At 36.5% G+C, this 144,179-nt stretch overlaps 2 protein-coding genes across 4 annotated transcripts; both read right to left on the reverse strand.

Annotated features, from left to right (window-relative positions):
• Positions 1-11,569: 11,569 nt before the first annotated feature.
• fgf6a (fibroblast growth factor 6a) lies at positions 11,570-17,900 on the reverse strand. The gene is made up of 3 exons (XM_039760629.1): positions 16,833-17,900; positions 15,913-16,016; positions 11,570-13,743 (listed from the first exon to the last, which is right to left on the reverse strand). The coding sequence occupies exons 1-3, from the start codon at positions 17,170-17,172 to the stop codon at positions 13,567-13,569; spliced, it is 621 nt and encodes a 206-aa protein (XP_039616563.1). The 5' UTR covers positions 17,173-17,900; the 3' UTR covers positions 11,570-13,566.
• A 19,676-nt stretch (positions 17,901-37,576) lies between these two features.
• LOC120533719 (solute carrier family 45 member 3) lies at positions 37,577-113,320 on the reverse strand. 3 transcript variants are annotated; one of them, XM_039760633.1, is made up of 6 exons: positions 113,175-113,320; positions 72,146-72,227; positions 71,144-71,446; positions 58,400-59,230; positions 40,337-40,602; positions 37,577-38,293 (listed from the first exon to the last, which is right to left on the reverse strand). In XM_039760633.1, the coding sequence occupies exons 3-6, from the start codon at positions 71,340-71,342 to the stop codon at positions 37,823-37,825; spliced, it is 1,767 nt and encodes a 588-aa protein (XP_039616567.1). In that variant the 5' UTR covers positions 71,343-71,446; positions 72,146-72,227; positions 113,175-113,320; the 3' UTR covers positions 37,577-37,822. The 3 variants fall into 3 exon arrangements, with proteins under 3 accessions (XP_039616567.1, XP_039616565.1, XP_039616564.1); XM_039760631.1 differs by lacking the exon at positions 72,146-72,227 and adding an exon at positions 110,923-111,050; XM_039760630.1 differs by lacking the exon at positions 72,146-72,227.
• Between the last annotated feature and the right edge of the window lie 30,859 nt (positions 113,321-144,179).

Genomic DNA, 144,179 nt, shown 5'->3' on the forward strand with positions numbered 1-144,179 from the left:
AACCTTTAGCTCAAGAATAATCTTAAAAGGTGCAGATCATCGACGTAAACACCACTTTATAACTACTTGGAGTTGTAAATCTTGTATCAATGTTTTCTATTTTTGTTCACCTAACAAATTTGAACTTGAGTATGTCTTCTGCAGATTATTTCTCTAAATGTAAAACTATGTTCACTGTCATCTTATATTTGTTACATACTGTAATGTTACTGAATTATCAAATTTCAATATTTATTCTACCGCACGGGTGTCGAACTCCAGTCCTGGAGGGCCACAGTGGCTGCAGGTTTTCATTCTAACCCACTTCTTCATTAGTGACAATTTTTTGCTGCTAATGTACTTGTTTTGCCTTAATTTTAATTAACTTTACTCAGGCCCCTTTGTTGTTTCTTTTTCCTTAAGTAGCAGCTAAATAATATACATAAAACAAGCCACCACATGACCAGCTCACCTGTGCAACATATCTGAAAATAAAGAAAGGTGAAGGTCTCAGTAAGGTTGATCTCTCAGGTCACCAAAACATTTTGACAGTGTTCTTAGAAAAAAACAGAATATCAACAGTTTTAGAAATGTCTGCTGTGGCAGCATGACAATAGCAACAAGCCATGGAATTAACTAAGCAGTTTAACTAACAGCAAGAATCGGCTTCTCATAAAGAAAGTGACTCAAGTGAAATTGGTTGGAGTTTGTAACCCCAGTTTAGCTGGTCATCTGTTGGCTCGTTTCATGTCTCATTTCTGTTTGGCTGTCATTTAATGAAGAAAGGAATACATTCAGAGCACTGAATCCTTAAAAACTGGGCTATTAAAATGAAGGGAAAAGGAGTTAATTAGCACTGAAACCTGGTCACTGATTAGGAGAAGGGTTAGAATAAAAACCTGCGGCCACTGCGTCCTTCCAGGCCTGGAGTTCGACACCCCTGTTCTACAGGTACAGCTCTTTTTTGTCCTGCTAGAGTGACTCTATTTGGCAGGCCACACGAGTTCTGATATTTTGAATGGAACATGAGATGAATGGCGTGATGAAGAAAGCAAGGGTCAAAACCAGGAAGTCAGAATTCTATAGCAACAAGACCAAACACTAATTAAAAATCTAAGTCAAAATGAAGCCATTGATCAAAATCTGAGATTTTTAAATAAAGCAGTCATAAGGCAAATGTTTCTTTAACAATGTCCACAATCTTACATATCACAGTCAAGTTAGGTGTTGAACTTTATTCCATTGCATGGACTAAGCATCGTTGCCCAACTCCAAGGCCACTCACCTAGTGATCGACTGTCACATCTAGGCCACAAAATGGCAGCACCCATATGAAAACTAAAGTAGTGTTGTGGTAAGCAGAGCAAAAATAAAAATGACTTAGTGAAATGCTAAATCAAGAAAACTTTGTTAACAAGGAAATGAGGTTTTTAGAATTGTCCTTGAAAAAAGACATGGCAACACAGTCTGTTTGTGTGAGGTATGCCTCATTTAGCGTTTAAAATACCATCCTTACTGAGGCAGCAACTGGAGTGCCGGCCCACTGTTCTTGAATAATATTTTCATCTGCTTGTGTCCAGTATTCATTCCTGCAAACAAGCACCTTCTCTACGTATGGATTCATTCTGATGGGTGTCAGCATTGCAGACAACAATGTAAATGAGGTACTGTCGCTATTTCAGATAATGAAGCCACAATGTTTTGAGGTAACTTACTCATAGTCACTAATTATGGCTACATGTTTCATGTTTGATTAGCATGTTTGAACTGTATTCTAAATATGTGATCCTATAAACCTATAATGTGTTGTGTCTTTTAATATACATTCATGACACAGGTACAAGGCACTTTGTGGTAAAAAATGTATATAAGATGAAGTAACAGTGCAGTATTAATATAAACCTTCATTTGATCAAAATTCCTTGCTATTGATTCTGTGTTACTCAAATTAACCTCAACAATGAAATAACTTTCCTGTCTGGCTCTTGTACTGTTCACTTACTCATTTATAGTAAAGCCATTCAAAGCATGCTATACATTTGGCAAATGAAAATGTAGACAAAGTTTCAAAAAATCAAGGCTACTTTCTAAATGATATGTGTGAAGGGGAGATGAAGAATAAGGATAAAAATAAATTGTAAAAAGTGGCATCCAGTTAGTGGGCAGCAGAGTTGCATAGCAGTTTCAGGTACATGCTCACAGCACCAAGAGACTTATCTTTGCCTCTTACTATTGTTATTCTTCTTTATTCTATATCAGGAACCACCTGGCATAGATACATCAGTTTTGTCACATGTGACATAACAATCAACAGTAAAAATAATGGATGGGGGTCACTTGTCCCTCCCACTTTGACACTGTAACTAGGTGCTTTGAGTATGAGAAGCAAATAATTTTTTAGTGTTATTTTATGATTCAGTTGTAAATACCATAATTTTCATACTCTTTATGCTGGGAAAAGATCATTTAAAAATTCAGGGACAAAACTTGAAAAATAGCCAGAATAAAATATTGAATGCATGTCTTGTTTCACAGCTTGCACTATATGTGCTGCTAAAGCAGTTTCCTTGCTCAGAAACAGAATGCTATAGGCAGATTATGTTATTCTCTACAGTATATGCTAGGATTTTATGGCAGATGTGAAGTTTAATATGAATTGATGTTATTTCCTTCCTTACTGATCTTTAATCTTTAATTGTACAATGGCAAACCATTGGTTAACTGTACACAAAATGTATCTCTCATGGATGTGCAGATGGATTTATTGATTCTGCTAAATGCCTTTTACTTCTCCACTACTTTACAATTTTCCCTCGATGGATTCAAATCCTAAATTAGTCACTGCCTATGTAAAGTTTGTACTTTCTCTTCATATGTTTATACTTTCATTTGTACAGGCACTTAAGGTTACATCCTTACTCAGAATATAGGTGAGCTAACTTGATTGATGACTCCAAATTGTGAGTTAGTATGTCCTGTAGTGGATTGGCAAAAGCTAGTCTGACTTTGCAGCTGATGCTGATAGGATAGACTCCAGCTCAATGTGATGGTAAAATTGGGTCGAGCAAGTTCATTAATTATCATGAATTATGGACATGCATGATTTGAATGATCAGTAATAGCACTTGCATTCAGAGATCCCCCTCTCCATGTTATTTCTGCCTGTTTGCTTGTCAGCTGGGGCTAAATCATTTGGGGAGAACAAAGCAATGAGCCTTTCATATATGATAGAGTGACATCCAATCCAGGGTTAGTGCCTGTGTGTTATAGGCATAGACATTGGTTCTCCATGACCTCCAATACAAAAGACTGGGTTGTCTTACTACGCCTTTTTAGATTCAGGCATTTTAAATCTAGGATTTAAGTTACTATATCAGCAGCACAAGCCTGAATAGACTTGTTCACCTCATGGATAAAATGATCTGGACAGAGCACTTTTTAAATTCAAAATATTTTAATTAAGAATTGAGATGGGATGAAACCATAGGGCAGTGTAATTACTGTTGTATATGAAGCCACTTTTCTATAAAAGACGCAGAACTTAAATATAACTATGTGCCAAACATATGAGGGCATGAACAAATGTTGTCTTAGTCTGGTTGTGTAAATTTGGGTGAATAAATGTTTATCCAGTTATATTATATATAATATAATATAATATAATATAATATAATATAATATAATATAATATAATATAATATAGGGCGTCACGGTGGCGCTGCTGCCTCACAGTTAGGAGACCTGGGTTCGCTTCCAGGGTCCTCCCTGTGTGGAGTTTGCATGTTCTCCCCGTGTCTGCGTGGGGTTCCTCCCACAATCCAAAGACATGCAGGTTAGGTGGATTGGCGATTCTAAATTGGCCCTAGTGTGTGTGCTTGGTGTGTGGGTGTGTTTGTGTGTGTCCTGTGGTGGGTTGGCACCCTGCCCAGGATTGGTTTCTGCCTTGTGCCCTGTGTTGGCTGGGATTGGCTCCAGCAGACCCCCGTGACCCTGTATTCGGATTCAGCGGGTTAGAAAATGGATGGATGGATAATATAATATAATATAATATAATATAATATAATATAATATAATATAATATAATATAATATAATATAATATAGGGCGTCACGGTGGCACTGCTGCCTCGCAGTTAGGAGACGGGTTCGCTTCCCGGGTCCTCCCTGCGTGGAGTTTGCATGTTCTCCCCGTGTCTGCGTGGGTTTCCTCCGGGTGCTTCAGTTTTCTCCCACAGTCCAAAGACATGCAGGTTAGGTGGATTGGCGATTCTAAATTGGCCCTAGTGTGTGCTTGGTGTGTTTGTGTGTGTCCTGCGGTGGGTTGGCACCCTGCTGAGGATTGGTTCCTGCCTTGTGCCCTGTGTTGGCTGGGATTGGCTCCAGCAGACCCCCGTGACCCTGTATTTGGATTCAACGGGTTAGAGAATGGATGGATGGATGGATAATAAAATATAATATATGAAAACTTGTACACTATTAATTCATTGTTTGATTTCCAAGGTGTGTGAAATGTGATCCGGCCCTTGGACCTTTTTAGAGCAGCCTCCATTTATATATATATATATATATATATATATATATATATATATATATATATATATATATATATATATATATATATATAATTTACCTCAATTACATTTTAATCCGGGATTCAAATTCATCTCCAGTGTCCAATCATGTTTTTCTTTGCAGTACAGTGCACCTCAGCTACAAACCTGATATTATAATGGAAAGTGGCTGATTGTAATGACCCAACAAGAAAAAGTGAAAAGAAGATGACATGCCACAATGCCATAAAGAACTTTAATGTTGTAGTATATCACCAAATACATGATGATCTCATGAAGTAGACCCTTCCACAGCTTACCTAACTGCTGGTGCCGCCTTATATGTTTCTTTTGTCTTTTCTGCTCAGTTGAATGTTGTATGTGGATAGAAAACATATTTACATTCCCACTCTTGTTATCTCTATTCATTTCTGACCAACCCTGAATGTGGTCTGTGTAATCTATCCCCAGCACATTTTCACTCATTTGTTTAACGTGGTCAAGTAACACCTGATTGTGGCACAAAAATAATGCTGGTGTTAAATGGATGTACTTTAGCTACAAATTGTGTCCAGGCTGCCGCACTCACTTGACCTAATGAACTGACATAATTTATTTCACTCAATACTGATTTCAGTCCTGTGGCTGCTTGTAGGTTTCCTAGCCAGCTGCAATGTCCTAGAAAAGAAAAGCTAATAAAGAGAGAAAATCTGAATGTGATGAGTAGAGACGTACCTGAGTAGAAGGTAGTTGTTTGTTGCAAAATTCTAGCCCATTTTGGGTATACAAAGTGTTACTTTTATCCCTCAATAAAATAAATATGTTGATTCCCCAGCTACAGTACTCTGCTTGGGTCTTGCTCTGACATTCCAAAAGCATGCATATGAGGTTAATTGATAACTTGAAACTACACAAGAATTGATTAAGTTTTAGTGCTAATGACAGAGAAAGAAGAAGAACAGAAGATGGCTGTCCTTAATTGAATTGTATAGGGTGGCCTTCAAGTTGTGTTGTTCAGTTTAATTATTGACTATAAACTGGTCCCGTATGAGAAGGTGTGCACATTTGTTTGAGGGTACTCTTTGATGGACTTACACTACATCCAATATGCTTGACGCTGCCATAATAGACATTGAAATCTTGCAAGCATGAACTGATATGAAGGTTATAATATGGATGGAGAGATTAATATATAAAGAAATGTCTTTGCTTTCTGTATTAGTATCTAATATTGAGATATTAAACCCTACTTTAGGCTGTTTAGATACTGTAAACAAGGCGTATATATGTGTCCCATGTGATAAAAGGACATTCGATTTGGGTTTGGTTTCCTCCTCACACCCAGTGATATTCTGAGAACCTGAACTAGATCAGCAGGTTAGAAAATGAAAACACAGAAGGATTTCAAAGGCTTTGGTCCAGCAATCTGGCAACGATAAAAAAGAAATAACGGTCTAAAATAGCTGCAAACATCTATCTATCTATCTATCTATCTATCTATCTATCTATCTATCTATCTATCTATCTATCTATCTATCTATCTATCTATCTATCTATCTATCTTAAGTTGAACCTACTTTACTTACAATATCCAAGTGCCATCCATGAGCCCACTATAGCAACTATGGTTAACAAATTAGGTAGTTTCAAGCCCAAATAATCTATTTTTGAAGCTGTTACAGAGGACAGTTAGTTGGGTGGATTCATTTATTTTGACTTAATATCTTGAAATCTCTGCAGGTTCTTTCTTACTAAAAATTATATACAAATTTTGCTTAACGACTTATTTAAAATAATATTTCCACTATTTAAATGCAAATCAGGGTAAAATATAAATCTCTTTTGAAGATAAAATGTTGAAGCAACATTATGTTTATGAAAGAAGGAATGATTAAAGAGGAGAAACAATAGAATATGGCTTATTTCTGCACTGTTGGGCTTTTAGGGAAAAGTAAAATGCATTTTTTGGCTTGATTAGATGTCATGGTCGCTTTTTGGGTTTCTTCATCTTCCCATTCATTGCAGGAAACCATTTATTCTATTCTTATAAATGTATACATGACATATTGTACCACAAATGGCATGGTAACAGAGAGATTAGCATTACCACCTCACAAATGCTTTTGGACATAAAAATGTACATTTACTTTATTAACAGTATTCTAGTGCCAGATCAGCAGCTATCAATATGGAGTTTACCAGTTCCCCATGTAATTTGAGATGAGATTTTTTTAAATCTCTGAATACTACAGGTTTCCTCCTACAAGTGTGTTAGTTAAATTGGTGATTCTAATTTCACTCTGCAAGTGTACGTGTGTGAACCCTGTGATGGATGTTCTCCACCTCAACAAATGATTTGTGCTTTGCACTTGATGCTGCCAGGATAAGCTCTGCCACTTGACACCCTCAATTGCACAAAGATGGTTTGTAAATGTTAATGTTGTGATTGAGAAACGTTTCCTTTGATACTGTTGCAAAGTTGGAGGCCTAAATAGCTAAAGAAATGAGGAGTAACATTCAAACCATTTTTAGCCCAGACCTTAGAAGCCTTACCTAGCATTTTATTGTAATCTTTTTGATTTGTAAAATGCAATTTGTGGTTATACAGTGGCACAGTACTTTTCACTTGTATCTCATGCAATTCCCTGATGGACTGTCAGGAGTATGGCACCTGCATGTTCTCCTGGTGTTCATGTGAGTTTCCACTAAGGGCTTTTCTGTCATAGTCCAAAAAAATGGGCTGTCTGGATAATTGTTGGCTTCATTGATTTTTCTAAGAGTTAGCCTGGACATGCTTGTGTCATCGGCAAGGAGCTGCCAATAGATTCTCAGTTGATTCCCCAACTTACACCTTGCAAGGTTTCTTCCCTTTAGCTCACTGAAACCTGAACCAGTAAAACGGACAACTGATTTCTTTCATTATTTTCTTGTGTGTGTTATAAAGTGACTTGTTGTGGTGTTCTGTGTGAAAGGTGCAGTAAAGATAAGGACTGCATGTATTTATTTAAAGATTGTGCTGCAGAACTGTTTTTTGATTATAACTTCTAATGGACCTTGTCTTTTACAAAAGATTTCTCTTCCTGTATTTTTATTTAATAATTACCAACAGAGAAACCGCTTCTTTACTCCACAAAAAAATTTCAGGAAACTAAGTAGGTGAAGGATTTTTCATTTACTTATGAATGCTTTTGAAATGGAACAACAAAAACAAGCACCTGGCCCACAGTTTGTTAAAAAAAAAAAAAAAAGTACCAAAAAAATTAAATTAAAGAAAACTGCTAAATGAACTTTCTGTATCCAGAGGGATCTGCTGTTCAGCATTATTTAGTTAAAGCAAGAAGGAGGTTGAGGTCTACGCTTTCTGACCATGGCTCTTCCAGATTTTCTTCTAACAAGTGATCTTTATTTCTTATACTCCTACTCTTTTGTCTCACTGACACGATGTAAATATACTTTCTCCATGGGAACATCACTTTCTTTGGTTATTTTTAATGCATGGAAAACATAATCAGCACATGAACTTTAATTTAGCCCCGGGAGTAGCTATTTAAATACATTGTCTGTCCCGTATTTAGAATAATGTTGTGAAACATGCAGGCGGTCCTGTGGAAATGAAAGGTTTTCAATGGAAATGTTGGAAAGTCTACAATACAGTATGCTTTTATTTAACCTAACACATTTTTTTTTTCAAGAGAAAAATGTTACAGTGAAACAGATTCCTGTTCAATGCGAATGCCAAAATTAAACCATGGACTTGACCATAATGTGTAGAAGGTCATAACAATTTTAGCTCCTTTTTCTAAACATGGTTTTCTCATTACAGGATCATAAGGTGCAGCATCAGGGCACTCTAAGATTATGCTACTTGCTTGCAATTTTATTTTGTTCAGCTGGAACAATCCTGCACATTTACTGTCGTGTAGTGGGAAAATAATTACATTATTTGAAATTAAAGAAAATAAAATGTACATGATACAGAAAATTTAAACAGATTTCCATGACACGAGAGCCCTCAATTTGCACTACTTATAGAAATCACTGAAATTCAGTTGGTGCAAGCACTTTAGTCACTTTTGCTTGTCCGACTACTTTGTATTATACTGTCTTTCATTTTTTGCATTATTGTTTGTTGAGTAAATGGGCTTTTGAATGAAATGTTTAGTTTAAGCACTTAATTTATATTGTCATTTCGTTCACTGAATTCTGTTGTATGTGTGTCGTTAATAATTCAAACTAATGCTAAAGCTTCTCAAGGGAAAAGGTTAGTTAGTCAGCTATTGTCTCCATTCTTACATGTAGGTTATTATTAAGAACTGATTAAAAATAAGATACTTTGAACATTGCAGTTTAGGAGTGATAATACAATTTATGGTTTTAAATCTTAACAGAAGATTGTTAAATTATAGCACAAAGGTATATTCCATTAGCAGCAACAATTTTTGCTTGTATTTATGGAACTGGCTGGAATGAAAATCTGTTGCCATTGTGGACCCATGTTTGACACTCGTGATCTACTCCGAAATCCATTCAGTACTCGAAAACATTTGATTGCAGTAGATCAACTGAACTTGAATCAACTCAATTAAACTCTTAACTTCTTTTCAAAATTAGCTCTAAGGAAGGCACTGTTTGCCAATTGATGAAATGTGGTAATCATGGGAATTCTACACAAAAGTCACTTCCTTAAATCAAAATAACTCTGACCACTATATGAGCAATCCATAGAAAAAGTGCTTTTTAAAAATAGATGCTGATCTATTGATTCCCAAAAGGAATTTTACTTATTTCAGAAACAACTGCACATAAAAAAATAGTGCAAAACAGTAAAAAAAGGCAAAAATAATTACATAAGTGTAAGATTCAGAAGTATACACTCACCTAAAGGATTATTAGGAACACCATACTAATACGGTGTTTGACCCCCTTTCGCCTTCAGAACTGCCTTAATTCTACATGGCATTGATTCAACAAGGTGCTGAAAGCATTCTTTAGAAATGTTGGCCCATATTGATAGGATAGCATCTTGCAGTTGATGGAGATTTGTGGGATGCACATCCAAGGCACGAAGCTCCCGTTCCACCACATCCCAAAGATGCTCTGGTGACTGTGGGGGCCATTTTAGTACAGTGAACTCATTGTCATGTTCAAGAAACCAATTTGAAATGATTCGAGCTTTGTGACATGGTACATTATCCTGCTGGAAGTAGCCATCAGAGGATGGGTACATGGTGGTCATGAAGAGATGGACCTGGTCAGAAACAATGCTCAGGTAACCTGAGGTAGGTACTGCCTCCAGTATCTCCGGGGCCTTCCTGGTCACTTTATTCAGGTAGCTGGCCTCCTCTAAGCTGGTGTGACCCTACAAAGACCTCAGGGTGCAGAAAATGCTTTATGTTTATTCAGATTTCAGATTTTTATGACAGCTTTTGTAGTTTTCTTAACATAATCAACTGAAAAGTATAAAGTAAAATTGTGTATGCCTTTAGTGTTATTTTTATTGATTAAGCAAAAGGTAACTGTTTCCTTTAATATGCATTTGAATAAGACAAATAAAGTATGTTTGTGATAAATAATTGTTTGTCAATCAGACATTAAAGAGGACCATCCTCTTTCATGTAAAGCTTTATTGATAATTAATTAAAATTTCATAGTAAACTGAAAAGAAAGAAAATTGATTCTTTAAAAGCAGAAATCCAAAAAAAGACATGTTTTTACAAAAAGGGTCATTTTTAATTATGTTAGTAATACATCAGACTGCTGTGCACAGCACATACGTATAAAAATATAAGGAAAACATTTTTTTTTTCAAGAAATGAATAACCTGGACAATTGTGTTTCCAATAAATTTACAATCACAATTATAAATCAAAAAGTGAATCAGTAGATGAGGTATATCTTAAGAAAATAAAAGAGACAGAAGGAAATTAAAAGTAGCACACATTCCTTACATAGGAATAGAAAACACAGATGAGGTATACAAAGGCTGCTCTCATTTGCAGATACACAGATTCAGTTATAATATCCTGTCTACATGTTATCACAGTACAAAAAAATGAAATAACATCAGGAATGGACCCCTCTACTCTAATGTAACTGATTTAGGAGAAATTGGAGCATGCGATTAAATTGTGTGCCGGCATTAATGTTACCTACTAAACATATCCATCCATCCATCCATCCATCCATTATCCAACCTACTATATCCTAACTACAGGGTCACGGGGGGTCTGCTGGTGCCAATCCCAGCCAACACAGGGCACAAGGCAGGAAACAAACCCCGGGCAGGGTGCTAGCCCACGGCAGGGCCCTACTAAATATATATTTATAAATTCATAGAGTTTCAAGAAAACATTTATCTGAAAAATAGTGTATTAAACTGTTTCAATATGTGTTTTCTTGCGTTCAATTCATTACCGCCATTGCTTTATAATAAAAACTGAAAACCTTATCTGTTTACCATATGGTTTATAATGCAACATCTGATAAGTCCACTCTTCTCCAAATAGACTTTCACATGCCACCCTGGTGTCTATCAAGGTCACTTCATCCCATTTAAAAAAGAAACAAAGTTGCTGTTCTGCGTAAGACAGGTTTTTTCTAATTCTCTGTGCATTTCCCTCTATCTGCTTATTGTTCTTTACCCTCTCTTCTATGCACTGTCTTACAAAAAGTGGCAACAATGTCCCCAAAAAAATGCTTTTCAGGGTCATTTTTTTTTAATTCCTTGTATATTAAGGCTAGGTAAAATCTGCACACCAGAAGATGTTTTTCAAACGGTTCTACTTTCCAAATTACCATACAGTTATTTACATCTTACTGTTAAGTGATACCTCGCAGCTCCCACTAGGTCTCAAAGGATTTGGGGTGTCAAATTAACCTTTCAGTGCCTTTTCTTGTTCTCACAGTATATCTACAAAAGTAATAAATGTGTAAACTTTAGGGAAATTGCTATTTTATTTAAATTGAGCCTTTTGGACAATGATTAGGCAGCAGCAGCAGCAGTTCTCTAACATGTCATTTTTATTTCTGGATTTTTTTTTTTTTAATTCATTCTGCCATTTTCTCCCCAGTCTCACTTTCTCTTTCTCTGTCCCTTTCTCTTGCTATGAAAATTGAACATATTTACACAACCACTAGTGTAAGGTATCACAGTGGTTACAAAGTGCTGTTTCATGGATATAGCGCCATGGGTTTCCCAGTCCCATGCCAATTCACCTTCCTTGTGGAGTGTGTACCTGGACACTCTGGTTTTCCTCCTATATCCCAAAGATGTGTATATTGGTTTGATCAGTGTTTCTAAATTGGCCCCGTGTGTATGTGTCAGCGAACATGCCATGCAATGGACAGGCAACCTGTCCAGGGTTTGTACTGTCTTGTTCCTACTGCTTCTGGGATAGGCTCCAGCACACCGCTCCCACTAAAATCCCCTGCCCCTTTCCCATGGAACAGCCAGGATATTATGATGGGACCAGTAATGAACAGAATACATAAGGTTCCCTCTTAGGATTTATTTGCAGAATGCATTCTCAAAATAACCATTTATGGGTTAAACAACAAAAGATGCACTTTACTTTCAAATCCCGTTTCCCTTAAATTAAACCTGTTCTTTAACAGACTCATTTTGAGGGAATGTAAGTGCTAAGGATAATGGATGTCATCAAACTTAAAATGAAGTGCTGTACTCATTTATTTTCTTAAGTAGTCTTATCCTGTTGTTATATTGATGGAGCCATAGTCTATCCTGGCAGCAGAAGACACAAGTAAGTGTCAACCCTGGATGGGGTGCGAGTGTATCAAAGACACCTACACACATATCCTCACAAATCTGCCCAATTTAGCGTCACCAGTTAGCCTAATCTCCATATCTTTATAGATTAAAAAAATCACTTCAATATATTCTTTAAAAAGTCGGAAAAATGTTAGGCAGGTTTTTAAAGTAGCAGATAACAAAGATGTGCCACATTATCATTACACTCTTCTTCACTATACCTTATACGTGTTTCCAATTCTATCCAGCTTTCCTTATATGTTTACTTCCCTTTCGTTAGTTATGACCAAACCTGACTGTGCTAACCCTTAAAGCAAAAGAACGTGCATAGCTTGGACACAGTCCTGACCTTGGACTAAAAATGGTTTAAATGGGAGAGGACCCATAACTACAAGAATTTAAAGGCTTCCATTGACCGACATTTATAATGACATCCGAAATAGGAGTCTTCTCAGATATTTTGGAAGGAGCCTTCACCAAGCATGACTAGCATTCTTGCAGGGTTATATAAACAATGAGATGTACATATGGTGTGCCATAAGTCTTTCCTAAATAAAAAGCAGCTTTTTTGTTCTCTATCAGAAGAAAAACTATTCTGAATGTAACACAGAGCAGCCTTTGCATGTAACCATACATTATGTATTTAAGGACACATTGTTCTCATCTTGTTTGCAGCAATTTCTCTTTATTCCTGGCATACAATATTTTGATGCACCTATAGTATCAAACCCTGAATTAAAAATTGCTGTTTAATTACATGGCAACCAAAAATGTGATTTTTAAGTGCGGTCTGTTTAATCAGATTCCAAAAGTGCTATGAAATAAGAGTCCAAAGGCCTTGTCAGTATAAGTTTGGTGAAACAGAAATGAAGTGGCATTCTTCATGACAGCACTGGGAAATTTCTGAATACCATACCATCCTCCAAGGGTTTTAAAAGGCACTGAATTCCACTGAGCCTGTCTTCATGTATCCTTGTCTGGCAGAAGGCTGCCGTTTGAGGTAATAAAAAATATCCATTGCACGTCTAAAAGCTAAAGATATTTGTCATCCTTATGGCAGGGTAAAATTTCTTTAGCAGTCATGGCAAGCACCCATATGAGAAGAGACCATTCGGTCCTTTTTAAACAATAAACAATAAGCAGCAAATGGCATAGATAAGAGACCTCATACAAATAGATCAAACCAAATATACATATGATGAAGTGATTTTCTTTTACCTGGGAGAATATTCACATGTGCAAATTAGTAGGTAATAAATGGATGTTTTCCTTATATTCTTGGAAGAAAATGTGTCACTGTCATTGAAGGTGAGGCTTTACTTCCTTTTTTCACTCTTCCATGTTTACTTAATGCGATGTATGAGCCGCTGTACACTGAAGATTCATAGGCATTGTAGTTGTTTGGTAACAAGGTTTCTTTGAATTTGCACTCATCTTGAAAAATGGCCTGAAAGACAGCAAAAAAATGGCCAAATGAAAAGCTTTACTCCAAAGGAGAGGGACATCTTTTTTTCTAAAAGGCCTCAAAGGGTAACTTCATAACAGGTGGTGCCTTTCTGTCTCTCTCTCTCTCTTTTTCCCTCTTGATAATAAATCTCTGCTAATACCAAAAAGTCTATGCCACCTGTCCGTGTAATGTATCGGCACAATCGCCATCTCAGCTCAAGAATAGCATTTGTGAGTTTCTGAGTTAATCAGTGGCTGACATTTTGTCATCATATTTAACTCTTAAGGTTTAAACTTGAATATAAATATTGCACCATTATTACATGGTATGTTTTACTGTAATAGTGTATAATAAAAAAAAAAATCATATAGAGCTTAAACAATTTTAAGAATTTCAATATGTATATGAGATGGGTACAATAATAAAACAGCCTTTAATAATTTGAATTAACAGGTCCTGAGTTCACCTGCCCATTTTGTACGTTTTCACCTGTCAACATGTATATTCTCATTTCAATCAACGTCCCAAAGATGTAAATATTGGAGCATTTAACTTGTTGAGTATGTGTTAATCTATTCTACAGTCTTGCCATCTTTTAACAGAGAAGGTGGATTCCAGAAATGGATGGATGGGGGAATCTTTTCTTTTTTTAAATAAATATCCTTTACAAACTTGTACAATGACTGAATACTTTAGATGCATTGTTGCAAAAAGACCTACTGATGTAAAGAAGCATTAAATTATATTTGTAATTCACTTATTAATGGAAGATATTATAAAGCGTTACTGATATATACATTATCATTTAACATGTTTAAATATGCATGAAATGATCATCTTTTAAGCATTATACAGTATAATGAAATCAATGAAAGTTGTTCTATAGTGCTACCAATATATGTATTATAAGTTAATGCCATTTAAAACTTTTGAATGTACATTAACTAATAATCTGCCAATCATTATATCTTTGTTAATGACCTGTTGACGAAAATTCTAATGACGTGTTACTGATACATGAATTGTCATTTAAAAGCATTTGTAACTTGTGACCGTGCGTGAACTAATAATCTGTTAACCTTTATATGTTTGTTAATGGCTTACTAATGAAAAATCTTATAAAGTGTTACCAATATATGAAGTTTAATTTAAAATGATTTCAATTATAATCTGTAAGCATTACATCATGTTTATTAATGACTTGTAAATTGAAATTTGTAATAGTTACAGCTGGCATATATGGATTCATTACTGAACAAGTTAGGGTCTGGTACTAACACATTTTCAAATAACGCCTAGATACATTTGCCATGTACCATACATTTTATACGCTTCAGTCGGCCCCTAAGGGTAAAATGAGAAACAGTCAGATCTTTCATTAATTCTATATTCTTCAGGAGGATGCATAGCTTGTCAGGTGCCCTGAACAGTAAATCGAAGATACGTATTTTCCAAATTTCACTTTTGTGAAACATTTTTAAACATTCATTATTTTGCATAGTGATCCCTTCCTTAAGCCTATAACTGTAAGGGAAGGTATTGAGTTTCCAACATTCTAAACCTGGACAAAATGAGTTTGGTAAAAAGATGGATGAATGTTTGAATAGCCCACATAGTACAGATAACCTGTGCTTGCTCAGTTGCAGTAAAAATAATTCTCACATTTTTTTTTGCACGTAGGTAAAAGAAAAAAAACTGAGTAGTAATTGAGAATATTAAAGAACAGACTATGGGAATACTAAACTGAATATTTTCAGTTTACCTGTGTTATACACCTATACATCACTCAGCCATCCATTTTCATACTCACATATCCAATCTAGAACTTGGGAAGGGGATGTGGCAACAGAGGTGACCCTAATCCACTGCAGGACACACACAAGTAAATATGCACCAGGACAATTCAGAGTTTATAATTTCTTTGAATGGAAAAGAGCTCACATGAACATATAAAGAACGTTTATTCTCCAAGAAAAACTGAAATGAAGCCAGATACCGACAGAGAGAACAGGCTGCATCACCTTGCTGACAGAACAATAATGCCCTTTCGTATTAGAATCTCAGCATTAAAATTCTCTGCATTACTTGGTATTGTTTCAGAGATATCGTGCATGCTAAAAACTGTAGGTTATCATTAGATAAGGGGGTGAAATTAGATAGGTAACCTACCGTTCCATACAATCTTCCTTTGCTATTCATTGCCACAAACAAATCACTTTTCACTCCATATAAGCTAACCACTCCTCGTTCGACTGTTGAGATTTCCAACAAACCTAATTAGAAGAAATGGTAAATGTTACTAATATATATTGTATTTATGCAACAATATTGTTAAATTATAGTTTTCACCTTCGCATTTATATTATTCTTAAAGCTATCAAAATCTGCCTGTAAGGGTACAGATACTGTATATACATACGTATATATATTATATATATACATAGAAATATATATATATATACATAGATATACATATATAATGAATATCTCAGTATTTAAACAAATAGTTATGACTAAAAATACACACATGTACTGTACACACTATACCATACAGTAAGAAATGATGCCATTGTGACAAAAACTTTAAAATCAGAAAATGAAAGTCAATTTTCAAATATTTACGAATAATACATTTAAATGGCTTTTTTTGCATATACATTTGAAAAATATTACTGTTGCATTTCTGGAAAACTACACATATTGAAACAGGAAGAGTGGCTTCCATTTTTTCAATTTTGTTTTAAAATATGTAAGTTTGTCTTCCCAAAAGAATGACTGAAGCACTAGTTCACTTGCATCTAGACATGCATTGCCTCCTGTTCCTAGGCCTCTGAAGGAGGCGGTGTAAAAATAAATTGGCATCTAAATTTGTCCTAGCATTCATGTCATGGTTGTGCCTCAAAAGATATTTAGCACTGATTGATACTAGTTTTTAATAGATTTGTCTTTTGCTTTAGTCAACATCCAGGACAGCCTGCATCCAATTAAGTACTGTCAAACCTATGCAAACTTTCAATTCATTACACTAGTGACTGACTGATCATATTAAGTGGCATTTATCACATTACATTGCTGGATGTGTAACTCACTGTACTGGTTTTCAGTGTGTACACCATTTATCCTTCCATCTGGGAGGACCTGAAGGTGAAAGCCGATGCCCACATTGCAGTAAAGCCTCCTGACTCGCTTGATTCCCAGCAAATAGTCGCTTTCCCAGTTCAGGTCTGATTTCTCCCCAGAGATCCCAAGAATGGACCTGGAGAGCAGAGTTTCCCATCTTCTCTCCAACAAAGTGCCATTAGTCCTGCTTGGAATTGGATATGATGACACAATCCCCAGTAGCAGCCCCAGAAGTACAATCCTATACAGCGTCCAGTGAGTGCTGGCCTCGTAGGACATAGTGATGAGCGGCCTTTGCGCAATGGCCATCCGGTTCACCTTCTGGGCACGTGGTCAAAATTAATGGCCCTAAAAATACCGCCCTTCTTATTTTTCTTCCTTTAGCATGTTGGCAGTGGCTTATTTTTGGAAGGCAGATCAGAGTGTCGGACATGAAACTAAAGCCCGTGAGCAGCGTTGAGAATTGCGAGTGACCAACGGAGCTTGTGATGGAGGTGGCGCTGACCATGTTTTGCAGCCCCTTGGCTCTCTGAACTGACAACGCCGACGGCCGCGGAGGGTAGCCTTATCACCCGTGCCGTGTACCCAGATCACCATCCAGCCATCCACGCCTGTGTGACGTCACCCGCGTTTCGCCATCTCCCCAAAAGTAAATCTGCAATCCAGCAAGAAGTGAAGCTCCTGGTCTGCAATGCCAAGTCTTCGAGTTGTTCAGATGTGCGCCTTCATTCCACCAGTGAGGTGGGAATTCAGTTTCATTGGATGGCTTTGTGTGATCATGGGATGTGATGGGGTTTTTGACAGCACCCAAATTGGTCTCATGGTCATATGTCTAGCGAGCTGCTTCCTTATTTAGAAGGAAGGTGTAAAAACAGTGCAGAAGTCACCAGAGAGCAATGATAATCCTGTAAGCTACTTCCTGCGCTGCGCATTCAGTCAGTTTACATTAGGAGACGTAACTTCTGTTCAACCAGGCACGCAAGCATTTCATTATGTGCAACGCTCAGATTAAAGCGAGTGATGGCCACTACTTTCTACGTGTTTAGGTCATTCAACACCTCATCTTAAATAGGACTGCTATTGCTATCATTACTAATACTAATAATGACAACAACAAAAAACAAAGATAATGATATTCGAGACCTACTCGAGAGTTTTTAAACAGGTTGTCAAAATACATTAAATGTAGCTATGTCTATGGATAAACCTAATAGTTATGAAGGATAGTATTACATTTAATCAGTTGTTAAGGAAGACCACTTGAGCCTAAAAATTAAATCGTCTCAGTCTGTCATCGATCTAACCTCCCGACCTGTTCCTGTTGACTTAATGTTGACTCTAAATAAAACTTAAACGAAAATCAAAAAGCACTGAAATGAAGGAACAAAAGCGGAATTTCATATTTCTTGTAATTCTTTTGTAGTATGCCATTTACTTTATCAATATTTATGTCTGTAGGTAATGCAGTCTACGTCAAGACGGCATTTTTTGCATTCACGTGTATCAGCAAAACATATCGGTACGTGTCATTTGCCGCAAAAACATTATCATTTTAACATGCACGTCTGATTATATTTTACGATGTCACTACCTTTTTTGTAAAGTCATATTTGTATGCATTGCTTGTATATACAGATTTACACAATAAATAAAATGAAACATTAGTCTTTATATCATATAGCATGCAATCCAATTAAGCGCCATTCATTAGATATTATCTCCGTTATTTTAAAGAATAAATATATTATCCATCAAAACATTGGTAGCATAACACTATTAAGCCGCGTATAAATATTTGTCATTGTGTTTACTCGTTTTACACATTTTTGCCGCATTGCTTATAAGACCCCTGGATTCAGCTGACGTGCTGAACACTCTCAGTGCGCACTTGAACGTTTTCGTGGGGCTGGTCAGGATTCTTTGGTTTCCTCCCACATCCAAAACACTTGTGCTCTACGCTGAGTTATGCGTGAGCGATTACAAGCGAGTGGCCGAGGTAAACTTAGCTTGTCGTTTGGGTGTGACCGTGAATTTTGAATTTGCGCAACAGGATGGACTGAACTCCGGCTCAAGGATGATTTCCTCTTGTCTGATGATACTCGGGTATTTATTGGCCCAAAAGGGTACAGCTAATCGTAGGAAGGCTAATTTAAAATGATCTATACTTCTTCTAAATTAAATTAGTTATGCGCATGCATGATACCGAAATCTATCCAGGTCAACATCAGGCGCCATGCAGAACTAACCCTGGACATGCAGCCTGAAGGGATCACTCACATACTCAATACCATATTACTCTGCCTATAGGTCAAAGTAGTGTTGGCAATCAAACAGAGCAAAATTGTTCAATTTAAAACATCTACGAAAAGGCAGACATCATTTTTGTGACATTTTTGGTTAATCTGTAAAATTCCAATAGTCTCCGTTTATCTCAGTGGATGCCAAACAGGCTTTTTTGTGTGTTTATTTGTTTTTAGACAGTAGTAACTGCCATGTTTTTTCTGTTACATTCTGATAACCATCCAATGCAACTTCAAGATGCTTTACAAACAGTTGCAAGTGGAAACAAAGAAAAGCAATAATCACCTAAACCAGATGGTCGTTGGGAAAGGAACAAAAAAAAAAACTTCATTGGAGACTACCTGTATATGGAATGTTTACAAAGTGTAGTCTCCATTTGCATCTACCACAAACTGATATAGAAGAAATACAGTGTAGTCATTTATATTTGGAAGATTTTATTGCGCTTAAGAAGAATGTCACTTCCAAGCAAAAAGCAATTAAAGAGAAACCTGAAATGCAAGAACATGTACATTCTTATCAGCTCTTGAATTCTTTCATGCATAGTTGCCCGTATTGCACGGTGTTTTTTTTTTTTCTTTTGGCAAAACAAGAAAAAAGAACCAATTAATCTTGAATCTTCCCATCAATTATTCAGTGTCAATCATTATCATGTGTAGTGCCATTGACAGCAGGCACCGTCGCAAAGTGATTCAAAGGAGTAACGGTATTGTTATAAGTCAAATGCAAAATTGTGCAATAAAGAGCAAGAAAACTGCATTGACAACAAACGCATCAGTGACAGACATCAGGACGCAAACGTGGCTGATGAAAACGCTTCCAGTTTGGGAAAGACGCAATATATTATCCATCCATCCATTATCCAACCCGCTATATCCTAACTACAGGGTCACGGGGGTCTGCTGCAGCCAATCCCAGCCAACACAGGGCGCAAGGCTGGAGCAATATATTATTCCTATTGTTATTCTAACAGCGAGTATGGCAATTACATTTTAGAAACAAAGGAGAGAAATGTACAAAACAAATGCCTAAATTAACAGAAAATTAATTATAGCTATAACAATATTTACATAAAGACCAATATATGTGGCAACTGTATGGTAGCACTGCTGCTTCGCAGTAAGGAGACCTGATGGGTTCACTTCCCGGGTCCTCTCTTTGTGCAAATTCCCCCATGTCTGAGTGGGATTCCTCCAGATGCTCCATTTTCCTTCAAGAGTCCAAACACAAGCAGGTTAGATGAATTTGCGATCTAAACTATACCTAGTGTGTGGATGGGGTATATGTCAGTGTATGTGTGCTCATCCTGTCCAGAGTTTGTTCCTGCCTTGTGCCGTATGCTATCTGTGATATGCTTTATTTGTTACTGTGTCTGTTATCTAGTAGCTTGAGTTTTTGTCACCCGGGGTTGGTCTTTGAGTTTGTGCCCCTTAGAATAAAACATGATACGTATCATACCAAAAACGAAAGCGACGAAAATTGAACTACATTTTCACTTATTAATCACGATGGAGGTATTTCAATAATGTCTCTTCATTCTTTTTTTAACAATTCTTTCCTCTCCTTTTCCTTTTTTTTGAAGCAGCACCGCTCTCTTTTGTTTGCTTCATCTTGAGGTTGTGAGAATAATGAAATATTAATAATGAAACTGAAGGGTTCGTCCCTTTCGGTTAGAGTAAGTCGGCGAACTTGTCAAGACTGACATTTGTAAAAATATAACTTTGCAAAATATGTATTTATGAGTTTTTAAACATTAAAAATAATGTAATTCTAACATAGACAACACACATTAGCCTACCAAAGCCATAGAAAATATTTTTTTTTAAAAAGTCTTAAATATCTAGTACTAAAGTTTATTAAAAAGTGCCGCCTGGGGCGGACCGCTCCGTCCGCGACCCCGAAGCTACGCCAGTGCTTTTATCCTTTTTGTGAGCACACTTTTTTTGTCCCAAGGTCAAGGGTGTTTATTTCCTCTCCCAGTAGCGGGCTTGCGTCAAGACACAAATCAACTTGGGTCAACCGTGAATTGATAGGGTCACGAAAAGATATTTTAATGCGGACCTAAATCATTCTCAATTATACATCCAGTACTTTGTTTCATCTATTCATCCCCCAAATCCGCTTTAACTTAAGCATTGTCGCAGGAAAGCTGGAGCCTAACCTAGCGATCACAGGGCGCAAGACCATCAAACACAACTCATAGAGACGTGCTCTAGTCCTCTATATCGAAGCGGCGATGAACTTGTTTGCATTCTACTTTGTCGTGTGCTTCAAATTAATTCAGTTGAATGGAATGGCACTTAAGAAATAACCTGAAAGTTAAACAGATTGAGTGGACAGTAGATTTCTTTTTTTTTTTTTGGAGCTGAGTCTAGGCGCACTGAAGTGATGGTGAGTTATCTCTTCTTATTTCTTTAACTTGCTGCCAACGTCCTCGGTCGCCGTCTCTGAGAACTCTCCTATAGTTCAATTACCCACCACCGCTTAATTCAAATTCAGGTTTGGCGGTACTCATACCGTATCCCATCTGCATCGGACTTGAAACAACATCGAAATTGTTCAAAACTGCGTTATTTTAATGTATTTCTCGATCGAGTTAGTGTATAAATTCCAGTGTGCCGTGATTTGCTTCACAACGTGCGCGCTTGTGTGTGGGCGCACGCGCACTGTTAATCGTGTCTTTTGCCCTAAACGGCACTTCGTAGTTTAGTGAACGAGACTCAAAACACGCCGCGGTGTCTGCAAGATTCAAGTCCCTTGTATATAAAAGTGAGTCCTTCAGTCGATGCCATTAATTTTTCTCTAGTCCCTAATCTGTTTCAGATGTCGAGAAGATCTCAGTGTAATGGGCTTCAAACGTTTTTAACAACATAGTGTTGCGAAAGTTGCACAAACTTATAGTAAACAGGAACTGAATATACCGAAACATCCTCCCTTATATGTTAATGTGGACGAGCGTACTCATCTTTCATCAGTTAATTAAAACAGTAAAACCGTGATGAGGCGAATGATGGAACCAGGTCGCTTTTGATACTGTCATCAGACGTACTAGCAATATAAACGCCATTTAATTGTACTATTGTATGCCGAGATAAATGTTTTGCATGATTATAATTAAACAAATGTGTAACTCTCTTGTCACAGATTCCCAGGTTAAGCTCATACAGTAAAAACACGCCCTGGGTTAGCTATTGACATCAGATTAACCAAAGGTTTACACGGTGAACTAGCATACTACTGCTTTGTGCCCGATGCCAAAGGTAAGCTAAGCTCCGCATCCTCGTCTCTTTATTTATATTTACCGACTTCAGAAAGTGGGTAGAAATTAATAAGGAGTAGAATTACACCCAGCTCTGTTTTATATTCATTGGACGCTCGAATCCGACAGACGTAGCGATTTAATTTTTGAAGCGCCAAACATTTTTTTTTCTTTCAAAACGATTAATGCTAATTCAAAGTAGGTTGTGTACAAAACGGATTGATGAGAAATTCATTTAAATGCGTTTTCCTTGCAAGTGATTTCGGATAAAAACAGGATTGAGCAGCAGGAAGATGTGGAGTGGAAACTAATTTACCAGGTTCTGCAAGGACGTGTCCTTGATTCTTTTAAACCATAAACTGTAAACCAGCGCACATTAATGGATTAAATACATTTTTAACAGGAGGCAACTTTCTTTGTAGTGGCCGTGTAAAAGTGGCCAGTAGAGGGAGCGCATTACTCTCGAAAGTCAGCTTTGCCAGACCATCCAGGTCTTCTGTTAGCCGCCGTTGGAATCGAACTAAAAATCATGAACAGAACGTGAACAGCTGTTAATGGTGTGAAAATGGAATTGTTGACGAATCGAATGGCTTTCAAGTACGGATTAAAATGGTCGTGAGTGAAGTTTCTTCTAAATCCTGCAAAACACCGTACTGTACCAGCAGTACAGTGACTACTGTACATGTACTAGTGCAAACTGCAAATTCCAAAACATCATGTATTAACAGAATTGAGGGAGAGTTTTTGCGACGCTCATGAAATAATACATTAAAATAATCGAAGTGAATTGTATAATACATTATCCTAAGAAAAAGCTAAAAGAAAGCCTAAAGCCAACAGTGCAGAAGGCTGTTTGTGTATTCTGATTATTTTTAGAAGTTCTCTTTCAGCTGTTGGCATTTTCACACCTGGCATGATGCTGTGGCTTTAATTAATAGATCCTTCCATTTTCAAATCTGCTGAATTAAATTATAGTTTTGCTGGGTCAGTGTCAGTCCTGGCAACACTGAGCACAAGGCAGGAAGCAAACCTATACTAGCTGCCAGTCAGTCACAGTGTTCTACCACACATAGGTATCCATGGTCACTGCGCAAGACAATTTATAACCATTAACCAGCCTAATTTGACTATGAGATGTGGAATGAAAACACACATTCTTAAAAATAAAGGTGTCAAGTGATTCTTCAGAAAGATGCCATAGGGGAGCCATTTTTGGTTTCCAAAAGAACCATCCACAAGACAATCCCGGAAATACATTTTTATTTAGATTCTGTAAATGTATATTATTATAAATGTATATAACCAGATAACAGATTTGTGAAATACCAGTGACTTCATGATTTTAAAAGGACTGCAAACAAAAACACAGGCCAAGTTCAGGTGTTCTTGAACGGTCAGTATCCTACTAGGTAGCCTACTATATATTAAAGATTTTTATTTTATCCACATAATAGAAATATTTTCAAAGAACCCTTCCCACAATGAAATTGATCTTTGTTAAGCAGTGGTTTTGCGAGGAACCACAAAACCCAGTAAAGTGCCATTAAAGAACCCATATTTTTAAAAGTGTAAGTATCTTGAGAAAATCATCATTAGGCAGAGGAGCAATCTGCAAGCTCTAATCCAGGGGTCTTAAACTCATTTTCTGGATGGCCACAGTGGCTATATTTCATCTTAGCTTCTCTATTAGTTTTTGGCCACTTTATGGTGCTATTGGGGCATTAGAATATTGTTCCTTCAGGTGCACAGTACAGGAAGGAATTTACTGAACAAATTGTTTACAGATGAGCTTGCGAAAAAGAGACCGGTACTAACATGTCAGCTTGAATCTTCAGAAAGGAGAATAAAAAATGAAATGAAGATTCTAATGGTTGCATTCCCACAGCCCTTCTATTGGGCACATTGTGGAAGCTCTAGCCATCTAAAATGGCAAGATGAAGAATGTGAAAAGCTGGATCAAAGTGTCACTTTTTTGCATGACAAAGCAAATCAATTTTGGAGGAAGTAATGAGATCATTACAGGAACTGTTTAGACAAGAGAGAACAGCAGTTGAGGAATGACAGCCTAAAGAGTTTAGATTTAAAGGTAAGAATTAGTAACTTGATATCAGCATCTGAAACAGGCATTGGCAAGAGAAGCAGCATGTTTAGTTCAAGCAATATAAACATTTGTTGTTTTGTCTAGTGACATAGCCTCACCTAGCAAAGTGAGAGCAGCAGATCAGACATTCCTAAACACAAATGGCAGACTTTAATTAACTTGTCAGGAAACTATCATTTTTGGGTGGAGTATTCCTTTATGTTACTTACCTTGTGTTGTTTGTAGTTATGGTCAAGAAAAGTCTTTAATCTCATGGCAGCCTAAAAAAAGGTATTGGGCTTCTGAATTGAAGACAGGACTCTTCACCAATTACTGTAATGGGAGGCAGGTCTTCAATTCAAAGGCTAGATCCTGTTTGAATGTGCTTCACATTTGTGTGCTACTCTAATATTCTAAGATTAAAGAATATACTAATAAAAAATACTTGAGCTTTGGAATGTTGTGAGCTTATGACTGGATAAATGATGCATAGATTATGTGACAAGTCATTTTAATATCATTTGCTGTTGTTTAGTATTGGACCCGACCACATAAAGCCAGTTGCAGTATAAGACTTGTGATCTTCATTCTCCATGAAAACATGATATTAACATTTTTTCTTAGTCATCACACAAATAACATAATGTAAATATTAGATAAAATATATATATATATATTATTGAGATGGGTATTACAACTTAGTGCACTCGGCCGCCTGATGCTGATGACATACGTGCATTGTATTCAGATGGCTCTGTTTAAAACTTTGTCTCAGTTGGTAGAAACAATTCAAGTAACAATGATCAGTTAGCACAGATCACAATAAGAGTCCTGTGGCTGAAGCGTGTGTTTTTCTTATTGTGTGGAATGGCAGTCCAAATTGACAGGATTTTAGCGTGAGAGCTATAGAGATGCATAACCATTTCTTTTAAGGGTTTAACAACTTGATTATCAAAGTCGTTGCTGAGGTCTGTTACACAGAGGATTGCAACACATTTTCACTAAAACCAATTTGTTAAGCAGAACAGAACCACAACCAGCATTATTTTTTAAACAAAAGTTTTATTTGACAAAATACAAACATACAAGCAAGTTTCTAGTGGAAATAATACATGCTAACAAAATACAGAGAATTTATGTTTATTTTTATTTTTCACAAACAAGCAAATCAGATTCCCAAAGAAATTAGCTGGATTTAAGCAGCTGATATTAATGTAAATGAATGCTTATTACATATGTCAGTACATCAAGGATATCTGAATGAATGATCCTTTATTGTCATTGTCCCAAGTACAACGAAATTAAAAAGATGTCTCCGGTCAGTGTCTTATCACATATATAACAATAAAGAAAACAGGTAGAACTTAACAAACAATATAAACAACATACAGTAGTGCGATTTACATAAATTAGTACATACATAAGTACGTAACTCATATAGCTATTTGTGACCATTTCTACTTTTAGTGGCAATAAGACGTGCTATTGCAGTTGGGTAAAAGCTATGTTTGAGTCTGTTTGTCCTTGCGTGTATTGCTCTGTACCGTTTTCCTGACGGCAGCAGTTCAAAAAGGGAGTGACCAGGGTGTGAGGTGTCCTTTATGATGTCATTGGCTTTCTTGAGGCAGCGGGAGCCGTGTAGATCTTCTAGTGTAAGGAGAGGGCAGCCGATAATCCTTTGGGAAACGTTGATGACTCCCTGAAGTGCTCTCCTCTGAGCCACTGTGCAGCTAGCATACCATATGCATATGCAGTATGTTAGGATGCTTTCTATGGAAGCTCTATAAAAGCACACCAGCAGTCTCTGTGTGATGTTATTCCTTCCTGAGTACCTCAGGAAGAACAGTCTCTGTTGGGTCTTTTTCAGCAACTCAGAGGTGTTCACGCTCCAGGATAGGCTTATCTCTCTATTATATAAAAAAAAATCTTGCAACAAGACACTGCTGGCGGTGAGACGTGATCTTTTGAAGAGAGACAGAGAGACACTTTCACTTTTCGCAAGACTGACAAGTTACATCATACATACAAACTTTGGAAGCAAGTCCTGTGATGCACATGCAGAGCAGGTTAGACATAATGGAAGTAGGAAAATGTATCACCGTTTAAGAGGGGTTTCGGAAGAGCTGCTGTGTCTCCTTGGGGTGCATTCAGCCCCCCTTCACAACGGTGCGTAGTGCTGGCAGGGGGGGTTTGGGTTGGCAAGCTAAGCGAGCAGGGGGCAAAGCCCCCTAGTAATTGCTCCAAAAATATCTGTCCACCCTGATCTCCCCCCACCCAAGTGAACCTTCTCTCCAAACTCCCATTTTCACTTTGCTCTCATTAGTCTCATTATGACTTGTGACCATGAGAGATCATTGCAGCACGCCAAACTCCATACACAATTGCACAGACACAAATCCCAGTTTAAATAAAAGGTTTAATCTTATGAATACCTTATACAAAAGTTATACAAGGCACTACCCAAAAACACCATACTGTACAACTGTTCAATCTCTTTTACCTTCTCTTCTTCCGCTTCTCCAGGCAAGCTTTGTTCACTTCATCTCTGGCTTCCTGTACTGAAGTGTACAGAACCCGAGAGTACTTCCGGTGTCACTAGGTTGTCCTTAGGAAACATTTCCAGGTATGGCTGAAGCCCCACAAACTAGGGACCATTAACCCCCTCAGCCCTGAATCCCCACCCGATGGCCCATGCAACCCAACAGGGTTGTTACATAGAATTATAGTTCCCAACATGTTTTGTAGGTATCTGTAGAGATACTGTAACCCAGGGAGGCTGCCACCTAGCATTTTGGGGAATAACCAGAATAAATTGTCATCCCCTGTCCTTTCATTGTAGGGGCATCCTGGCCAGGTTTGTATCTTTGTTCAGTGCCAGCCAGGATTACAGTCTCTGCATACCACCCATTACAGACTGTAAACCTAATTGATTTGAAATTCTCCTTTTGGAAATTCTGGATGAGTTAGACATGGATTTGTTTGGCTAAATGGACATTAGACTAACATACTCTACAAGCCTTTTAAAGACTGTAAGAATCCTAGAGATTTGTGGTGTTTTATCTCTTGTATGTTTCACAAAAAATATGTATTTAAATAACACATTTCCATATAAAGAGTGTAGCTCTGTCAGCTCACTTTACAGTCTATGCGTAAAGTGTACATATAACTTTAAAGGGAGACGTGGGGTCTCTATCCAGCACCATCCTGAACGGGTTTTCTTTTTTCATTTCTAGTTTTCCAGATTGGAGTATAATCCATTCCAGAATGATAGCTAAAAGACATGTACAAAATTTCTAAAAAGAGATGCACCAGGTCAGCATCAATGTTCAAATATCCTGTATCACGTGAATGTTGTTTTACTACAACCCACATCACAAAATTACAAACATCTGATCCTCTGAACAACATGAATCAACAGAAACCAAGATTCATTAGATACGTCCACATTTTACAAATCTACAAATTTTGCATTGTTTGTCCAACTGAAACCACACCCTCTTGTTTTCTTTAACAAGAGCAAAACCCTTTTTGTAGCATCTTGAATATTCTGATCTTCCAGTTTTGATGCTAGTCTCATATTAGTAAGCATTACCCTTTATAAGGCATTCATCTGTCACATTATTCTTCAACAGTCTTGTTTTCCGATTTGAATGGGGGCACCAGGCCAATACAGTGTGACCTCTTGTACACACATAGGGATAGTGGGGAAGTTTCCTCAATCAAATGGACAAACACTTCTTTGGTGGGTTGGAGTAGGCAGCTTAGCAAAAGAAAAACTCCTGCAGATGCAGGCTAGGTCTGGTTAGGGTGGGGAGTATACACACTGGTACAGCACGTCGCTGCACCCACAACACAATGAAACAGCTGGGGATCCTGGTTGGCAACCCCCCAGGAAGACACATGATCCAGTTTCACCCCTAAGAAATGACCATCTATCTGCCGCAACCAGGTGTTACATGGGCATCGCCTTGGCCTGGTCTAGCCGCTCAGGTCCGCAACAATGAGTATCCAATGAGCCACATCACCCTCGGGGAACTGTGCCACATGGCCTAGTGCCGTAACTGATGCACAATCACAATGCAGGTAATTTACCTTATTCAGGATTCCATGAGCAACCACTCGTTTGACACAAAGTCAAAACACCAATACCCAAGGATTCTCCAAAGAGACAAATTGCCGAAGGAGTCCAGTCTTCGCCTCAGGTCACTGGATAGTGTTCATGTCCCGCAACCATATAGCAAAACCGGGAGCACAGTACTCTATAGACTTGGGTCTTTGTCCTTTTGCAGAGATATCAGGAGCACCTTGTGACCCCCACCATGCTCTCCCTATCTGTCTACCAAGTTCATAGGAAGAGACACCAGTGACGAGAATGTCGCTGCCGAGGTAAGTAAACCTCTGAATGAGGTCGACATTCCCCTCTGCAGACACACTGCTGATATTGTTTTTTTATCCAGCAGACTTGCAAGCCCAGACACTCAGACTCCTCACTCGAGTCTCTCAAGAGCCCCGATCAGAGCCTCCATCGACTCCAAGAAGATCACAGCATCGTCGGCAAAGTCAAAATCAGTGAATCTCGCTTCACCAACAGATGCCTCACAGCTGCTGGACCCACTGACCCTGCCCAACACCCAGCCCAAGCATTGAACAGATAGGTGCAAGGACACACACCTGACGAACCCCAGAATGAACTGGGAACACATAGGTTCTCTGTATGGCACTCATAGTACCAGTGTAAAGGCAGCTCATATTATCCATCAATTCAAGGTGTAGGGTCAACATGTAAACTTCACAAAAGACAATGACCTCTTTGGAATTTCATCTCAGGACTCTTGAAATGTGTGTTGTGCTAGACATTCACAAAGATGTTTAATAACACCATTACAGTTTAATGTATCTCACATATAAACCTCAAAATCTGTGTTTGTTTATATATATATATAGTGACAGGGGCTTGGCGTCCTTACCTAGCCGGGACGCCCCTGCACACTATATTCAGGGGGAACAGCCATGGACATTGCAATACCTCCCCCTGAACGCTAGTTGGCCCCCTCCCTGGGGAGGTACAGTGTCTCGGGTTCCCGCAGGGCATCCTGGAAATTGGAGTTGGGTGCAGGGCGCTGTATTTGGGACTCCTGAGCCCGTGTGGGCAACCAATTCGTCACACCCGGAAGTGCAGGGATCAAGCACCCGGAGCACTTCCGGGTGAACTATAAAGGGAGCCAGCGACCACCACTCAGTGGCCAGAGTCAGATGGAAGGAGGACGAAACTTGGTGAGGAGTGGTGGAGTGAGAAGAAGAGGAGAAATTAGTGTTTATTGTGTGCTTGGGACTGTGTTGGGCTAGTGGGACACGGGGAAGATGTGCCTCACAGCTGAAGAAAATAAAAATTTATTTAATTTTGCACGTGCCTCCTATGTCTAATGTGTCGGGTCGGGTGCTATATAGTGTCTTTCTTACTATATATATATATATATATATATATATATATATATATATATATATATATATATATATATATATACACACACACACACACACACACACACACTGTATCCAGTATACAAAAATCACACTGTTGAATCAATCTGTGCCAAAATTTGCATGATTGTAGACTATGTTTTGGCCAGAGCTAGTGACACACCAGAACAGACTGAAGCCAAACTAGTATAATACTAATAATAATAATAAACAGTAATGGAATTTATGAACTGAGTGAAAAATCATGAGAACGCATGGTGTATACAATCTTTCATAATTAAGTGTATTATTGTCAGGGTGCATTTGCAGTGATTGCACTCCATCCCAGGTTGGTTCATTGGTTTTCCTGTTGCTAACCCAGATAGGTTTTAGCCCATGTTGCAGTGGGGTAATCTATTTAGAAAATGGACGGATGTTTTGTTGACATGTTCACTGCAAAAGTGGTAAAAACATTTACCCTCCACCTTATTTTTAAGCTTGGACAAAAACTTGATTGTCTACAGTGCATCAAGGTTTTTTGGTCTATTTCGAGACAGCAAAGTTTGTATTTTCCAAGTTCTTGTTAAGTGGTAAATTCAAAACAGCTGCAAAAGTCTTTCATGCAGACATAGTTTATGAGACTGACTCGCCCAAACCACATTACAACATTATGCTCATGGTTGTGTGGGAGGTTCTCGAGTTTCTTATGAATGTCCAGCAATACATTTTAAGGGTTAGATGCTTAGACGACAGTGAGTGCATTGATTTCAAGTTTTCATTGCTAATCTCTTAAATCAGTGACTTTTAATGCTTGTACATAACCTGGATTTACATTCAACATAGCATCCCAGATTTAACTCCGATTAGTTGTTTCTAAAATATAATTTTTTGTTCTTTAGCTATACTTTAATAACATTGCCTTTACTAACTGGTGTAAGGAGGTAGCATAATGGGTGATGCTCTGACCTCTGGGGACTTTTGTACAATTCCGAACCTGGACACTTTTTTTCTGTATTTTTTTCTTTAAGCAGGGTCCATTCAAACTGATTTGCAAATCACAGTAAAAAACTTAAAGTTTAAATGTGTTTCCTTTGATCATGACCATTCCATACTCCAAAAAAGTAATTTGTGCAGTGTTCCAAGTTCAAATTCCACAGCTGGTTATGGCCACTCTGGGGTTTTTGTCCAGGTACTCCAGTTTTCCACCCATATTTCAAAGAGGTCTACAATGAATTAACTGGTTATTTGGAATTAGGGCAGTGGGGGATTTTTGTGTGAATGTGTCTAAGATGGATTTGATCCTGATAGTGTTGGGAAAAGGCCATGGCTCCACCATGACTCTCCAGGCTTTAATGTGTTTATTTCAGAACAAAGGACTTCATTAGTGCACGTAGGAACCATTTCATCTCAGCTCTTATTTTTTTGCTTAGGAAATGCTGTAGGTTTTGGGGTGGATTTGTTAATAATTAAATTTTTGCCAGTGTTAACTTTAAAAGTTTTTAAATGCTTATTTTCTTTTAGTGCTGAAGAAAGCAAAAAAATAAAATTGCTTGCTAATAGCTTGTATGGAATGTTGTAGTTTTAGGTATGTTTATTTTATCAATTCAGAAAGCTCTCATTTCATTGAGGCAATTTTATTATTAATCATTTTGTTGCTGCCCCTGCTTTCCCTGGTTTTCTCAATTGCTGCTTTTATATTTCTTAGCTTTGCAACAAAATTCTCTTTCATTCACAAAGCAGACCCTCTTACTGCATTAAGAAATACTTTACAGCTCTGTATATTGCTGTCATTCTATTTTATGTTCCCTTCTCTGGTTAACATCAGTTCTCTTGTACTGTAAGCCTGTCTCTATTAATTTATTTTCAATGAGAATGAGTATAGACTGCATTGTTTACTCTTAATTCAAATAAAGTTGTGTATTTTCTTGGGTTCTTGTTTATCATGGCACCAGCCCTAGGAGAAGTGTTACATGTTAACAAGACAAGCAGGTAAGAATCTCACAGTAATCTTAACACGTGACAGTATCACCACCACCACAAGTATGCTGTTTTTATTGTTAAATATCCATTCATTTGGTCCACTCAGTTATAAGAAAGCTTATTTGTTTTATTGTGCAGTATAAAAATTACTAAAAACGTACAATCAGTTGTACATCAAAAAGATTAAAAAAATAAAAATTGTGCTTTCAAATGTGTTTCTATTAACAGTTAAATACTTGGTATGATTTACTGCTGACAGGAAAATAAATGTATACATATCTAGATGTTTATATAATTATGAAAGTTTGAGACAAGATTACTTTTGATAGACACAAAGTTATATTTAAAGAGCAGGACACATTGAAATGAACATCCATACAGACTGCAGTTTTCTGACATCCAGTTACCATGTCTGCCCTTTCAGATTAGGATAAACAAACACAGAGTTGTAAACAGTGGTGAATAGTATTAAATTAGTTACTGTATAAATTATGTTAGGGCTATTAAAAGTATGTTATTTTAACAGTAAAAAAAAATTGACATCATCTGAATTAAAATGGTTTACAATGAAACATTTCAAGTACAATAATTGGTGAAATGTGTATGCATTATTCTTACATAAAAAAAAAAGTATTCATATGGCATATCCACACAATTGCAACATCATTCATGCACAAGCCTTTGCTCTTTAATTAAAATATATCATTTTAAATAGAATATAAACCCTTAATCCTTTACACCTTATTGGATACACAAGCCTTATCTTTATACAAGGCAAATTTAAAAAGCAGCATTGAAAGCAGTGAGAGATACTCTTTGCACTGGCAATCTTTCTCAATTACATTTATCTAATTTAATAATTAAATAAAACAGATTAACCCAAAAATGAAAAATAACTAACTGGTAACATTGATATTTTCAATACAGCATAGGAACTGGAAATTAACAACAGCAGAATAACTGAAAAAAAAAAAAACTTAAATAAAAGGTGGACAGATAACCAGTGTTAAAATTAAATGTGTACACAAGGGACACTTTTTCAAACATATTATCAAGAATTAATTTAAGACCGCAATTTTGCTGTATACCTAAATATGTAAAAAAAAAGACCAAAAAACAACAAAATGGCATTTTACAAGAATGTAGCAAGTGTGCTGCTTTTCACACTTATTGTCTTACATGTTGCACTTTGTATTGACAGTTTAATTACTGATAGTTATTTGAAGAGTAAAAATGACTTTTACGAGATTTTTGTCCAAAACACGTTCAAAATAGAAATCCACATAATTCAGCAGTGTTAAAATAGATGGAAAACTAGAAGACAAAGTGTGATTTCCTTAGTTTCCATTTTCAATATACAGTATGTGTATGAGCTTAGAGTCTGCAATAATTTTTTTTTTTTTTTTTTTCTCTAAAACAGAAAACTGTAATTGTCAACCTGTAAAATAACATATTAAAACCAAATCAGAAAAACCTTGTGCATTTTTAACAATTTAGTGTATTTCAACCAGAAGTAACATGGCTTTAAGGTTTTCAGCTTTTACTTACAGATTCATAAAACCAAGCAGTTTTATTAGCTCTGGGAATTAATTTGAATTTAGTTCAGTATGATCATTTAAAGAAAATATGTTCTTTTGAAAGAAAAAAAAAAAAAAAAAGGTAGTTTTGAACATTTCTAAATGCACTTCAAATTTTATAAAATTATGACCTTTACCAAAATAAATGGTGTCAGCATGATAATTTAGACATTCATCCAAAATATTTACTTAAAAACAAACAATGCTTTCTTCATGTATCCATTTTTTTAAACCTTCTAAATTCCATTACTGGATTGTTGGAGCTCTAGCATATCCTGGCAGCATAGCATATAATGCAAGCAATGCAGAAAATATTTGAAGGTGGGTAGGGGGTGTTTGGGAGTTGATGTCGTAGAGTTAATGCCACGGTGTTAGCACAAGGGTTACAGTCTTGGCATAAAAACGCTCAGCATAAAAGCTCTTTCTAGAGTGCAGCTATAGCCATGAGCTATGGTTGAAAGTTCAACACATAAATTTCATTTTGTGGGGAGAGGAAAAAGAGGAAAAAAAAAACCAAAAACCTATAGCTCTGTGCATCCAGGTTTTTATTCAGACTGCTGTATGGTGCTACATTTTTATTATAAACACTTTAGGGTATGCAACTATAAAGTAAAATGTATCACATCTAACATGGACAAGTTTTTAATCAATATATGGATCCTAAAAATGCAAAGATGTGTGCATACCACTGAAACAAACTATATTCCAAAACAAGGCCAACAAAACAAATATAAATTTACCGGTATATTAGCTTCAGTAGGATAATGTAAACATGGGGCTTATACCAACAGAAAGAAGGCTGGTCTTCCAAATTTAATGTCCATTAAAAATATAAAAATTATTCTCAAAACTAAAAAAAGTATTGTATTCAGAAAGATACTGCCTGCTGTGTTTAGTAACATAGCACGTACACTTGCTCTGGTTGACTAGCGACTGCTAGTGAGAAAGAGGTTAAGCAAGTGCGTAGCATGCAATCAAGTGACTGGTAGTACAGTGGCCAGTGCTCATGCCTAAAATCTTTGGGGGCTCTAGTTGTTGGGGTAATCTGGGAAATCATATGCAGTTAAATGCACCCACCGATACCAATCAATCAACAAATTCATGTGGAGAATGTGTAAACCCCCTGCAGACCCTAGTGCTACAAGGAAGGAATTACAACTCTGTGCCGTCATTCTCCTTATGTTAAAATATCTGTACTAATCTTACTAAAACTATAATCTGATTAAAACTAAATGTATACATACAACTTCTTTTAGTTTTTGACACTTAACTGCAAACATTGTGCATGCTTAATGTCTCCCTCAAGAACTTTTAATAAAAAACCAAAGCATTCTCATGCATGATGTTACTGGTAGCAGCAGGCAATATCTTTGTGAAATAACACCACAATTATTGCAAAATAACCTTGTTTTACATTTTTAAATGGCAGCAATAAGTTTAGGTAAAATTCAATCTCAATGGATGTGTTCGGATTCAGCGGGTTGGATGGATGTGAGAAAACTCTCAGATGTGAGGAAAAAAACCTTGTAATCTTACTTGCTTAAGTAAATTCAACTAAACATTTTCTGGTGGAATGCTGTAAAGGTAATTGTTTCCAACAGTCATTTTTTATTTTATTTTAGTAAAAATACTAATTTAGAATTGTATTACAAATAATTCCATGTATACTTTCTGGTTGATGGCTGCCACTTAGTTTGCCTTTTCTCTCTTTCTACAGTTCAGTTTCAGCTATTACAATTCCCAAAGACCTGAAACTTTGAATATCTAGTCCTTGTAATGTTCTGATAAATACTAGGCATACATGAAAAAAAAAATCTTGTGTAAAATGTTTAGAGGATAGTTAGTTAAAAGTGATGAAAATGCAATCTCAATAAAAAGTTAACACATCAACCCAGCAGGTTCTATCATCAAAGACATTCTCAATAATTTTTAGGGGATAAACACTGAGAGAACTGACAACTTTGAAATTCAGGTTAGCCCAAAAATCACAAATACCTGCACATATCTTTACTGGCACCTTAACATCTGTGATTTATCTTGGATAAAGATGTGAACAAAATAAACAAAAACTTACAGCAATAAATATAATAAAACTGAAAGGCACTGCAAATGAAGAAAACAAAACTCTGAGGTAAAAAGGAAAATCCTTCACAAAGTCGCCTTTCTCATTTTCATTTAGACAAGCGTGACAGATAACTGTTTTTTTTCTGCTTGCATGGAAATTAAATCTTCAGCGTACAGTCTACTGTCTCTTAATTATCATAGTAACTTCCTGAGGGACAATACTAAACATAACAGAACATCCAACAAAAAGGCACATTTTACTTGAAATGAAAACAAATCGCTGATCCGATTTTAAACAATACAAGTTTCACATTGGAATGTTTTCTGGAATCTTTTATACTGGAATATATAACTGTATGAGACACTGCCACACCTGAGCTTTATTTTTTATTTCACTGCTGGTTTGGCCAAGTATTCAGCAAATTAAATCCTGCAGAACAAAAGCAGACAAACTATGGTTTTAGGATTACCGTTATGAAAATGCTTACATCTTTAAACAAAAGGAAATCATTTTGTGTATATCACACACACACACACACACACATTGTGGGGAACAGCCCGGACACAGACAGATAGACATGGTTCTTGAAGCACCACACATGTTTATTTACACTAATATTTACAACAGTGACACACACAACCCAGTGCTGCAGCACCAATCACCCTAAAGTCCAGGACTTACACAATGCCTTTTCTCTCTTCTGGTCCGCCTCCGCTCCTCTCCTCCGAGCTCTGTCCTCTTCCACCCGACTCCAGCCATCGAATGGAGGGAGGCGGCCCCTTTTATACACATCTGGATGTGCTCCAGGTGCCTCCTGGCAATCTTCTACCGGCACTCCTCAGTGTGGCGAAAGTACCGGCTCTGCATCCGGAGTCACTCCGGGCGTCGCCGATCCTCTTCCCCCCAGCACTTCCGGGTGTGGCATATACTGTATATATATTAGCAGTTGGAGATCCACAAAGGGAGAAAATGAATCACGTATCATAAAGTAGTTTTTTTTTTTTTTTTTTATTCCTGATCTTTCAACCCCTACCAGAGGTCTTCATCAGAGGATAATGCTAAGACTTACAAGAATCAAAGGCAATATATAGCAATACCTTACAGGGGGAGGGGGTGGCTAGGTCCGTGTGGGGGGGTGAGGTTGTTGGGAGTAAAGTCTTGTTAATTAAGAATAAGTTCTTCTTAATTTTTTATATGCTGGATTTATGTTCAAGTGTCTGTTGATGGCGTTCTCATTTGATAACCAGGATTCAGCCAGCTCTCTAGCACTTTTATTATTGGCTTTAGAGAGAAAGGCCATCAACAGACACTTGGATATAAATCCAGCATATACAAACTTAAGAAGAACTTATTCATAATTTATTCGTAATTTATTGCTATATATTGCCTTTGATTCTTGTAAGTCTAAGCATTATCCTCTGATGAAGACCCCTGGTAGGGATTGAAAGCTCAAGAATAAAAACTACTTTATGATACGTGATTCATTTTCTCCCTTTGTGGATCTCCAACTTCTAATATGCAAACCGTATCACAGACCTTCTCTTCCATATTTTATATATATATATATATATATATATATATATATATATATATATATATATATATATATATATATATATATATATATATATATATATATATATATACATACATACATACATACATACATATATACATATACATATATATATATATATATATATATATATATATATATATATATATATATATATATATATATATATATATATATATATATATATATATATATATATATATATATATATATATATATATATATATATATATATATATATATATATATATATATATATATATATATATATATATATATATATATATATATATATATATATATATATATATATATATATATATATATACACATACATACACACACATACATACACACACACACACATACGTTTAGTATAAAAGCTGTGGCATAATCTGTAATAAATTTTTCTTCAAAGTTTTTTCTTTGAAACAGTTAATTGTTTGCTATAAAATACTAAAGACAAATCACAATGGCTATTTCAGTTCTTCATGATTAAAAGGAAAATATAACTAACTAAAAAAACCTCTTAACATTAAAAATAAGTTAAATAGAACTGAAAATTATTTATATAAATAATTTTATGAATATAAACAAGTTGTAGATTGTACAAAACAGTATTTTGTATGTGCTTTATTCCACCCAGATACAAAAATAATCACTATTTTAAATCTTTTTGGTCAAACACTACATGGTTAGCTAAATAAATAGCAATCAAACCAAATATAGTAGATGATGCAATGTATGCTGTCACAGACTCTGTAAACTGGACTATCATGCCCATAAACAAAGTAGGGAAGACCTGTGAAAGAAGGAAAGTGCTGTCCAGTATAGCGAAATCGAGGCCAATGCCACGTTTGCCATGATCCACATCTTCTTTTATATCTACACAGGCTCCAGACACTGAATTTCCATTGAAAGAAAAAAACTTGCTTAAAAGCGTCTGCTCTGCTGTAGAGGGTTTGTTTGCTATATAGAAGTCACTACTCTGTGATTCAAATAAAAGATGTCCATTTGGTCCAAAATCATGATCCATGGTACATCGTTCATCCATGGTCAGAATTACTGACTCTCTTGTGATCGTCATCCCATTTTTTGGCTTACTTTTAGGAAGTATTTTTGGCATGTAGACCTGGATTTAAAAAAAAAAAAAAAAGTTAACATAGACCACTTGGTCTGTATTATACACAACAAATGTCAGTTTTCAATAAGGTCTAATGTATTAGTAGTTCTACATACAGATTATACTGAAACTTCAATTAAGTTCATTCTTAGCACATGCCATAGCTTAACCTCCATCTGAATTTGTCTTTAGGCAATTTTGTTCAATGTGCCTTGCATTGTTAATTGCAGGAGATTATTAAGAAAGATATGGCTATCATTTGATATGACTAACTACTTTTCTCAAGCAGAATTTTAGAGTTTAACATCATGTGCATTTCTCCTTCGCACTAGTTTGGAAGATAGGTAGAAACTCTGTTAAGTTCTGGAATGATGATTTTAGGACTTTGCAGACTATAACAGATGAAAACTTAACTAAAGAAGTTCCATGGGGTGCAATGTGGATGAGCATATACAATGTTTTTGAATGGATGTTCAAAATTAACTAAATTTTATGTTTGTGAGAATTGCCTCTTCTGTGAGGCATTTTGCACATTTTGCCCATGTATACAGGGAAACATTATAGGTGGAGTTTTTTTTCCAAAGTTTCTTCTCCTAGGGAACTTTATTTAGTGACTGAATCTTCAAGCTGTTAGAGAAAATGCCCCAAGGAGGCATTTTGGAGACTTTGTACTGGAATGCAAAGTTGCTACACAGCAACCTCACCTAACCTCACCTTTATTTCATGTTCAGCAGTGTTGGGTATCCCTGCTAGTAAAAGCCTGGTGGAAAACTCAAAACTAGCATTGTTTACTTTTATAGATATCAAAATAAATTTTACGTTGTACCTTTCAAAAGGAGTGTTGAGATATACGTATGGAGTGAAACAGAAGCTATGTACTGTATACCATTACCACAGTAAAAACAAATACCAGCTAAGCATTACTCTGGTTAAAATGTATTAAATTGTCATGTTGTGGTGCAACATGACATGTATTAGGGGTGATGGGAACTGCTAGATTTCTGCATTTCTTTGAATTTTGCACACTCTAAAGGCAATTTAGTTAAACATAAATCAAATGGTTTTGCATATATATTTATTGTGACGGACAGCCAGGTCCCTGCATATGTCCCGGGGGAGCCATCATGGACATTGCAGTACCTTCCCCGGGGCGCTTGGGGGCAGTCTCCCTGGCCGTGGATCCCTCCTCAATCTCCCCCGTTGCTCCATGGGACATGGAGTCCACCACAGCAGCCCGGTTGGGAGATGGGGTGGCCGCTAGGGGGTGCTGCAGAGAACCAGCCACCACACTGGACGGTTTATCAGCCCCACCCGGAGGTGCAATTAAGACCAGCTGGTCAGGCACCTGGAACACTTCCGGGTGGGGTATAAAAGGGCCTGCCTCCCAGCAATCAGGGCCAGAATCGGGAGGAAGAGGACGAGGTTGCCTGGGAGGAGTGGTGGAGCAGGAAAAGTTTGGTTTTATATATATATATATATATATATATATATATATATACACATACATACATACATACATACATACATACATACACATACATACATACATACATATATATATATATATACACATACACATATACACATACACATATATATATATATATACACATACACATATACACATACACATATATATATATATACACATACACATATACACACACATATATATATATATATATATATATATATATATATACACACACACACACACACACATATACATATATATATATATATATATATATATATATATATACACACACACACATATACAGAAAGGAACTAAAGTGTCCCAGTGAAGCTGAACTACAAGGACACATATATTTAGATCACACATCAGTTTTATAAGGTAAACCTAATAGCCTGATCTGTAGTTGTCAGAATATAAACTACAGTAATTAAATGTTAAGTCTTTGTATAAAAGGTAGAATAAAATGGCTTTATAATGAGTAGAGGTAAAGCTCTAAATATAGTATCAACATGTAAATTAAATGTAATTTAAGTCCTGACCATTTTTACATTGAACTGTATTTTTTTCATACTTACTTCTTTCTCCTTGTGGTAGTGACAAGTTAGCGTGTAAGGTAAAGTCTGAAGGGTGGCATAGGCAAATCCAGTCAGTGCAGACATAAAGGTGACCAAGACAATGCTTTTTGAAAGGCAGATGACAAGTGCAGATAAAGTGAAGCTGACCATGCTGGCTAGGTAGATACGTTTGGACCCAAAATAACGAACTAGTTTACTCATCACAATTGAAAAAAAGATTGAGGTAGCACATTGCAAGAACAGGCCAATGCTTCCCATACGAATTCCTATAATTGAAAAGAAAGACAACAATGTTATTGGATTCACAGAGAAAAAAAAAAATGTGTTGTATAATAAGCTGCAGTTTTACCTCAGTTCTTGTACAAAAAGTTGCATAGAAAATAAACAATCATTTCAAAAGTCATCCAAAATACATACTGTATGCTTAAAGATTAATTTAACATTCTCAATCCGGCTGAACACAAGACTGAGTTTGCAGGAGACCAGAGCATATTTCTGGCAACACTGGCCACAATGCAGGAAAACAACCATGAAGAGAACACCACTCTATTACATCACACATGCACCCAGAATTACACTCAAATAGGGCTAATTTAGAGTCACCAATTAACCTAACCTGCATGTCTTTGTGGGATGTGGGAAGAAACTGGAGTACACAGAGGAAAACCCATGCAGAAAGAGACAGAATGGGTAAACTCCGTACAGGATACCACAAGATGTGAAATTTGAGTCTAAGATGTTGGATTCATGAAGCAGCAGCTCTAAGCACTATGCCACCTTTTCTTTATATTGACACAGAGTATCTGACTAAGCAAGCTTCATACGGACAACAATCATGGAACAGTATAGGACGCCACATAATGCTAAAATAGACCAGTGCTACTGACATTCCAGCACTATGTTTTAAACTGGTATGTGTCATTTAGGTACATACAGAATGCTCAGTATTTTCAATGCAGGTACTTCCCTAAGCAGCCAGTTAATCAGATGAAAATCCAATGTTAAAACCAGCTACATAATTCCGAGCAATTCCTTGGTATATACAACAGCAGCACAAAGCTGAAAAAGATGTAGTTCAATTTTTGAACAAAACTAAACAGTGCAGTCATTTGAGTGACTAGCAGCAACAAGTAATCTCACCTAAATAAGAAAATAAGACAACATATAAAGAAATATGTATTTTTATTTATGTCCTTTTTGAGTAGCTCATACGGACTTGTAGCTATATTCTGCATGCCTTTGCACAAAGGGACATCCTTAAGATACTGAAAGAAAATACATAACTTACAAATCCTACATATATAAAACAGATAGCAGGCAACAATTGTGTGGACTATTCATCTTGACTCTTCATAAACAATTTGAAATAAACTAATCTTCCTCCTGCTGAGATTTAGTCAGACCTTGGCTTTTATGTCTTTTCATAATTTTCACGCAAAGACGGGATTACTTCACCACTATGTTCACTTTAAGCTGTGCCACACAGCACTTTTGAATCCCGCTGTTCAATCACCCTAGCACACAGCAGCTTGAAAGTGCCACGCAGCGCAGCTGCTATCACTAAAAAAAAAAAAAATAGGATAATAAAACAGAATATAACTTGGTGAAGAGGTTATATATAACACTAGGGGGCTTTGCCCCCTGCTCGCTTCGTTTGCCAACCCCCGTGCTTGTGCTACGCACTAGCCTCTTTGCAGTTCTGCCGCTCGTGTATGGGGAGGCGGATGTTCAATTTACTATTTTACATTACAGCAAGTAATTAGATAGATAGATAGATAACCATATTAAGAAAATATTAAACCGTAATAATTTGAATGTAAATTATGTTTCATGTTGCGTTAAGAGTTATACGTTGTGTAATAAAATTTTGTTCTGTTTGGCTTTGAAATTAACATGCAAAAAAAACCTGTTAAATTTACACCTTTACTGGAAAAGTAAAAATTTTTTGATTTAAATTTTCATCAATATTGGCGAATTTTGTTTCTCTCTCTTTCTCAATTAAATAAAATGACTTTTTCGAATGTTTGGCTCTGAGATTTCTAAATTGTCTTTAAAAAAGCTGTTCTAATGGGAAACTGTTAACATTTTAATACGAATGATGTAATGGGCTACAATTCAGTATTGTAAAGAAAATGACATTTCTGTGTGTTGCTTAGTGTAATGAGCTATAAACCAGTGTTTTAAAGAAAAGGCAGAATTTCTGGAAGATTCTGCTACAGGTTATTGCTGATGGCTATCTACAGGACATAAATATTTACCTGTCTTGCTAAAGAGTCACCTGCTTTGAATAGTCAGACTGCTTTGATTTAGTAACTCATCTACATACAATGTGGGGATACAGAACTGTCTGCTTCCTTAGAAAATTGGTTCCTAATCAAGTACTCAAAGTAAATGTGTTTACACTATTTTTTATGTAGAGGAAATTGGCCTGCACCATTGTTTTCACTGATTGCCATGTTGATCTATACAAAAATTGAAGTCTATATATATTTCTGGGAAAAGGAGAATAAAGAGAGAACAGAGAAGTATGGTCTAAGACTCGGGACTGCTGTCTGTTCTTTAATGCTTTACACCATATCGCTGTGGCTACACCCTATAGCAACAGTGGCTTGTACCTGGCCCAGGTTCCCCTAGGCCTGAGGTTGGTAACAATGGCATATTACGATCTCCTTTGCTGTCTAATGTTATCCCCTGAAGATGTATTACATTACCTTTTTTGGATACATCCTTCTTTCTACAGTAATTTGTGCGGAGGAAGACCGAATGGTGTTAACAGTTATAGATATTCTTCATAATATTGTAAGTTGTTTTCATTTTCCGCATGATCACCACCAACTGTTTCAGCATAGTCTATTGATACACATTTAACCAATCTGCAGTGTAACCGATCGTTATTTTTGGCGTTAATTCGTTTGACTGTGTTTCTTGGTGCTAGGATTGCCTGTGTACTCATTTTTCCTGTTGATAATCCTTCATGATGAAATTCTTCAATAAGATTTGTGCATAATAAGTCTTCTTTAATTAGGGAACTTAAAGTGAGGAAAACATTAAAATTTATAAGAGCTAAGAGAGCTGTGAAGAACTGTGTCTGTCAAAAGCATTCACATGGATGAAAGTACTGTGTGCGTGGTTTCCTAGGATTGAGATGAGGATGTGACTTGAAAACATCTCATGGCCAAAGTCACGATGCGCAGGACTTGAAAAAAATCTTCCAAAACACGAGATTATATATATATATATGTATCTCTATACCTCACTTTCAGAGGCACAATGGGTGGTGGGGGTGGAAGAAAGAGAGCAGTGCTACTTCTGTTTTATCCCTTATACCCCAATAACTGTTAGTGATAACAACAATAAGTTTCATAGCTGTATCACATGGCAATAATGACATCTATTTCAAAGCTGTTGCATGTACAATGTACTGCCTTAACCTAAGACTACAAAATGTCAACAAAAGTTTAGAAGAAATTTCCATGACCAAATAGTGAGCTTTGCGAGTTGGAATGTCAAGGGTCTCAATCACGAATTAAAGAGAAAGTATTCTCACACTTAACAAGTCTAAATGCCAAGATAATATTTTTACAGGAGACTCGCTTATTAAGCAAGGACCAGTTTCAGTTGCAAAGAGTGGTCTGGCGAAATTTTTCACTCTAGCTATATAAAGAAAACTATAGGTATGGCAATCTTAATACACAGAACTATCCCATTTGTAGCGTCTGATGCAGTATCTGATTCTTATGGGCAATATGTCATGGTGACAGGCAATTTATCTAATACTGATCATGATTTTGATTAATATCTATGCACCTAATATGGCTGATAGAACTTTCTTCCAAAATGTATTTGCATCTATTCCTAATGTGAACACTCACAAAATTATAATAATTATGGCCGGAGACTTTAATTGTGTTTTAAATCCAGACCTGGATACATCCTCAGATACAACGGTGATAACATCTAATACCGCAAAGATAATTACAAAGTTTGTAACGGATCATAACTTATCCATGGAGGTACTTAAATCCTAACCTAAGAGCATACTACTCCTTCTCACCCATACATCATTGTTATTCAAGAATTGATTATTTCCACAGACAATTTTTTGCCTACAATAAAATCTTGTATGTATAACATTATTGTTATTTTCCGTATGTCGCTTAAATCATCTGAGATCAGATGTCTTATCTTGGATGAGTTAATGCCGGTGAAACTCATCCAGGATAAGTCGGTTTTTCAAAACGTAGCCGTGTAGATTAGTCTTACTGGAGGTAATTATCCGAGATGAATGCACGCGCCCATGTTGATTGAAAAGCCCATATATATTGAGTCTAGAAAACATGATCAGCAAGTCTTTGATAGGCTGCAACAAAATTACGAAACAGGTGCATTTTTTCACACAAGCGGAGCAGGACCTTTTATTCGAAGGATATGAAGAATTTCAAGATTTAATATGCACAAGGGGTAACACTTCAAAAGCAGTCCAAACCAGAAAAGACGGCTGGCAAAAAGTGGCCGACAAATTAAACTCCAAGTAGTGTGCATTGTACTTACTGAATGCAGCATTTTATTTCTTATGTGTCAGATTAATTATTATTTAATATGTCATAATTCCAGATCAAAACATGAGCACAAGGAGAACATGGGAACAGGTTAAAGTGAAGTACAAGAATATACTTCAAACTGGTAAATATTAGTATATAACTCAAGAACTGTTGACATAAAGAATCATATAGAATATAAAAAACATTAATTTTAAAACTAATAAAAAGGCAAACAAGCAAAAAACAAGTGGAGGTCCACACAGTCCAGACCTAAGCCGTGCAGAAGAGTTGGTTCTCCAGCAAAATGCCCATCACCCTGTTTGTGAGGGCATTCCGGGGGAAGCTCCTCCTTGGAACCAGTGGCAGGATGCAGTGGTCACTTCATTTCAGGTAAAGGATGGTCATTGCATATATTTGTCCTCAATGTGTGCCATAGGTATGTTCCATATAGCCCTCTTTTTTTGTTGGGTCAGTTGCAGGGAATGTCATATCCCTAAAACTTGTGTCTGACCAACGAGATATTGATGAAGGTCAAATATTTGATGAAGACACTGTGTCTGATTATTCATCAGGAGGAGAGGTACATTTTCCAAATAATGTCTGATCAAACTCCACTATGATCAGTCCCATGTGCCCAAATCACATTTGGAAATCCTGGGTAATGAGAATGTTAGGCTGATTGTGAGATTCTTTATGGAACTGTGGGTGTTTTTGCCTGTGTACCTGCAATGGCATGAAATGCTTCTTTTATTGTCTGCACATGCAGGTGTCCAGGAAACACTATGAAAACCCGAATGAAATATTTCAGAACCAAACAGACTTTACGAATTGCCTGGCAAACTGCACTTTTAGATACATTTTCCGACTTTGCCTACAGTATATAAAAAAGTGCCGCTTGCAAAAAAACCCAAAGCAATGCATACTGTCTGTGTGGTTGTGAGAGCCTGACTTTGCCTAGTTTGACTTCGAATATAAGGTGCTAATAAATCTTTGAGTTACAGTATTCCCCCTTGGCTAAAGTGGTATCTTTCGAAAAGAATTTCCTCCGGGAGCAATAAAGGATCTTGCCGATCACACAAAACCCTCTCTATAAATTCTCTTCTTATAATTTGCGCACCGATATCAATTGGTTGCTCATTCATGAACGGCAAAGCCATGACTGAATGAATTCCATGCATGGAAACTGATTAAGTGTGTGAGCTAATCCTTGTTTATATAGAACAAACCTGCTCTGAGCAAGTTTCATGATTTGGATGTGCTGCTATGACAACACATCCAGCAAGAGTTTTGAAAAACGGACAGATCCAGGATCATACCAAATCGTCAACAATTACATCCGGCTAAATAAGTAATCCACGTACGAAAAATACCTCCCAGGTCTCCAAATGAGGCACTCCATAGGAAGACACAGGTTTTGCAATCACAATTTAACCTCTTGACTATTAAAGAAACAGAATAGCTTATCTTTAAAATGTGACATCATTATTATGTACATGAAGAAAAGGTCAATAAGATCTCAGCCCAACAAATCCACAAGCTGGAAGTCTGCAATGCAATAACAGCAACTAACAACACATAGAGATAAAATTGACCATAAAAGTATAACTGATACATTTAGACAGTACTACAAGTCTCTATATTCTACTCAGTTTAAAGAAAATAAGACACAATCTAATGACTTTCTTGATTCATTAGAGATACCACAGCTAGACACTCTTAGTGCTGTGGAACTGGATAAACCTCTGACACTTTCAGAATTACTAGATGCTATAAACTCACTTCAAAGTGGCAAAGCAGCAATCCTTGATGGCTACCCAGTCGAGTTTTATAAAGGACTCTCAAATAAGTTAGATCTGCTATTATTAGCAATGTTTATAAAAGCTAAAGACAAAAAAAAAAAAAAAAAATTCTACCTCAAACCTTTCGCCAAGCATTAATTACTTTATACTCTCCAAAGTTCTAGCCAGAAGGTTTGAGAAAAGTGATTCCTTCTCTGATAACACAAAGCCAAACAGGATTTATCAAAGACAGACACTTAACATCTAACCTTTGGCATTTGTTAGATATAATAGGTGAATATATTATATCTAACACCCCAGAGATCCTTTTATCTTAAGATGCAGAAAAGAGATTGATATGGTTGAATAGGACTACCTATTCACTACATTGTACAAATTTAGGTTCAGCCCCAAGATACATGCATGGTTCAAACTACTTTATACTAGTTCAGAAGCCTCAGTTTGTATTAACAACATTATTTTAGATAACTAGAACGTGGTACTCAACAAGATGCCCTTTATCACCTTTGCTCTTTGCAATTGCCACTAAACCACTGGCTGTATACTTTCAAAATGCATCAGAAATCAAGGGGATTTTCAGAGACAGAAAATATGCAGATGTTATGGTACTGTATATAATCAGACCCAGAAAACTCTGTGCCAGCAGTCCTAAAAGCATTAACAGATTTTCAAAAAATATCTGGACTTAAAATCATTTTGAATAAAAGCATGCTTTTTCCAGTGAATTCTCTAGCACATTAATATCGGACTGGACACCTTCCCATTTATCTTATCAGATCAGTTAAAATACCTATGGGTAAATATTACAAGTAAATAGAAAGCTCTTTTTCAACAATAGTTTGCTGTTTGCTTGGAAAAATTTCAACAAGACATGACTAGATGTTCTACTCTCCACCTTATGTTAGTAGGGAGAAGCAACATTGTTAAGGTGAACATCCTTCCCAAGTTGCTCTTCCTATTTCAAACCATCCCCATATACATTACAAAAAATCTCTTTAAGAAATTAGACTCAATCATAATTTATTTGGAATTTGAAACATCCATGCATCCAAAAGGCGACTCTACAGCAACCTAAAACAGAAGGGAGCATGGCAATGTTTCAATTTTATTACTGGGCAGCAAATATAAGAGATGTAAAGTCTTGGACATCGACTCAGATTGATGAATATCCAGAAGCCTGGTCTGCAACAGAAATAAAATCTTGCAGTACTTCTTTATATTCCGTGTTCTGTGCCCCAGGTAATACAAACTACTGTCATTAAACCAACAATCCAATTGCACTTCATTCTCTTAGAATATGGAACCAATTTGGGAAGCACTTTAAGAATGAGAAGCTTTTATCTGTTGCACCTCTACACGACAACCACCTTTTTCCACCCTCTCAAACATATACACTATTTAATGTCTGGAAAACGTCCGTGATCAAAACACCTAGAGAAACTTGTACATAGATAATGTACTCGCATCCTATGAGCATTTATGCTTCAAATACAACTTCTCATTAACACAGCTCTTTCACTACTTTCAAACTAGAAACTTTGCTAAACAGAACCTGCCCACTTTTCCTTACCTTCCACCTAGTTCTAGTCCAGAAGATTTATTGATCAGTCTTGATGACAGCATCTGTAGCAATTTATAACATATTTTAAAGTCTTTCCTTTCAAAGACCCCAGAGTACATTGGGGTCACTCAATCTGTCACTCAATATTTCAGAAAAAAAGAGTGGAAGGCAGCCATGAACAGAATACACTCGCGCTCCAGATATGCAAAGCATTCAGCCATTCAACTTGAAATCTTTTCTTGAGCGCATTTATCTCGTTTTAAAATTGTCCAAAATGTTTCCAGGTCAAGATTCAGATCATGAATGTTGCAATCAAGTTCCATCCTCACTGGGCCATATGTTTTGGGCCTGCACCAAATTAACATAATTTTGGACCAAAATCTTTAAATGCCTTTCAGACAGCCTTGGTGTCACAATCACTCCTAATCCATTAACAGCTGTGTTTGGTGTACTCCCAGACAGCCTAAACGTGGAGAAGTACAAACACACTCTAATTTCCTTTACTACACTACTAGCACATAGACTTATCTTGCTCAACTGGAAGAATCACACCCACTACTCTTAAGTCATTTGGTAACCGATGTTCTATACTATTTGACATTGGAAAAAATCTAATTCTCACATAGAGGATCTGTTCCAAAGTTTTTTTAAATATGGCAGGATCTAATCAATAACATTGCTTACATTTCAATGAAAAGTATACCCTTCTTTTCTTGCCCATTTTACAGAGTAGCTTTGGTTGCTGAATCCTTTCTCTTTTGGGGGAGGGCCGAATTTTGTTGTTAAATTTTGACTTGACTGTATGAAATGTTTTCTGTTTCTAATTAAAATAAAAAAAATATATTAAAAAGGCAGAGAAGGTCTTATTTGTTGCACCTTTACATGATAATCAGCTTTTTATACTCTCTCAAACCTACACAGTATTAATGTTTGGAAATTGTCCGGGATTAAAACACTTAATTTGTATATAAATAATGTCGTTGCACTTTATGAACAATAGTGTGTCAAATTTAACTTCCCTTCAATACAATTTTTCCACTACTTTCAAATCAGTAACTTTGCTAAAGGTAACCTGCCCAATTACTCATCTCCCGACCATTTCTAGTCCAGAGGCAATACTGATCAGTCTCGAAGACTCAGAATCCATCTCAACAACATATAAAAACTTCTTGAAGTTTCTTCCTTTTAAAAATCCCAGGGTACAATGGGGAAAGGATCTTTCACTTAACATCTCAGAAAAGGAGTGGAAGGCAACCATGCATAGAATATATTCCTGCTCCATATGTGCAAAAGCATTCAATCATTCAACTTACAATAATGTTATCGACTGCATTTATCTAATTTTAAATCGTCCAAAATTCATCCAGGGCAAGATTCAACTTATGGACGCTGCAAATTCCAGCTTCTCCGGGCCTCAAGTTTTGGGCGTGCACCAAATTAACATAATTCTGGACAAACATCTTTAAATGCCCATCACACAGCCTTGGTGTCACTATCATTCCAAACCCAATAACAGTTTTGTTTGGTGGACTCCCAGATGGGCTTAAAGTGGAGAAGAACAAATTGATTGTAATTGCTTATATCACACTACTAGCATGCTGACTTATCCTGCTTAACTGGAAGAATCCCTGCCCACCTGTTACAAGTCTGTGGGAAATTAATCTTCTATACTATTTGAAATTGGGAACAAAACTGTCACTTAAAAGGCTCTGTTCAAAACTTTTTTTTTTTTTTTAAATATGGCAAGATCTAATTAGGGCGGCACGGTGGCGCAGTGGTAGCGCTGCTGCCTCGCAGTTAGGAGACCCGGGTTCGCTTCCCGGGTCCTCCCTGCGTGGAGTTTCCATGTTCTCCCGTGTCTGCGTGGGTTTCCTCCGGGCGCTCCGGTTTCCTCCCACAATCCAAAGACATGCAGGTTAGGTGGATTGGCGATTCTAAATTGGCCCTGGTGTGTGGGTGTGTTTGTGTGTGTCCTGCGGTGGGTTGGCACCCTGCCCAGGATTGGTTCCTGCCTTGTGCCCTGTGTTGGCTGGGATTGGCTCCAGCAGACCCCCCGTGACCCTGTATTCGGATTCAGCGGGTTAGGAAATGGATGGATGGAAGATCTAATTAATCAGATCTTAGAATGAGCATTTATAGTGGGGGAAAAGGACATTCTTCTTTTTCATTCATTCTTTTTTTACCCCCTTTTCTTTTTATAGATTTGCTCATGTTATAATCTTTCCTCTTTCTCTTGGACAGAAGTTGAATTATGGTTTGTTAAGTTTGACATGATTGTATGAAATGTTATTTTCTTCAAATACTAGTAAAATTAAGAAAAATGTAAAAAAACACAAGCATAAAGTTATTATTGTGAATGAGTAGAGGTGGTGCATATCTTGTGAACTCTCCTTCATGGACACAAGATTGAGTTAAACCTTAGGGTTAAACTTTTCTTTTATAGCACATCTTTAGGCAACATGTTTCCAGTACTCTCTCTATCTACAGATTTTCTGAACCTGCTTGGTCCATTACTTTGTCGTCTACTAGGCAGCATCTAGCAAAACACAGGAATCAAGAGATAATCATCTATTCCTAAGAATGTGTGTTGCATATGTGTGAATGGTATGGCTATGTGACAGGGACGGTTAGTAGTAGTATAAATGAAAAATTAGATCAGTGCCAAATATTTAGAATGACAAATATTTTTTCCACCTTTTTCAGCAATATTTTATATTAGACTTTTTTAGCAAGACATCAATATTTTTCATGGACAGACTTCAAGAAAAATAATTCTCATAACCTTTAAGGGTAACAAAATGGTTTGCCATCTTCAGGAGCATTTTTCAACTAAAATTACATCACTCATTAATAAAATGATCAAAAAATTCTTCAGTTCACCAAACATTAACAAAAAGTCCTTGCTGCTAACAACTTTCCATCTGTTTCTGCTATAATGCAAGAATTTTGTGACAGGTTCCATGGGTGGGAGAGTAAGCTACAAGAATGTAAGCAATGCAAACAGTCAGGATTCAGTTGTCTGCAGCTGCTTTTTGCCAAACAATGTTTTCCCTAAGCATAGTAAGCTTATCCCATGTGTGAAATTTTAGAAATTATTTCAAGAAAAAAAAGGGTATGTGATACATTTATATCAACTCAGCATATCTGGATTTGCTACGTTTTCATAGTGAGCTGACCTACATATTAAAACACTCATTGTGGATATATTTTGCTTGATAGACAGACATCCTCTCTTCAACTTACCAACTAAAACTTATTTTTGTCCCTGCTGATATAACTATTAATCAAGGAAATACTGACATGCATAATGCTGCCAAATATCTGATTGGCAGCAGTTAATAGATAAATACACTTGCTGCAGATTCCTGATATATTTACACACACTATATTTAAGCATTAATTGACTGAAGATATGACAATCTTCTATTAAAAAAAAGGTCAACATTGAGGTTAATTTTTACTTTACTGCACACCATAAACACTGTGTCGGTAATGATTCCTGTATACAGTATTTTGCGTACTAATAAGCAGTCAATAGTTTTTTTCCTAAAAGGTATTAAGTCAATACAGTATTTCAGAATGCAATACTGGATATCCTCAGATTTCTTTATATGATACAGCAAGTGAAAGCAAAGACCGCTTCTTCTGCATACTTTAGTAAGTGAGCCGTTTCATCATTTTTGAAGAGTACTGGGTAAGGACAGCAAACGGAATAGATTATTTTCCTGCAGTTACATGTATAAGGACATGCGACTAAGCAATGTCACTATTTTACACAAATATTTTATTATATTTGGAACCACGTAAAACACAATATCAAGGGTAACAACTAATAACTATACAACAGACACTATGCATTTGTTAGAGGTGCATACAACGTCTTCAAGGGAATAGTATTTTTTGACATTTTCAGTGTTACATCAATGTAATGCATTTACACATCTCTTCTGAAAGAAAAACAAATTGATGGTATTTTCATATTTGAGACAAAAAGGCATGACATGGAACTCTGGATCTAATGATAGGCACTCTTTATTATCTGATTTTATGAAACACACTGGATTCAAAAGTGGCTAGAAATAAAGGTGACTGTAAAGAGATTGTTTGCCTTAAAATATATATTTATCTCCAGTAATTTAAATATGTGTGTAAATGTGTCATATTCTAATATATTAGGGATGACAGATATTTCAAACTCTAGGGGTCCTGTCAGTGCAGTGTCCTAGCAGACAGTACAGTACATCTGATTGCATAAGGGATAGTAAAAATAACTGTTACACAAGACTTGACAGGTTCAGTATTTGTTAAAGAATCATGGATGGCATATACATTTTCAGGTTTTTCCATTCAAGTATAGTGATTTTTTGCCCATTCATCCATATTCTAATCCGGCTTCTTTTTGATCAAGGCTGCAGGGAACCAGAACCAGTCCTAGCAGCAATCAACTAGAAGTGTGTGTGTTCCTGTAGTTAGTTCATCAGGCCAGGGCAGCTGCTAATCCAAAGAAAGTGTGAATTACAAGAGGAACCTCGAGTCACCAGAACACAAACTCATCCCTGCCAGAAAAAGAACCACTGTCTGAAAGATGACTGCACTGCTAACTTTTCCTCTCTCTTTCTCTCTCTCTCTCTCTCTCCTATCTCATAATCCTTTTTTAAAATAATGCATCTTTCTGAATTCCAAATACTGTATAATTGGATGAAACCTAAAAAAGCATCCTTTCCATAATTTGGTCTCAAATTAAACTTTTCTTTAAACACACTTTTTACCCACATGTTAAAGAGACTGCTAAAGAAAACTGGTGGACATTCCTAAAACCTGCTATGGAAGCTATACTGTCTAGCAGAGATGACAATATAGGCAGTATGTTTAAGTTTTATCAGCTTTTTCAAGAGAGTGTACTACTAGATAATCTCAGTACTGGAAATGGGATCTTTCATATAACTTCCATTCATTATCTAAAGAAAATAGCTAGCAATTGATAAAATACACTCCTCATTATAGTCTGTGTCAACTCCAAATGTCACATATTTTTCTTGAAATGTTATCTGGGTTAATACTGTTGTCAGGAATCGACATAATGGGTCATATTTTTGGGGCATGCAGCAGGCTTGGCCTTATTGGAGTAAAATGTTTTCTTATTAAATCAGAGATTTTTGGATTCACAATAACCCCCTAATCATAGAACTGCATTTCTTAGGGAAGGATGTGATGGTGCATAACTGCTGAACAACTTCACTTTGGTACCTTACACTAAACTGCGAGTACATCTCTATCTTACTAAAAGAGTCAACATGTGTATCATAACAGAGGAAAAAAAAAAAAAAAAAGAAGTCCTATAATAACTAAAATGAATTCATTCATTTTAAAGTAATTTATAAAACCATTATTCTGTAAATAAAAATGCATTTAAAATCCTACCCCTCAAAAATTTAAATCCATAGGATACACACAAATGTGGAATCACTCTAAAGTATCCATTAATTTATCAATTACGACAGTTCAAGGTCATGGGTCTGTTTTGACAGGAGTGAGCAGAACGCAGGAAACCAGGCGTGAAGTTGCTGATTTATACATATGTTCATACTCTGTCATATGGGGCCAATTTAAAGTTGCAAATTAACCTAATCTGCACATTTTTGGGATGTGGGAGGAAATTCTCAGCGAGAGCTAATGGGAAATTACCTCCTACACCTGTAAAATATTAAAACATTGCTATGTATTTAAAACACAGCCAGGGGCAATGAGTTGTAAGTGAAGCAAACCTCCATTAATTTGCATTTACCCTCCGTGAAATTTCAGGTGGTCAACGACAGTTATTTCTCCTTTAACTATTTTAGTTCAATAATATTTGAAACACTCAAAATATACATTGATTTATACATGCTGTGTGCTTGAGAGTTTTTCGGTACATTTACGTATTTACATTTTGTTTCTTGCTTCATTTTCTTCAGTAAAGGGTTACATTTTGTTCCTATACATATCCTCAGTCTATTACAAAGATTAGACAACGTAATGTAAGTGATGATAACAGAGTTAATAAAAACTGAAAGAGTTTTTGTATTGTCTTCTTGTAATCAAGTCTTCTGCAAAAATCTAACTTTATTTCAGAGATGGATGTTGGACAGCCATCTGCATCTTTTGTAAAGCACTTAAAATATTAACTTATAAATATGACAAAAACATGTGTTTACGCTAGTGTACAGTATATCTTTTAAATTTGTTCTCAAGATTTTTGTAGGGCTTATTGACAGTGCACAAGAAGCCAAAAAAATAAATAAAGCACCACACACACACACCTTAGTGGCTGGATTATTTCTTGAGTGTGTGATATACTGTTGAACATTTTGAGGCAAGAGCCAATGCAGGCAGCTTTAATGATGGGTAAAATACACTTCTATTTAAAGGGGAGTGCAAAAGCAGGTAAAGGCTTGCTTATCAGTATATTTGAATTTTGACAGAATGATGGTGCATTATGAATGTGAATTACTTTATGGATATTTAAACCACTTTCCACAAAATGTCAAGCAAAACCAGTTATACGGACATGAAACATACTGCCCAACTGTGCCATTTTTTAGAAATAAATGTTTATACAATTGCTCTGCTTATACCATTCTAAAAAAAGAAAACGTTTCCAGTGTTGTAACAGAAATGCAACTGGTTTCAAATTTTAAAATATGTCATAAGCAGTGTTGATTGTGAAAAATACTTTGGCAAATTTCGACAGTGAATAGGCTATATTCACCGGTGTCCTTGTTCACCAAATATATGTTTCTCGAGATTTGCCTTGTACAAACATTTTTCCCCCCCCTGCCTTTGACGCTATGCAAGGCTAGCATGAAACCACAGAGCTGTGTGGCAGCCATGTGCGGAACGTTTACACATTCATACTTCAAAATTCTACGCCAAACTACTTTGGCCATGTGTGAGATCACCAAGCAGTAAAACCCAAATCCCACCCTGTATGCATTTAAAAAAATAAAATTTTCATTTGAGGGGTAAATTAGCTGACAGCAATGAGATTATAAGTACTGCCACCAGATACTAAACATATATTCCTGATCCCTGTTCACTGGCAGTGCTACATGGCTAGCCTGGATCCCTCCCTTACAGGCCCTGTGAAATAATAATAGAAAAATGTCCTGTAAACAGTACTAAATCTTTCATTATTGTCTTCTTCATGGAACTGCAAAACACTTGTACAGAGATAGGAAACAAAAAAAACAACCTTTCCAGATACCCCAGAGCCATGGCTTTAAACAGAACAAGCCAGTCCCATGCCATTGTTTTGTGGCAGAGCTAAAGTGTGCCCTTAGATTTGAACTCTGTGAGCCCAACTTTTTTGTTTTTATATAAAACTTATTGCAGCCTCCCAGCTCAGATCACATTTTTAGTTGGCAGATGCTTTACTAGCCATCCGGGACAATTAAAAGACCATTGCACCATTATAATCCACTCAAAACTAATTCAGTTCCTCCAATTGATTTAAATGCATTTTGCAGAACTCAAAGTTCTCAAACTTTTTCGTTACTTTGCCAAACTCGTAGCAAAACAAACTCCACAAAGTTTGCTCATCACTAATCAAGAGGTACACAGTAAAATCCAAATGCTTGCTTTGTTATTGAGCCATAAAATAAATGCTCTTTGACAATTCAGGGTAAGCATGAACAACAAACGAGTCTGGGACATTTTCAAAATGGTATGTACTGTGTCCTGCTCTGCACAGTAAACCAAATCAATGATAATATGACCACAAAAAAGTCATACTTATCCTAGCGAGTCTGCAGGCATTATGCCCAGGTTTCAGCAGATGATGCCAGATGAAGGCTGCCAGTGTTTCCATTGCTACTAATTCACTGCATATTTTGAACACAATCACTTTATTACAGAGTAGTTAATTTTATTTTTCTTACTGTTTCCTTTTACCATACCTCTGACATTCACAGTCATCCAGACCTCTATATAATCATCACAGCCCGAGAACTGACTGCAAGTTTAAAATGTACACTTAAGTATATTTGTTTTTAAATTTTCTTGTCAGGCTTAGAAAACAAAACTGAATAAAATGGCTCACAGTCACTTTTACCTAGAAAAAGTACGACGCATGACTCTATAGGCCAGTTCTTGGCCTTCTGAAGGGGCTTTAATAAAAGATAATTTGCTCATAAATGCTGCAGTTTACTTCAAACACAAATTTGAACTCCAAGGCCTTGAAAACATTTTCTATGCCCTCTCGTGGCAGTAACAGTGAGCATTTTGGCAACCCAAATCTAACATTTACTTCTGGAAGCAGTGTTGTTTCTGAAACAGCAGTATAATAATTAATAATCTGGCATAAAGCAGCCCTGCTTACACTGATCAGCCACAAAATCAAAACCACCTGCCTAATAGTGTTTGGGTCTCTGTAGTGCCACCAAAACAGCTCTGAACTGTTGAGGCATGGGCTCCACTGGACCTCTGAAGTTTCCCTGTGGCATCTGGTACCAAGTTAGCAGCAGATCCTTCAAGTCCTGTGAGGCTTGAGGTTGGGCCTCCATGGATCAGACTTGTTTTCCAGCAACACCCATAGATGCTTGGGATTTGGGGAGTTTTAAGTAAAAGTCAACATCTTGAACAGTTTGTCATGTTCCTCAAAGCACTCCTGAACAATTTTTGCAGTGTGGCAGGGCACATTATCTTTATTAAAGAGGCCACTGCCATCAGTGCATACTGTTGCCTTGAAGGGGTGTATGTGGTCTGCAACAATTGTTAGGCGGTAAATGCCAAAGTAACATCCACATGAATTCCAAGAACGAAGGCTTCCCAGCAGAACACTGACCAGAACATCATGCTGCCTTCTTTCCATAGTGCATCCTGCTGCTATTACTTCCCTAGGTAAATCACACACACACACACACACACACACACACCTAAAAGGAAAAATGTGATTCACCAGACCAGGAAACTTTCTTCCATTGCTCCATGGCCCAATTCTGATGCTCACATGCACATTGTAGATACTTTCAGCAGTGGACAGGGCTCAGCACAGGCTCTCTGACTGGACTGCAGCTACCCAGCCCTGTACACAACAGGCTGAGGTGCACTGTGTGTTCCGACATGTTTTTCTCATGGCCAGCATTAAGTTTTTTTGAGAAATTTGTACTACAGTAGCTCTTCTATGGGACTGGAAAACCCAATCTTAACTCCCCATGCATATCAATGGGGCACTCATGACTCTGTTGACAGTTCATTGGTGGTCCTTCCTTGATCCAATTTTGGTAGGTACTAACCACTGCATATTGAACACCACACAATATATGCTATGTTGGAGACACTCTGACCCAGTTCTCTAATTATCACTAACTGGCACTTGGTAAAGTCGCTCTGATTCTTACACTTGCCTATTTTTCCTGCTTGCAACTCAATCTTCAAGAAATGACTGTTCACATACTTCCTAATATATCTCACCCCTTGGGAGGTGTTATTCACTTCACTCGTCAGTGATTTTAACATTGTGGCTGATCAGTGCAGAATACTGTTGCTGTCAGTAAATGGATGTTTTGCCACAAAATGTACATTTGCCAAAAAAAAAAAAAAGGTGACTTGTAATGGCTTAACTAACTTAGCCAACTTACTGATTACCAAACTTAAAATGCACTAAATAAAAAGTATAAGAAGCAAACCAGTGCATGCATTTTACAAGATACCAAATAACAAAAAAATCCTTAAATGTAAATGCTATATATAGCTTTACCAGATTTACATTACCTCCTAGATTCATAAGCATACTCTGAGTTCTAAAACCTGTTATGATGATTATGGTGTGTACAAAGTAAATCAAATCTGGTTTACAGTGCTAAAAATATCCTATTTTGGATTATGTACTTGATGAGTGTCCACAGTTTACAGTGTACTGTAGGCAATGACAGTGTAAAGGAGAACAAAAATAAAAACACATTCATTGATGACAATGTCCAGTCAGGATGACTTGCAAATTGCAGCTATTACCTATTAATACTACTGTATATATCACAATATTCGATGAATTCATACAATAATTTAAAATTAATGGATTTATAAATCAGTGGAATCATTTAATTTTTTATTCTTATTATTTAATCTTCAGTGTTGCAGTATATTATGTATATGCAAATCAGGGTTCTAAAACTATATTACTAACCTTCATCATAGCGAATCCTCAACTCTGTTCCAGGTGCAGCACTGGGAACCCCTTCATAAAGGCCTTCCCCAATGAAGTCTGTGTAGAACAGCATGAAAGACATGACTGCCATCCAACTGCAGAGCTGAGCCATACACAGCTGTCTCATGACCTGAGGAATGTGACGGTAACTGCGATATATGGTAGGCGTCATAGACCAGCAAGTATGCAGTAGACAAATCAAAGGTCTGGACGTGAAGATCCGCAGTTTACATCCAAGTGGGTAGCAACAATAGTGTGACTTGGGCCGAACATTCTCTGAAGGCTTTGGTTCCAGTAAAAGATGGCCTGAAGGGTAAGCACATTCCTCGGAGACCTTCATGGTAACCAGGACACTTACAACAAAAATGACAGTAAGAAGAGAGAAGAGGCATTCTTCCTGACTCCCAAAATAGAAGGCCAAGTAGCTCTCACTCCAATTGACAGCTGGAAGCAGGTACCCAATGCAACCTCCAAGACTGACCATAAAAGAGAACATAGCAAATGCTTGGCCACAGTCTTCTTCCTCCCGGTATAGATCTGACAGCAGAGCTTCAAGTGGAGTGAAGCAGACCTGCCCACAGAAATCCAGAAGACCTACACCAAGTATGAGAAAGGCCACATGTAGTGTGTGACCAGTCCAGCTGAAGTAGGAGGCAAATGTGTCGGCACGGGGAATGATAAACAGTGCTAGTAAGACCCCTAAAGACAGCAGCCAGATGAAAGGACGCCTTCGGCCATAACTGCTTGTGCAGTGGTCACTTGCTGATCCAATCAGAGGAATAAGCAAGAGTCCCAAGACTGGTCCAATCCCTACAAAATAGAAGATTAAAGACAAAAATAAAATGTGAATAGTAAGGCAAGAAACCAGTCCAATTACGCTTTATAAACAGCACTTGTGGTCTAATTCTGATAACTAACATGGCACTATTGGTTGTCCTGACATGTTTTCCGACATACTGCCTCCTGAATTGTAAACCATTGTCAAACATCTTTAGGCAAAATTTTAAAAATGTTTGCTTCTCGTAATGGTGATACTTGCTATTGACTAGTGCCTACTGTCCTTATTGATAGGTGTCTTATATTGCAGTTATGGAACTAACATTTCCATGTTAAACAATGTAGATAAGCTAAAAGACAGGTTAATGCATTAGCTTGTTAAAAATGAAAATATTTGATCAGTTTGCTAAAGCACAATTTCCATTTCTGAAACAAGGAGGACGACAATTTATACATTCATAGTTGTGAGGGAGACAAATTGGTAAACATTCATGATGAGACACAGTTTAAAGTTCTAATACTGTATCACAGATTTGTAGCCAAATTCACTTACATAAAGTATGTACTGCAGCAAGTCATATTTGGCAAGAAAACTTTGGGGAGGAATATTTAAGGTTAGTATGAGAACACCAAGGGGCTGATTATTTAACAAGCAGATAAATGGTTAAAATCACATAATTATAGTAATAATAAGAATTTATTGATATAGGGCCTTTCCCATGCTCAAGGAGCTTAATCCAAAGAGATTGCCACATATGGAATCCAACAGTGTGTATCCCATACATATAATTGATGTACTCTACAGCAATATTTGAGTTTATTCTTGAAAGAATGATTCTGGGCATCTCTGCTCAAGCTGCTGCCCCCGAGACTCGATCTCAGATAAGCGGAAGAGGATGGATGGATGGAACTATTTCTAGTGTTACCTTAATGAAGCTTAATTTATAAATGACTTGAAAGTGCTAATGCAGTGTACAGCACATCAGTTTACAAGCTTATTTGGTAGTTAACAACATTATGCCCATGCTTTAAGTAGCAATTCTTTGCAAATTAGCTGTACTTACCTTAAAAAGAAAAAAACTCCTCCTCTCATGCTAACTGAAAACCCATTGTCTCTTACCTAGGTAATGAATCTTGTGTTTTTCAGTTTCAGTTGTTAAGAACTAGTAAATTAAACTAGTGTTACATGCAATTAAGCAACTCACAAAGACTTGACGACGTTATTGTTTAGCAGTGTATAATGGGGAAAAATTGTAACAGTTTATTTTCTGTGCACTAGACATTGCATTTAGAACATTTCTTAAAAGCCTTCTTTCAATAAGTAGTGTTTGTTGTTTGCATTAAGTACTTATTTGCAATACATTAATATACTTACTTTTTCTGGCAGAGTGACAAATGAGACAGGAATATACACCAGAATAGGTACAAGTCCCTCACATTTGAATAAGTGAACTCAGAAAAAAGATGGATCAGTTGATGGCAATAATAAACATATCTGAAGATAAAACTATCTTTATATAAAAAAAAAAAAACAAACAAAAAAAAAAAAGTCGAGCAAACAATTTAGTTTGATCAGCTGGTCAAATGTGTATATTTGGTATTTGACAGTCGAAACATTAATACAAAGAATATGATGAGACGCTTCTCTTATAAACGAGATAGTTCCAAAATTGGTTGTCTGAAATTGGTTTGGATATGAAAGATCAGATGTCAAACAAATGAATGTAAAATGTAAAGTTTGCAAAAATACAATATAAGTTAAAAGTGGTAGAACATTCAAGTTCTTTCAGCACTTCAAACAGAAACAGTAGAATGGAACTAGTGTAAAGAGTGTGAGAAAGGATGGGAAAAAATTAACCCTGTCCTCAGCTGACAGTTTTGGCATATTTTTCACCCTCCTTCAGCATGCACTGCACAAGGCATGCTCCCAATTGCATATCCCATTAGACAGCAGGATTATGTTAAGAGTATAGTGTGGAGCTGGGATGGGGTGGGGGAAAAAAAAAAAAAACCCACACACAACATCATCATACCCTGCAACAGTGGCCAGGCTTTAGTGGAGGAGAACAATGAGAAAGCTGTCTGAAATGGATGGTTGAAGGGCTATTCAGAGTACACTTGGAAGAACTGACTCCTGTATAGTCCTAGCCAGCCCATGGCTTAGGTAATCTAGCAAATGCCTTGGGACCCCAGGCAACCTGCAGGGGGGAAAGGCACACTGGCTGCATTCAAAAATGTTTTCCCCTCCTCTGCAACTTGCTTGCTTTTAGGCAATAAGATACCACATGTGGGCAGAACAATAAAAAGTGGTTCTATTTAGGAGGGATGTGTTTGATAGGTTCCCTCTTATAGAGTGACATTTCATAGGTAGCTTATCTGTTTGTTATGGGTAAACATGTGGGTGAAAAAATTCAACTCTGATACCTAATTGACAGCTAGTGGCACATTCTTACCTATCTAAGAGAAGATTCTATGATAAAATGTAAAGCAAACACTCTTAGGAGAGCGGGCTGAACTAATAATATCCATCTGCATTTGCTAGCAATTAAATTATTTTGTTAGGTATTCCACATAAAAGACTTGACTACACCGCAGAATACTTCATGAGACAAGTAGTGTCTCACTTCGTAAGAATTAGAAGTGATCTACAAATTACTTACCAGTAACTAAATAACGGATTGAAATCTCCAATAGGGACAGTTTGTCACATGAGTAGGGCTACTAATATTGGTTTCTCAAAACAAATGTATAATATCTAACGATATAGATAGAGAAAAAAAATAATGTCATGTGAAGTATACTGCATTTTCACTAGTAGCAGGGTTTTCACATTCACTGTTTGAGCCGGATTATGACGGTTTGCTTCAAGAGGAAGACCTATATGAAAGAGCATATCGAACACATTGAGAATGGCCCCAGCACTCGCACGTTTCCTTGGTAAAGCCGTTCAAAATGCATATAGTGAGTGACATCAAGCAGTACCCCCTTATTTTGGATTGCACACCTGATATTACCCATGAAGAGCAAACAATACTAAATTTTATCAGATGTCACAGTGGAGGAAGTGCCCAGGATTAAAGAGCACTTTATGGGATTAGTTCCCGCAACATAAAGAGCAGAATACATTTTTTTATTCCCTTGCCCTGGACACACTTAAAGAACTAAATACTCTTTTTGATGACTGCAGAAGGCAATCATACAGTATGACAGTAGTGCCAACATGAAGGGGAAGTAAAGGTGTGCAAGCCAGACTGCTTCTGCAAAAAAATAAATAAATCCCTGTGCTTTCTCCGTGTTATGTGCCACCAACACTCTACAATTCGTGATATATACAGCTCAAATTATGTCATTGCCTTCTTTGGACATCAGCAAAAGCTACTTTTCAGCTGTAACTCAAATGGTGGTCTCTCTTTATGAAACATGTAAATATCACAATACAATTTTGCATTGTGCAAGTCAGGGGAAAACCTTATTTATGGCCCCAAAATGATTAGGACCAGCCCTGCTTGAAGAGGGAAGAAGCTGACTGGTGTTTTTTGCAAGCTAAATATTTTCTTTTAAATTTTTGAAGGGAAAAAAAAAAAAAAGAGATATGAAGGACATATATAGAAGAGCAATGAGGGCTACAACAAAAGAAAGAGTTGTGAAGAAAACTGCAGAGTTCAAGGAAAGGTCCCTGTAAGTGGTATGAAAAGTCCTGGAGCGGCCACAGATAAAAACAAGAGCTGAAATATAAAAAATAATTACAAAAAAAGTACAAAAAAGTCTAAACAGAAAGGAGTTATCTTATTTTGAATCTTTTCCCCATAGACAATAAAAATGTTTTGGAATTTCTAGGAAAAAATACAGTAGTGTTTTTAGTTTTCTTCTGTCTTATGCCAATATACCTCTAACATATGGCAATATTTGTAGAGAAAATTAAGAAATACCAAAACATTAGCTTGAATACTGTGTGGCCACATAATTATGTCTATCTAATAACATCTATCCTCTAATTATGTGGGGCAATGACTCAGTAAGATGATGACAAAGTGTGACACAACAATGCTAGTCCATGTTAATCTCAACACACCTCACTGCTGTAATACTTTAGTTACTGATGAACACACACATAACTGAATTTACAGTAGTTACTATATTAGTCTGAATTTGGTCATGTTCTTATAGCTATTTCAAAACTTTATTAGCTGTGCGATGAAGCCATAAAACTCTACTGAAAATGTCCATTATACTGCTAAACCAAGCTCAATTTATAATGTTGAATTCAAATCTATAGTTATTATTCTTGGAATACAGTTTTGTGCAGTCCAAATGAAATTCCCCAAATTACAACATCAACACTAAGCTAAATTAATTTAGAAGCGAAAATGTGCACTTATAAGAAAGGTGGAAGGAAGATTTAAGTGTACCGTGTTTACTAGAAAAAATGTTTTTGCAGTGCTATCTATTTTAAGTGAAGAGTTTTATTAAATCTTTTTTAGAATACTGGTATCCAAAGCTGGACGGTAATCTGTGGGTTTTGTGAGATATAATGCATGCATCCCCCTGACCAAATCTCCCATGCCTCTTGCATATTAAAATTGTTCAAGTCTTAAAAGTTCAAAATAGTAAAAAAAGAAAAAAACACAACCATACTTTGTCTAATGACCACTTTGTAAAGTTAAAAAAAAAAAAAAATCTGTCTAAAAGTCATCACTTTTATGCATTTCTCATTATGGAAATTAGTTTATAGAAAGACTCCAACTGCTTAAAGTATGCACATCCCAGTCAGAGTAGAGTGCACAAATGCAGTAGAAAAAAAAAAAAAGAAAAAGATGATTTTATAGTAATTTCATTCTGGTTTAGTCTATTCCAAAGAGTTTTTTTTTATTATTATTTATTATTAATAAGACAAAGAACATTCCAGATCTGAAACTTCATGTAGGCTGCACAGAGGTTTGAGACAGGATTTGTTTTTTAACTTAGTACCTTGTTATTTTCAGAACACCTGTTGGTGTGAGGTCACCTATGAGAACAGAGGGCACATTCTTCTAAGGAAAATGTCTACTGCCAGTGTTTACACATGTGCAAACTATCCATCAGTATTTAATCCTTCCACTCGACTGTCTAAGTCTTTCAGATTTTTTGTAAAAATGAACTTTAACTTTCAAACTTGCACATTTCAAGTGAGCATTGTTTAGTTTTAAATATGTATTAATGAGCTTCAAACTGTCTTCAAACCATTTTAGAAAAACTCAACAATAAACCTTTTTTTTTTTTTCTTCTTTCTAACGCCTTTTATAATGCACCGCTACACAGTACTTATCACAATGCCCTAACACAGCACTTTATATAGCATGTTTGCAAAGTGCAGTTTAAAAAAATTAAGTTAATGGTTAACTTAAAAAAATTGGGGAATAGTTTAAACATGTCATAATGAATTTTTAAAAAGATGCAATAAACTATATAGGGGTAGCTTGATTATCAAGCCTTTGCTTGACAGGTAATGAAAAAAGGCAAGATTTTAAGTATACAACAGATGTGAGTTGCCATTGCACTTTTCTAGAGTGAATTGTGCCAACTTTCTGCTGCATTACTAACTGCTCTCTTTGTTGTCTGCACTGCATTAGCCATGGATATTAGAATATCAAGCCACCTAAGAGTATCTCATATATTATTTATATAAAATCCTAAGCCTAAAAGTGCAACAGTAACATTTTTAATGTCACATTTTTTGTCACGCTTTAAATAATGCTTATTTTAAAACCTACACATATATAACTTTAATGTGATGATGTTAGATTTTCAGATTCTTATTCCATTTTTAAATTATAAACTAAAAAATATCAAGAACTCGCATCCCGAGACTTTGTGCCAAGAGATTTAACCATGCCCGGGGCCGGAAATAAAAGACAAATTTATGCAGATCACCTGGCACGGCAATCTTGCAAAGATTGCAAAGAGGAGGTTATATTTACACCCCACTATTTGTTTCCCATTGTAACACAGTTTAAGAGGGGGTTTTGGAGGAGTGACTGCGTCTCCTTGGGGTGCGTTCAGTCCCCCTCTTCATAACGTGAATTGCAGAACTGCAAAATGGCTGGCACGTAGTGCCGGCCATGGGGGTTGGCGAGCGAAGCGACCTTCATGGCACTGATCTGCAAAGTTTATGGGGAGTAGTTATCAGCTTGCCTAGACTATGTCATTTCATTACTAACAACAAAGTTTGATTGATAGAGAGATCAAGAGATATAGATACTTTATGTGAATTTTCCCTTGGGATTAATAAAGTATCTATCTACCTGTCTATAATGCTTTGTTGTTAGTAATGAAATGACATAGTCTTGGCAAGCTGATGTCAAATCAGTCTAAAAATGAAGACAAGTTAATGTTTCATTCCTTAAATTGTGTCAGTTGGTTCAAACTACTGAATTACAAGGTTAATATCAAGTGCATGCAATATAAGTTTTACTTGAACATTTGCTTCTGACAAGTACAGTTCCCGCTAAAGCTAGAATATACTGAATACATATATTTGAAATATAGAGAGGAGGTACTGTACTCTTATGCAGTTGTAGTTCTTCTGTAGGCTTACGACCAGAGTATACACTGCTAGTCTGAGAGACCGTGTTTAAGCATTAACGGTCCTGTAGCATAGTCACTCACATGGGAAACGACAAAGAAACGTGGGAGCTGGTAATTTGGAGAAACGATCTACCTGATCTTAAGCTGATTGAAGTTGTTACTGAACTATTGTGCTAGTTACAGTTCGTCCACAATGAGCACCATGTTCAAGCTTAAGGGTGATTATAACTGTACTTGGCGCCAGATCACCCTAGGCCTTAGGTCAATGACCGAGTTCATAGTCGTGTCATGAAATCCACATCCATATGTCTTGAACAGTCGTGTGAATAGGGGCTGAGCCGTCAACTGATCACTACACGATTATGAGGTTCGGATGGTGGAAGAAGATGCCGGACAGATCAGGCAGACCCAAAAATATAATGAGGTTTGTGACTCCCAGTGCACTGCCGCCTCTGCACATGCTCAAACTCTGGGCATCTGTAACAAACTAAAAGATTGGTAGTGTAACACTGATGCACAGAACCAAAGAAAATATTCAAAAGAAAACAAATCTACTAAAAGTGCCTAAACTGTACAAATGTAAAACTGCTATAGTTAATTATTACATTCACTCCCAATTTCCTGAGATATAGCCTATCAGAAGGATGTGCTGGGAATGTATTGCCGATGCCCAATCAGAGAGATTTTTTAACTCCTATCTCCAGACAAATTTCTCTTCAATTGCAAAGGAGCCTAGGAACCTAAAATGGGCCATGCTCCGTGACTCCACTGCTGTGGAAAAGGTCTTTTGTTCCTGTTGTGGCGGTAATCCCCAAACCTAGTGGTAGACACAAAACGGTAAAGGGCTCCATCAGACAGGCCAAGTGCAGCATGGCGATAGCAGTTGGAGAAGCAAAAACTCAGGTGTGAGAGGAGGTTGGTGAGGCCATGGAAAATAACTTTTGGTTGGTCTCAAAGGAATTCTGCTAAACTGTCAAGGTGACTCCGGAGGGAGAAATATGCCGTTTATAGCATGGATGGAATGCTGTGGACCACACCTGGGGCACTTTATGGATCTCCTCATTCCCCTTTCATTGAGGGGATTCAGAAGAAGAATCACCCATCAATGGATTAAAAAAAAAACACACCACCACATACTTCCTTGGTGGCAAGGCTCCAGAGGTGGATGATTAAAAATTTGGGTTGAATAAGGTTCTGGATGTTGTTCGGCTGTCTTAGCTGAAACGCATCTTCAACATTGTCAAACCAGGATGGTGGTCCCCATCTTTAAAAAAAAAAGGGAATGAAAAGGTGTGCTGCACTCCTCAGCCTTGCTGGTAAGGCCCATGTCAGGGCTCTGGAAGGGAGGATCTGGCTGTTGGTCAAGCCTCAAATTCATGTAGAACAATGCAGATTTCATCCAAGTCGCAAAACACTGAACCAGCATTTTACCCTCACAAGGATTCTGGAGGGTTCATGGGAGTATGCCCATCCAGTCTACATGTGTTTTGTGAACTTGGAAAAGGTATATGATGAAATCCCTCAGGGTATCCCTTGGGGGTGGGGTTATTTGGGGTGTTTTGTGGGGCCTGCTGTTGTGGGATATTTGTTCCCACTACAACCAGAGCAAAATCTTGGTTCTCATTGCAGGCAGTATGTCAGACTCTGTGGGTGTGAATCTCAGCCATGACTGCTTTTTGTCACCAGTTCTGTTTATAATTCTGTTTATAATATTTATGGACAGAATTTCTTGGTGCAGTCAAGGTGTGGAGGGTATTCAGTTCGGTGACCTCAGGATCTTTTTTTTTGTGGGGAATTTGGTCCAGTTGGCTGTGAACTTAGATGTACACTGGGGTGATCTGCAGCGAAGTGTGAAGTGAATAGGATGAGGATCAGCACCTTCAAGTCAGAGTCATGTTTCTCAGCCAGAAAAAGGAGGAATACTCTCTCCGGGTGGGGGAATGAGGGTCTGCCCCAAGCGGAGGAGTTTAATTATCTTGGGATCTTGTTCACAAGTGAGGTAAGGAGTGGGAAATACACAGGAAGATTTGGTGCAGTGTCCACAGTCATGCACCTGTTAGTTGTGCTGATGAGAGAGCCAAGCCAAAAGATAAAGCTCTCGATTTACCCATCATTCTATGTTCCTACCCTCATCTACGGTCACAAGCTGTGGGTAGTGTCAGAAAGAACTAGGTTGTGGATTCAAGTGGCTGAAAAGGGTTTCTTTGCAGGGTATTTGATTTCCTCCCAAATGTCTGCACTCCTCTCATCTTCTGCATCAAAATGAGCCAGCTGAGGTAGCCCAGGTATGTCCAAGTGGTAGGAGGCCACTGGACAGACTCGGGACATGCTAGAGAGAGGATATTTGTCTGCATGCCTGGGAATAGCCTCAGTAACCATCCAGAGAAGTTGGGGGAGATGAGAGGGAAAAGGAACATATCAGCATCCTTACTTACACAACCTAGACCCAATTAAGTCACAGAAAATAGATGGAGGGATGGTCCAGTAGCATTTTTCAAACTGGAGAAAAATCTCTGGGAGGGATGGTGGAGGTCTTTAGTAATACTGTTTCCTTTTCTATGTCGGTGTGTATAATAGATGTGTCCTGGCAGCTGTCTGCTACTTTACATTCTGACCCTACATCAGCTCCCTCTTTGCAGTCCTCAGTGGGATAGGTGCAGAAGCTGGTGAGTATGGATACTGGGCTTCCTCAAATATCTTACAAAGTTAACGAATTGGATTCTTCATTTTAGTCAAAGTGCTTTGGACCCATTCGACACCAAGAAATTTAAAAGTTGCTGATCTTTTTTACAGCACCCCAGAGAAGTATGAGATATGCTCTATCTGCATATCAAGGCCAGTTTATACTTCACGCTCAGAACACGTATGCGCGCACATCATGGCTGTCACACGTTCTCAGCATTCATTTGACATATCCTCTGAGCATGCCCTCAGAAATTAACGAGACACATACATACACAAGTTGCAGTACCAGCAAAAAGTCAGGGAGCACAGTGCAATCAAGTCGGAACATGACGTCAGGATCAATGTGCGTGCTGCGATGTTTGATGAATGGTTTGTTGTGGTGAAGCAAAATGCTGACATACAAATGCATTCGTGGTGCTTTTATATTCAAGCGCTGCATATTCTCCAACATAGTGACCCGATACATTTTAAATGTCTCACATACCTACCATCTTCTGTGCAGTTTTTTTTTTTTTGAGCCTTCATAACAGCATCAGAATGTACGGCGGCGTATTTGAGAGACAGGCTGGAGTTAGGGACACATTTTGTGATTAAAGTGGAAATTTCGGCTTAAATCTTGAAATATCTGCTTTAATCTCGTAGTTTATTTTACATTTAAAGTAGACTGTAGTAAATGTCATATTAAACCCGACCCAGTTGTTAATCTCTACATGCTTCTGGGGCTTCCTCCTGACCTGACAGCAGCGGCGAGCAGCAATCACCACACAGAACATTAAATTTACAATATTCTAGCTCTCTGCACATGTAGAATACTTACATTTATACTTAATATCACTTTCATTATGAAATGCATTAAAGTATGTGTTACATTTTATAGATAAATCGTTAACTTTATTTAAATAATGAATACTATTAATAATTACTACACACAGTGGCAGAGTGGTAACACTGCTGCCTCGCAGTAAGGAGTCACATCTCTTGTGTTCCCTCCCTGGAGTTTGCATGTTTTCCTGGCGAGTTTCCAGTGTTTTCTGGTTTCCTTCCAAAAACATGCAGGTTTAGGGATTTGGTGATGCTAAAATGACGCTAGTGTATGTATGTGTGTGCTTGTAATCTCCTTACCATGAGATGATTCCCCATCCAGGGATTGTTTCTGCCTCATGCCCAATGCTTACTGGAATGGGCACACCCCTGGATTGATGGATGTTTCAGGCAATTCACAGCACAAGGAAGCTGAACCGGTTCTCACAGTGACGATATGTTGCACTACCACCTGGTGGAATCTTCCAGATTTACACACACACACACACACACACACACACACACACAAGTATAAACAGCAAACGTTTGCGTAGCAGTAGCATCCATGGGAGCATGCATCGCGTGAAGCATAAACCCGGCCTTACTCGTTCATCCCGACATTCATCTCTAGCTCCTAGGTTTTTCTGACATTAAGATAGAGATTGTTTTTCGGCACCATTGTTTGGGGAAGGTAAATCTGTCCTCTGTAGAGAAATGGCCTATGTCAAGCACAAAATGAAGCAAGTATGCGTTGATAGATACTTGTACCAGGTTACCTTTTCTGTAAATTTGTGGATTGTGCGTTGCTTACAAATACATAAACTCTCCATTCACAGCATAGAGCACCGCTCTACCGAAACCCTTAAACTGCATTCACACTGGAATTTCCTTTAACAATTTCCGAAAAATACTTAACTTAATCAAAATGTCCATGACAAAAGAATAACCAAAGTTTCCTAATGTTTAGTAAAATTTAAATCTAAAACATGCAGTTATTTTGCAAGTTGGAAACAGACTACCTTCTGATAAATGCAAAAACAAGGAGATATCAAGAAAACATTTTTGTACGGATAGACTGTGCGACATATCACATATACTGTGCATGAGCTTTTTGTGTAGAAAAGCAGGGTAAAACCGCTACAGAATTCAGAAATTGTTAACTGGTATGAATGCAAAAGTAAATGAAAATAAAAACACAAGAGATTCCAAAACACAAGTTAATCTTTCCACATGGAGATATAAAAAGTAAAAAAAAAAGTAGTGTTCCCTAGAAATGGTTACAGGAATGACCAAGGTGCATTAAAATACATAGATAGGATTGTTTTGTACTACTTAACATGGTGAAGTAGAACTGTAAACACAGTGTTTGCACTAAAGAGCACCTTAAAATGGTACATGCTATTGAATGAGCCATATAAAACCGAAGACTTATTAAAAACAGTACAGTTAAAATCCAAAGCATTACAATTAAAGATCACCAAACCCATTTTCACAAAAGGACAATGGGAAGCAAGATTTACATTTACTTTTGATCTTAGAAATTATAGCTGTATTTTGTCTTTTTATTTAAAATATGCTCATCATTCTTTACAGTTTTTCTCTGTATCATTACAGTCCTCGTTGATAAGCAGCCAAAAAAAAATCAATACTTCCAATTTTTGAACATCATAATAAGCTCCATTATTAGGTTTCACTCAAAAAAGCTAAAAGAATAAACCAAATAGCCAACTGTCAAGATTAGTATAAAAATAAAAATGTGCCAGCCGTCAATTTCACCAACAGCAGTTCATCTGCGCAACACAAAAATGTACACAACATATATTCAGTATCAATGGTTTTCTAAAGTGAGACTAGTTAAGTGCGCCATTCTTTGATCACTGTGTAATTAGAGCTTACCTAAAACCATCGTCATATACTGCTCCTCAACCCCTGCTTCCAGGAGTAGAGGAGGAACATATGTAATTCCAGCTGCCACGCATATCTCCAGGCCACAGGTCAAGAAATTTAGCAAGACAAGATGCCACTGCAAATTGCTCTGAAGCATATTTAGAATGTTCTTTCCCTGGCAGCTCCTACTGGGAATTCTGACTGCCATATGGTATTTTCAGAGCTCTTGTGCTCTCTGTCCAAAACATTAATAAAGGAGGGGCTTCTACCAGTGATCCTGATGACTTCATCTTCAAAAGTTGCATGCTGATCCTGGAGGGAAAAAAGAAAAATAATGAAAGAGATACTTCATGTCTCCAATACCTTAGACTTAACCTTCAAATGTAAAGTACTTTCCTCAGCTGCAACAGGGAAGAGCTTGGTAACATTTAAGGACTTTGAAGATATGTAGGTACTCTTATCAATAAGCAAATGTTAAAATCAACAGCTGTATACTTTTTCATTCAAAAGAGGATATGAAAACAAAGCCACAAAAAATAAAACAGTAATTCTGATTTGGATAAAGAGCTAAGCTATGGCAGAATGCACTTAAATCAAGACAGCTTATGGTTTCAGCTTCTGTGTAATTTACTTAATTATGTGAATGGCAAATGAACCTTTGGCATTCAGTGGTTTAGTTGGAACAATAAGAATTCATCCAAATCTTTTTTCATCAAATGAAAAACAGCATCAATGATAACTTTTGTAAGCTGAGAAGTGTGGCACTATATTTACCATCAGTTACGATTGTTTCATTTGATTTTTTTTGAAGATTTTTCCCTTCTTTTCTTTATTCTTTATGCAATGTATTATTCTTCTCCAGACCTACATGAAGTAGGCATAATTCATGCTAAGCATTCTTACATCAAGTAAAGCTATAAACAGCATAACAATAAATATATATGCATGTGCCGAGACTGAATTGGCCTGGCATAACTAGGGGCGAGTATATGTGTGTGGGGTCAAGTGTACCTTGTAATAGATGGGTCAGCTTGTCCAGGATTCTTTCCTGCCTTTTAACTGCTGCCACTGGGCTTGGCCTCAGTTCCCCCAACTGGAATAAGTAAGTTCAGAATGTGGATTATTATTACTTTATCCATATGCCTTTACCAAAAAGACAAGTAATAAAAACAAGGCACAATAAAGTTAAGTCTGTGCTTGACATGATAGTGGCAAAGTTAATATTGAATTGATAACAACAATAGTGAACATAAACACTGTTATTTTGTCACACTTGAAATTAATTTTAAATATGTATAAGTAGAAAGAGTGTACAAATGTCGGCAAAGTGATTTTGGAATAGGTTTTAACCTCCTTGGTGTTAACCCAAAGTGTTACTCGGGTTCAGAATTCAATGTAATTACAGTTAAGCCCAAGTCAGAATCAAGGTAACATGTAAATGGTCCACTTTTCAGAGTTAAGCCTGAGTAACTCTCAGGACAGCCTTTTGCTGCCATCTAGCAAATAAAGTAACATTATGCTGCAAATCATTGTTAATATTTCTATTCATTTTGCCACTCTAAGGTAACTCAATATTCATGAGTAGGGAGGAGCCCCAACACAATGGTGTGTAAACAAGAAGCTGTAAAGCCAATTTTAGAATAAGCCAAAAAATCAACTATTAGTTGAATCAAGCGATAGTGATGACAATGTGAATTGTCATCAGATGTTAAGATATAGTGAAACCGATGCATACGGCACTGTATGACTATTAAATGTCTAGTGAATTCCATCGCTTGAAGGTTCACTGTGGAGCAAGTAGGTGCATGACAAAAAGACAAAAATTTATTGAGATCAAATGGAAAAACAACAAAGATTTTAGCCCCCTAAGCACTGCTTACAATGCAGCAACTGTTAATGCTTGAGTCAGGGGATATGTGAAAGTCGCTAATCCTTGTGATATGGTAGCCTACAATAACACAAGGGATATATCGATTATGAGGTTTGGGCGCTGTCATTATACCATTTCATGCTTAAGCAACAGAAAAGTGTGCAAAGACACATGCTAGTACTGTTCCCAGTTGCAACATTGAGCTGTGTATTGGTGATAGTTTTACAATGTGTCATATGAAGGACTAAATGTGCGTCAGCACAGCAGTGGGGTCTCTCTCTCTCTCTCTCTCTCTCATATAACAAGGAACACATCTGAGGTAATCGTCTCAATATCAAAATCTCTTAATGCAAGAAATTTATTTTTAAAAAGGTCTTTAAAATGGCAATCTGGTCCCAGTTTTCTTAGTTTGAGACAGTGTTCGGTTTGCTAGCTGTTGGAATAGTCTTTTCTTTAATCCCGAGCAGAAAATGTCTCTTAAATAGCCTAGCATCCCTGTCAACTGCGAAGTCTGCCTTCTGGCATCCTGGCAGAAGACTGCATAATTGCACTAAGACTGAATTGTATCATCTATAGCTGTTCTTGGGTATCTAGTACATTACCTGGGATTACTCTCCTGTGGCCTCTGGCCTCTCTTAGGGTCTTCCAAAGCCCTGCTAGTTTTACCCTCTTCTGCCTGCACACCCATTGTACACTAAATAGCATCAAAACTGCAGCCTATTTTAGGCAAACTGGGGCTAGATGTGGACCATTCATTGCCTGAACTGTGAGTTTGCTACCAATGGCAATGACAATAGCCACGTTGGTGTTACAGAACCACAATGGGGTTAGATTTCCTAACAGAACAGGAGCTCTCACCCCTGTAGCTGGCAGCAGAGTGCATTAGACTATACAGGCCCCTGCTAGATATTCAATTATACAAACCTCAGAAAAAATGCCTGGCGTTTTAAGAAAGAAGTGGAATTCAGGATTGCAGGGGAACCTGGGAAAGTTCAAGGAAACAGCCCTCTTGTGGCTCTGGGTCTACCTGCATTCATGTAACCTTCAGTTTGTTAAGGAGCCATGTCATCTTTCACTTTCTAACCCCAGCTTCTTAGCTGCAGGCAACAGATCCCACCCTAAGTTAACATCTTATGGTCTGGGGAAATATTTCCAGCTAGTTCTTTAAAACTTTTTTTTTTTTTTTTTTAACACTTTTAAGTAATCTTATACACAAATGATCACCAGAATAAGTCTTAAACAAGTTTAACTGGGCAATAACGATGAAATGGAGAATAGGTTCAACCCAGGAAAATTATAATTTAATGTTAGGATGTCCTCTTGACTGTAGCTATGAATTAATGGATTAAATAGAATTAGAATAAAGAAAACAAACACTATGAAGAGGTTTCTCTTAGTTTAAACAGTAACTGTTAGTCTTTTCATTTTGTCTTATTATTAGAAGTCTCTTTTCATTTTCTAAACCTACTTTTCCTATAAGCTCAACACCTACTTCAGCTATTTGTCTGTCTCAGAGGAAAACACAAAAAACCACATCTCTAACATCTTAAAAGGTATGGCTCATCAGAGATTCTAAATCCATTGTTCCTGCTTTGCTTCCTAGGTATGACTCCCTGAGACTCCAAGTTAGAGTAAAGAAGGTGGATGGATGGAATTGCAAAATGTAGCTGCATTTGTAAAGAGTTTCCTAAATAGTTCAACTGCAGATATGGCATTCCAGCAGCTGTATGACTTGCACGGAAAACAACCCTCCATAATCCAAGAGTCTTTGCTTCAAAGATTTTTGTGAAACTGAATGCAAACAGTTCACACAAAATAAGGAAAAGTTTTTTTTTTTTTTTTAATGCAGGTAAAAAAAGAAGTGTTTTGTCTATGATATTTTGAAGAATCTAGGTTACATTTCTTAGGGTATCGCATTCACTGCACATATGTACATTAGTACGTAATGGTCAAAAACTTATGTCCTTAATGCCTATCTAATAGTTTGTTTCTTTCTAGCCATCTAACTTCAGTCGAAGGGTTATTCTTTTGACACACAAAGTTAACATTAAGAACATTCCATTACATTTTACTTAAATGGGGTGGAACTGAATAAGTAATCATCATTATTGTAAAGGTACATTACACATTCATGGTCAAACTAGGTAAACACTAAGGTTTACCATTAACATTAAGCATTTGGCTCTTACAACAATCACTATATGGAATTAACAAATAATTACACTGCTGTCTTCCACCAACCGCTTTCTCCTGGTGCAACAGTTTTACACCCATACCACAGTTTTCATACGTTATCATATCACTCATTACCAATAATTGCTTGATAACAAAAAGATGCACAAAAATGAGAAAAGGCTCTGGTTGTGAATTCTTATTTTGGTTTGTTCCTGTTAACAGATAATACCCAGCAAAGACACTGCACTGCCAAGACTGCTGCAGAGAAGTAAAGAATGAACAGATTAAATTCCACTGACTGCTTGACTCTCTTGGGTAGACAAAGATACTGGTCTCGCCTGACATACTCTATACAGTAATAGCATGTAACATTTAGAAGCACCACTTAGTTAATCCTGTGACTCATACAGTCACTAAATATCTTACACATATTGCATTATGGATGTTTAATTTCATACTTTAGTAAAGAAAATAATGTATTACATTTATAGAGTGGCATACTCTGTCACACCTTCTATCTCATAGATACAGTATATCGAGTGGACCCAGTGTTGGGCTGGCACCTATCCAATGATTGTTCCTGCCTTACACCAGATGCCACCGAGACAAGCTCTGAACTGGATTATGCAGGTTCAGTAAATGGATAAACTGGAAAAGTTATATTAAAAAAAAAAGAAAATTTCAACAACTAGTTTTAAAAGATATCAAATATGCATAGAAAATGTTAGGGAGAAGCAGATATAGTTCAGGATATTTTTTCATGTAGAACAATTTTGTATTGGGGTATACTTAGGGTGGAGTGGTGACTCTGAGGCTAAGGATCTGTGCTGGTATCCAGAAGGTTGCCGGTTCAAATCCCCATCACTGCCAAAAGAGATCCTACTCTGCTGGGCCCTTGAGCAAGGCCCTTAACCTGCAATTGCTCCAGGGGTGCTGTTGAATGGCTGACCCTGCGCTCGGACCCCAAGATGTATGCGAAAACTAACAAATTCCTAATACAAGAAACTGTATAAGGCAAAATAAAGAACAAATATATATATATATATATATATATATATATATATATATATATATATATATATATATATATATATATATATATATATATATATATATATATATATATATATATATATATATATATATATATATATATATATATATATATATAAAACACTTTACCTATACATAGATAGGTGGTCAAATTTGTTGGTACCCTTACACAAAAAAGAAGAAACCACAATTGTCTCTGAAATAACCTGAAACTGACAAATGTCATTCGTACCACCATCATTATTTATTCCATATTTAGCAACAATCTGACTTTGCTTTAGAGTAGAGGTGTCCAACTCCAGTCCTGGTGGGCCATAGTGGCTGCAGGTTTTCATTCTAATCATCTTCTTAATTTGCCATCTTCTTCTTCTTAGTGTGCAGAATTGTGTTCTCTTTGCCATAGTTTTTAACTGACATGACTCAGACCCCTTAAGTATTTCTTTTTCCTTAATGAGTAGCCAAACAATAAAGAGACACAAAACAACCTGCCACATGACCAGCTAACCTGAAAATAAAGAAAGGCGAAGGTCTCGGTCATGTTAGTCTGCTCAGGTCACCAAAACATCTTGATGGTGGTCTTAGAAAGAATAGAAAATCAACAGTCTGCTGTGGCAGAATGAGAGCAGCAACAAGTATGATATTCAATAACGGCTTTAATTAACAGCAAGAATTGGCTTCTCATTAAGAAACTGGTTGGAGTGAAATTGGCTGGAGTTTGATGTTCCAGTTTAGCTGGTCATCTTTTGGTTTGTTTCACATCTCACTTCTGTTTGGCTGCCATCTAATGAAAAAATGAATCAATTCAGAGGAATGACTTGTTAAAAACAGGGCTATTAAAATGAAGGGAAAAGGTGTTAATTAGCAGTTAAAACTGCTCACTGATTAGGAAAAGGGTTAGACTGAAAACCCATATGCAGATGGCATAGTGTTTTGGGTCACTGCGACTGAGGTGGAACTTTCTGACACTGGGCAGTAAATTTTACTCCAGAATATCTCAATAGTCTTCAAGACTCTGCACAGACTCAAGGCACCCAAAACATAACAATCCTTTTCAAGGTTTCACAATAGGTATGGTGTTCTTTTTCTTGAAAGCTTAATTTTTTCATCTGTGACACAATGCTGATGCAACTTGCCAAAAGGTCCAGTTTTGTCTCATGTGTTGAAAGGACACTGTCCTAGAAGCATCGCGACTTGTCAATATACAGTACATATTAGCCAATTGCAATCTGGCTTTTCTATATTTTTCTTTCAACAGTGTAGTCTTACTAGGTCTTCTTCCATTGAGCCCACTTTTACTTAAAAAGCAACAGATAATGTGAACAGACCCTTATGGACCTTATCCTTGGTGTTCAGTTTGTATTTCTTTGTAAGCTGTTCTTGGCTTTTTGTCTGCCATTCTCATTATTCTTCTACCCATTCTGGGGTCGATTTTCCTTCTTCAACCACACCCAGGGAGGTTGTCTACAATCCCATGGACCTTACACTTTGTATTAATATATTTAACTTGTCACAGGAACATTAAGCTGCTTGGAGATGAGTCTTCTAGCCTTAAACATGCTTGTCTGTAATTTTGTTTGTGATCTCCTCATACAACTCTCACCTTTGTGTTCTCTGGTCCACGTTCAGTGTGGGACACATGATGATACCAAACATTTTCTACATTTAAATTGGTTGTGTGACCAATTGTATGACTGGAGACATGTGTGATGCTATTAAAGAAAATAGCTACTTTGGGGAGAAAAAAATATATAACTGTTATCCACTAATTTATGATCTTTTCCAGGGGTACCAACAAATGCACCAAGGCCACTTTAGAATATCTTTGTAGAATATGCAGTATTTTATCTCTTTCCACACTTGCTTTGCTTTACTGAATAACTTCTCAAAGGCATGAAGGTATACATGGGACAATCGTTTTTATTTAATCACAGTTCAGGAGGCATACAGCACTGTTTCAATGTAAGGGTATCAACAAATTTGACCATGTCTGTATGCTCCAATACACTGTGTGAACAATTATTAAGCAAGTTGGATTTTTGAGGATTCATTTTAATGTGGAACAAATACAGTGCTATCAGTCAATCCAAAATGTTAATAAACCTGTAACTTGAATGTTTTACAAAGGAAATGTGAGTGTGGATATTCTCGGGGGAATACATACGTGTGCACAATTATTAGGCAACTATTAGTGTGCATAATAATTATGCAAATAAAGGAAAAAAACAATTTTTCCATCTCACTTGTTTGTTTTCATCTGTTAAAGTGAGAATAACAAACAACTCTAAAATTTACAAATAAAATTTCTAACATTTCAAAATAAATAAATAAATATCAGTGACCAATACTGCCATCCTTCTTTTCAATAACAGTCATAAGCCTTCCATTCATGGAGTCTGTCAGTTTCTTGATCTGTTGTCAACTTTTTGTGCAGCAGCAACCACAGTCTCTCCCAGACACTGTTCAGAGAGGTATTCTCTTTTCCTTCCCTGTAAATCTGCCGTTTAAGAAGGGCTTTATGTCAGGTGAGGAAGGGGGGGCGTGTCATTTTTCTTTTATCTTTAAGGCCTTTACTGGCTAGCCATGCAGTGGAGTACTTCGATGCATGTGATGGAGCATTGTCCTGCATAAAAATCATGGTCTTCTAGAAAAATGCACTCTGTTTCTTTTACCACTGCTTGAATAATGTGTCTGTCTTCTAAAAACTGGCAGTAGGTTTGGGAGTTGATTTTGAGTCCACCTTAAACCTGAAAATGTCCAACTAGCTCATCTTTAATAATACCAGACCATACCAGTACCTCACCTTCATCTTACTGGTGTCTGAATCGAAGTGAAGCTCTGTGCCCATTACTGATCCAGCCATGGGCCCATCCATCAAGAGTCATTCTCATCAGTCCATAAAACCATTGAAAAAATCTGGCTTCAGATATTTCTTGGCCCAGTCCTGACATTTCAAATTATGTGTCTTGTTCAATGGTGGTTGGGTTTCAGCCTACCTTACCATGGCCATGTGTCTGAGCACTGAATACTTTATACTTCTGGGCACTCCATATAGGTTGCAGTTCTGAAATATGACAGCACTGGAGGATAATAGGTTCCTGGTAACTTCACATTTGATTCTTCTCAAATCTTTGGCAGTTAACTTGTGTCCCACCCAGTTTCTTGTGGCTCTGTTGACGATTTGCAACAAAATGTTTGATGGTTCTGTGATCACGACCCCAATATCTGAGCAATTTCAAGAGTGCTGCATCCCCTTGAAAGACTTTTTATAAATTTTTGACCTTTTAGTGTCAGTTAAATCTTTTTTGGCCCATTTTGCTAGAGGAAAACAAGCTGCCTACTAATTCTGCACACCTTGATATAGAGTGTTGACCTCCTTAGGCCACACCCCCCCTCATTGCACAAATACACATCACCTGATATGCTTAAATCCAATAACTATTCAAGTTTGTACAGCTTAGAGTCAGAATACATAAATAAAAATGATGATATGGTCAAAATACTCACTTGCCCAATAATTGTGCACACTGTGTATAGCTTGAAATGTAATCCCCTTTTTGGGACCTATCTAATAGAATAATAAATGAACCTTTATCAGCCGAAAAGCAATTCCTTGGTATCATTTAAATACTACAAAAAGTGCAAGATGACAAATTGGACAGCCAATGACATTTTTTTCCCTATGGTCTTAAAAATTCAAACTTTTAAAGTTAGCAGTACAGTATTAACCAGCTCACCTATCACTGACCTCACAGTATTGTGTGCAGACTCAAGTGAAGGTAAAAGTCCTTCTGCCAGGCACGGCTCATTTTAGCAAGCTAAAGCTCATAAGTAGCTATTTTATATTACAAAAATGCTAACACAAAGAAGGAAATACCAGCATTCCAGCAGCAACTTTTCATCAGACCCTTCAAATGCTGCCAATATGGCAGGGTAACATTGTTTCATAAACAACCTAGTAAATGCTGGTAGCAGAGTTTGTTAAGTCAGACAGATGTGAAAAGATCTATTTATAGTAATTAAAACAAACACACTCTTGTTAATGAGTTTTTGAATCCATTTAAAAACAGATCTGTCTGAGGAGTCTGGTAAAGGTAAAAGAAGAGATCATTTAAAAAAAAAAAAGTTACACTCACTATCAAAAAGACTAAATATGTCAAACAGATCTATTAATCCTAAGCAAATACTGTCTCCTTTTTCACCCCAGTGTAACAGATTTTACTTTTCTGAACTTAGACTTTTGCAGATGGCAAGTGCAGCCATTAAATTAAATGACATTTGTTTCTTTGGAAGAAAGCTATAGCAAATAAGATGGAAGAGGTGTTAAACGGCAAATACACCGTTTTCTATATCCATATAATCAGAGCTATGGTCTTCCGTGTAATAATAAATTGTTGGGAGAGAGTTGGATTATAAAGGCAGCTGAGAGCTAGAGAATTAGCACATTTGAATTGTGGAGTTGGAGAATAGATTTAGCAGATCAAAACAAGTCAATACTAAAATATGTTAAAATAAATAGACAGTATTACTATGAAATGAACATGAACTCATAAGAGCTCAAAGAAGCAGTTTTTGGGAGACGGACCTGGTGTGCGAATATCAATGACTTCACAAAAGTAAGACTCAACTGAACATTTAATCTTCGACAGTTGATATAGTGGTGCCATTCACTCAGAACACAAGACGTTTCAATTGAAAACATCTGCAAATGACAGCTAAAATTAAAAGATGCTGTATCTAATAGAATTACAAGTAAATGTCTAAGAATATTACTTCTTATGATTACAAATTTCCACAGCTTTTCTATTTATCAATAATAAACATTACTTTTTTCACTTTTGTGTAACCTATAAGCAGGTGCAATGTCATTTTTTGTTTTAGCCAAGTCTGTTAAGAATTAGTAAGTTTACATTTTATTAACAGAGCTTTACTCTTGGATCATCAGAATGCGGGCATATCACAGATCTAGGAAACAAATGGCAGAATTTTTTTATTTATTTATTTTTTAAATGCTACTTACCCTCTTTGAAAGGAAGCATTTAGATGTATACTTGTGAAATAAGTACTACACTTTGTGGCCCTTGATGAATCTATACAATAATGTGATCATGCTCAGTGAAAGATTTTATGAGTGGTGAAGTCCTTTAAAAGTCAAACTTCCAAAACAGCAATCTGACTGGCCACATAAGGAAACTAATCTAAACAATGGCCAAGTAAACAAAATTAAAAGACAAAAGATTGGCTGGATAATAACAAAACATATAGCTCAAGAAGCTATTCTTCTTTAGCTGATGAATCTTTATTTCATAAACAAAGTGTACTTTCTTAGCATAGTTGCATGCCACCCACAATTTCATATGCAAGCAGATGAGAACGGACATCCTGATAACAGAAACATAATATGGCATTGGACGAGGATGTTAATAACAGAAACCAGGAAAATTTTGCAAAAAACATAAAAAAAAAAATAAAAAAAAAGATTCAACTCCCAACACAAGATAAATATCAGGATTTCCCTCTTATCACTGCCCACATTTATATTCCATCCAACTTATTCTCCTGAGAGCATTGCTCATTTATGGCAAGTCTTGATATGGCTTTCATCACTTTTCTCTAATAAAGTTTCTGTGGACTTTGGATGACTAACCAGTGGCACTATGGAAGGTGTAACCAATCAATCATATCCTTGTTCCAATAGTTGCAACACCTCGTTTGCCACTCGATAAAATCTTTCATCTCATTTTCACATCCATTCTTCTGTAATGCACTTGGCATCTTCAAGTCTGGAGAATAAGGCAGGGGTGGAGCAAGGTTATTATAGTTTTGCCTTTTTATATTAGTTCTTATTACTATATTTTTTCTGACCTTACTTGGAAATTCAGTTTAGGTTTTACTTCGTGTATTTTTAGTTTTAATTTAGTTTTTATTTTACAAAGACATATATATATATATATATATAAAAATATTATATTATATTATATTATATATATATATATATCTCATGTACATGCCACAGTTTACTATTTGGTCTTGTTTTTGTGTGATAAAACCAGGTACTGAATATGAACGATTTTACAAAATTTTATAAATATTTGTGTCATTTGTGCTGAACAAATCTGCACTGACTGTTGACACGTTTTTTCCTTTTCCTTTTATTGCCCAGAATGGGGCAATTTGTCATGAAATTTAGGTGAACTTTAAGGTGTGAGGGTTTTTTACTCTAAATGTCTACAGCACACAACATATCCTGCTCCAACAACAATGTTCTTATAATGAATGCCTTCAATATTGCATTCAAAAATCTCAAATACTTGCTTGTTATTTTCTTCCAGCCATATTGATCTCTGATTCCATCTTAGTCACATTCAATTTATACACAGAATTTTTCCACCTGCAGGCTTGAAAAGATATCAAAAATTAGAAAACAGAATCTATGGTGTTCTGACAGGTGTGACCATGAAAATCATGGGGGCTTAGGAAGAACAGGGTTCTTAGGCTTGAATCAGGGTGCAGACCGTTCCTAGCTGTACTGAGGGAAACAAAGAAAAACAAGCATATAGTGTCAAAGTTAGGGGTAGTGAGCCTTGAATAGCCTATGTATAAGAATGGTAAACGCTTAATGAGCAGAGTAGGTAATCACAGTATGAACAGGCACAAAATGACAGTGGCAGCATCCAAGATCAAGAGCACTACATTATCTAAACTGGTTTATCCAGAGCAGGATCACAGGAAACCTGCAGCCTATCCCAGCAAGTTTAGATGCAAGGCAGAAAAAATCCCTGGTATGCAATATGTATGGTATGGCTGATGTTAAGAACAAAAAGAATATGATGATTTCAACTATCTATTTTGAGAGAGAGAGAGAGAGAGAAACATTGAAAAAAAATGGGGACAGATATTTTAAAACATGATTCTGCTACTGGATTATTCTCACAATATCAGGTACTTTTCAGCTGTTAATATTAACTAAAAAAGGTAAAATAATAAATATAACAAATACAAAAAACACATTTGTATGTTTAGCTTTTCACCACTTGGCAGACTCTTCGCCTACCTACTTGCAGTTCACTAGAGACATTGCCAACTCAGGAATTTTACAAGGAGGTCGGGAGTGGTCTCACCTAGACTTTCTTGTGTACTTGAATATGTGGATGGATATTTGAGGAGTAAACCACAAGACAATGATTATATTATGTACATTAAAAGAACCATCAACAACAAATCAAATCCATCCATCCATTATCCAATTATCCTATATCCTAACTACAGGGTCACGGGGGTCTGCTGGAGCCAATCCCAGCCAACACAGGGCGCAAGGCAGGAAACAAATCTCAGGCAGGGCGCCAGCCCACCGCAGACAAATCAAATCAAAATAATATTGAACAATTATTATAAAAGTAAAGTTGAATAAAAATCGGACTCCGCAGCTGCATGGAAAAAAGCAAAAAAAAAACCACGAGTATGTGTTCAGGTAAAAGTACCACTTCCGGTTGATGGATTTGGACCAAAAGTTAATACAGATCTACAATTTTGGTGGAACAACCACATGCCAAATTTCATCTATCTACTTGCATTTTTGAGTTATCGTGTTTACACACACACACATAAATAATTCCAAAAAACTGTATTTTCGGACACGGGGAGGTCTAAAACATCAAAATTCATCAAAATCTTGAGGTCAAATTTTTTTCATGATTACTATACTTTTTCTATACTTCGTGTGTGAAGTGACAGGTGAATTGCTGTCAACAAAAAGCAGGCACCTGAGAAATAAACTGAAATGTTACTCACTCATGATTTCTCTGTTCATATGGTAAAGTTTTTGTTGACCAGCACATTCCAATTTCAGGCATTTGAATTACATCTTGATATACAACAACAGCAAAGAAAGGGAGTGCATAAATCACTTTCTACTCCACATGATTTACACGCATATTCAGCTTGCTCTGTCACTGCAAATGCTGTGCGAACACCCGCCCTCCATCACCAGCCGCTGTTCACTGGATGAATGTGTGCGAGCGACTTGTGGTGGAGGACTTTCAGTTTTAGAGTTAAAAGGGTTAAAAACTAACAGCAAGAATATTCGTTCAAAAACTAAAATTACTTTTAGTAAATTATTTCAATTAGTCTTCCCAGCTACTTTAATAGTTTTGTTTAATTTTAGATTTTCATTTCAGTTTTAATTATTTTATTTCAGTTTGCGAAAATGTTTTTTTTAATAATAGCTTCAGTTTTGATTTTATTTTTCATTAACTATAATAACCTTGGTGTGGAGCCCCTTCAGTTTCACATGGCAGACTTTGCAACTTGTGTCGAGCAAGTTAGGGCATTGTCCGACTGCCACAAATAAACACAACAAACAAGAGCAATACTTACTGGTCATTTTGGCCTTTTCAGGCATGTATTCAATATGGACTACTCCCTTAACACCATAAAAATTGTGTTGTCACTTGTTCCCACTGGCTTGAACCATTCATTTCTTTGGTGTTATACAATAACCACTTTTTGAATTACTGTTTGGGCTCTGGGCCATAAGGTATATGCAATTTTTATCTGCAGTTTTAAAAACACTTCTTAAATCTCTCCCAAGTCTGAATTCATCATATCAAAACCTTGGAGTGCTGGAGGCCATAATGCTTCATCTCAGGAGTGAAATTTCTGACCTCATTCAAATTTGAATTTACAGGAAGAATGGATCCAAGTGACCAAGAGCTAAACCCTATAGTATCTACTATCTTATGTGTATTTCAATTCTCCATTACAATTTCATTCCACAGTCCAAATAACATCAACGTGCCAAAAGCTGGCCAGAAGTTGGGTCATCTTCAGGAGAAGTCATTTTGCCGTTAATCTCTTGACTGTAGCATTTGAAAGAAACTAGTCCCTGGAAGGGTTGATAAGACAAAAGAAAAATTCCAATGGTATATTGTTTTATAATTTTAAAAACTGAATGACAACAACATACTTGACTATGGTTTTCAACCTCCTTATTGACTAGGTTCTCAAACCAATAAACGTACATTGTACAACACAAAATGCTTGTGACTTAATATTTGGCCACAAACAAAACCTGCATACTATTAACATTCTTTTCAGGTTCTGTGTCAGAAATGTATGAATAGAGTTTGAAAGACATGTTATAGAAATAGTGGGCGGTATTCTTTGAAAGTCAGCAGTTGCCAAATTGATACAGTTGCTTTCATTTTTGTCAGCATACAGTATATGTGCAAGTCATCTACAGTATATAATGTTACCCTTCAAATGCTGCCACAGCACTCTATAGTCTAGCATTTTAATTAAGCTAAATCCATAAACAACCTGAACAAAACAAAAAAAGCACACACAAAACTGCACCATACTAGCATATGAGTAAGATATGCAACATCAATTATCTGAAGGACATGTAAGCATCTACTGTGTTTTGCCTGCTGTTTAAATACAGGAGTATTACCGCTTAATGAAAAAGACATGGTGATCACGATTTTCAAGTTACCTTCCTCATTAAGTCTACACTTATACGGGGCAATTCCCTCCAGTTCCAAAGAGCAATACTAAAGTGACAGAGGATAACAAATCTTTGCCTCCAGACCTTAATTATTAATCATGTCGGTCATAAGTGTAACACGCATTCCATTTCACACTGCAATAAGAAACCAAACACTTTACAGTTTATTTTAAGTGTTTCCTGATACAGCTTAGCATGGGATCTGCAAGGCAAACACATTTGAAGGGCATCTTTAAGCACATTTTACCGCAAAGGCATTTTCTAGATGGTTTGGTTTGCTTTGATGACTTTTTTTTGTTTGTTTTTTTTTTTTTTTAAAAAACTGACATGCAACACTGTTGGAAAGAAACACATCTTTGTATTCTTATGTCTTAAATGACCCAAAAGACAGAAATCACAGTTAAAACAGGACCAAGTGAATTTACGGGCCACTCTTAGGATAATTTAAATGCATTACATTTTTACAATAGGCTCTGGTAGAAAATATCAGGTGGGATTTGTTTTCTAGCTTGCCATTGCCTGGTTAAGCTTCTTAAAGGTCTCAAGCCCCTGTTTAACCAAATATACTGTTAGGACTGTAAGAACAAATAGATTTCTGCCATTGAGTTATGACAAGTCAAAAAAACAATTACAGCAATCTGCAATTCAAACTAGGTCTATTAAAAATATAAATTCTAGATAACTTATTTGAGGTTACAATCCTCAAAACAGAATCCCAGGCCTATAGACCTTTCCCTTGGTGAGACATTAAGGGAGTTTTCCCATTGACTGTATACATTACTGAGTACAACTTATTATTTACTTGTCGGAATTCAGTGTAGATATCTTTAAATTCTCATTTTGACTAGTCATAAATACATTTCAGATATGCCAAATTCTAACTAGTTACAATTACTTTCTTGATATCAAAAAATTTATTTTTGATTTTTTGGAATGTAATTATGATTAATCAAAGTAAAGTAATACATTTTAAATTGGCAATGTAATGTATGTGCAAGCAAATGGGTAAATGGGAGAGATAAAAACTAAGAATAGTGGTATAAAGACAAATAGAAAGAAATTAAAAAAAGAGTGGACTGTAAGAACAAAATCAAAACAAAAATAAACCAATACACATATTATCCCACTGCTATTAATTTCCAATTTCTGTGGATTCATTCTTATGTTAATTCTATATATATATATATATATATATATTTTCTATATATATATATAGAAAAAATCAGATCAAGATTTAAATGCCACAGGACCATTAGTTGTTAGTGGTGCGCCAATCTGCAAATGGATTTTTTTCAACAAGATAACGTCTCTGAAACTATTTCGTAACTTCCCAACTCTGTGTCATGGAACAACATCCCATTAATATACCTTCAGCACCTTAAGTGTTAATGAATTGAGTCTGCTTTTCAAGAAATTGGAGACCAGGCAGCTTACTAACCCTACCACTTACAAATAAAAAAACACTACTACGGAGAAGCAACAAGAATACAATATTAAAAATGAGAAACCTTTCTCAACAAGCCAAGCCTAAGTTTGTGCTCATCACACTCTTCTTTGCCCTAGCGTCCTTCTCCCTATACTTAGGTGAGCTCCCACCTGTATCTATCCTCCCAACTCTCAGTTCCGCAGTGATGTAATCTGGAGGACTTTTAAACACATCTGTCTCATTTAAAATTGTTCAAAATGTTGCCAGGGCAAGATCCAACCTGCGAACGTTGCAATCGAGCTCCAGCTTCACTGGTCATGTTTTGGGCATGCACCAAATTAACATCATTCTGGACCAAAATCTTTAAATGTCATTCAGACAGCCTTGGTGTCACAATCCCTCCTCATCCATTAACAGCTGTGTTTGCTGTACTCCAAGATGGGCTTAAAGTGGAGAAGGACAAACAAACTGTAATTGTCTTTACTACACTATTGGCACATAGACTTATCTTGCTCAACTGGAAGAATCCTAAAACTCCTCTTTTAAGTCATTGGATAACGGATATTATATACTATTTGAAACTGGAAAAAAATCAAATTCTCTCTTACAGGATCTGTTCAAAACTTTAAAACCTGGCAGGATCTAATTAATATTTTAGAATAAGCACTCCTTGCCCTCTATACTACGGTCAGAATCCCAGTGATGTTCAAGGTAACTTAACTCCACACTGGCTTAGTATGAATGCATGTGTGTCTGGTGGATTGGTATCATGATTCTTCCAACATGCACCAAATCCTGAAGGTTTAGTTTTTGGATCCCCACAATTATAAAATGCAATGAATGGGTTAACAAAAAGAATAAAATTAAAGCAGGAATATAAAAGCATTCATCAGCATCATATGTTGCTTACATTTACTGCACGAACTATCAAAATGACATAGATCAGAATATGTGGGTGTGATGATCCAAAGCTCAATTCAAACTCTTCACATTTCTGGGATAAACTACATTCAGTTTAACAAAACTAAAAGAATGGGAATGGAGAGCAGAAAAGAGAAGATGAACATAAACTGCAGGTGCACTCTTGCAAATCGAAGTTTGGGACAATAATCATTGGACTTGTTGTCATAAGCAAAGCTGACCACCACTCCCCAAAACCTGACCCCGCCCTCCACCTCCCCAAAAGCCCAAAACAATATGAGCAATTAGTTTGTTACAGGTAACCAATATACTCCTAATCATGTGTGTTATATGGTAGTAGATACAAGAAGATGAACACAACGAGTAATGCATCATTTCAGTGATCTGTATTCCTAAATCCAACACTGACTTTGGTAATTATGAATGAACTCCTCTACAAATAAAGCATCAAAACTAGACAAAGACTATAAATTAATTGTGGAATTTAATTCAGTAATACTTCATAGAATCACTTACAATTGATTTTTTGGAAGCAAAAGATTCATTATTGGTCATCGAAGCATTTTATCAAATTAGACAACAAATTACATTAAATCTAATAAATTGTATCAGACAATAGTCATTTGCTCTGTTCAGTACCTCGGGATGATGCTTGCTTTAAAATGCACTATATTAAATTAGGTTGACTGAGTAATCATTGTATGTTCCTCTGTTAGGTACTGTAACTAAATGAAATGTGGTTGAAATATCCTGTAAACCTACAGTATATGAGATGGGACAGACAGCATATACATTAAAGCAGGCAAATAATGAAATTTGGATTACCTTCTACTCATCGATGTAATGAATAAAAAGAAAAATAAACCAACAGAAACTAATAATGCAAGAGAACAGCTGCAGCAGTATCATAACAGAAAGCTACCGATAGGCTTTTTGGCCATGAACAGCACTAACACTTCATTCAGTTCCAAATCTGACATCATTACCTGCATGTAAACATCCTTGTTCAGCCAAACATGAAAATACAGCTCAGTCCCCATCTAACTGCTCTGCAATTTATCAAATTGTTAAGTGCGGCATCTCAGACATTAAGATACCATTCATAACTTCCAATATTATTCAGAATTGCTGGCTGTTTAGTGTTTTAGAAAAATACTTTCAAACTGGATTGTTGTTATCTTTTAACTTTTTCTTCTTTAAAATATCCCAATACAGGATCATAGTTTCAAATAATTGCTTAAAAGTGCAAAATGTCTAGATAACCAGTGCACTTCATTTTGAGGTCTGAAAAACCTGAATCACATTCAAATGCATTAGCTATTTCTTGAAATTTACATCTTTTCGTGGAAGACCATCAGAACACTGTGTAGCCAGTTTTTATAAAAGTTTTCAACATCTATGATCAGTTTTTCTTCTTTCCAAGCTCCTGAAATACCCATGTCTTCCTGATGTCTAACACAATATTGTTGTGCTCTATCGCACGTAAACATTACCATTTTCATAAAGTAAAGCTTTTGTTTCTTACAGAATTCTCTGACCGTGGGGACTACTGTAATAGCATCCCACAATTTCAACTGTAACATACAGGCGACTATCAAACATTTGTTAGATGAAATGTCTGTGCTTTCATCAACAGTTAGTGTGTGAAACATTCCTGACACAATGCTTATTATTTTGCACAATGCTGTTCATAATTTCAAGAACTGGATATACAGAGTTTTTACTTCTTCGGCTGTCTGACATGTATATGTACTCATTAGTATTTTCAACAGAGAACATGGGCATATTAATGTTAATGATCAACAAAAAACTATCAATAAGAACGTTATCCTGGTACTGGACACTTCCATTCAATGCTAATTTCTCATTTGTTCTTTTCAGCATGACTTCTGAGCAACATGCGGACCAGATTTCCTATTAAAGGAGAATTCTTTTATACTCCCAAGTCTACTTACACTGTCCATAGGCAACTTCTTTGATAGATGGAGTTTCAAGAAATCAAGTTTCCACACGCGATCCCATTATTTTCAAGTCAAGAACTCTCTGGGTGGTTTAGCCTTTTGATATTACAAAGGAACCTACTTATTTATGTATGACTAGCTTAAAAGTTAAATACGCATTATGTTTCTGAATTTTGAATTTCTTGAAACCATTTATATTTAAAAAGCTGCAGCAGTTTGCATTTTAGACCTCCCAATGATGTTTTTAAAATTAAGACTAATTTTTCAAGTTTAATTATACTATTCATTATACCAATACAAAGATCTGTAGGCTGCTTAAACAAAATTCCACTCTAGTGTGTATTTTAATTATTTCACTCATGAATAACTTTCTAGAAAATACAAAAAATTCCTTTGTGAAGTTCACACCTCAAAGAAAATAAACTATAATTAATAAGAATGAATAATAGCATGCAAATGCACAAATTAACAAATTGTCATTTGTTGAATTCTACAGTCTGGGTGACAGGACACTGAAGTTTTCTTCATAACTTTACGTAAAGTGCATTCATGTTTTGTTTTGTTTTTTCTCTTTTGGTTGCTTTATTCAGTTGTGGGTGTGGGTTCACACACATGCACATTTTAGAAGGAGGTCTGTTCCCACCTACAAGTGCCTATAAACCTACCGGCCAAGGACCGTCCATCGTGCTTTATTCCAATCTGCACAACAGAGTTCTTTTTGTTTTCACGTACACATACAATGGCCAGCTCCAGATGCCATGGTGTAGCATGTAACCCAGTCAGATCTACTCCGAAAAAGCCACGGTGTTTGTTCACAACCTGTAAGGTGAACAGTGAACGTTATGTACAATGCCAATCAGATGACAACCAAGTGTAGAACAATCCGGTCATATGAAAATCACATTAGGAACAAAATCAAGTAATTAAAACACTTGGCTTTCTTTACTTTCAACCGTCCTGTGTATTACAATATTGGTACTACTCTACATTTGTAAATGTCAGTAAAGAGACATATAAAGAGAATATAGAGACAAACACATTACATAGAAACATATTAAGAAGCATTTCCAAGGATATGATGGTTAGAATCCTTGTACTTTCACGTACGCTATTAAAAATAAAAGGTGCCAGAGCAGTTCTTCAGAGTGATGCCACAGGGGAACCATTTTTGGTTCCCATCAACATGAAGATTCTAGTAAGAATTTGTATTTATTTAGGTCCATAACAGGCCCAATACCATGAATAACCATGAGTAGATGGTAACAGATTTGTGAAATTAAAAGGACTCTTGCTGCATATATATGTAACACATGCTAAGTCCAGGTTTTCTTAATCTGGTACTGTCCTACTAGGTAGCCTACCATACACTAAAGATTTCAGGTTTTTCTACATTTTAGGCATACTGCACAAAAATGAAAAAAATTAAAAAAAAATTCAAACACACAAGGGCGGCACGGTGGCGCAGTGGTAGCGCTGCTGCCTTGCAGTTAGGAGACATGGGTTCGCTTCCCAGGTCCTCCCTGCGTGGAGTTTGCATGTTCTCCCCGTGTCTGTGTGGGTTTCCTCCCACAGTCCAAAGACATGCAGGTTAGGTGGATTGGCGATTCTAAATTGGCCCTAGTGTGTGATTGGTGTGTTTGTGTGTGTCCTGCGGTGGGTTGGCACCCTGCCCAGGATTGGTTCCTTCCTTGTGCCCTGTGTTGGCTGGGATTGGCTCCAGCAGACCCCCGTGACCCTGTGTTCGGATTCAGCGGGTTGGAAAATGGATGGATGGATGGATAAAACACACAATGAGAAGATCCCTCACCAGAATGAAATGGTGCTCTATCAAGCAGTTTCTCTAGAAGGAACCACACAAACCAGTAAAGAACCATAAAATGTCCTTAAAGAACCAGTATTTGTAACAATGTAGGCACAAATTTGGGTAAGTTTGTGTTCTTCTCTAGGTACTACAGAAAATGAGCATACAGTAGTGCTTAAAGTAAATGATTCTCATTATATCCAAGTTTAAGTGAGAGGAGATTTTTTAGGAGGCACTGATACAGTGAACCTCTCTGAAGATTAAAAAGAAAAGGTTTAACATTTAAAAGGACACTTTAAAATAACAACTGTATGGCAGCACAGTATCTTGGCTTTTTGAGTTATTAAAATAGTTATTAAAATCGCTTGTTCTAACCAAGCAAAAGCACTGTAATCTATATAAATAAACTCAGCAACCTTGCACCCATTTATTCCAAAAAGGCTGTAATGTACTGTATTTACTGCTGGAAAGTAGTTTCATATCTTTAAGTCTTCACAGTTTTTGCTTACAATAAAGAGGTCTATTGTTAAAAATGTCAGTTTTCCGAGATATGTAGTAAATTAGTTTTGCTAGGCTCAGGCGACTGCCATGTGAAACCCCCTTCCAAATAACCAACCGATTTGGATTTTCATCTTAAAAAATAAAATTCTTTTTGGTGACCAAAAGCTTGTCAAAGCCAGAAAATGGATTTCCCAAGACTTCTATGCATGTATTACAAGAGAAACTTACAGCATTTGGAAGCTTGCAAAATATCTGATAATTAGTTCCCAATAGTGTAGGTAGTCATGTACTTGTGCTGGTTATCAGTACAGTATATTGCTAAACTTTAGAAATATACAGGGACAACTACAAAAAAAAAAAAAAAAACTTATGAAACTTAATACTTGGCAGACTGTCAGAATACTTTAATGATTACACAGGAAAATGAGGGATTGAGTTCAACTGCAATGCAATTCTACAGTTGCCCTTTGAGCAAGTATGGATACAAGCACTGGTGTACCCTCAATGATCTGCTTACCCTATACAGGACTGGTTTCTTCCACAAGTTTTGGTCATGTAGTAAGCACAGCTTGCTATCTCAACTTTGAATAGAAAGCAACTAGTATAACAAATGTATAAAATAAAATGTTGATTAACTGCCCCACTTGACTGTAAAAAAAGCATTTAACATTACTATTCTTGTGGAGCGGTTTCTGGTATGGTCCTCAACAGATATGGCAGTGCTACAGCTTACCTTCAATTTTGCCAAAATATACTCTAAACTGAAGGAGTTTGCTGCTTCTGTTCTGCAAAATTCTGTACAGGCAAGAACACCACTCTAACCAAACCAGATTAAGAACAGCAATCAATCTCTGCCTTGGATTGTTTTAATTAAATGACAGGAATTAACCTTGATTGATCTGCTCTAGTTTAACCAGATTAAAAATGTAAAACTTTTAAAAACTGACTCTACAGTCAATAGAACATTCAATCTGTACTCTTGTGAAAGTTACTACTAGATTACGGTCATGGATTAACCATAGGAAGCATTATGGCAGTAGGTTTCTCTAATTGCTGGACACTTCTCTGCACATTTAAAGGACAACAGGAGTCAGTACTGCTCTTTATGATAAAGTCGGATATGGAGGTCTACAGGACCACAGTAGCACACACCTGGATGGCTTTGCTGCAGCCATTCCTCTCAATGGATCTTCTCTTTAAACAACACACACAAGGGTCTTTTCCAAGCCTGTGTGCATATTATTTGTAATTTTTTAAAATAACAGAGTTGCAATTCGTTAAAGGGAATAAGGCAGGGTACATGCCACAAACAGCCGAGTTTGTCTCCTCTCTATAGGGTGCATTATACAGTAAGAAGCACATAGTAACCTCATTATAAAAAAGCTGGACAGGACAGGAAACGTATTCATAATTGCAATATATACTTATATGCCAACTACCACAATGACTACACGCAAAGATTAGGCCTTGCTAGATTAGCTGCGACCCTAGTTAAGTAAAATTTGCCTGGGTGACGACAAAAAAAAAAAAAACACTCTACACTGACCAATGGAAAAAAAGATGAACATTTTGAAGATAAATGGGGAGTGATTCGGATTCAACTAATCCAAAATGACAGTTAAAATTCAAGAACTAACAGGTAAATGAAGAGCTGCTATTTATTTTCAGACTAACATGATTGTTTTTTTAGCCTCAAACACTGGTGAATTTTACACATTGCCATTTTAACATTTGCCTTCAAATAAATAAATACATAAAAATGTTTACAGATTCATACATTAAGTCCTCAATAGAAAAATGAGTTTTTTTATTTCTAGATGGAATGCCATTCTCTGCTCTAGTGTTTTAATCTCTTATTGAGAGGTGAACATGCCACCATAAAAGAGTTTTTCCACAAGGAGGTTTACCATGAAACACCATCCAAGTAAGAATTAAAAGTCAAAGATAGTTTTATGATGTTGGAGAGGTTTCTACAGTGACCTCTCACCTCACTTTCATCAAGCAATACCATCACAAGTCGCATATAGGCTTTTTTTTTTTTTTTAAATAACTTACGGTACTTTATTACGCAAGATCATTTAAAATGTGCTATGTTATTCACACCCATAAAATTATATTATTCTGCAAGTGTTTAAGTATCAGAAAGCCAAAAAAGATGAACAATTTATAGACATTTGTTGTAAATTCCAAAATCTGAAGAGGGCAATAGAGAATTCCGAAGCTCACAAGGAATGTACTAAAAGTAGTTTGAAAGGGTGAGGTATCAAAGCTTTTACTTCAGCTTTGCTAGTAAACTGCACTTGAAAAATTTTGTAGCAGAGGCAAGAGACAAAGATCAAAGCAGCATCATAGAGAGGGAACAAACACAGGCAAAACTAACAGATGTTTCTTGTTTAAAGTATTTACAGCATTGCAGAAGACTACAAACCAGAGTTAGCTTAAACGTAAGACAGCCACTTAACTAAAATGACAACTAATGTTTAAATTTTACATGAAGCAGAGCACATTAGCCAAAATACATTCTAAACTGAAGAAATTTACTTCTTCTGCAAGATTCTGTACAATCAAAAAACACCACTCTAACCAAACCTGATTAAGAAATATAACCAATGAGACTTGGATTGCTTTAATTAAATGACAAGTGAAGAATTAACCCTTTTTGGATCTGCTGTTGCTTATCCAGAATATATTTTAAAAAACTTTCATAAACCAAAACAGACCAAACTCATTGCTTTAAACACGTGTCACTCTAGACCTTCTATGCAGTTTGTAAACAACTTATTTATAAACCAGATTAACTTAGTGCAGTGGGAAATTGGCTCCAACCTAGATATATAGTACATCTCACATGAGATGTGATGAAACTTCTGTAGGTGACAGAAACAGGAGTGTGCTTTTTCAGGTGGCATACATAGAATTAATGTTTAGTTGTGTATATAATTAAACTTTTGCAGTTTATTGTACAGTTTAAAATTAATATCACACAGGAACTACTGGGGAAAATATTCAGGGAAAAAAAGAACTATTGGTGAGCAACAACTGGCAAGGCCTATTTTAAAACTTTAACATCCCATTTTGTCAGGTGCATCCTGCATATAGTTTCTTCTAGTACAAAGCATTCTTTTCAATTACTAGATGAATCACCCGGTGTTGCCCAGGCATATTTGTATAATGGGTTAAGATATGAAAGTACATATACCTTACCATTCAATTTTTTAAATCTGCTTAGCCCTAAGCAGTGTCATGATGGAAAGCAAATATTTGTGTGTTATTCAAATGTTGACCACTTTCGTCATTGTTGACTGAAGTGTCCCCCCTGTCGCCTACACTCACTCTGTGATAAATATGAATTTCTCTGTTGTCAGGAGTCAAGAATTTGTTCTTTTTTGTGCATTTGGATTTCATTATTATCATACTTTCACATTAATAGACTGGATGGCTTTTTGAATAACTGAAAACATCTACAGTACATCTAGAGGGGCTTTGGGTTTCAGATATTTCTACATATTTCTGTATTAATGCAAAAAAACAGCAATAGTGGCACTATTCAATAATGTTGAAGCAACATTGATTAAACTTTGGTACAAATCACAACACTGTGCTGGCATCAAAAGCTAAAATTATAAGTACCTTATTATTAAATGGACTTCAATAAATGTCTAGAATCAAGAAATATTAAAAGTTACTAATATCACCATCAGTCATTCTCTTTCTATCATATTCTGAAAAGCAACTTGATAAGCAAATGAATGCACTGATTGACACCATTATCTAAATTCAGTTACATATAAAATTGACCTACACCTTTAATATTTGACCATTCTCATCATGCTGGAACAGATCGCTGTGAGAGATGCTCCCTCCTCAACTTGGAGCTGCAGGTGCAGTAAATGACACACATGGACAAGTTATTCTCCTGCTCGATTACGGACTCAAAAGGTTTTATTGGAGTTGTCCTGTTAGAGGAGAAGTTTCATTCTTTAATTAAGGCCATATTTGTACTTCATTCGACGTGACGCATGCTCCAGCGGACGTTCCTGCTACGCAAGCGTTTTACTATTTATACTTGCATGCATACTTTATGTTAATCTGTAAGAATCCACCAGGTGGTAGTGCGAGATATCATCACAGTGAGAACAGGTTCGGCTTCACTGTGAATTGCCTGGAACAGCCATTAAACTCCAATGACACCTTACCGCAATATCTCTATAACAGATATTTAATGATTAAATCCATCAATCCAGGGATGTGTCCATACCAGCAAGCATTGGGCACGAGGCAGAAACATTCCCTGGATGGGGCATCAACTCATAGCAAGGTGAATACAAGCACACACACTAGCGTCATTTTAGTGTCACCAAATCTGCATGTCTTTGGAAGGAAACCCACCAGGAAAACCGGAGAACCTCAGGTAGGGAACACCGGAGATGGGACTCCCTGTGAGACAGCAGCGCTAGCGCTCCACCACAACGTGTAATTATTACCAGTATTCATTATTTAAATGAAGTCAATCTCATATGTGTAAAATGTAACAAATGAAATTCTTTTCTGCACACTTGACTAACATGCACCAAGCCATCCCTGTCCTTGTTCAGCACCACAAATCTCCTGGGGTAAGTTTGTAAAGTATAACTTCACAAAACAGGTACTGGTGAGCAAACAGCCAAGTTTCTTTTCACATAAACTTTTGCATTCTCTCTTTGGACTGACTGTTTCTTAAAAATCAAAATCTTGAATGTTGATTAAGGAACTGGTTCATAATGATGCAAATGCAAGAGGTGACGTATGAAGGAAGAACAGTTGATGTATGCAGAATCAGGGAGAGGTTACATTAAGAGCTGGCACACACAAAAAACAAGGGAATACCAGCAGTAAGAACTGATGCATGCAAAAAATAAACTAATAAATTTGGCACAGACAGTACTGCCTACACTTCATGCAGTAACAGAAGAACAGGAAGTGACAAAAGATGTAATCACCTAATCAAGAATGACCATCTGGTGACAGTGTCAGGAGAATAGGTGCTGGCTAAGGTGCAGTTTACATGAACAATGCTCAACACCCTCAACAACCTGGTGACTCTGTGGAGTGAAGCTGTCCAGGCTTTGTTTTTTTCAAACCATTTAACTATGTTAATTTTCAATCCAATTAAGGACATATTAAACAAACATTCTCAAAAGTCTAATTCAATTCAGGGTGCTGGGGGCCAGACACAAGACAGGAAAAATCCTGGATAGGGCGACACGCCACTGTATTTACCTTACTGCTTCATCTTGAGTATATTCTGCAAAGTTTGCTGAAAATTTCAATATTGTATTTTAATCAATAAATGATTTTACTAAAAAGGGCTTTAGAATTGCAAATCTGTTTCTTCATCATCATCATTATAATACTACTACTACTAATAATAATTCCTTAAAATTTACGTACTGCTTTTCTCACTACTCAAAACACTTTAGTTTTTTAGTGCTTCATTTACCACTAATATGTAGCACTTACTTAGATGATGCAACAGCAGCCATTATTGTGTCATTCCGCTCAAAAATTAGCTATTAGATGGAAAAGGGGTGAGAGAAAGATAGCCAATTAGGGACAGGGGATAATTAGAGGGCCAGAATGACTAGGCCATGGAGGGTAATTTAGCCAGGACATTGGGATAAACCCTACTCTTTCTAAAAAGATACCGAGTGATCTTTTATGACCAACAGGGAGACAGGACCTCTGTTTTATATCTCATGAGAAGCACCATATTTACAGGACAGTGTGTCCATCACTACGCTGAGGCATTGGGATCAATATTAAGACCACTGGGTAAGCACCCCCTACTGTCCTCACCAACACCTCTTCTGGCAACAACCCAAGCTTTTACTACATGATCTCCCATCCAAGTACTGGCTGCACCTTAACAAGCTAAGATTCAAGCGGATGAACTGTTCTGGAGCACATGTAGTATGACTTCTGGCTGATCAGAGCCACTGGGACAGAAGCCTATCAATGCAGTATAAGCCACATCCTGGGACATAATGTACTTGAACACTGACCCATGCTAGGCCCATTTCAAGCTGGCAATTGACCTAAAATGCATATCATTTCAGATGTCAGACAAAATGTTACACTAGATTGTAACATTTACAGAAGCAAAGAGCCACACAGTAAAAGCATGAAGTCTGGACATAGTGGAAAAAATTACCAGGACCTAACAAGGAAGGTAAAGCTAAATGTATCACAGACTGCACAGTTCATGAAATGCAAGTTGTCATGTGTAGGTTATCCATACTTTTGACAAAAACCTCTTTCAAAGATATGAATAAAATGGTAATTCAGTAATAAAATTTGGATTTTTAAAGGGGCATAGGATTTCTTCTACAAATGTGGTTATTTAGTTTACTACAACATACAGAGAGAACAAAATTATCTAACCAGCAGTATATAAAAGTGACTACATTGTGTCATCTAAAAAAAGGCTTTAGAAGATATGACACTATAAAAGGTTACCTGTTAAAAACAGCCTCACACATTTATTTCTTAGATTAAAAACAATACAGAAGAGAGAGGGGAAAAAATAAAAATTGATGGATGGCCACCGGCCAGTCATTTTTGAAGAAAGTCTGACAAAACTCCAATCACTCCGATTTATTTCAAAGGCACTTCTAAATTCATCTATTCATCAAGTGAAAGTTGCAATACTGGTAACTCCATTTCCATAACAGTCAATCAAATGTCATTACAATTAGGCTGTTATTTCACGGTAAATTCCATCCTTAAATCACAAGAATAGCTTTATTCCTTCATCGTATGACCAAAGCAGCCTTTGAGAATCACATTAGGGAAAGAGTGAATTAAAAAAAAAAAAAAACACAACTCTATAGCCTTTAGCTACGAAGCTGCCACTGTGAATCTCAAAACCAAGGTGTAACCATTAAGTCTCAGTTGTTCACAAACTTAAAGGCATAACTGCAAAATGAGTACCTGTAGTAACTCTCAAGACTGACTAATGAAAAAACACCAAACACATGGAAAATGTGGCACTCCTGCATAAATAAAGCTTGTGCTGGTTTTATACTCCCGACACAGGCCATTCGATAACAAAGAGTGAATTCACATCAATGCTGTTAGAACCTCCCCATCTCCACAAACACCCCACCCCCATCCCAATCTAATAATCCCCGACCTGGTATCATGTTTAACTTCTGTGCAGGAACAGCCCCCTCACACACACACCCCTCACTTCCCCACACATAATCAAAGGTCAAGAAAGTCAAGCCTTTATTAACTGAAGAAAAGAGAGATATACTTCGCTCCAACTATAATATGTTACACCCTACTGCTGGTAACAGGATTCAGTGCTGAGAAAGTGGCAGCACCGACATTCATAATGGTTTTTAACATTAGCAAATAAATTGAAGAGGGGGAAGAAAAAAAATCTTTATGTATAAACAGCACATTAATCTGAAAAGACCCAAACATCCTCCAATCTATTATGTATTTATCAAAGTATATTGATCATTTAGCATGGTATATTCAAGCAATTAAAATGAAACTTCTTCATACTGGTATTTTTATAAAATGTAAGTATACTACAAAAAAAAAAAAAATATTAAAAAATGATAAACTGTACCTGATAGCAAAAAAAAACAACAACAAAAAAACACACCAAGTAGGCTTCAAATACATTGAATTTTTAATTTCATAATATCGATTTTTTTGAGCTTGCTCAATAGTGAAGGTGCAGAATGTTCATGTATTATTATTGTTGTTGTGAACACAAGCTCCAGCTTTATCCTACAAGGCCCATCCGAAAGCCACAACTCTAGGAATTGTTATATTTTCTGCTTTGTCCCTTCAGCACACAGGTGCATGTCACTAACACGCACAACACTTTTGTAAGTACAGGTCACAAATTCATAGCTATTATAAACTTGTTCATTGTCTGCATATGCCATCAATGCACAGAACTCATTTACCTCAATGTAACTGATTGACATTATATCTTTGGCAGTCATAACCAAGTAATCTGCACAGCTCTAATGGTTTTACGTTGATGTGTACTGGAGACAAACACAAAGCTAGGAGGTTGTTGCTACTGTTTACTTCTGGATAGGCCTATAGATTTTCCTTTAGGTTAGCAAATGTTTTCTCTTTGAAGTGGCATCACTTTGATAGGGGCATTTTAATGCTGCATACACTTTATACTTCGCACAGGGTCAATGGTCACTTAAGACCACTGTACCATTATAATCCACTCAAAACTAGTCCTGTTTTTTTCATTCCAGGTTGACTTCAATGCATGTTGCAGAGTTTGGTGAACTCCCCAAACACTTCCCCAATTTCCTTTTATAAAATCTAACCACAAAATAATCTGAAAACCAAATACCAGGAGAACTTTTCAATTGTTTTGCCCTTTATGTTATCTTTCCCATTCTACTGCCACACAGCTCAGTATTGTGCAAAGCTCTTCATGAGGTCCCCCCTGTCTCTGAATCCACTAAATGCTATACAATCAGAAAAGTGGAGTTTACACAAACTGACCCACAATGAACATGAACCTTTGCAAATTACTGTAATACTTTACAGCATTCTGATTGGATCAAAGAGCAATAAATCACACTACCCAAAACTCTTTTATACTCATTGTAGACCTGATAAGGTCCTAATAAAAGGAGACCAAATCAAAAATATTGTAAATACCTAAAAACGGTTCACTCAAAGTTCTAATTTCATGTTCATTCCGATTTCCTACACATATATAAGAGATAGATATGACACATTTATATATAAATTATAATAAATATATTATTATAAATAAATAATATATACACATATATATCTCTATCTATATATCATATACACACACATATCTATATATCACACACACACACACACATACAGAGAGAGAGAGATGTATGCATGTGTGTGTGTATATATCTCATCTATATTTTTTTTTTGACATCTGTAGGTTTATAATGGTTCTCAATGGCCTCTCACTGGCTGCTATGAACAGAATGGCAAATATCTAAATTTGGCAGAATTCAGTAAACATCCAAAAGAGCAGAAGTAAAGGAGGATTCAGTTTTAAATGCTGCTGTTTATGTATGAGCTGTGTCTAGCATACTGACTCCTTCATCTTTCAGACCCTAGATATTTGTCAGTTTAGCAAAAGATGTTTAAATTGTTTTCTTAAAATGTAGTTTGCACTAAAAACACTACTTATGGTAGTTACCTGGACCGAAAAGCAGGTTGAGACTATAAGTGGATTGAAATGCCCGAGTCAAACATGTTTCTGACAGCTTTTAGTAACTTCAGTGAATTCTATGTAATCAACATGCTTAGATTCTAAAATTTTCCTTTTCAATATGTACTCAGTCTTTACATGTCTTTCATGCATCTATGTGGAGAACACTGTGGTTATGAGAAATACCAGGAAGTAGTTTATTTTTTTATCCTTTGAAATTTAATGCAATTTGGATATTGTGTAAAAACTTCAGTACTCTTTATATCGACAAAGTGTGTAGCTAGAGAAACTGCTGGATTGTGTGTGTCCTTGAATTAAAAAAATAATAATAATAAAAATACATAATCGGTACTGTAACAAAGTAAAGAATTTCTTACACTGAAGAAATGAAATGCCTTTATCCTGTCTGAATGCAGCTGACTTTAAACACTTAGTGAGCTCTCATAAGCAAGAGTTAAAATTTTGCTCAAGTGAAACTAATACATTGCTAGGTATACAAGATTATGTTCATGGTGAACTGGTTTAAATGTTAATGGTCACCGAGTTAATTATGTAAGGCAAGGTGACACAGTGATTAGAATTTCTGGATCACAGACTCAAATCCAGCCATGCTCCCACAGTGCTGGCATGTGCTATACACCAGGATATTCTCCAAAAGACATTGTTGTTTGGCTAACAGCAGAAAATAAACTGGCTTTCAAGCCCTGCTCAATCTGAATGCGGTTTCTGGTCTGGACCACAATGGCTAGATCAGGCTTGGTCTTTTGGAAAGTGTGATGCAAAAAATACCACACCTACCTGTGTTATATACCTAGACGAGAATATGGAAATCAAACTGTTCAGAAGTTAATGTGAAAGTATTTCATGCCAAACACTCCCCCAGCCCCCACCAGACCCCCCCCCAATTTAAACAGACCAAAAATATAACCAAAATCACCAGTGGATAATAGAAATTTCATCCAGCCTCCTCTATTTTTCTCATCACTTGACAGACCAGCCAAATGTCCTTAAAAGTATGTAAAATGAAAGCAAATGGTATTCAAATATATCTAAAATATCATTACAAAATGAACCCAAATGACACAGCAGATGTTTTATAGAACTGAAACTTTCTAAACCCTACCCATGCTAAAGCAGACACAGACAAAACTGAATTAAATAAAATACAGTACTCATAACAAAAAACACTACACATACATGACTAAGAAGAAAACAGGAACAAAAAAAAATCTCAAAATGGACAGTCCCTGCCAAATTTAAAAAGCTCCTGAAAACTTGCCAACATACCCCAAAGGGCACCTTCAATTCAACTGTTCAATCACTATGTAAAAAATGAGATTTAAACTACAGAGATTCCATTCTTCATGAGCAGGAAATATTCAGCCAAAGGCACCACTGGACAGAGTGCAGAAAGCTCATTTCGCACCGATTCACAAGAGCTCCTTGAAAAGTTGTTAATGCCAGTCTTTGAACACTTCTTATCTATATGAAAATGCTGCTTAGAAAAGCACAATATATTAGTTGCTTAAGAGAATTCAATTAAATGATTCAGCTAGCATTTTAAGTACTAAAAAAGTCCCATTTTAAGTCTAGTTGTACATACACCTTTACAGTTAAATGTTTTTCTTCAGTCTAAAGCAGCATTACCACCACTCCTCAAACAGCATAGACAACTATTTATCTTATTGCTGTGCATGCTACAATATCTGCTGCTCGTTTTTCCCTAAAATTTAATTAATAGCCTGCCTGTCAAATGCCAGCAAGATTACAGATGTAGGAGCCAAACGGAGCTAAAAAGAAACACAATTTATTCTCCTGCCTTATAATTTAAAACAGTAATGCTGAAGAAGTATTTAGCTCCCCCACCGTGACACATATCAACCACTGATCCGTATGCGCTAAAATAATGATTTAAAAAGGTAGCATGCTGTCTAAAGAAATAACTTGTTTATGATTTCTGGAAAGAAATACTAATTTCAGAAGTCTAAATGGTGTGTGTCTACTTGCAGAAGCACTTCCTACATTTCTGTATAGAAGCATACATAATTGTTAACCACTTATGCTGTTACTCTTTCCATCAGAGCCAGTATATACCTGTAATACTAGTTTCATATAATGAACATGACACGTGTCAGTCATCAGCAATGATCATCATAAGGATTTCTTTGTTTAGTACTTTATTTTAACAAAGTTATCCTTACATGAAGTAAAGACAGCACTACATTTTAAAATTACATTTGCTTTTCTAATAAGTTAATCTTTTATAAAGTAGGTATGTAGATCGAAACGCAGAAATCCCGATTCAGCCAAAAGTGTTCTAGTCTGTATTTTCTGACAATTTTAACATAGATTACAGTGTTCACTTCTGACAGATGTTTACCTACTGCATGCACAATTATTTGAGACACAAGACTGGTTTGCCAAAATGTAACAGTATGTGCAAAAGCCTGGGGATTTCCAAGGATCTTTAAATGGATCCAATAAATGGCAATTAGATTACAACAACATGCATTCTGAATAAAATCTTTTAAAGGGTCAAACTAATTGAAGTTAATAAAGGGCTACATCAACTTATATTTGCAAAAGAAAAAAAAAAACAAAAAGATATAGGCCAAATGCTGGGAAAAAAAAAAAATATTGGAAGGAAGTTTAGAGATACTACATTTTGGCGTGCAACCTTTAACAGGTGTGTCAAATATGGCCTAAATGTCAAGACTCTAATACTTTTATTTTTCGGCTTGAGAATAGCCTTTACTTTTTTTTTTAACCTTATAGAATACGATATTAGACCATGTCATAACCTTAACAATTCACATCCCAAAATAAGTCTTTATTGTTTCCTGGAAGTCCAAATTTCTTAAAACACCACTGCAACACAGATTTGGCCAGTTTGCAAATGAAAGTAATATCAAACTTTTGTTTTAAAAAGGATCCCTATTCACTGTATTTCCTCTATCCACTTTGCAAAAACTGTTAAGCTAAAATACAAGTAAGCAAACCACAATCTCATAAGTAATGGAAACTGCATACATACTAAAATACACTGCAGCAACTTTATAAATAAATCATGCTCAATCACTGTGTTGATCCAGATACTATTACTTTTGAATATTACATACTTTCAGCAGGCAGCACAATATTAAAGCGATTCTTTCTAATTTGTTATTTCTCCAGATATCACCATTATTACATTAAAGCACACAAGCACAAACATACTGTTCATACACGGCAAATCAAAAGTGTGTCAACACCTATTTATTACATGAAACAATGATATAAATAACTCCCCTAACACTGTCAAGTCAAAGGAACACCTCTAAAGTTACAGAAGATGTCTGCCTATCCAGTGCTCCCTTCTCTCAAGATTCCTGTACACATCCTTGTTGTACTTGTTCACTCCAATTCTGGACTCTATGCACCTACATTTAACACTCATACTGGTCACCAACTGCTCTTGGCTCTTCACTGGAAATTTTTTTCCTTGCAATCTGCTCTGGTCATACCCAAGACACCCGTGAGCACCACAAGCAGCTTTAAAAGTTAATTTTTACTCTGCAAAAATCAAAATCTGTGTAACTGCAGATTGTCATTCTAGCAAGAATGTAACTTAGTTGTAATGGAAGACAGAAAATTAAACACCCAAAACACACACACAAATCAGCAAAACATGTGGAAATTACCATTTTGTGATAAGCAGCCAATTATCGCCATTAATCAAGACAATAGTTCCTTTGTGTCATTCATTAGTTACTCTGTTATGTGCAGTCATCTCGACTTCTAAGAGAAGCTCAGCCAATCAATGCTTTGTGGGAGTTATTATGGAGACTCCTAATGTTCCCAAAAAGATCTAATTTCCAGTTGTTGGTGAATACGACTTCTGAGTAAAGGAAACATCAGAAAATAATGGAATCCTCTGATGCATTGTAGCAAAATTAAACAATTATCTAAAACTTGATTGAATCTCACAAGACTCTCTCTTTCATCCAGACAAACTTACCAAAACATGTGATGCATTTCGAAACAGTCAATGCTTTGCTTTTATAGAAAAGTTAACGTAATACTATAAAGCCTTTATGCATTTTCCAATACATTTCCACTTTGATACCCATCTAAAAACCCTGTCAAAGTAGTACTTTAATTTCCAACACAATAAGGCTTCAAACTAAAGTCATCTTATGCCATGTCATTTACAACAGATAATAATGACAGCACTGCTTCTAGGAGTTTCCGATTTTTATTTGAGCTTGAAATGCAGGGAAAGTGCAGAGCTGATTCCTGAACAGGTTGGGAAGTTTTGTATTTCAGCATTGTGCCAACTGCATTGCAACACCCTAAGAATTAAAAATGTAGTTCTTGTTTACAGAACATGCTGGATTCTTGCTTATTTAAGCATATGTATACACATTTAAAATTGTAGCATCAATTTCAGCATACTCCAGTGATACTACAAGAACACTTCACAAATAATTCAACACAAGCCACTGTGTGCTAAGCAACTTCAAACAAACTACTACCAGATGCATCAAAATGCATGTGTGTAAGAATGACACTGTACTAAATATGTGAAATTTCAATGCTGATAAAGATAGAGAGACAGAGAGACACGCGCGAGAGAGAGACACACACACACACACACACACACACACACACACACACACACCCCGAGAGAGACACGTACGCGAGAGAGACACACACACCGAGAGAGACACGTACGCGAGAGAGACACACACACACACACACACACACACACACACACACGCCGAGAGAGGGGGCAGTTAAAGAATGCACCAGGCTTGTTTTTAAAGAGACAGATCCGAGCATTGTTTTAACATTGTTGTATTTAATGACTTTTTTTCTATTGGATTTTAACCTTCACTTCACTTCTGTTTACAGTGATCGGTCTGTAGCGTGCATTTTTGCAGTGTTACTTTTCTTGGTGGTTTATTACGGATTTTTCAAATGTTCATTTTTTTCCCTGTGCTTTAAACTCATTAAAAAAAAGTGTTTAGGGAGCGGTTCGTAACACTATAGCACAAACTCTTGCAGTGTTAGTTTTCTCTTTTGTTCAAGGTTTTCTCAGTGTTATTCAATGTTTTTACATTTAGTTTACTATTACGCTGTGCATTCTATGGTGTAATTAACTATATTTGTGCTTAAAAACTTAAAAAAATATATATATTTACATACAGTTTGTACCGTCTGGAATGGATTCATTGTATTTACATACAATCCTACGGGGCAAATTACTTCAGTTCACGACCAAATCGGCTTACGACCAGAGTTTTGGAACAAATGGCCGTGAACCGAGGTTCCACTGTATATACTGTATATATAAAAATAATGATGACAATACAGTGGACCCTTGACTTACGAACTCAATTCATTCATGAGGGCTGGTTGTAACTCAAGTTGGTTGTAAGTCAAGACTATTTTTCCCCATAAGAAATAATGGAAATACCCATAATGCAATCCGAACCTCCCACAGCAACACTTACTTAACCTTTTCATAATAAAAAAGGGTTGTATAATGTGCATAATTTACCAAAACACCAATAATTTTTCTAATGTACTAACCAAAAAGTTATAAAAAGTGCAAAGCCTACCAGACATACTGTACTCACCATTTAATTTGACATCTTTGGGCTGCAGGAAGGGCGGAGGAGGAGAATGAAATGGAAGGTGGTTATTGTTTAGAAGGAGCCTCCTTATGCAAATTTTTCTTTGTAAAATTGTTGAGATGGTGGGTTTTGACATGCTGTACATACAAGCGAGATCGGTCACACGAAGAGCACTCTCATATTTCCACACAATTTCCTTCTTCGTTTCGATTGTGATCACTGTTTCTCAAGTTAATAATGACAGTAGTCGAAAACTCCAGTCCTCTCTCCAGCTCTGTCCACTTCCACCCGACTTCCGCTCTCGACTGAAGGGAGGTGGCCCCTTAAATAGGAACCCAGATGGGCTCCAGCTGCTCCCCGGCACTCCTCCGAAGATACGCCCCAGTGTGGTGGAAGTGCCGGCTGCGCACACAAAAGCCGTCCAGGTGTCCCCTGTCGTCTTCCCCCCCAGCACTTCCTGGTGGGGCGGAAGTGCTGGGCTCCACGGTTGTTCAGGCACCGGGGCGCCACCTGGCGGTGGCCACGGGTCCCTACAGGGCTGGGCTTCCAAGCCCTTTACCCATGGCCCCCAACATAACCAGGGCGTACGGCGTACGCCCAATCGCGGTCTATAGGAGGTACAAGTCCTCCTCCGGTCCTCCTGGGCGTCCCGGTCGGGGCGACAATATATAAATAAAAATCACTGCACTGACCGAAATTACGTCCATAAACACATGTATCTAGGCTCCGACTGACGCTTACGAACGCTCTCAGCTGTTTGTTTACAATCGCACAAGCGGATACACGTGACCACATTCGGGTTGTAACGCAAGATGTTGGTCGTAAATCAAAACAAAAATGTTGGTCGTAAATCAAGTTGTTCGCATGTCAGGCCGGTCGTATATCAAGGGTCGACTGTATTAATAACTTAGGGCTTCCTACATGCGTTACAAAATGCTACTCATTGCACGTATGGACTATGCAAGTATATTGTATTCTCACAACCTTATTCAAATTAAAGGAAGGAAAAATTTACACCTAGTTCATATATGTTACTACTGATTAAGATTTAAGTCTTGTTCCCACTGATCAACAATGCCTGCTGTACAGTGCAGGGATTCAAAACTGAGAAGCAGACTTCCCATATAAACACTAGGTAAACTTTTCTGCACATTGACAGCAACTTAAAAAAATAAATGTAACCACTGTAAAAATAATTTATGAGAATAGCAGATACAATGAGTGCCGCAATAACTTGTGTTAGAAAAGGCTCAAAAGGGTATTCCATCCCAAAACAGAAATATTTTGTATTTTCCTTAAATTGTTGAGTTAATTTACCGGTGATGTTGCAGGACCCCTACCAGCATAAAATGGACCCGAAATCGTGACTGCTTAGGCACCAAAGCTTAGTTTCACTATAAGGGTTGCACGATTAAAGGATTTTTTATTTGAATCCAAAAGTCATATTGGATTAAGAAATGTGTAAATATGATATCAGTTAGGGGAAGAAAGGAGTCCCAACATATCTAGCAAATAAATTGCCAGTGCTCTTTAGTTTAACTGCTGAAAACACCACACTCTTTACATTACTGCCATAATTATGCATTTGTTTTAACAACTTATATCATCTTTTCATTGCATATTTTATTGCCCAAATACTTTTAGGTTCCACTACAAAGACATGAATGAAAAGAGATGATTAAATCTTCCCACGTTGTATATTTGTTTTCCACAAACCATATTGTAAAACAGCACAACAAAATGTGGAACTAGGCTGCAAAAGTGATTCAATACAGTGTCACAATTACAACACAAATTCTAAACATTTTACTGTGTCATTAAACATCATTGGCTTTCCTGAATGTTTATATACAATAAAAAAAAAAGGTTATTTACATGAAAGGCATTCAGAACTAGGTAAAAAACTTTATATCCATCTATAATGGATTAACTGTTACATACTGTTTTAGACATCTGAATACAGCACTGAGAGTTAAATATGGCTGACTTAATTTATAACAATCAGGATACAACACAGAATGGCTCCTATTAGTCACTTTCAAGTACTGAAAAAGTGTAGCTAACACATGGAATAAAAGTTAAAAACAATCTTAACAAAACTTGCTTTCTGGACTACTGAAATTCTCAATTCAGCTGGTCAGGACACTCATCAGTTCACTCCATACTTTGAAAACATAAGAATGGGGTTTGGTGCCATGTGGAGGACGAGACACAGCAGGAACTAAGAGTTAATAAATGTCATTAACTACATTTTGAATACAAATTCATGGGTGACACAGTCTTGAAATAGCTAAAACTGTTGGGTACGGTTCTCAGCCTTGTCACTGTATGGTGTCAATGCGCAAACTTAAACAGATATGGCAAGAGCTTTAATACTCCACGCATAACTCCTCAATATTTAGTTAATTTAAAGCTTATAACTGCCCCAACGTTAGTGTGTGTCTGTGTATATACGTGTATGACTAGACCCTACCTCAGGCTGAAATCCTATCCAGGATGGAATACTGTCCTGTGTCCAGTTCTGCTGGTATATGGTTTTAGATTAACTACAAACTCTAAACTGCTCTAGTACGATTGATTGGTGCATAGTCGCACCACTCTAGGTTTTTTTGTTTCTGGTGTGCATTTATTCTGGGGATGCCAGGATAGATTTCTTGCTACAGTTTAATATAAAAGGTTCCGAAAATGAACTGGGATTTCTCAGTAAAAAAGTTTCCATTCAACTTGTAGAGTTGTCTTTGACTCCTAGTTTACCACCAACATTCTGCAAATATAATACATCCAAAATGTTCTTATTCACAAATTATACATAAAGTCACATAAAGACATAACCCATTTGAAATTAAAACAGCACTAGGCTATTGATGATGTCCTCCCAAATTACAACCAGATTGTTAATGTAAACCATTTATAATATACAATATAAATCTCATTTTTTGGTTCTGCCTACATTTATAAAAGATCTTTTTTCAGAATAGTGCCTGTACTTACAAGAGCTATTCTGACAGCAAGCACTATATGAACACTTTGGAAACTGAATTGAAATTTAAATTTATAAAGCCTGAGACTCCTTACTTCGACAATAGTACAACAGTATAGTTTGATGAAAAAAATTCTCTTTAAAAATGTCTAAACTTCAGAAAATGCTCTGAAACTATGTCAGAGGTTGTCATTTTAGCATCTGCTGGACAGCAAAAAACTTCTGCTGCTTTTTGTTTTGCTGTTAGACTGTCTAGGATTTCAAGATATTGTGCATTATCTTCACAAAGCAATAAGAAGGATATTATTGTTATTAAGTGCCCCTCCCTTGTGCCTTCTGGGCAGCCTTTTTTAAACAGCAACAAATTAAAAATGAGTACCTGCAATCTTTACGGACTCCATTTTTATTTTCACTGCTGTTCTTTATTAACTAAAATGACCTAACTTCCTAAGTAATGTTTAATTTCTTTGTAAACTTCACACAATTTTATCGCACCATAACTAATCTTGGGGATTTCCTATGTCAACAATACCAATAGATGCAATATATCTAAGTGTGCAGAAAATTAGATCAATTACATTGATAGAGACTGAATTACATCCTAGAGATGCACTTCTCATGTACTGTATCATTTTTACTTATTCATGCCTTATAGACCTACCAGAGATGTCACAGGGGACAAACTAAAAAGTTTGTTTGTATGAAAACTAAAGCAGTTAAGAACAATTAAAATACCTGCATTACTCACTTAATGAGTGGCACCACAATTAGTGTTGCTCCCTCACAGCTCTGGGAGATTAGGTCCAAACAGTGAGTCAATTACTGTAAGTATGGAGTTTGCACATTCTTCCAAGGTGTTTGCTTTCTTTCGATACTCTGAAAGACATGCATGTTGAAATGATTGGCATGATCTAATTGGCCTGGAATGAGATAGTGTGTATGTGCAAGCCAAGGAGTATGAGACCAAGAATAAAAAAACACCTCACTTTCTTGGGTCCAACAGACAACATCCCTAAACATTATTCCACTGCAGGTAAAACGTTTACTACACAATGTCTCTACTCCCAAGTCAGGTTAGTTTCCTCCATATGTGTCCTAAAATGTTCCTTTTTACAACTACAAAGAGTTTGTTTTTCATAGGAACACTATAATGCACAGCCACAGGTGCAAAAAACAATGCAGAGAAACACCTCCTTGGAGGTCATTAGCACCTGTGCGTGTTCATCACATTATCAAAACACAAAAACAAAATTCCAAATTCAGCAGAATGACCCCATTCTACTTTATTAAACACTTAACTTTAACAATGTCTTAAGAAAGGGAAATACAAGAATAGTCTAAACACTAAAGATACATAATTAAATTAAATCTCTTTATCCATCACTGAGAATTTACCACTGAAAGGAAAATTAGCCAGAATTAAAGCCATGACCGTTTGGAGTACTTTAAGTGAATTAAACAAAGAGTAAAACTTCATTATTTGATGATCAAAAGACAGTAAGTTGTCTTTCCACACTTTCTAACCCCACATTTTCCCTGGTCAACATCAATTAGGAGCCAGATTATTAAATTAAATTCTATTAAAACTTTTTTTGCAACTACAATGCACATGGATTTAATCATTGCAATTTAACATACTAGAAGCAGTAATGATATTATACCCTAGTGACAGTGGAGCTGAGAACTATAAATCTAAATGCCACAAATTTCACCCTCCAACACTTGTTTAGAATACACAGACTGGCATCCAAAAACGCATATCTGAATCACTGCTGGGGTTCCCTTTTGTGCAGATTCTGCATAATCTCCCTGTTTTCATGCAAGTTTTGCACCACATTCCAAAAACATGAAGCTGGCAACAGTAAATTGGTGTGAATGACTGTGGGTATGTGCTTACAGGGACTATACAATGCATTCGTGTCCCACCCAGCATTGATTCTTGGCTTGCCCCCACTTCTAATAGTACAAGCTGTATTGCCCTGTTATTCTGTTCTGGGAAAAAAAAATGAAAAGGATGGTTTGATTGTATAAGTATAGCAAAAGAGAAAGGCGTTTCTTGAGAAAGACATTACACAAAACAGCCCTTTTGTCAGCAATAGCATAATGGTACTTTGTTTAGTAATAATACATTTCAAAGAACACTTGCAATGCCTATATCACAAATACATCTGTTACCCAACCCGATCAAAAAGATAGGACGGTAAAAATAAATCTGTCATAAAATAATTTGCAACAACTTCAAAGTATAACAAAATCGGTCCTTGTAAAATTCAAGAAAACATTAGAGATGAGAGGGGGGAAAAAGCGGCTTGTTCCACTGCCATCGGCTTTAGCATGGTGACGGCTGGCAAGGACTAACTTGTTGAAACATAATGACCCAATCAGCGGTCAGCACTGTCCACCGGCTATGAAAAGTAAGGTGATAAGCAAGATTTTATTTGATAACCTCACCATGAAGCCGTATTCAGTTAAGTTTAGCTTGATGAAGTGTTATTGGATTCTTCTGAAAAATTAAGAGAATTGCCTGAACCTTCGCCTGAGAGCACAACATCTCACGCATGAAGGAAATACTCCTGAAAGGTTCAACGAGACCTCTCCAAGTTCGATGTTCACAAGGGTCATCGTCCTCAGATTCGAGTGCTAACGAATATATGCAGCCGGCAACGGGACGATGTTGGGCAAAAGAAAGGAGCCCTGGCGACCCCCCGCGGAACTCCCAAGTTCGCCCGTGTTCATGCTCAGTACACGCAAGTTCACTCGTCGTACTAAAATAAAGACAAAATTTTCCGCAGTTTCCTCATTTAAAAGGTAGGAAGACACAAGCAAACAACACGTTTGTACCTAAAACTATTCACTGAATAAAAGTACTGCAGGAAGCGGAAGCGGTTATAATGCGCTAGTAAAAGTTTCTTTTTCTCTCTGTCTGCTCCCCGAAGTTCCCTCCGCGAGGTCCATCAAAAAATAAAACGATCGTGATAATCGAGGTGAAAATATTCTTACCTGACGAGCGCCGATCTCGAGAATCCATGCAGTCGCGGCTACCCTCGTATCCTACTGTTTGTGCATGGGCCAACTTGTGGGATGGAACGGAGTGACGTGGAGTGATTCCCCTAGAAGACGAGGAAGCCGCGGGATACAGGCGAAGCGGCCTTAAAGAGGACGAGCGCGCATCCGAGGCCAGGAGAGGTCACCTCGCGAGAGCGCGCAATCATCATGCACCCATTACGCGATAAAGGGGGTGCGTGTGGAGAATGATCTCAACTTTACCATCTTCATCATGTCCTGGATTTACAGTTTTATTGGTCCTAAAAGTAAATGTTCATAAGATGAACAAATCTTGGTATCATCCTAGTGCTAACTTTTCCATGAATAAATTACATTCGCGACATGAGTATAGGGAGCTTGCATTTGAAATAGAAAACGTACTCACACTTCAGTTGCAGTGTGTGCTGATCTGCGTTTGTGTACTTTATACAGCTAGTACGGCACTGACAAAAATAAAGCCACCCTAAACAAACCCCTTAACGCAATGTCCCACCCAAGAAGCAATCTCGCTGGTCATTTCACTCACATGAAATCATTCCTACATGACCGTTCCTCAGCTTTTTATGCTAATCTCACCCTGTGTCCTGTTTACTCCTAGATATGGACCTGACTGAACATACTCTACATATAAAAAAATAAATAGCCATAACCATAAAACTGTAATACTGTATTGGGTTGATAAAATGAATTAATTGCTGGACAATAGTGATACATGTGTAAAGACAAAGGAAACCAAAAAAAGCATCAAGGTACCAGGGGTAACCTTGTGTATTATCCTCCAATAGGCTAAAAAAAGAAAGTGAAATGAAAGATGCTGGTAGGTGAATTACATTAATTTGCTATTGCTGTTTGTTTTTAATAGTGTGAAAGGCAGATGGGGTTGGGCAAGAAGGGGATTAAAGTTCTTCTGCTGGGTTATTATATTCTTGTCTGTGCCCCCAGTCTGATTTGTACCCTAAATGCACATCATTTTTACACATATGTTTTTTCTAAGACCCTGCCTGATCTGTGACTCTTATTTTATGGCAGGACTCTCCTACTTGATTTACATCACATATGCACTCCCTACCTAATTTGCACCAGTTTTTACCATTAAATTAAATTTTATGATACTGCCCAATGTGGACTTGTGGGGTGCAGATGAGGTACTTACTAGAGTTAAAAAAGGAAGACAGGTAAGGAGCTGTGATGACTGCAAACCCTTTCCCCTGTGCACGCCTAAAATTCATCCTCATAGCAGACAGACCTTGCCCATATATTTGACTATATAAATATATATATATATATATATATATATATATATATATATATATATATATATATATATATATATATATATAACAAAATAACATTTATTTTTCACCAACATCAAGGTATGATCGATTTCTTGAAATTAAAAAATAATTGAGTGGCATAGAGAGCAGTCCTTCTAAGGAATGTGTAACTAGTTAGACCTCATTAACCCAAATGCTATTTCCTGATTAGCGCAAGTTCACGACTCCTTTTTACTTGTAAGAAACAGAAAAATCAGTAATAAGCAATGTTCCTTGTTAAAGCTAAGTTGCCTACATTATACTTTATCAAATAGAAATAAAATATGGTATATGACAATTATTGATAATAACTCTAAAATAATGTATCAAAAATATTTGTATGCACCGCTGTCATATTGGTTTATGTGACGTTGTGATGTGGAAAGTAGCTGTAATGTTTTCGTACAAGCCACACATTTTTACTTTGCTTATAACACCAGGTTGTTAATCAGCTTATTACACTTATGAGCTACTATCCAATTTCAAGTAGTAGAGATTTACTGTTTTTCACAGCACATAGCATTTTATCTTTATCAGCTCTACCACATTACAACCAAGAAAACATCATAAAACTGCAGCCGTCTGACAGCTGTGAGAAAAGAGAGGTCCAATTTCAGGTTTGGGCTTCACACTTGGCAGTACCATTCAAAATCAGTTGGGCTGGGTTTCAGGCCAGGTCTGATTTTCATGTCAATGGCAACTGCTCAGTAAAGTTTTTCCAAGTTCAGTTCCATTAAGTCCATTAAACTCAGAAACGTATATTGACAGGAATGGCTCTCTGATTTTCTTCTTTTTATTGAGTTAAATATCAGAATTATCAAAAATCAAGTCATTATAATCTATGAAACGAAATTGAAGATTTTCCTTTAAAATCCAAAAGCCAACAATACCTAGAAGGCAAAAGGGTATTATTTTTCTTCTGTTTTTGTTACTAAAAGATCTCAATACATGAAAAATATATACAACCATTTACATTGTATGTTAAGGTTCCAAATAGTTAAAAAAAATGTTTACTTGTTGAAAGTCCAATGTGCAAAAATGAATCATGAACTATGGTACTGGTTGCCATATTCACACCATATTCTCTCTCTGGTGGTTTCCTAAATGTTTAACCCACAATAGGTGTTTCTTGCAGAGAGAAAAAATCTTTGATCTGATGTGCTGTGATGTGAACTCTTGCTTTTAAAATGGTAAGAAACTGCATTTGGTATTTAATGTAACTAGATGGGTATTCTTTTGGAGAAGGAGAAAAATATATGATATAAGAACCTTACCTTGTAGACAAACAAGCCATAGAATTAAATAAGGTCCAAGACTGGCAAGGATTGGTTTCTAATTAAGCAATTGGGTTGGAATGAAAACCTGTAGCCACTGCAGCTCTACGGGACCGACATTGCCCACCCCTGATCTAGCATAATCAGCAATCATTTTTTGTCAAGGTTCTGAATTTTAAAATGCCCCTGAAGTTACATCTAAATTTAACATTAAATTAAAAAGTACAGAAATAAATTGGGCACTATTTGTGACCAGGATTAAAATGTAACAATTCATTTCCAGTAAAGTGCCCCTTCTCCCCTATTGAGCCACTGTCCACCAAAAGGCCCGTGCCCATCACTGTTCTAAATCAAGCCAATAAAAAGTGAAAAAAAGAGTATTAGAAGAGTGTTGGCAGTTTCCTTCTTTTGTAATTGAATGATAAAAAAACAAATCCAATTATGATAACCTGCTGCTTTTACTAATGTACAGTATGTTTGTGCAGGGTAGTTGCCAGGATTCCCAGGTACTCAAAGGATTGCTTTGCAAACTGTATAGTATTTGCATGTATTTTTAACAACTGTTGCACTGGCAGGATAATAAAGCAGTTGGCCTAGTGGACTGAATTGGCATACTTCTAGTTTAATGTCTTAAATCAGCAGCCAATGGAAATATATAAACTGCACCAAAAAATTAAAGGAAGACTTTGAAAACACATTAGATCTCAATGGAAAAAAAATCATGCTGGATATCTATACTGATATGGACTGGGTAATGTGTTAGGAACGAAAGGATACCACATTGTTTGATGGAAATGAAAATTATCAACCTACAGAGGGCTGAATTCAAAGACCCCGAAAATCAAAGTGAAAAAATGATGTGGCATGCTAGTCCATTTTGCTGAAATTTCATTGCAGCAACTCAGAATCGTAATGTGTAGTTTGTATGGCCCCCACGTGCTTGTGTGCATCCCTGACAACGTCGGGACATGCTTCTAATGAGATGACGGATGGTGTCCTGAGGGATCTCCTCTCAGATCTGGACCACGGCATCACATCTCTTGGACAGTCTGAGGTGCAACCTGGCGGAGTTGAATGGACCGAAACATAATGTCCCAGAGGTGTTCTATTGGATTTAGGTCACACGAGCATTGGGGCCAGTCAATGGTATCAATTCCTTCATCCTCCAGGAACTGCCTACATACTCTCACCACATGAGGCCAGGCATTGTCGTGCACCAAGAGGAACCTAGGACCCACTGCACCAGCATAGGGTCTGACAATGGGCCCAAGGATTTCATCCTGATACCTAATGGCAGTCAAGGTGCCATTGTCTAACCTGTAGAGATCTGTGCATCGCTCCATGAATATGCCTTCCCAGACTATCACTGACACACCACCAAACAGATCATGCTGAACGATGTTATAAGCAGCATAACATTCTCCACGGCTTCTCCAGACCCTTCCACGTTTGTCACATGTGCTCAGGGTGAACCTGCTCTTATCTGTGAAAAGCACAGGGTGCCAGTGGTGGACCTGCCAATTCTGGTATTCTATGGAAAATGCCAATTGAGCTCCACTGTGCCAGGCAGTGAGCACAGGGCCCACTAGTGGATGTTGGGCCCTCAGGCCACCCTCATGAAGTCTATTTCTGATTGTTTGGTCAGAGACATTCACACCCGTGGCCTGCTGGAGGTCATTTTGTAGGGCTCTGGCAGTGCTCATCCTGTTCCTCCTTGCCCAAAGCAGCAGATACCGGTACTGCTGATGGGTTAAGAACCTTCTATGGCCCTGACCAGCTCTCCTAGAGTAACTGCCTGTCTCCTGTAATCTCCTCCATGCCCTTGAGACTGTGCTGGGAGACACCTCAAACCTTCTGGCAATGGCACATATTGATGTGCCATCCTGCAGAGGTTGGGCTACCTGTGCAACCTCTGTTGGGCCAAGGTATCACCTCATGCTACCAGTAGTGGCACTGACCATTGCCAAATGCAAAAATAGGGAAAAAACAGTCAGAAAAGATGAGGAAGGAAAACTGTCAGTGGCCTCCAGCTGTTAAACCATTCCTGTTTTGGGGGTCGTCTCATTGTTGCCCCTCTTGTGCACCTGTTGTTAATTTCATTAACACCAAAGCAGCTGAAACTGATTAACAACCTCCTCTGCTACTTAACTGACCAGATCAATATCCCAGATGTTTAATTGAATTGTTGCTATACTCTGATTAAACAGTGTTCCTTTTCATTTTTTGAGCAGTGTATAATTAAACAAAACTTGGACCGTGGGTTATACCGGAAAAGTTGAAAGGTACGATGATTACATAAATATGCAACTAAAAATTAAAGTAAATTCTCCCAAGTTTTAATTACGGTCTGTTGGGGTGCCTTAATGGATTTATGTTTTAACTCAGTTAGCCACAATACCCCGAGGTCTTTCAGGTAATGTATTACCAATTAATCCTGAGTCACTTTGTTCTACCAAGCAAATTCATAATGTCTGACAAAAGTTCATAATTAGCTAGACGAAAAATCTTTGACTGGTTAATATATATAAAGCCACCACCAACATTCTCAGGCCTGATTAATCCAATTCAGGGTCATGAGGTAAATAAAACATTTTTGTTTCTATTCAGGGAGTTTAAATAGTTGCTGTATTTACATGCCAAAGCTGCATTTTTTATTATTAGTGTCAGTAGTTTTCAGAAATAAGAATATTTGTATCAATATATTTATATTTGTAAATTACAAGTATACATCCATCCATCCATCCATCCATTTTCCAACCCGTTGAATCTGAATATAGTGTCACGGGGGTCTGCTGGAGCCAATCCCAGCCAACAGTACTGGCAAATATGAGTTCAGCATAATTGAAAAGAAAATGAATAAGACTTGAAGGGATAAAATATTAAGCTGTTATACTAATACTCCAATTACTGTCATGTTATTATGTTTAACTTGTTTTATTTTATCTTATAATTACTATAATATTTTTGTATAAACATTAATTTATTATAGGATTATAAAGTCATTATTGCAACATGTACAGAGTAGAGTAAAATTCTTGCTTGCATGTGCTAATCAACATGCAAGTTTTGCCACTCCCCAGTCCTATGATGAGTGAGTATAAAAAACTATTTCCCTGAAAAACCTGTGAACACATTTGTAATAAACTACTAAAATTAGTATATATTATTGTATAATTTAATTTGCCTTTGTTTACTTAGTAAATTCATTTACTTTTTCTAACTCAATTTATGCCAGAACATGTCCCTAAAGAATTAGATGTTAGGCAGGAACAAACCATGAACAGGAAACCAATCCATCAAAGGGCACTGCTCCAAATTAACAAAACAAAATTTAAACAGCTGAGATCTGAAAGTAACCTGACAACTATGACACTGGGAATGTGTGGCATAATTCTGCTTGATGTTACTAGTGACAAGGCCAAACAGTTCTTTAATCATACATTTGAATACAATTTCAGGTTTGGTAGTCAACTAAAGATGTAGAACTGATTCACAATATATCACCTCACCTGATTATCATCTTAGTACATTTAAATGAATGATAGAACTTTTATTTTGTATTTCTGGAAGGAAACCTACACTAATCCATTTCAACTAGAGTGTTCATTAACTTAATACCTGAGGTTGCACAGCACATTCTGAAAATATTTAATATGACTCTATTGGTTGCTGTATCTTCAAAATAGCCTTCATTAAGTTTTTTAATTAAAGAAATCAGATAACAAATATAGGAAAACTTTAAAGTTAATATTTCTTTATAAAGTCTTACAAATGTGCTGCTTAGTCAGAAATTTAAATCTGTTTTTGATGTTTTTGATCAGCAAGGAAGCAGTCCTAACTCATGCAGTTACTAATATTTTTGTTTCCTCCCAGATATTGTTATACAGTAGATTTAACGGCAGCTTTGATACCATCATTAACAGAATCATTCTGCAAAGGTCTAAAATTTTTTTCATTTGGTGTACTATATAGTCATCAAGTCATTTTCAATATCTTGTCCGAAATGGCTAGTTGCTGAGACCAGTGCTTTTTTCCTTCAATGTGACGATTAGGAGATACCATTCAGAAGTAATAATTTTCATCTATAAGTTGATGACACTCATCTATGTTTATTGATAAAATCAAATGATATTTGTTTTATTAAGATATTAAGTAAGACACTTAATGATTTGAAAGCAGAAAAAGTAATTTGAGTGCAAAGTAGTAAATGATCTTATGATGGATGGGAAGTCACAGAGCACATTCACCCATGCACTCTTATACTTTGGTATATTTGGAGCTGCCAGTTAACCCAAGAAGCATGTCCTCTGTTTCATGAAATGGAGTCTTAAACATGGCAAAGATGAGTTCTGGCTAGATAGCTCCAGAAACGCAGGCCAAGTCCTTTACTGGCCAGCCCAGAAGAGGCTCACTCAGTCCTTCTCACACCCTGCTACAACTTTAGCCTTCAGCCTGGCTAGACCTCAAAATGGGGAAGCCGTTTAACAAAGTTAAGAATGTCCAAAATGCCTCACAAAAGGGAGAAGCTGAGCAAAAACTCCATCTTATGACCTAAAAGGCAACAAAGAATCTTTATAAATGAAGGTTATGTATTTATGAAAAAGAAATGACAAAAAAGGCAAGCCAAGTTCAAACAAGTCCAAATCCACTATTCCAAAATTGTTATCCCAGCACAGTAGTAAAAGATCAATAAACCAGCAAAGGCAAAGAAATAGCACAACTCACAATACTCCAATAGACTTCAATGTAACCATTGCCTGATTGCCTTTCTTCTGGGTTTTAAATAGCTAAAGGGAGGGCTCAGGAGCTGTTGGGTCAGGGTGGACCTGCCTCCTGAGGTTCCACCCAAAAAACACCAGGAAGATTAGGACATTTAAAGAAATAGTATTAAATCACAAACATAACAGAAACTACATAAAGTGTGAAAAACAACAGTTAAAAAAAATAATAAAAGCAGTAATTAAACATAAAAACACATGAGTTCAGACTACTACATAACATTCTGGATTTGAGTGGAAACAGATATAGAAATGTAAATTAAAAAAGACATAATTAAGAACAAACTCAAATAAAAATCTTTCTTTCAGATGTATTTACTTTCTTTTTGAATTGCAAAGCTAAATTAACTTAGATGCCATAAACTCAAACTTTCAGCCAGTCTTCCTTTTATGTCACTCTTTTTCAGCCACCACAAGGAGTAGGGCAGAGGAATTGAAAGAAAAAGGACCTGGAATAAAATGTAAACCAAAAACAAAGTGAAGGTCATAACTAGAGTAACATCTTTTATAAGAACCAAAACCAGTAACCAAAAGTCACAGTCGGTAAACAAGACAATAAGTTTGTTTGCTGCAAACAGTTTAAATATTCAGGGAGTATCCACAAACATGTATGATGAATTACAAATTACACTGACTTAAATATTGTGATACTGAAAATGTCCCCTAACAACCTACTGTGTCCTAGCAATGGTTGCTCAAAGTGGCAGTACATATTAAAAAACAACATGTTCTTGTTTTAACTAATTTTAAACAAAATTTCATTCAAAAAATAGTGAGAATTATAGCAAAATGACACCTTTTATTGGCTAACTAAAAGATTACAATATTCAAGCTTTTGAGACAACTCAGGCCCCTTCTTCAGGCAAGATGTAATCCTGAAGAACGGGCCTGAATTGCCTCAAAAGCTTACATATTGTAATCTTTTTAGTTAGCCAATAAAAGGTGTCATTTTGCTATAATTCTCACTACATTCGTAATGGCTAACACGGTACAACACCCTATTAATAAGATAATAATATATTTGGAATCCTTTTCTTTCATAATGTAAAAAAAATATCAAGTCTATAACAAAAATTATTGGGCTCAGCAACAGTTAGTAAAAGAATGGTAATCACTAGTACCTTTCACAGAGTGAAATACGACACGGTGTTTTACAAAGCATTCAAACATGTAATCAAAAGAAACTGGATAACAAAGGACAATATAAGATAATTCACATTTACCACAAACAAGAGAGAAAGCCTAGAAATAACTCCAGGCATACATTTAGTAAAATGAAGAGAATTTGCATCGAAGCACATTGAAGTTATAAACCAAACTATAGACTTAGTACTGGTATGGCCAGTTCTGATGTGTTATTAAGAGAATAAAAAATACCGGTGGAGTAAATGTAAACTATAAGACAAATTTTCAAGTACAAATTAAATGCTAACACAAACAGAGCCTGGTACATTGAACAAGGAGATCCAAAATTACTTTGAATCATTTACAGGGACCAGATTAGCATTTGCCATAGCTATATAGAAATGGTTTGAAAGAGAAATCAATAAATAACCTTATCCAGCTAGGCACAGTGGAATAGTAACAAAGGCAATGGACATTAAGCCACAAATACTGTTAGATTGGTCACCCCCTCCAATGGACTGGCACTTCACCTTTTAAGTGGTTTGAGTTTTGTAAGCTGCCTTGAATAAAGACATCTGTTAAATATGCAGTAGCACCCTGAGCCTGCACTCAGTGAAGAGCACTATAAACTGAATTAATAAAGGAACACAATTCTGTAATTTAAGAAGACTCCCCTTATCACCACTCTCCATTCAAGTGCTCGTAGGTGAAACATGTTTCTGTGTCATTGAATGTATTTGAAGCAAAGGACAAAACATGATATCAAAATAGTCTGCAAAAGAACACAATGAAAATGATACAGACAAACACCACTTCAGGTAAAGCTAAAAATAAAATTAACTTATTTTTAACATTGCCATTATGCAATGGTTAGTGCTTCTGGGTTGAAAAGTCAGCCTCATGGCACCAGACTCTAATACTCAACTCACAGCCTGGTCACTGTCTCAATGGATTTCTTTGTGGGTACTCATTTTTTCCCTCCACATCCAAAAGGCACTTGTATTGGGTTAACTAATGGCCCCAAGCTGAACTTCTGTAAGTGAGTGTGCCCTTGGGAAGGACTGGTACCCTGTTCAGAGTTGGTCCCAGCCTGGTGACTGACATTGTTGAAATAGAATTTGGCTCCTTGAAAAGGATTAAGCAGGTTTAAATATCTCTTGTTCCCTGTCTCACACATCAATATAAAAATAGAAGTGTTAGGATAATGTACAAGTTATATTTTATTATTGTTCCTTTTTTATTTTAACATTTTATCAAATGTTTATTCCATACAAGCAAGTCAAGTTTAACAAAACTAAGTTTGATTATTGTTATTTTTTGATAGTGTTTCCACATGTTGTTTATTTAAAAAAAAAAACTTTAATTTTGTTCTATTGTTAATGATGCTACTGTTTATTCACATAGTTGTTTCAAGGAATGCTTTCCTATTGCAGCTGAAAATGTGAGTCAATGAGGCATTAGACAAAACCTTATTTAAAGCTTTACAGTTTCTAGAATTAACTATACTGCATGTACAGTACAAATGATCTAGGAAATGATCCTTATCAAAGAAATAAACGTTAACTACCTTGTTATGCCCAGTATAATAAAGTGTCTCCAGTTGGTCTTGTCTTACATGTACAATTTCATTTCTTACCTCTGCCATCGATGAAATAAAAATAAAACCACTAGTGGCATACTCTTTTTCATGTAAAAATATTCTTGTTGGTTAAAGGAAATAGTTTACCATCACTAAAACACTACTTCATTTCCTCTAAGTGGTACTGGTTTGTGAAAAAAATGTTACTGTTAAATTATTTTAGTCAAAGATCATCCTCTGTATGAGAAAGTGACAAGAAAGAGGCAACTGATGTAGAAAGACCATGCTTCAGCTTTATCAGAGGAAAGTTGGAAAGATAATACATTCATGTGGCAAAAAGTTGGGTGATCAAATAAGTAGAAAAGTACAACTTTTTGATCTAAATGTAAAACTGTACTTGACCAATTTATTAAAACCAACTTGGAATGTTACAAATTAACATCCCTACAATAAATCATACTGATGACAGGTCTATGTTTTAGTTATACTTTGCCATATCACTCAAAAAGTTCCAGGGAGCCATTGATGGTAATGGGTGAAGAACCTATATACCTTTGCTGTATCCCTTGAACTGTGGAGAGGGTAACTTCTGTCAGTTCAGTTGTTGGGGATTTTTCTTTCAAACAGAAAATTCTTCTTTAGCTGAAAGATGTAAAGTCCCTCACTTGTTCCTAGAATTATTAATGGATGACCCTGGTTGCCATATGTTCAGATGTCCCACAGAATGTAAAATTTGAATTGTTGATGTGGAGCGCTGCTTATGAAGGCTTTAGGGTAGTGGGCCAGAAGACATGGGAGACTTTTTCTGTATTTTAGTTTTTAATCCTATTTTGTTTAAGTGAAACACTGGCGTCCACAAACAGAACCACACTTCAAAGGAAAGGCTAGCTTTTTGTAAAAATAATTATCCGTCCTTATTGATTATTTTATGCACATGGGTACACACACTATTGATTAACAATAAATTATGTATGAATTCCAAAACCAAAATCGGCTGTGTGGTTTGCACATGAAACATAAGAAAGCTCCATGTCTCTTTCAAAAACTCATTGTTAGTAGCTCTAGGTCATTCATGTCACCTCCTGACACCCACTCATACTCTTTTTCCTGTGCTTTTATTTTACTTACTGATAGATCTGGTTTCACTGGATCAAATCCACAAGCATGTGAAAATGAAAAGAAAGCCCTATGTTGACAAGGTAGCCAAGTATAAAATAAAAATTAGTTTTATATAACAATTAGTGCATGTATGCTTTACAGTGAGTTTAAAATCTGCAATCAGGTCGCACCTAAACACCTAGAATGCACCATCAGATTAAGATCACTGTTAATTTTGCCCATTTATTAAAGTTTTTTTTTTTCTTTTTGAGAATGTATGCAACTTCATTAGAGTTAACTGTTCCCCCACACATGTCAATATTGTTCTTGATCAAGGCACTGGAGAATGGCCACATGTTGGTCAGACTTCCAAGTAGGCATTTCACTGTATTACATACACATAACAACAGATTTAAATTTGAACTTGAAACAGCTGGTTAACTCTTCTCACGGATGCTCAGATTTGCATAACTTGTAATTTCAAAATACTTTCCTCTAGTATTGGCAGTTTCGCTTTGTATAAAGACATACTTTCTGTCATTTAAAATTGTTCACACCTCATCTGACCAAGGTTGATTCCTGCCTTGTGACTGATGCTGCTGGAATAGGCTGTGGCTGCTGTAACCTTGAACTGTATTAAGCTTGTTTGAAAATAACTGTTCAATAAAAATGGACCTTTAAAATAGAAAATGAATAAATGGATGGGTGCAACTGTAGATTTACAATTTTTAAAGCAATCAACTAGAGGAGTACGTAGCAGCTCTTAGCTCACAGAGTTCAAACTTTGCATGGCCTACATGTCTCTGTTTAACTAATGTTGTGTTGTTCAGAATATTTTATCTGGTGTGGCTCTCTGACATCTGTCAGTTTAACATAATATAAAGACAGACTTCCAGCCTTTTAAATTGATTATTCTGAGGATTTCCTATGCAGGAACTCTCAGCTTATAGAGCTGGACTTTCACGTTCATTGCTTGTCTAAGTACAACTTATCTTGCTCCATTGAATATATTTTCATCTTATTTCTATAGTTTCACAATATTTTTATGACTTTTTAAGTTCTTTATGTTTAAAACTACTTTGTCCCACATGGATAATTGATTTTTTTTAAAGTTACTATGTGACATCACCAGTGAGAAATGTAAGCCCCTCCACAGAAGCTCCAGCAGGCAGAAGGTATTAAAGTATTCTCATTCGGAGCAGGTACATGATGGAAATGAATAATTATTCTGCCAGAGTAAAACCACAGAACCTTTCTTGCAGTTTAAAGTTGACACAAGAGACACTCAAAGGATGTCATTTTTGACATGTCTATACATTTAGCTAAGCTTTGATATCTGATCTTCTCTGCCTTTTGTCTGAACTTGGAGCCAGGGTTATTTTGTGATCAGATATTGAAACAAGTGGTTGAATAGGTATAAAGAAGTTTATATTTATTAATTTCTTTTGTTTTCTTTCTTTTTGACTCTGGCTACATTCTGTCCAAAACAATGAATGCTATGGAGCAAGTGGTTCCTGGAAGAAAATGCAGCACAAAAACATTCTGGGGATACAGTACTGCTTTCCCAGTAGACTATTATGCCACAAACTAAATTAGGAAATGAAGTAAAATAATAAAATTCTAACTTCAGAATAATAATTAAAAAAGAAAGTGGTTATACTTTATAAAACAGTCTAAATATACATTAATCTAAATATATAATAAAGGTTGATGTGTACCTGTTAAACTGAGCTTTGGAGACAATGAAGATTGATGGGTAAGTGAAGGGAGAGACTGCATTGTGATCACAGTTCAAGGGACTAGGTTAGACAGTAAATCTGCATTATAACAATTTAAATTAATGGCTAGATGTATGCTTCAATAAATGGGGTAGTTTGTTGCAGAGACCTAGTAATATCTGTGTAAAGTATAAAGAATATTTGCTGTCCACCTTTTTCCTATCTTTCTTTCCGTGTGAGGTCAGGTCAGCTAAACATAAAAGATGGAAGTGTAGGTGAATGTGCCCAGAGGGAGGCTAAAAAAGATGTGGTTGAAGGTTTTATTGGATGACATGAAAAACTTGGGTTTTACCCCCAAAGGATGCCAAGAACTGGGGAAAGTGGAGGAAAAAGATATGGGGAAAAAACAGCTAACCTAGGCAATTTTGATGATATACTTCCTGCCCCTTTAAATTAATGAAACGTTGCTAGAAACTTTTCAGTATATGTTATGGTTGAGTTTCAGTGTTTGCATTCTAAATTCTGCCACTTGTAAGATAAACATTACAAAATCATTGACATGCACCCTTTTTAGTTGAAGTTGTTCTTATTGGTCATCCAAAAAAACTACAGTAAACATTTTATCTAGCTGGAATTTATTACCTGCAGAGTTATGAGGAAACACATGATTGTTTGGGAATTCATCAAGTTATGTCAGGTTCATTTACATTCCCTGGGTCTAGTTTAAAAAAAACATTGTCACTGGGATCTAGCCAGATTTACACAAGAAAGAATTTGTTTTCTTTTGTACCATCTCTTGTGTAGGCAAGCCCCTCTTCATTGTCATAGTTAGAACACATGCATTTCCCATTGTCAGTTTGTGAATCAGATGTACCTGGTGCAACGTTATAAATTGTTTTGTTTTGTTTGATCATTGGAAGACTTTAATCATTTGTTTGAGTAAGCTGTTCTTACAATGATTTTGGGTGCAGATGCAAAGTTCCTGATGTCATTTGTCTCACTGTAATTTGTTTTGGTAACTCACTTGTGAGGAAAAAGCTTCTCAAAGAGAAAATGTTTTCCCCATATATGATATCCAATTTATACTAGTTGTTGCCTTTCCAAAGGAACATCAACCACAATTAACCGCATAGAATTTATGAAAGTTCCTACTAAGCAGATGTGTTCACTTTGTCGTGGAGGTAAAGGAGGTAAAGTGGGTGTAACAATGCTGATAGATCTGTAAATCATCCTGAACTCTCTTAAACAAATTCTTGTTTTGTTATTTGGGTTCTTACTCCATACATGCAACTATGAGTAGTGTTGTTGATTTTTTCTATTTCTAGACTTTGATTATGCAAAATCATAACAACACTGTGGAGTAATTTTAAAGAATTCATCACATCAAAGTTGCCACAGGGACAATCTTTCCTCCCTCGGTGAGAACTCCTGAATACAGTAAATTGCTATAACTGGGCTCTCCTTTCTCTGTAAGGTTATAATATTTTGATAGTGTTGGATATTACAGTATGTAGTATCTATCTATCTATCTATCTATCTATCTATCTATCTATCTATCTATCTATCTATCTATCTATCTATCTGGTTTGTCTCTGGAAGCTGCTTAATCATTTTGCTGTGAAACACCCTTTGTGCACCATGAAGCTTAAATGATTCTTTTGCCAACAGATGTAGCAATGACAAGGGATTGTCTCAGATATGTTAAATGAATTCAGCTATCATAGCTTTGAACTCCTAAAAATAAGGTAAAATGCAATGAGATCATTTTTTTTGACCACAGCACTTGTCTGTACCCAACACCTCTGTCACAATTCATTTACATTTCTTTTGCAAAAAGATGTGGAAGGACAAAGAAATCTAAAAACAAAAGCTATTAAGAATTTTAAATTTAAAGCCTGTTCTACTTTTTTCACATAAAGGAAACTGCCATGTGGGATCAAAGTTAAACTCAAGAATGGAGAACTAGTGTGCCAATGACCCAAACAAACCACTCTCTAGAATATTAACAGACACAGAACCAGGTACGTTGTTAACTGTAGCATCGATATTAATGCTATTCCTTCAAGCATGTTAAATGACATGTGGTCCCTAATGGAATTTCATGTAAGTCACCCAAACATGTTAGAATGCAAAAAAGGAAGAAAGGGATGAGTTGGGCTCTGAATGATCAGGGACCTGAAGCCTGAAATCATGGGGTGGGGTGGTGGATGAATTCCTGAGATCAGGGGCTAAGGCCTTGGAAGTGCCCCCCTCCAAAACCTGTAAGGAACCACTCCATAGAATAAGTCCAGTAATGACTTGAGGTGGCCTCGTGTTCTTGTTGACTCCACTACAAAGAATATAAAGGGGGTAACCCTCACAGAACTCCAAAGCTCTTTATTTAAAGGGAATGAAAGGTTGCTTCAAATACCTAAAAGGTATTGTATTTATTGTGACTACAGCTAATTGTGTGGAAAAACCAATTGTGACTATTGACATTTGTTAATAAAATCAATGTAGTGTGCCTGGATGGAAATGTTATCTCTAAAGTACCATCTCTTGGTGAGGAACGTGCTCCTTCACAATCAGAGTTAGTTTAAATATAAAGTTCTTGATGCAGATTCAACTGAGCCTTTGGTTCTTTCTTTCAGCTCTTTAGACCAAACATTCTGAGCAGTGTTTGATCAATTTGTGTGGTTACTTTGGCTATAGCCCATATTTGCTTAGTCTTGTGGAAAGTTAGGCTATAATGGTTAGGTGTTACCAGAAGCAGTATTTCAGTGGGCATAGTGCTGTGGAATAATTTGGCAAATACAGCACTTGTAGTAATAGCTGTCAAAATCCCAGTAAGATTTTAGTTCAGCCACATTTCCAGGCTTTAGTCTTTTTTCTGGGACTTATATTGGTAGTAGTAGTTGGAATAAAAGTATTGTCACATGTAAGAGGGCATTGCAAATTCAAACATCATACAACACATTACCACACATGCCATGATTTGCAAGAAAAAATGCTTGATTTTACTTTGTTTAATTGAAAATCTTTGGATCTTATTGTTATTTAACAATGCTCCAATGACATTTTTTCTGACAGTATTTTACCCTTGCTAACGAAATTCTGGAACAAAAAATAAAGCCAGTACTGTATACCAATACATCATATAAAGTTTCTTTATAGTTTAGTCTTCATTAATTTAAATGGAATTTTATTATGAAGAAACACTTTTTTGCTCTTTGCTATGAATCTGTTCTGTACATATAATTAAAGACTTCAGATATTCTGCACTGTGAGAACTCCTTTCATCTGGTAAATGGCACAGGAATATTGTCAACTTGCACCAGAAGACTAAGGGATAGATTGTATTCACAAATCATAAGGTTAGTAAATAGTCAATCATAAGAATTCAAATATTTAAAAGTATTTAACTTTTCCTGAGCAATGTCGTAGAGAAGCTGGAGTATATCCCAGCAAGCTTTAGACACAGGCTAGGAACAGTACTTGGGCAGGACACCAGTCTATCATAGGGTGAACACAATTTAGGGGTACATAAGAATCACCAATCCACCTGTCCTGTATGTCTTTGGGAGGAAACCTACAGGACACAAAGAGAATATGCAGACTCTACACATGGAGCACCCAGGACCCACACCCCAGTCTCCTTTTAGCAAGGGAGCAGTGCTACTACCACTGTGCCACCTGCATATTTTTATAGGTTGTGTGCTAAATACATTATTTATTTATTTAGTGGACTGTTCTGAGGAGACATGCAAGTATGGATTTCATTGTACTATGTTCACATGATAAAAAATGGACATTTCTTAGCATGACACATTCATGTCAGAGGATCAGGCTGCTGTTAATGAAAGTTTTCAAAGGTCCATCTGTTTTTTCAGTTCATAACTTTGGTTTCTACGTCTAACCAAATTGCAAGAGCATTGCTCTGCTCGCTCTGTGAGAAAAAAATAAAAATTCTTTGTTACTTATACTATAGAAGTTACATTAAGGAAAATAGTTTATTTACTACACATCTTCTATACATCTGACAAAAATGACCCTACAGACCTTTGAATCCCTATATCAGCGTTTCTCAACCTTTACATATTTGCGACCCGAGCTTTCATAACAGTTTTTTTTTTTTTTTTTTTTTTATTAATTTTAGTACAATCCATACAAAGCAATCAAGATTTTACAAAAAGAAAAATTGAGTTAAGAACAGATCGATCCCCACCCCTGAGAGAGAGAGCAAGCCAAATAACGTTAAATTTAAGGCTTGTAAACATACCTAATTTAAAAAAAATTCTCTGTGCTTTATGAACTTATTTTAAAATATTACTGATTAGATCCTGCCATGTTTTGAAAAAAGTCTGTACAGATCCTCTAACTGAGTATTTGATTTTTTCCAATTTTCATAACAGTTTTAATCGCGCCCCCCTAACTTTTTTGAAAGGAGCCCACTAATACCAATTTGTTCTTTTTTAATGAATTATATATCATAGATGCATATTTTATTATACCTACTTAACTTTTATCGACATTTGTCTAACTCTATGTTTATTTTTCTAGTATCAGAGTGTAGTTTAAGTTAATTTGTTTTGGTTTCAATAGATGTATTTTTCATATTTTCGATTCTTGTTTTCTTTTTTTCACATCTTCGTGCCCCTGCTTTTTGTTACTTCGTGCCATCCTAGGGGGGCCCTCTCCACAGTTTGAGAACCACTGCCCTATATAGAAAGAAGAACTAGTTTTGCTTATTCTGTTGTTGATCTGCTAACAAACCTAGCTATTCCATTGATGTAAGTCACGTGTGTATGTAGTAATTCATTTAATCTTTCAAGAATTTTTAGTTTATCTGTACTCTAAACCCACAATGCTTCTGCCTGGGGAAGACCTTCTTGTAGAGTTGTTCTGGTGGCTGGCATAATTTCAGTTCACCCCAGTAAAATTATTAAGGTGATATTGGGCTTAATGATTAAGAAGTTGTTTATGTTTCATTTGGATTAGACTTGCTACTGTCAATTTTAGAGACATGTTCCCATCCTACTAAAATATTTCCACTTTACAAAAAAGGATACTACAAGGTGAGGAACTCAAGATTAATAAAAATCAATAAGTTCCCACAGATAGATATAGACACCACCTAACTTTTGTTCTTTTCAGAATGAAGTTATGAATATTAATCAATTGCTACATACAATAGATAGAATGCCTGACTCATTTGTACATTACAACTATTTTAATTTATGACTCTGGTTAAACTTTATCTTTTTTCCAATGTTGCCCATTGCACTTTTAATTATTCCTGTTCCTTTATTAAAACCATCATGCAAGTCTATGAGCAACTGGACTTTTCCTTACATTTTGATGTGTTTAGTGTTGAGGGGCACATGTGCCAATTAAATGTCCTTTTTTTCAACCAATCATGACTGAATAGAATTGTTTTTCTTTTTTTCAATTAATCTGCTTTGGTTGGCCAAACATTTATACATTTATACCATAAGGGCAGTTTTGATAAAGTCTCTTGTAGTCTTTAAACTTGATCGCTGATGTGATGATAATGTCATGTGTAACTCCATTTTTATTTCCATCTTTAAACATTTCATGCACTAACGCGTGGTCTGGTAAAGAATAATTGTTTTTGAATCTTTATTTGCTTAACCTGCCTTGACAATATTGGGTTCTGACATCCTTTTGGTGACACTGTGGACTTGTACAGCTTTCATCATTTGAATTTGTTAATTTTTTCTGCTCTGATTGTTATTTTTGTATCTTCAGTACACACCTTCTTGATGTGGCAACATCTGTCTCATAAGCTATAAATGTTTACATTTTTTCTAAGGCAGCAGTCATGTGCAGAACACGTTATGTTTTCCCACATATTATAATGATTGTCTTACGGAGTTGACACATTGTTTTGCTCAGTGGCATAGTGGTTAGCCTTCTACCATCTCAACCCCAAAGTCCTAGGTCCTAACATTCAGCTTGGTCACCAACTGTAAAGCTATGTACATTGTCTTTGTGCCCACTATTTTTTTCTCCTACTTTCAAAACAAGTGCTTGTTAGGTTGACTGGCTTCTATAAACTGGTCTCATATGAGTGAGTGAGAATGTATGTGCATACAATAGTGACATCATATATAGGGTTGGTTTCAGACAAGTACCTGAGGCTGCTAACCCCTGCAATTCTGAGCAGATTTACGTAGTTTTGATAATGGAGAGATGTGTGCAGTGTGCAATAAATATTCACATTTTGCTACAGTTTCAATTGATATTACAATGTCCTAATGGAAATATATTCATTTTTTCTGAGAGAAATCATTTTCACATGCATTCCCCAGGTATAGTGCAAACAAGCCCATTTTTATTTGATTGTCTGACTATAAACCAAAAATGTCTAGGATAAGATTATGAAATCTGAATCTTTGAATAGTAAAAAGTCAACCGCTCCATTATTATTATTATTATTATGAATATTATTCATAATAATAATAATAATCATATTAATATAATAATCATTATATTTTATATACTGCCTTTATCAGACCCAACAATGATTTACACCTTATTTAAAATGTGAGAAACCAGAAACAAATAACCAAAACAAAACTGAACAAAAAAACAAACACAGTATAGTCAAATTCTACATGTGTTAACAATCTAAGACTAAAGAACAATATTGTTTAAACAGAAACAAGTTAAATTGTTTTTAAAGAAGAAAGTGAAGAGCAGTCATGTAAATGTTGTGGTAAGGAATTCCAGTTGCAGTGGCCCATGACACTGAATGATCTGTCATCTTGGGAAGTAATTTTGGTCTTAGGACAATAGGAACCCAGTACCAGAGGGACCTAATGGCACATGGAGAATTATATGTTTACTGTACCTCAAGTTCATTTTCAAGTTCTTTGTGTCCATAAAAGACACAGGCAATGTTATCAATAAACATTTGCCAAAATTAAAACATTAGCATTAAAACCTAAAAAATAAACACATAGCCATTTGCTACAGTGCCATGAATAAGTAATTTCTCCTTTCTTGATTTCCTATGTTAGACAGATAAGACTATCTAAAACAACAACAACATTTATTTTTATAGCATATTTATATACAAAGAATGTAGCTCAAATGTAGCTCAAAGCTACAAGATGTCAAAAAAAAATTCTGATCTCCCCAGGAATTTCCTTGGATCATTGGCCTCAAATTAAGTATACTAAGCAGGGCAGGCCTGAGTATGTTCAATCGGCTGACTCCAATTATACTATTAATTATGCTGATTTTACCCAGAAATTACTTTTTGCCACAAAGCAAATTGGGGTTGGATAACTATTCATTAGAAAAATTAAATAAACACCAACATGTGTTCGTCTGGCTGCCCTTTAAATAGTAGTAGATTTTGGTTGAAGAACAGAAAATACTTACTGTCAAGAATGTTAAATAATGAATACAATCTGGAGGGGACAGCTACTTTTTCATGGCACTATTTAAATAAGAAGTTTTCAGCAATAACAAATAAATCTCTCAATCAATGCTTACTGTATCTCAAGGAAAATTTTAAGGTGGCTCTACACATACATTAAAGATGCAGACAATATTCCCTAAAAATATATATCGTCTCAAGTAAAAAATGATATGAATAAATTGAAAAATAGTTGTACAGATTAAGGCAAAAATGTTGTTTTGGTGTGACGGCAAGCTGCTCAAAGGTTTGTCTTCCAGCTATTGTGCTGTCACTAGGCTTCATATAAAGCTTTATCTTATTGCAGCCATAACACAGAGTAACACTGTAACTTCACTCTTGATATTATTTTTTTCCATACGGAAAGATCATCTTTTCCACACAGACCAATCAGTGTTTGTTATGCTATCACAGGCATACACATTTCCTATATTTCCCATTACTTAGTTCAGTTTTCATTTCATTTCCTTCATCTTTCATCTAGTCAGCAACGTCACTGTGTATGTTTAATGACTCCTGTGTACCATTAGCTAGAAGCCTGCATTTCCTCAGAATATCTCCTTTTTCCTCTGGTTTCCTCTGATTTCGTTGGCATCACAACCCAGGATGATGTGTCAGCATATTGTAATATTAACCTTCCTTAATAAACACAAATAATCCAATGACACGCACTCAAAGCCATACCTCGTCTAATTTTCTACACTGCTCTGTGGGATTTTTTTAGCACAAGATTGACAAATATGAATAAGAAATCATGAGAAGATCTGCTGACTGTCATTCTCACACTCTTTCAGTGATGATTCTACTGTACATTGCTACTACATGAAATGTCTAAGAGCTGAACCCAAGTGGGTTACTTGACTTGAGAAATTCGGCCATGAGACACATGCCGGCAATCATCGCTCCAGTACATGGCATTAGATGTGTTTATGATGTCATTGTAATGGGTGATATCCATAAAGTTTAGAGATGATTAATCAAGAATGCCTTCATGCTTTATCAGACTATTGGCCCCCACATACTTCCTTGGACACCTACATTTTTGTGTAATAAGAATGGTTACCCTCTCATAGTAAAGCAATTGCCATCCAGTTTGCACATGTGCATTTCTTCTGGTCTTCAAAAGAAGTTTTATGTGTGCCATTTACAGCACATGTGCAGTCAACTCAGAAAACTCTACCGAAAAATTTAGGGGTGCAACAACATTACAATCATTTAGACTTCTGTCAGAATCACACCATTTTGTCTGTAACCATGAAGGAACACCTGCGATTCCAGAATAGAAAAACTGGCCTTTAAAGTAGAATTAGCAATGGTTACCATGCCAGGAGAATATAATGCTTTGAGGATCCCTGGAACACTCCCAACCCTCCACTCTGTTCTGGTCACAATCCTAAAATGATAAAGTCAAAATTCAAAACCAGAACTTTTAATAATCTATTTACAATATTGAATGCAACAGGCACTGAGGGTGGCTTTAGCATGGAATACATTAAATAGTTCAACACATGGATAATTTAAAAACTCTAGTAATTTGACTCACTGCAAATAAAAAGCTGTATCTGACTTAAATCATATAGTTCATGGTGGCACATTGATTAGCACTGCTGCATCTTATTTCCAAGGGGCTTTGCTCACGTCTTTGGGAATTTTATGTTATCTCTGTCTTCCTGTATTCTTCAATATCAAAATTACATGCAGATGGATTGCTGACTCTAAATGGTTTCTTTTCAAGTAAGTTTGGATGTGTGTAAATGTGCAAGTCCACCTATCCTAATTTGTGGCTGACCCTTTTGTCATAGACTCTGACTGCCTATCATTTGTAATGGGATAAGCCTGTTCAGAAAATAAATGAATGAATAATTGATTGCAATACGATGTGCATGACTGCCCAGAGAATTCAACATGAAGATCAATATATTGATTTAGCATAACCTCTCCAGATTTGTGTTTCACTTGCCAAGATCTATAACCTAGTATTCTTGTTCCATTTAAATTGATTGTGTAGATTGCTCATGTGAAAAAAATTATGAGGGGTTTATAAGTCTAAATTGACTCAATGACTAAATAAAAGGCTGTGGTCGCTCGATCTGGAACTCTTTGCTAACATTTGCTCAATTTTCAGTATTAGCTGATGTATGCATGTTTGCTTTTAACAAGTACATTATTTTACATTTATTTTCTACCCTTGTATTTTCTGTAGTATATTTATTCATTTTTTTGATCTTTTAATTTGTTTATTCAATACATTTTTATTACATTTTCAATTAAAAATAAAAGTAAATTTACACTCAGTACGCAATGATCTTATAGTTTTTATTCTACTGTATATTAGGCAGCACCTGAACTTTAATTACTCTGTATTTAGAAAATACTAGCAACTGGGAGCCCAATCGAATCGGGATACAAATTCTATGTTTGTGAAATTCATACTTTCTCTGCAAAGAATTATTTGTTTTGTTAAGTCTTTGAAATGATTATGTTATCATGGCACTGATTTGTGCTCAAAATAGACCTTTTTGGCTGATGTAATGAAGAGCTTCCTGTTTAAACGGGGCTGCAAGACATGAACTCAGCTCTTTGGCGCACCTCATTTGATTTTTTCCTGCAAACATATTTTCAAAACAAACCTTATTTTACGATTCTAATCAGAGTCGGTGTAATAATTATGGTGGCGTGGTCATTTTAGATCTGAGATCGGTTAGAATTTAAACAATGACCGTTGTTAATACCAAGTCGTCATTACTCAGTTTGCCAATAGATGTCAGGCGTATGGATGCAAAAACCGAACTGCCCAAAGATAAATTTCGACGAACCAAGCAAATGGCGATATGTTCTAAATTACTTACGGTTCCAGAGCTGTCAAAGGGTTTAAGTCAGTCGACGATGTTAGTCCTGGAAAGTACGCCCCACGAAAGCAACGTTCCAAAAACCAACCGAACTTACTGTTATCTGCTCGAACCAACACCGACTTACTATACTCAGCCGTCCAGTGGCGTCACTAAAGCATTCGAACATTCTTAGCCAATCATGCAATACTTTGTCCACGTTTGCCACGTTATGTTCTTACTACAGAGGCAGAGTCCCACTGCATGGTTTCAACTTGTATTGAGTTGAGGTATTGACGCGAACACCATACATATGGGGTATCGACACAAACACCATACATATGTGGTATCGACACAAACACCATACATATGGGGTATCGACACAAACACCATACATATGGGGTATCGACGCAAACACCATACATACGGAATATAGTATTAAATTATATATAAGGATCAGCAGTTAAACTCTGAGGATTCAGAGCTTTAGCGTCATAGAAAAAAAAACTTTAACTGTCTAATTTGTGACCTTAAATACCTATTCAGATTGTGACCGTGGAAAGTTTTTGCATTAGGAATTAGGCAGGAGGCAGTCCTGGACAGGGTGCCAGTCCACCACAGTTCAACCCCTCAGGGACAGTTTAGAGTGTTAGACACGTTGATAATTTTACAGGACATCAGAAAAGAATTTTGAGGTGACACTGCAAACTGTTTATTGTCTTCTTCTACAGGTGGTCAGACCTTGACCTGGAAGAACTCCTTTCAGCCCACTTCTGACCTACTAATAGCATCTCTCTTCTAGTGACAAGTGTACTTACCCTTGAAGAATCAGTAAGATGGCATCAGTTACAGACCAACAAATGTGGATGACACACAAGTTAACAGATTAGTTTTTTGTTGTTGTTTTAGACATCATTTTGCTTTTGGCATTGGGCAGTGATGTTTAATGTGAACCACAACACATAATACATTTTCTCTATGACTTCTATTTGGAAGAATCACCTCTCAGTCCAACCATGCACATCTTTGGAATGACAGAGCAAACATAATGAGAGAGATAAGGTCAGAATTTGAACCCTGAAGATCTGAGACAGCAGGCTGACTACTACACCACATATATGGTATAATTTAGCACAGATGCTGTTATTTTATTTTCAGAATGTCATGTTATTGCCACTACTTCAAACATATGTCACCTACCAATAAATATACAGTAGAAGATCAATTAATCTGTTTTCAAAATCTTTTAATCCAAATAAGCATGGATTGGTTTAGAGAAATCACAATAGTTTCAGATGCAAGACAGGAACTAACCTAAGTACTGCTTAATTTACAAAGCATAAACTCCATTAAGCTCCTCTAAATAATGAGAAAATATATTTTTCCCCAAAGGTAACAAATCTTTGGAACATGAGGAAATATTCCATCAGTGTTTCTATTCCTCAAGTACAAGAGTCGCTAATAGTGTCAAGAGTATTCAACTTGGCATTTTTGAACTGCATACCAAACAAAAGAAAGAATCCCCCAAAAAGGAATGATTTATGACTCTCCCAACACTGACAGTTAATACAAAACATGAAAATGCAAATGCAACAGCTTCCTTTGCTCAAAACAGTGGGAAGAAATAGCTTTCGGCAGTTGCAATAACAACCAGTAAAATTGCTAAACAGGTGTGGCCACTGCCAGTGTGGCCTCAGTGTCATGCAGAGCTTTTATAATGTGCCTGGAGAAAGCCATTCAGCCTCACAGCACAGACATGACTGCTGCTGTTTGGCTCATTGCATGTTGACTTTATTGTAGGAATTCTAACTTCACCAAAGGAGCCTTTAAAATGAGTGAATTGCAATTCACACATATGACAGAAGAAGCAAAGATAGTTGAAAAGTGAGAACTTGGCAGTAAAAGCTTAGGTGGCAAAGTTCAAACAGCAGCCATTGTGTATGCAGCTTGACTCTTCATCCCACTGTTTCCCAAAGCTACTGTATGAGTTAATCTCTTCTAATGTAAGATGCCTGTGACTAAAGGCCTTTAATTTCATTTTTACAACATATAAAATTACAGTCTTTCTTCATGTTTCTTAATCAGTATTAAAGGAATGATAATTTAACTGGATTGGACGTCTCCATATTTTATGTTCAGGTAAATGATTTGTTTACTGTGCATGACTCTCTGATACTGGCAAAAAGCATATAAGATAACAAAAGCATTCTATAGTCAAATTAGGAATAAAGAATTTAGTTTTATGCCCAAACATGCAACTTTAATAAGTGAGAACTGAGGGTCAAAAAACATTTTGTAAGGCAGAACACAGTCTTCAGTGTTCAGACTCAGAGTGGAAATTGAATTCAGTTTATTAAACATCAGATCCACCCAGATGTGGTCCCTGAACATGGCCATGTAATGGAAATGCACCTCAGACAGCGGTTTCACATCCACACCTATATCAATCAACCCACAGTGATTCACCCTAAATTAAGACAATCTACACACTCAGCAGGAAGAAGCAAACCTTAACTTCTTATTTTTTGGCCTAAATTTCTTTTAGTTTTAATGATACACTGGATATAAGCTGTATAAACAATAACTTCTGTATTCCTCACTCTCGACGTTCATTTTTTATTACTGCAATTGTTTTCATTTTCTCAAAATTCCTGCAGTTAGTGGCAATTATCAATCTATTTATTTTCCTAAATCAGTTCATCCAATTTTAGGTTTGTAAGCATTTGGAGTTTATCCAAGCAGCACCAGCCATAAGCAACTAACCTACCCTAATTGGGATGGCTTTCCATTGCAGGATGCACTAATACAGTCTTGCACATATACTGGGCCTGTTTACATCTGTTATCACTCTAGACTTCGTGTACTTGGGATGTGACAGGAAACCTGGATAGATTCTGTGCTAATAACAGGAGAACAGGGTAAATCCACTTAGACAGTAACAGGGCCAGGATCTGAGTCAAATCCCTAAAACTGTAAGGCGGCAGTGCAACTGTCTGGGCATGTACTGTGTATTGATATCACACTTTCAAATCTGCTTAGTCCACTCATCATGGGGGGGCTGTGGCCTGTCTCAGTGTAAGGCTCATTCTCGATATTTGGAAAGAATTGTTTCTTATTTAAACTGACACAACTTATGGTTATTTATTTTTTAAATATTACTTTTGCAAGTATTTTGTTTGATCTATGATGGTTTTATTTTCCTTTTTTATCTTAATTTATTTTATCATGTTCTATTCTTCTGCGGTGGACTGGCGCCCTGCCCGGGGTTTGTTTCCTGCCTTGCGCCCCGTGTTGGCTGGGATTGGCTCCAGCATATCCCCGTGACCCTGTAGTTAGGATATAGTGGGTTGGATAATGGGTGGGTGGGTGTTCTATTCTTGCATGTTATTCTGCTATTATTTTGTTGTTGTTGTTGTTGTTGTAAAAGACTTTGGTCAAGTTAAGTTGTTTAAAATATACTACAAACTGGACTTATTTATCTTTTATTTATAATCTTTTTTTGCTCACATCATCATAATACCATTTTTTGTGTTGTGTTTATGTTTTATTTGTGTTTACCTGATGGCAATAACCATTTTATTGTTAGCAATAGGGTTGCAACCCCATGATCTGACCCCACTGTACGTGCAGTGTTATCAATCTGCTGCCATTCAAAATGACAATATGCATCTTCTGGTGTCCTGTAGTTAGATATATTGGCAGTTTGTTTCTGAATCTTTATTAGTCTAATGGAATCTAAAAGACATTAGTGTTAGTATGTTTTGTTTTTAAGATACTTTTTCAGTATTAACTGAAATAATTAACTGTATTAATTGATCACTGGGACTAATAGCTTTTGTTCGGATTTACATGCCTTGATTCTGTCTTTAACGTATTGTGCTGCCACATGTCAGTCAAGTATCTTCATACTGTACACTCACTTGACTGATATGTCCATAACACTCAACAGCAATGCAATGTTGTTATAATGTATTAATAAAAACAACATTTATTTCTATAGCACATTTTCATCCAAGGCATGTAGCTCAAAGTGCTTTATAAGAAGTTAGATAGAAAAAATATCAAGAAATAAAAATCAGAACTAAATAAATTGTCACACACACCCAAGGATGTAGTCAACATGGAGATAATCTGAATTGCTAAGGGAAACCGGGATAAGTTATGCAGCTGCACACATACTAACCACTCCGTCTGTTGCAGTCCTAGAATGGAAGAGGAGATGTGTGAGGAGTCCTGATGTCAATTCTAGCATGACCATGAATTTCTGCCCATTCCGGGCCTCTGGACATCTGACACTCCCACTAGGAGAAGGCAGTCAATCAGAATCTAGAGACTGAAGGACTCTAACTATCCCTTAGCAGCAATATAATAAGGACCCTAGAAATAGTGGGCATTGCATTTTTTATCTCTCTGCATTTTGTGTTGTATAATGTTGTATAGTTGTTGCATGCTGCTACAATTGCATGGGATGTGGCAGACTCCAAACCTTTACTGTCATTTTGGACAAGTTTTCCACTTACAGTGTCACATTGGCATAGTCTGTAGGATTTGTCATGGAGCAACCAACCAAGTTGGACCTGCCGACCATGATGCTGTCCTTGACTGCACAAGTAAGGCATCTACAAGTTCAGGTGGTAACCAACCAGACAAACTTTGTGGAAGCAAGTGACTGATGCACTACAGAATGAGCACTCAGGACCAAGAATGCACATAGTCCCTCCCACATACTGATGCTGTTGAGGCCCAGAGATGATACTGAAGTCCTACTGCTCATCTTTGAGCAAAAGGCCTCTCCCCATGAATAGACCCAGGCCATTGGGCTTATATCTCGTCCCTGTTTTTACCAGGGGTTTCCAGATTGCCTACTATGACCTGGCCCAGTACAATGTGGTCAAAAAAGAGATCCTCACCCGCTATGATGTTACTGCCAAACAAAAGGCCAGGAAATGTTGTGATTGGCATTTTGACATAGAGTGTTTTGCTTGTGTACAAGTGTTTGATTTATAAGGCAAAATTACCCAGTGCCTTTAGATTAGAGAAAACCCAAGTAAGTGCATGATTAAGATGGTATCATGTGACATTCTCATCCACGCCTTCCCCGATCAACTGATTGCACCAGCCAGGAGGGCCTTCTAGAAGTATATGGAAGGCCTATTAGAAGGCCATGGGCGTCATCATGTCGCTTGCCAGACAGAGCAAGGAACATGAGTCCAAAATAAAAGGGAGAGTTAAAACTAAAAACAAACTAAAATAAAATAAAAAAAAACAAGACACGAAAATGGTGTGGCCAGAAAAAGCAAAAAAGTAGAATGGTAAAGCAAAAAACATAATAACAAAAGATAAACAGAATTCCAAATAAAATGTATTGTTAAAGTAACAGTACATTTTAATTATGTAAGGTTAAGAACCGTCATAAAAACATCTAGAATGATCAGAAATATACTTAATACAATATTAGAAAAATATATTTAATAGAAAATGAAAATGAATAGTGTTTTACCAGTTGTAACACTGCTATCCAAAATGTTTTACTTGTAAAGGACATGTTTTTGCAATGGTAGTTAGCATATTAAATTGTTTAGGCAGTCAGAACTGCATGTCTTTGATTTATGAGTTTGGCTATTGTTTCTGGCTTGTTTTTTGTTTTTATTTTTTTGATTCTTCTGTTTTGACCCTGTTTGTTTTCACTGCTAATTAACTTTTTTCCCCTCACTTTAATAGCCCTGTTAGAAGAGTTCAGCCCTCTGAATTGACTTCTTTCTTCATTAAATGACAACCAAGCAGAAATGAGATGTGAAACAAGCCTACAGATGACCAGCTAAACTGGGGCTTCAAACTCCGACCAATTTCATTCCAATCGCTTTCTTAATGAGAAGCCAATTCTTGCTGTTAATTAAACCGGTTATTTAATTCCGTGTCTTGTTGCTGCTCTCATTCTGCCACAGCACACATTTCGAAAACTGTTGTTTTTCTGTTCTTTCTAAGAGCACCATCAAAATGTTTTGGTGACCTGAGAGATCAACCTTGCCAAGACCATCATCTCTCTTTAATTTCAGATATTGTGTAATGGGCTCAGGGGAGCTGGTCATGTGGTGGCTTGGTTTGTGTCTCATTATTGTTTGGCTGCTAATTAAAGAAAAAGAAACAACTATGGGACCTGAGTCAAGATAATTAAAAGAAGTAATCAGCAGCAAAAACTGGTCACTAATTAAGAAGATGGTAAGAATGAAAACCTGCAGCCACTGCAGCACACGAGGCCTGGAGTTCACCACCACTGTCCTAGGGCTTTAGTCCTGAGCTGATCACTTACCCGTGTGGAGCTGACATGTTCTTGCCATATCTACATTGTTTTTTCTCTGAATATTTCAGTCTTCTTCCCACAGTGTAAAAATGTGTACGCTACAATTAAATGGTGACTCTTTATTTCACTAGTATGAATGAGGATGCCACATGAACAATTCAAGGGTAATCCTTGCCTTAAACTTTCTCCTTCTGTTATTTTAGGTATGGATTAGACATGTTCAGAACATGGTATTTGTAGTCAAATGATATATATTGAATGTGTTCTAGCTATTGTTCCACATATGAATGTTTTATCTTTTTCAGTACAGTTGCATTCAGTTACCTGCCAAACAAGGACAAGTTTAATTTATTCATGGCTCTTTATTGGCCATAGATGATGAGCCTGGGGCCATGGCTTATTTTTGCCAGAATAGCCTATAGGTCTCCTTAAACCACAAGGAGACTAAGAGAGGACGTAATAAATGAATATCATCGATAAACTTTAATATCTGGAAAGTCAAGTTAGAGAATGCTGCAAGGCAGTCAGCTTTTAAGTTATAATTTAACACTATTTTAACACAAATTTTACTTAGACTGGTAGGTTTAGGGTTACAAGTAAGTTTCATTCTTGTCAACATTTTTAACCCAATTTTGTTTGTAAGTCAGAATTTGCACTGAAAACATCCATCATTAGAAAATCATCAAAAATGCTTTATTAGCTATTTTATGTTTAATTTTTTTTTTACCTCTTTAATAAAACAACAGTGCAGTAATATTACTATGCTTTAAAACACAAACAACAGTAATTTAAATTAAATATTGAAGCATGTTGACTTTATACTTATACTGTATAGCACCTCATAAAGTTGATAAAAACATTATGAGGACACAAAAATCCACCATGACTGCTCTGCCCAACTAGTTGCATATTGTATAGTTGCATGCTGCTGATTACATTTAAAATTGCAACAAAACTGAACTGCAAATTGGGACTAAAGTGCAACTTAATAAAATGAGCACCTTCCCAGTCAATCTTGGCGGTGATTTCATCAGACCTGCCTCTACTGCAAAGAATCTTGGTGTCATTTTTGATTCCTCCCTTTCTTACTCCTCCCACATAAATCACATTAAGAAACTTTCTTACTTCCACTTCCGTAACATATCGCGTGTTCGCTCCTTCCTCTCCTTTTCTAACGGTGAGAAACTTGTCCATGCTTTTATCACATCCCGCATAGATTATTGTAACTCGCTGCTGGCACGTGCCTCTTCTAATCTTATATCACAGCTCCAGCTTATTCAAAACTCGGCTGCAAGAGTCCTTACTCGAACCAGCAGCAGCGAACACATCACACCCATTCTGCTTCATCTTCACTGGCTCCCTGTGTCTTACAGAATCGAATATAAAATCCTACTAATAACCTACAAAGCCTTAAATAACCTTATGCCAAACTACATCAGTGACCTTCTCCATCACTATGTGCCTGCCTGCTCACTAAGGTCCTCTGATTCTGGCAATCTTATTGTGCTCCACACTAATCT

This window comes from Polypterus senegalus, chromosome 8, assembly GCF_016835505.1.
Source record: "Polypterus senegalus isolate Bchr_013 chromosome 8, ASM1683550v1, whole genome shotgun sequence".
In the NCBI taxonomy this organism is placed as follows: domain Eukaryota; kingdom Metazoa; phylum Chordata; class Cladistia; order Polypteriformes; family Polypteridae; genus Polypterus; species Polypterus senegalus.

What these genes read in the sequence shown, in the direction of transcription:
- fgf6a (XM_039760629.1), bottom strand. Translation starts at nt 17,172, where the DNA reads ATGGCCATTGCGCAAAGGCCGCTCATCACTATGTCCTACGAGGCCAGC. An exon ending in ACACACTGAAAACCAGTACA is followed by an intron (nt 16,017 to 16,832) that starts GTGAGTTACACA and finishes TCTTCTAATTAG; the next exon opens with GTTTGTTGGAAATCTCAACA. An exon ending in AAGGAAGATTGTATGGAACG is followed by an intron (nt 13,744 to 15,912) that starts GTAGGTTACCTA and finishes GCTGTCTTTCAG; the next exon opens with GCCATTTTTCAAGATGAGTG.
- LOC120533719 (XM_039760630.1), bottom strand. Translation starts at nt 71,342, where the DNA reads ATGGCAGTCAGAATTCCCAGTAGGAGCTGCCAGGGAAAGAACATTCTA. An exon ending in GAGGATTCGCTATGATGAAG is followed by an intron (nt 40,603 to 58,399) that starts GTTAGTAATATA and finishes TTTCAATTATAG; the next exon opens with GAATTCGTATGGGAAGCATT. An exon ending in ACTACCACAAGGAGAAAGAA is followed by an intron (nt 38,294 to 40,336) that starts GTAAGTATGAAA and finishes TTTTAAATCCAG; the next exon opens with GTCTACATGCCAAAAATACT.